Source organism: Oryza sativa, chromosome 1 (assembly GCF_034140825.1).
Source record: "Oryza sativa Japonica Group chromosome 1, ASM3414082v1".
In the NCBI taxonomy this organism is placed as follows: domain Eukaryota; kingdom Viridiplantae; phylum Streptophyta; class Magnoliopsida; order Poales; family Poaceae; genus Oryza; species Oryza sativa.
The window spans coordinates 577261-716203 of NC_089035.1; the positions used below are offsets into that span (position 1 = coordinate 577261).

Below are 138943 nucleotides of genomic sequence, written 5' to 3' on the forward strand. Positions count from 1 at the left end.
ATTGCTTTGGACTGGCGTCTGCCGCTACAAAACCATGGCATCAGCACTAATCCGCAGCTCCGTTTTATGTGTGTGTGAAAGATTAGTTCCCAACACACATGAACACAACCTTAATATGTACTACTACCAGAGAATATCATTGTAAGTTCAAAATCAACTTATACAACTTGTAACAAAATATTAAAATAAATTTTGTAACCAGTAAAAAAATTATAAATTGATTTTTTTCTTAAATATTTAGTTGACATGTAATAAACGGGTAGCCGTTCACTCAAATGATAAAAAAAAAAATTTCTCATACTAGAGGCAGTTCAAGAACCATAGCATAATTACGCGTTTAGGGGTTGTTTAGTTCATGGTCACATGCTACCATACTTTGCTATACGTCAACAACTTAGGCAGCTTTGATTGAGTTAGTAACGTGTTTGGTTTATGTCACATTTGTGATAAGTTTCTTTTTCTAACACCTTGATCTTACATGCCATTGTCTCAAAAATTGTGCAAGGTACTAGTAGTGGCTTTGCTTACTAAAGTGTGGTGTTAATTTTGTTAACTTAACCTTAAGCTTTGGTAAGCTTGGTAAGAAAACTATGATAACAATAGACAATGTCAGTATACAAGCCAAACACCCTTTTAGTTTGGTTTGGAGTTTTTTATTTGTCATATCAAAAAGGAAAACTGGTTGTGCTAAAACCACATGAAAGTTTTGGCACTAAAATTTTAGCAGCATAGAATTTGAAGTTTTGAACTAATCGTATGTAAAAAAATAATAACAAATCAAACACCTAGGAGCATATAATACTGTTAAAAGTTAACAAAATTTTGATAAAACAAAAAATGGCGGCTTCAATGGAATCAATTCGTTACTCTCACTTCGCATGAGGAAACAGGTTTCAGTCAGCCGAGCAGCAAGCATATGATATGGACAGACATTTTGGGGCTGTTTAGTTCCCAAAAACTTTTCCAAAAACTTCACATCGAATATTTTGGACATAGATGTGTATTAAATATAGATAAAAAAACTAATTACACAGTTTGTATGTAAATCACGAGACCTATCTTTTTAGCCTAATTAATCCATGACTAGCCATAAATACTATAGTAACTCACATGTCCAAAAACTACTTTCAATATATGGTGAAACGTTCGATGTGACACCAAAATCTTTTATTTCACTAACTAGATAGGTTCTGTTGGGGGGCGTCCCGGCCTGCCGGCCGGCTCTCATCAGATGGATGGATGGATGTGAATAAGATACGATTGAAATGAAACGAAAATACTCCCAGTAGTGTACAGTACGCTTGTGCTCAGTGCCAGCAGAGAGCAGGGTGTAGTACAAGCAAGCCATAAGTACACATCATCGGGCAGAGCAGTGAGTGACAGTGAGTCGACGTCTGGCATGACTTGCGCCTTGAACGTTTTCATTCACACTCTCCCGTCCGTAACATTGCACGTATGGTTGCATTGCAAACTGCAGATTTTAAATGTACACGAAAAAAAACTTTCATTTTTTCCCTCTCATCAAATATTTAGACACATATATGAAGCATTAAATGTAGACGAAAAAAAATCAATTGCACAGTTTGCATGTAAATGTTAAGACGAATCTTTTAAACCTAATTACGCCATGATTTGACAATGTGGTGTTACAGTAAACATTTGGTAATGACGAATTAATTAGGTTTAATAGATTCGTCTCAGTTTACATGTGGAATCTATAATTTGTTTTGTTATTAGTTTACGTTTAATATTTGAAATGTGTGTTTGTATATGTTTTTTTTTACCAAAACAACTAAACTCAGCCTAAACAGATTTACTGGTTGCTGTTGATAATTGATCAGTCACGCCCAAAAAGCCTGTAGCCTATGGTTAGCACTGTAGCATAGTGTACAGTGAGAACATGCCGGGAGGCACGGACGAGCCGGCGAGAGAAGAGAGGAAGAGGAGATCGAGCTGATCCATCCTCTAGCTATTCTAGGCTTTGCATTGCATCCTAGCTACTCGTAGTTGCTTCATTGCTCCTCCCTTCCCTGCAATACCAATACCAATGTACCGCTTGCAATGACGATGCCAATACCAATACCAATAGCAATGTCGATACACTATACGGACGTTGCCATTGCAATACCAAATTTTCTTTCCTGCCATTGTCATTAGTGTGTTTAGTTCACGCCACAATTAGAATTTTGGTTAAAATTGGAACAATCTGACAGAAAAGTTAGAAGTTTATGTGTGTAGGAAAGTTTTGATGTGATGAAAAAATTAAAAGTTTAAAGAAAAAGTTTGGAACTAAAACAAGGGCCTAGGACAATTATTGATCAAAAACTACTCCTGACACTCCATAGGATGACAGTCAAGGTTGTGTTTAGTTCAGCGTAAAATTTGGATTTTAGTTAAAATTAGAGATGATGTGACTGAAAAATTATATGTGTATGACAGGTTAATATGATGGAAAAGTACTGAAGTTTGAATCAAAAAATTTGGATCTAAACACACAGCCCAATATGTCATCCAAGATGTCAGCCAAGACTACTGGCAAGCAGAGTAGCATGAGTACTGTATCTACTCTACCACTAGTACCAGTAGATGGCGGCAGTGGCAGGGTGTGCAGGCTACTGGAGTAGTACCGGCTGCTCCAGTCTTGAGCCTTTCAATGGTGCCTGTCAGATTTTGAACGCAGTGAAGAAACACTGTCCATCAATCGGTGCTGTGGATCGGATCCGACCACCATACAGTACCATGGATCATCATCGTTCATCGTTCATCCCCTCCGTGCTCTGCTCATCAGCCAACAGCTTCTTCGATAGCAACAGCAACATCATCATCATCATCCCTCTATTCTCCCTGCATGTGTTGTTTCTAGGAGCACTTCTCTTTCTTTTTCTTTCCTTCTTCCTATTGCTCTCCTTCAGTTAATTGATCTCTTGAGCTACTTCAATCCAAACCACTACTACCACATTACTGTTCTAGGACGGAGGTAATACATTCAGGCATATTATGTGCAGCATCAGCATCAAGCTCAAGCTATTCCTTGATGCTACCAAGGCAACTTTACTTGCTCAAATTTTCATATACAGATTTCTTTTAAGTCTAGTTATCTAGCACTTGGGTCAAGCTAAAATGCTAGTATTGCAAAACAAAAATACAAGAGAGTAGCTATATTTATGGCGCCATATTTTTCACTAAAAAATAGTCGGTATGTTTTTATATTGTAAGTCTCTAAATTACATATGTAATTTTATTGTATAGAGTATGTAAGTCCCAAAATTATATATGTAAGTGTCTAAATTACATATGTAATTTCAGTGTATTTAGGATGTAAGTACAAAAATTACATATGTAAGTGTCTAAATTACATATATAATTTTAATATGTTTAGGATGTAATCACGATAAAAAGAAGAGGGAAGCTCACAAATCACATGTCCGTTTGGAGAAAAGAAAGAAGCTAGCAAAGTAGAAAATAATTACTCACAAAATCACATGTCCCTTTGAGTATTAATAACAAAGTAATCAAGTCATCAAGTCATCCTTGATATACACCTCGACAAAAATCGGCAATCAGCGTGGGAAGCTAATCATGAAAATCATGAAAATCAAGGGAGATCCTACCGCCAGGAAAACGACTGTTTTTTTCTTAAAAAAATATGTGCCATATATATAGCAATACCGAAATACAATGATAAATGATATACGTATGCATATGTGAGCCCAATCTCAGACCTCAGCTAATCCAACTCATATATACGGCTGTCAAGATCTATCTAGCTACCGACTCATGCATGATTACCAAGCTAGTAAATATATACTCTCACATCAGAGCAAAATATTTTCAGACAAGGAGAGCAGTTTACCTTATATCCATTATCCACTTCCCGTAATTAAACATCACATGAGAAACATGCTAATTACACCCAAAAAAAACAACCAAGCTAGTACTCGTCACTACACAGTTTCAGACTAGTGTTTACTGTGACCACCAGGATTTCTTCCTTTTCCATCATCAGAAAAACACCCAAAAAAGAGAGCCAAAAGTAAGAACAGCACTACTAGTCACTAGCCAAGCTAAACTAAGAGAGAATCAGTTTCTTCATTTCATGTTGTTCCATCTATCTGAAGATTCTGAAAGTTGGTGTCTGTCTTTGGCTACAAGAGAGACGTGGCCACCATCCACAAGAAGAAGCAGAAGCCATTGATGAGGTTGGAAGCAGACGAGGTGGCCATGAGGCTGGAGCTCGCCTCCGGCTTCCTCCCGTCCCCCACGCCGCCGGCCACCTTGCACACCGTCACCCCCGGCGGCGCGTGCGCCGCGTCCACCGCGGCATTGCTGTAGCACAAGCCCGGGTTGTCCCACGACGCGAACCTCCTCCCCATCCTCTGGTAGAACGCCGGCGAGAACTGCAGCGTCCCCGTCAGGTTGTTCCCGTTCAGGTACAGCGCGCCGATGTTGGGCAGCTCGGCGAGCCTGGCCGGCACGTCGCCGGTGAGCCGGTTGTGGTCGAGCGCCAAGAACCTCAGCCTGGTCAGTGCCGCCATGGATTCCGGTATGGCTCCGACGAGGCCGAGGTTGGACAGGTCCAGCGTCGCGAGGCCGCGCAGCCTCTCCCACCCGAGCTGCCCCAGGCTGCCTCCCAGCGGGTTGTTCGACAGGAGCAGGTCCTGCAGCGACGCCATGCCTTGCAAGAAGGACGGCAAACCGCCGGTGAAGCTGTTGTTCCTGAGGTCAAGCAATGTCAGGCTCCCGAGCCCGGCGAGCTCCGGCGGCAAGCTACCCTGCAGCAGGTTGTTGCTGAGGTCCATCTTGAGGAGTCCCTTGAGGCCACCTAGCGACGAAGGCAGAGAGCCGGTTAGAGAGTTGTTGCTGACGTCCATGATCAGCAGCTGCTCGGCGAAATGCCCATTACCAAGTGACGCCGGGATCTGCCCGGACAGCCCGTTCCCGGACAGGACGAGCCGACGCAGCCGCACCAGAGACCCGAGCTCGGCGGGCACGGCACCGGTGAGGTTGTTCTCGACGAACACCAGCGACTGGAGGCTCGACAGGCGGCCGAGCGACGCCGGTATGGGCCCCGTCAGGCCAGGGTTGGTGCGGAACTCGAGCGTCTCCAGGCTGCCGGCGAGCTTGTCCCAGCTGGTGGCCGGAATGGGAGTCGGGTTGGTCGCCGGGAAGCAGCTGTAGAAGGAGAGGGTCTTGAGGCGCTTGAGGTCGAACAGCTGGGGACTGAACTTGGCATCAGCAGAGCACCGCAGTGAGTTGTCAAGAACTGGGCCAATGCTCATCACTGTTGGGTACCACAGCCCATTGAACAGATCACATGACACTCCCTGCAACAAAATTCAGAGGCATCCTGTTAATTGCTTTTCTCCATTCAATTTGAATTCACAAACACACTTTTTAATAAAAGGAGCTAAAGCTTTTCTTTTCCTGAATTTTGGAATTTACAGTACAAATGTTAGCTGTCACCACTTTCACACACATGGAAAGGTACCAAATGACGGGCCAGTAAACAGAATTTTTGGGTAGTACACTACTGGTAGTAACAGACATGGAAGGATCACATGGTTGACAGAATTTGATTAATGTAGTAACAGAGATTTGCTCCTTTTTATAGCAGCTCCAATTTCCTCGTCAGTTTTATATATCAGCATCAAAATGTAAGTAATTATGGTATTCTGGGAGGGCAAATACTAATGTGTTAATTAGATCCATGCCATAAAAGGAGCGAGTCGTGAGCAACTGTTGCTTATGAGTGAGTAACAGCAGCTCAAAGTGCAGGGATGGGAAAAAGGAAGACAGAGCGGTGAAATGTAGTGGAAAAAAGAGGGAGCATCTCCACAGCAAAAGAACCAAGGGATGAGAATATCATGAGATGAAAAGAGAAGACATGAGAATACTCCTGTAGTACCTGTATGTTAAGAAAACATGGAGATTTCAAATCAGAGAGATTCTTTTCATGTGAGTGGAAAGTTCTTGTCCAAGAGAATCTCCTATATCGAGTAACATCGGAGACCCAATGTTTTCAGAGGTCTCACTCAGCCACAGTTGAGAAACAGGGCAGCCGCAAAATGCAGAAACACTTCACCAACACAGAGGCTACACACAAGAAGATGAAATTGAAACAAAGAAGGAACATACTACAAGGATACTGCTAAAATTTGGATCTTTCAAACAAAAATAATTGCACAAATATCTCAAGCTGCACTCTTGGTGCATAACTTAATGAAGAAATCTCTAGTGCAGATCACCCTGCCCTCCCAAGATCCTTTGAACCATGAATTTGCCTCACAGAAAGAACAGAAATTTGCTCAAAGCGACTAGTATCAAGAACTGTGTAGTAGTGGTGTGTGCAGAGAGAAAGGAAACCTGAATGGGAGACCAGCCGCAGGGGTCAGGATAGAGGGCGGAGCCATTCCAGCCCTTGCCGACGAATCCCTCGATGGCCGCGTAGAGAGCCCTCTTCTCCTTCTCCTCCATTGGAGCCGCCGCCGTGGACGCCGAGCCGTCCGCCGCCTCACCTTGGCCCGAGCAGCCATGGAGGCGGCTGTGCAGGGCGATGATGAAGAGCAGCAGAGAAAGAGCCTGCAGCTGCAGGAGCTTTCTGCTCTGTGGTTGCCTCATTGTTTGGCGCAACAAGCACTCTGCCGAGCAAGCAGACCTGGACTGGTCTGGACGCTGCAATATAGTACTCCTCGCTCAGCTCAGGCAGCAGCAGCCATGGCGGTCACTGAGCTGACTTGTGTGGAGTGTTGGGTGTGTGGCAAGCAAGATGGATGGATGTGGTGGGCTTTTAGGTGGCGAATATTATACTATGTGGCTTTCGATGAGCTGCAAGAAGAAGAGGAGGAGGAGGAGGAAGGCGAGACATTCCTATGCAAAGCGCTGCAACCCTGCACTGGGTCTGGGGATCCCAAGGAAGGAAGGAGTGTGGCTTTGGTTTTGTAGGCGAGGAGAGGAGAGATTGGATCATGTGACTACTCCTCCTAGCAGTAGTAGAAGTTGACAACTAGATTGGCCCCCGCCCAAATCGTATGGGAGCAATCAGAAATGTATGGGGCATTTTTGTATAATACATCGACGTTCTCATTGTTTGGTCTTCGGCTTATCAGCAGCAACCCAGTTTTAAAATTTTAAAACATAATTTTAAAGTTAATTTTGATATTTTTATCATTGTTGTTTATTTTTCAGCATTGTCTTTAAGTTGCTAAGAACTCCTATATATAGAAGTAAAAGTTGTATATATAAATTATTTTTGTCGCTAATAAACGGTATACTTATAATCAGGAGTTGATTTTAATCTCTAGAAAAGATATCCCCTTATTGTTTGCATATTATTTAAATAGTAATTAAAAAAAAGAAGATAGATTTAGGCTGTGTTCACATGTTCAGGTTGGGAACATAGTGCCTCCGCACGGAAAACGGAGCGGTCTATTAGCGCGTGATTAATTAAGTATTAGCTTTTTTTTTCAATAATGGATTAATTTGATTTTTTAAGCAAATTTCGTGTAGAAACTTTTTGCAAAAACCGCATCATTTAGCCGTTTGAAAAGCGTGCACATGGAAAACGAATGAGAGGGGTTGGGAAGAGGGGCATTCGAACACATCCTTACTCTACAAACATAGAGGTTTAACTTCTACAAGTTATGAAAAACCAATTAAACTATAGTTAGGTAACGTATATCTATAGTTACAGTTAAATTTCTTTTTGCAACTTGTATAAGTTAATTATGACCTGATGTAGAGTGATTTATTGGATTTTATTATTAATTCATTTTATTGTTTTTTAAATATTTTTTTAACTGTTTAAATAATATGTAAATAATGAGGATGCCTCAAGAGTTTAGAATCGATCTGTGAAGGCGAAACACCGGCAGCCTATAAACCTGCCATGACGTGGGTTCAATTGTACTCCTAACATTGTGGCACATGAACACCATGTGTGTTTAACTGTTCATGCTTGTGTTCATTTTCTCAAAAAAATTGTTTGTATGCTTATGTTAAGCTTCAGCCGCCCATGGTGAAAGAAAGCAGAGAGTAAAAGAGGAGAAGAAGAGAGGAGAGCTACTCGGCTTTACTCCGCTTTGCAGAGAAAAGTATAGTAGGGGTAGGGGGCATGTGAATCGTTGGTTTTTAGGGCGGCTGCTGTGGGCTGTGGCTGTGCCTGCGGTGTGGGCGCGCATCACACATCAATCACAGTGCCCAATGCAATATGCAACGCTGGCTGCTGCTATCCTATCGATCCTACACATACTCCTATCACTAGATGGTGATGAGTAGTGGAGGAGTAAAAAATGGAGATCTGATGCCCACAGCTACGCGTAACGACACTGCAGGCTGACTACTCGAGCTACCACTCCTTGTTGTGCTAGCGAAGCGTGCTATACCGGCGAGAGATCGGAGACGAGGGCAAAAACCCATTCGTTGAGAAATTAACAGGTCGAGATGGCGACCAAATGCAAGGGTGTGTTTAGTTGAGGAAATGGAAATTTTTGGATGTCACATCGGACGTTTGACCGAATGTCGGAAAGGGTTTTCGGACACGAATGAAAAAACTAATTTCATAACTCGGCTGGAAACCGCGAGACGAATCTTTTGAGCCTAATTAACCTGTCATTAGTACATGTGGGTTACTGTAGCACTTATAGCTAATCATGGACTAATTAGACTCAAAATATTCGTCTCGCGATTTCCTCCCTAACTGTGTAATTAGTTTTTTTATTTATCTACATCTAATGCTTCATGCATGTATCCAAAGATTTGATGTGATGTTTTTGGGAAAAAAATTTGAGGAACTAAACGGGGCCCAAATCACAAAATCACAGTTGACAGAGGATGGATGAGCAAGCAAACTGATCGAGGAGCAAGGACAGCACAGAGACATGCATGCACGAGATAGCATAGGCAGCCATCCATCCAGCCAGGCACTGATCGAGGTGAGGCAAACAGAGATCTTGCTTTGCTTTGCTTCCTCCAGTCCATTGCACGGAGCATTGCAGAAATTGCACGAACATTTTGGTGGTGGGGGCATCGGCAGCGGCAGACGGCATGGCACGGTCGACGCGATGCCTGCCGCCTTCTTTCATCTTCTTCTCCTTTCGCTCAGCATCGAGTTGCAACAGTTCGATTCCTCTCCAGTCCACCAAAAGCCATTTCGGACACTTGAGTCAAACCTCATATTTGCCTCAAGTATAGTACTACATGGATATCCCAGCAACACATGCCCATCAGTCAAGTAAGGCAACCAACCAAATAACCCAGAAATCTATGATGATCCTCCTTGCCAACGAGCGCCAGACATGTCTGGATTATGCACAGGCAGAACAGTATCATATTGTTGTGCATCCAGCAGCTGAAAGCCTTGCAAACGCAATGCTACTGGTGCTCAACAGTAGTAGTAACCGGCACGGCAGCAGCCACTGCATCTGAAGAATGAAAGGAAGGAAAAAAAGAGCCCGTGCAATTAGGGCTTTTCAATTAGCAGCAGCTATCATTAAGCAAACCAATCAGTGTCAGCTTGATCGAGCCATGATTCCTGTACGACTCCTTTTAAGTGTATGATTGACTCGTGATGATGGATCAATCAGCTCGTCATTACGACTAGTACCCCTGTAGTAGGAGTATCTGTATTGTATGGATCTGTCTGAATTTTGGTGCACTGCTCTTTCTGCAAAAGACGATGGAGGATGATGGGCCACCCATCGGCTGGTCTTTTATTATTACTCCTGCAATTGTACTAGTGCCATCGATACCTCTGCAACTGCAAACAAAACCACCCCCAAAAGGCTGAGAAAGAAAGAGAGAAACAAAACCAAAGACGATCTAGGAGGAGAGTACTCATCATGATTAGAGAGTGCTTTAACCGTCTTTCTTTTCTGAATTCTGATCAGTGTGCAAATGCAGGTTACTGTTAGTTCTGGCTCCCTGAATTAGCACCAGCACCAGTAGTTCTCACTGTTTTTCGGTAACTAACCACATGCCATGCCTGCACTGCAATGGTGTAGGAGGAGTAATTTCTTTACTGACTTGTCAGTTGACTGTTAGACAGTTAACTGGCCTAGGGAAGACATTAGTGGTGGTGGATGCTTCTGAATTTAAGTGATGCAGTCCTTTGTGTACTACTACTGTTCCATATCCAGACCATTCCTAGTTGTTCTCTCTTTTGAAACGCCAAAAGAATATCAGGATCAGATGGGTAGAAATCTGCTTTGCCTCAACAGCCAAAAAGGATGATACGTATTACTACTATTAACATCCATCCACATTGATGAAGCCAACGATAAGCAGCAGAATTTGCCGAAGACTCAAGAATCATTAAGGAGGAGTACTCCAGGTAAAGAGGACAGTAAGACGTGGTGGTGTTTAGCAGGAGTAATAACAGAGCAGTAGGACGGTAGATGGTGAGAGGAAATGCAGGCGAAGAGAGCAGATGGGATCGGATGAGGTGCTTTTGGTTGAGCAGTAGAGAGTGTTGGAGTGGAGAGCAGCAAGCTAGCTAGGGGACCATATGCATGCGAAAACATGAGCGGTGCTTGCGATTGGGCGATCGATATGAGATGCACCCATGTCATGTCATGTGTGGGGATCCCAGATTTACAATGATTTTCTTTGGGTTGGGGACCGGACCTCTCTTTCCGAGTTGCATTGGCCCATACATGCATCATTCCATTCAGTACAGGTATGTAACTTGGTAATACTAGTATATCATCAGTATACACTGCTCACTGATCATGGAGTATACAGTATACTGCTCTGAAGTGAGCAACCTGCTAGCCCAGAGTTACAGAGTGAGTCCTATATGATGATGCATTGCATTGCATTGATGGATGGAGCTTTGGAACGTTCCATTGTTGCCATTATGCTTCTTTGCTTTGCTTTGCTGATACTAGTCTGATAGCTTGATTTCTCCATGGCTGGATCATGGATGCATATCTGGCAGTATTCATGCACGTACGTACGTAGGGTACGGGTAGTGAGATTAAGACGATGATGAGGTACTGGTAATGAGAACTTGACTGCCTTTTGGGGATGTTAGACCCAAGCTAAGGTAATTATTGGTGGTACTAGGTCCCAGTGGTGCTAGTACATTCACATTCAGCGTAATTAAGTGAACTGCTACTACTACTACAGATCATCTAGTAGGATAACAAGGAAGGATTGACCGATCGATGGCACTAGGTAGGTATTGTTGGGTATATATGGATCTTCATCATCTGGGCGTACCGTGTAGGAGTATGTACTACGTGGATGATGCCGTTTTGGATTGGGAAGGAAAGGACAAATTAATTATTAATCAATAAGTGCAAATAGCTGGCGATTTATCAGATGTCAATGCAAAAAAGATACTAGTATATACAGGGAGTGTGTATGGCGTCTAGCGATTTGTAGATGCAGCTGGGCTGGCGATGGATGAGAAGAGATGAAATGGTCGTGCGGTCCAATATATCTAGTCTTAAATTTTACAAAATTAGGGTGACATGGTTCCAACCAACCCATCTAGAATAGTAAGTATAGATCATAGCCATGGCCATCGATCCCCCACATGAGTACAATTGATGATCACAATACCAAGCATAATTACCTTTTTAATCATCTGCTAGCTAGGAGTAGCTGCAGATGCCGCCGCTGTCGTTGACAACCAACGGCAGCCATCCGCGTCGCCGCCGCCCCGGAGTTCTACCATTAAAAGGGATCCAATGTGGACTCTGATCACAATCCCTAATTCCTCCGCTTTTTCTTCACCGGGCGGCCCATATAAGTCGGCCTTAGGGCCCGGATTGCCAATGCAGATTACGGAACTCATATGGGCGGAATAAGATCACTTTGACTCCCTCAACTGACCACCGAATCTAAATTGTATCCCTCAACCGCCAGAAATCTCGACCCCCCAAACTTGCAAAACCGGTGCAATTTGACTCCCTCACCGGTTTTGGGAGGTAGTTTCGCTGACGTGGCGCCACGTGGCGCCTATGTGGCGATATTGACCGAGTCTTCGGTCCACGTGGCGTTGACGTGGCACTTACGTGGTAGTAGAATTAAAAAATATGCGTGGACCCATTAGTCATTCACACAAAAAGAAATGTGGGCCCACTGACATGTGGGGCCCACATGTCAGTCCTCTTCCTCCTCTCTATCTCCCTTCTCTCTCTTTCTTTCCCCTTCTTCCCCTTCGGCCGACGGGCAAGAGGGCGGCTAACGGCATCGGAACCGGATCGGGGGAGGCAATCGGCGGCTAGGACGGCGGTGGCTCGCGGTAGTGGGAGGACGAGGGGAACGGCAGCGGCGACTTGCCGCCGCTCGTCATCCCCGTCCTCGCGGTTACCGGCGTGGTCTCTGACGGCTCGCGGGGTCGTCGTTAGTGACGAAGCGACTGGCACGGGGGGTGATGAGGAGGCCGCTGGAGAAGGCCGAGGGTCGTCCTGCTCATGTGCGCCGCGTCGCTCCACTGCTTGACCGCCGCCAACTCGGTGCTGGCGGCGCCCAAGAAGCTCCGATGGCCGCCGCCGCTCTGGTTCCACTGCGCCCCAATGGCCGCCGCCGCTCCCCTCGTCCGTGCGCCGTTGCGATCGTCGGTGGACCCCAGCGGTGCGCCGTCGCCTACCCACCGAGGTTGAGCTGGGCTGGCCGCTCGCTCTCGCTGCCCTCTCGCCCACCGGCCGAATGGGAAGAAGGGGAGAGATGGAGAGAAAGAGAGAGAAGGGAGAGAGGGAGGAGGAAGAGGACTGACATGTGGGCCCCATATGTCAGTGGGCCCACATTTCTTTTTGTGTGAATGACTAATAGGTCCTACGCATATTTTTTAATTCTACTGCCACGTAAGTGCCGCGTCAACGCCACGTGGACCGAAGACTCGGTCAATATCGCCACATAGGCGCCACGCGCCACGTCAGCGAAACCACCTCCCAAAACCGGCGAGGGAGTCAAATTGCACCGGTTTTGCAAGTTCCGGGGGTCGAGATTTCTGGTATTGCGGTTGAGGGATATGATTTAGATTCGGTGGTCAGTCGAGGGAGTCAAAGTGATCTTATTCCCATATGGGCTGCACGTAAGCCACAATCCACTTCCGGCCCAAACAAATGGAATTCCCCAATTCCCATCAACGGACGGAAAGGTTGATCGCGTTCTACAAAATCAACGGGATTAATTACCGCGCCATCACCATTCTTGACCTTACTTACTATATATGCACTGCACCATGGAAGTGACACTGATGCCGTAGCAATGGCAGTGGCGACCTACGCAACGACGACGACGACGACTATGGTGCTCGTCGTCGTGCTGTCCATTTCGACCATCGTCCCCGTGGCCATGGCCGACGCCGGCTTCATCGCCACCACCTGCAACAAAACCCACAACGCCAAGTGCGTCGCCGTGCTCACCGCCAACCCGGACAGCGCCGACGCCTCCACCGTCTCCGACCTCGCCGGCGTCGCGCTCGACCTCGCCGTCGCCGCAGCCAGCGACGCCGGGGCCCTCATCAACGACAGGTCCAGCAGGTACGGCGGCGGCGCGCCGGAGGGGGAAGCGCTGCGCGCCTGCAGCGGCGCCTACTTCGACGCCGCCAACGACCTCGACATCGACGCGCACGACAGCCTCGGCTCCGGCGACTACGCCGCCGCGTCGCGCCTGGTGTCCGGGGCGAGTGGCGCCGCTGACACGTGCGACGCGGCGTTCGCCGCCGCCAAGGTGAGCTCGGTGATGGTCGACGTCGACCAGAAGATGAAAGACAGATGCGGCGTCGCCCGTGATCTCATCAACCTTCTCATTAAATTCCCCCCAAGTGATAATTAGTCAATATATCCTCCATCTCTTTTTAATAACATAAGTTGGTGTTCTGTAAGCACAGTGTGACATGCGTTTTACAAAGACTCTCATCTCTTCACAATCCTTTTTAATCCTCTCCATCGCCTATATCAGTCCATGAGTAATCAAAATCCTCTTGCAAACAGAGTTCCAATAATAATTACCCTTTGCACAAACTAGAGACATGAAAGGCAAGGCAGAAACAAAGCACTCTACTGCTCCTGCTGCTGTTCAATGACTCCACAATTGGTGATTAGGATCTTGGTGTATGGGCGGTTGAACCCTCGCTCTGCAACCACTGCTCTCTTGTCCCCGATCAACTTGGCTACTCTGCACAATCACAGTGATATTAATACATGTTCAGTCTAATCCAGACTTAATTAGCTGAGATGCAAGTACTATTCAGTTTGATTGATGCAACAAAATGCAGTTCAAGCAGCTAGCTGGAGTGAGAGTGATCGACCTGAAGTATGGAGAGGCAGTGTTATCCTTGACGGTGGGCACGGCTGCGATCTTGCCGAGGACGTCCATGCCGTCCACGACCCTCCCGACCACCAGCGCCGACGCGTCCAGCTCCGGCGCGTCGCCGGTGGTGATGACGAACTCGGTGCCGTTGGGCACCACGCCCACCTGCTCCTGGTCGACCTCCAGCTTCCCGCCGCGCGCCACCAGCTTGGGCTTGGGCGGCGGCAGGCTCGGGTCCCTCACCACGATCGACACCGCCCCCGCCGCCGCGTGCGGGCTCCTCTCCCCGCCGCATTGCGCCCGCACGGCGCCCATCTCCGCCGCCAGCCGCTCGGTCACCGCCGGGATGGCCGGGTACGACACCACGCCGCCGTGCTGCACGTAGCCCGGCACGATCTTGACGAACTCCTTGCGCCGGTAGCCGACGCCCGTGACGAGCGACAGGAAGCGCGACGCGCCGGCGGGGGCCGCGTCGCCGAAGAGGCCGATGGTGATGCGGCCCGCCGGCTCGCCGCCGATGGACACGTCCAGGAAGGCCTTGGCGGTGACGGGCAGGTCGGCGATGCAGGGCGCCGCGGCGGCGGCTGCTGCTTCCTGCGCTCTGGATGGTGCGGGTGTGGCGCTGAGGATGGCCGGAGCGGCCGCGATGGCGAGCGCAGCGCGGCGACCGAGCTTGGGCGGTGGCGGCACCGGCGGGTGGTGGTTGTGCGGCTGAGGTGGCGTCGGCAGCGTGGGGTTGGAGGTGTGGAGAATCTGGTGCGACATTGCTGGCGAGACGAGAGGTGAGAGCTGCATCGCATCGCATCACATCGCAAGGATGGCGATTTGGCATATGCGTTGCGCTTGCGCAGTGTGGGTGGCGAGTGACGAGGCGTGGCTGGATTGGATAAGATAATCCATCTGCTTGCTACGTAGGACGACGTACCTGGGATTTTCTGCAACTTGACAAGATAATCAATCTACTGCTAAACATAATGGCTGAATGAACCAAACTGCCAAACGATTTATTTTGTACGAACAGTTTTTATATAGAAGTTGCTATGAGAAATCAAATAAATTCATTTTTCAAGTTCTAAATGATAAAATTTTAATTAATCATATGCTAATGACTTACTATCTCGTTTTGAGTGCGCACATATATTTCATCCTGGTTGGAGAATCGAAGTGGGATAAAACTGCCTAGGAAGTTTGGACACACGACGGTTGATCCTCCGAAATTTTAATGTGCAAGGATAACAACATAAAAGATAGGCAGTAGAACGAGCTTTCAATACAACTTTAGTAAACTCAACCATGTATTATTGGTTTCTGTCTCTTCTATATGTTAGAGGACACATTAGCGGAGTGCGTGAGGGCGGTGTTGTATGTGTACCTACCGTGTAATCAGGGAAAAAAAGATAGTCCATTGAATAAGACATGACATTTATAAGGGCTTGCACGTTTCAACCTAATATTTTAATTTAAAAACACGAGTAATTGCACAATTATATATCTAAACAAATATCAAATAAAGGATCAAGGAAAAGAAGGCAACAAATAGTAATTATTATTTATATCACTATCATAACGAACAACAACAACAATAATAATAATGATAAGAAATGATTGAGAAAAAAAATATTGGCTACATGGGAAGCTGTCAGATAGAGTTTTAGAGAGGTTATCAGTTGGGGGCATTATTTTTCATTGTGGCCTACCATTAAATCATGAAAAAGCAAACTATTCATTCGTTGTTTTGTAATTTGGGCTCTCTAAAGTCTAAGCCATTTAAAAGGGACTAAACTAAATCGAAGTAGAGGTAAATTTGATCAGGCATCTTCTTGCATTGGTAGCAAGAAAACGGCAACATATGGGCCTCCGATGGAAGCCACGTCCTGTCCAATTCCCAAACTAACCCAAACGACCCGTTTAATAGGCTAAAACACCATCCAAACCAAAGCGCACATCCCAAACGGATCAGCCGCTTAGGGTTTCGTTTCTCCCTCTTTCGCATCGCATCGCATCCCTAACCCTAGCTCCCGGCCCTCGCCCACACCCGCGCCCGCGGCGGCCATGGCGGCGGAAGCCCCACCGTCGTCGTCGACCTCCTCCTCCGCGGGGCCCCCCGCCGCGGCCGGCTCCAGCGGCGGCGGGGCGGCGGCCTCGCCGGACTCGTACATCGGGAGCCTCATCAGTTTGACATCCAAGAGCGAGATCAGGTACGAGGGCATCCTCTACAACATCAACACCGAGGAGTCCAGCATCGGCTTGCGCAATGGTATTAATTCCATCCCGCCCCCCGCGCCCGCTCCCCCTCTCATTTCCTCAGATTCGCTTGATTCAGCGCTAGATTTGGTTCCCCCGTGAGGTGAATCTCAGCCCCCAACCTAGCTACGTGTTATTCAATTTGAAATTTCTGGGATGCAACAATGTTGACCTTCGCGACTAGTTTTTCTTAAAAGATTTTTTAAGCCACCTGATGCTTATTCTCGTATCCGTACAACTCAAGTGTTGACTACGCTTTGCTTTACTTCCAGCACTGTTAGACGCTTTGTTCATCCCAATGTTTGTTTTACACCTGTCTGTCCATTTGTTGTTCTCTAGTTCGATCATTTGGAACCGAAGGGCGCAAGAAAGATGGAGTGCAAATTCCTGCTAGCACCAAAGTTTATGAGTACATACTTTTCCGGGGAAGTGATATCAAGGTATATTGCTTTATGAACAGGATCACTGGTGCAATTTTGATTTGTGAAACCATTCATGCTTGTACTTGTATAAACGCACGCGTGGAATATTTCTCTTGTGTTACTATTTGCCTTGTTTTCATTGGGTGGGCTCAGATTCAGACTGGCAGGGGCAAGGAAGCATGAAAAGGATGCCTACGTAATGCCAAATATTCATGAGTGATTGCTCATGTTGTGCACTGATTGTTGAATTTATGCCATCTGTTTACTGCGTCAAAATGTTAAGTTAGCTGATAGTAACATCATATTAGGCTATGGTAGCATTAACCAGTCTGTGAAGTGTTTTTGTTTGGTCAGTTTCGCGGTTGCATATATCCAATTTGTATCTAGATTCAAGGACATGTTTCCTGTAAAATGTCCTTTTCACTATCTTCTATCTATTTGATTTAACATGCTTTTGCACCATATCTCTACCTAAGGCCAATTTATTTGTTTCTCCAGGATTTGCAAGTTAAGTCATCACCACCTCCACCGCCACCACCACAACCAGCTGCCCCGCACAATGATCCTGCCATAATACAGGTACCGCAATGAAACAAAAACATTGAAAAATACTTCTTAGAGCCGCACAACTCATGCAATTCTGTTCTGCAGTCGCACTACTCTCAGCCAGCATCGGCTTCTTCAAGTTTGCCTTCTGCTGGAAGTGCAGTATTGCCAGACCTCAGCTCCCAGGCAGCTCAATATGGGCTTCAGAGGCCAAGTTTTCAGAGCAATATTCCTCTATATCAACCTGGGAGTGTTCCATGGGGATCCTCTGCTCCACCTTCTGCTGGAAATGCATCAGGCCTTTCAGTTCCCCCAATGTATTGGCAGGGATATTATCCACCTGGTGGGCTTCCACCTCATTTGCAGCAACCTCCTTTGCTCCAGCCAGGATTATCAGTTCCCCAGGGTCTCCAATATGCAGGATTGAATCCCACTCTATCGTCAGGGCCACAAAAACTGTCAGAACTGCAGCCCCCCTTGCTGCAACCACCTGGTACTACCCAAGGCCCTTCCTCAGGTATCCTGCCCACTACAACAGCACCTTCTTCTGCTAACTTACTATCTCCAGAAACTTCAAAGCCCCTTCTGCCGAACATGGGTCCTTTGTTTACTCCTCCAGTTCCATCTGTGGGCGCCACCCTTCCTTTAGCTAGCCTGCCAACATCCATTGCTGAAAGTAGTGCAATGGCCCCACATAATTTTAGTTCGCTTGTGAGCAATAAGACTGCGGATATTCCAGGTTCAACATTGGCATACCAATCAGTGTCACAGGCAGTTTCTTCGACTGTTGCTTCATCTAGCTCAGCCCATATGGATATGCCCGTACCTTTGTTGGCATCATCAGGTCAACTACTGCAGAATGCTCCATCGATGCTTTCATCATCTCAGTCCATGCAGACACCTTTACAGATGAGCAGCAAAGATTTCAAGGCAGTTGAATCAAAAACTAGGGTTGTAGAACCATTGCTACCTGATCCACCGTCACGTGCTCTTCCTGAAAATAATGAGCCTATATTGCCATTGCCGAAACAAACACCTCAAAAGGTACATCAGCATTTCTACACCCGTGTTGTGCTTTACAAGAAAATATTTTCCTTTTTTTTTTCTAATCCTGCTCATTATGTGTATAACCATCTTTACATATTTGGACATGTGATTTCCTTCACATTTGTAGCAGGAAACTAGTGCCCTTTTGAGTTAGTGAGCATGAGCTTCCCTATTTTGGCTTGATAAAATCAACATGCTGGTCTTAGTTCTTTTCTTCTACTTCTAAGACAAGGAACCAGTCATTACTCGTCTGCAAACATATGCTCAAACATAAATTAGTGATACATAGTATTTCAGTGCATATCCTCGTCGAGTTTATAATAGCACGGATCAATTTTGAAATTATGATCTATGGGTCAAGGTGAGGTGAAAATTTTCCTTCTGAAAGAAAAGTAGGCAATATCTACCCTGATCTTGAAAACTTGGATACGCCTTCCTAATCGTATAATTTCTGTATCCGTACTGAAAGTTCACTTGCTATCCTTTACATCTTTTCTTGTGTCAAGCTTGATTTTGGAACACCATTTTGTCATATTAACATCACAAATGTGCTAGTAGTAAATGTCTTGATTATCTCTTGTATCCTTCAGTGTTCCTTTGTTTGTAGTTAGTACGCATGCCCTTCAGTATGTTATTTCTCTGTTTTCTTTTTCAGTACAATGGAGCTGGTTCACACAGCAATCACCACTACAGGGGCCGTGGAAGAGGTAGAGGCAGCGCGGTATGAGTGACACTTTATACCTTTTGAGTATCTCTTTAACTTTTGTGCTCTTATTTGTAGGTCTTTAACTATTGTCTTACAATTTTTGTTATCCCTGGTGTTTGCAGCTCCCCTTGCTATTGTATGCTACGCATTTAATTATAATAGTAATTCTATCTTTAACAGATTCTATTCCTCCCCCACAGACAACACTTAAATAACTAAAACTATTTTATTGTGAAATCAAACTATTTTCCTTTTTAAAGATGACCTGGTAAAACTTGTAAAAAGAACTCCAAGCACACATCTTTTTATGCAATACCTTCAAAAAACTGTTGGCTGTAACAATGTGTGTCATGCTAGCATCTACAAACTTGTGAAGGAACTGAAAACATGATGCATCTAAATCTATGGTTCCTATTTTTCCAAAGGCTTGGACTTGAGGCCTCCGTTGGAATGGAGGAATATTGAATATTTTTTGCTGAACTCAAGGCAATGCCATAATGCCTCTCTCTTTGGTTTAGTGATTTGAGTAAAAGTCTAAGGCACATGTGTTTGAGGCTCTGCAGTTTATAGAGCAACCAAATTAATTTTAAACTTAGCCGAAGATGCCCTTAAGAAAATGACACTCCACAAACCTTGGAATGATTCATGTTGTTTCCTTGTAAGGGAATATCTTGATCATGTTTCATGTTTTTATATGATTATGATGCTGCTTATTAAAGAGCATCTGGTATTGATTGAAGTATTAATACTTTTGAGTCTGTTGTTTTGCAGTTTTCGCAGTCAGTAACAAATTTTACTGAAGAATTTGATTTCATGGCCATGAATGAGAAGTTTAACAAAGATGAAGTCTGGGGTCATCTTGGTAAGAAATCCCATTCAAGGGACAAAGATGGTGAGCTGGGCGATGATGTGTTTGATGAAGACCTGGAGGATGAGGAAACAGAAAATCCTGAGCTAGCTGCTAAGGTTTAATGATAACATTTTGTTGGACATAGATTTGGTTTTGTTTGTTTCAGCAATAACTAAAACATGTCTTTCAACCTCAATGCAGCCTGTTTATGTCAAGGATGACTTTTTTGATTCCCTCACTAGTGGAACATTTGGACGTGGAGGGCAAAACGGGAGGTCAAGATTTTCCGAACAGCGCAAACTAGATACAGAGGTACAAGGTCCACCTGCTTTCTTGATGTTGTACCATCACTGTTTTGCTGATTGTTGTTTTGTGCAGACTTTTGGTGATTTCCCAAGGCATCGCCAGCCCTATCGTGGTGGGGGGCGTGGTTACCGTGGCGGCGGTCGCGCCCGTGGGTCATACTACGGTGGCAGAGGGTATGGAAGCATGGGAGCAAGGGGTGGGCAGGGTAATTCTTACCCTCACCGTGGTTCCTACTGAAGGGGCTGATGATGATAGCAGATATGTACTGTCAGTCATACCGGCTGGTGCTGTATCCTTCACCATGATGCACCAGCTCTTACTGTTGTCCAAATAAATGGAACTTAGCGTGCCCCTTGTGTTGGCAGGGGCCGTATAGGTTTGATGTCCGGTGGTTTATACCCCTAGAGTTGTCAGTAGATGGGGGCAGCTGATGCTCTATCATCATATATAGTAGGTGCAAAGTGTGCCTCTTACTCTTTAGGGTGTTACCATGCGAGTGGGATTTAGTTTGTATAGGCGGATCTCATTCCTGGTACACCATGCTGGGCTTAACTCACTCGGTGACTCTTTTGTCTCTTTTCTAGACTTAGCTGTGTTGTTTGTTTTTGTACCTTTATATGCTAAAGAGATTGCTTTGACTTTGAATTTGAAGTGCTTAATCATCAAGTTTATCATATTAATATGGACTGTTGAATTTGAACAACGGTTTTTATGCCTATTGTTCTTGCGATCCGCTCTTGTTTGATTTTGCTGAACAGAGACAGAATGCAGAGTTGTGCAAAACTGCAAACTGGTGGGTGGTATAGGTACCAGTGTGGCGGTTTCTTTTGTGTTGAGACTTGAGAGCACAGTGAAGTACAAACAGTGAGCCTGGTCGGCCGCCGGTGTGGCTGTGGGGTTGCACTCCGTCCGTCGGTGGCTTATCCGTTTTTCAAGTGTATCCTTTTTTTTTCTTCTTTTCCTTGGTGTGTGGTTCAGTTTGCCTATGGCTTGACTTTGCATACCGGCCAATACCATGGCAACAGGCACACGTGCATCAACACATTAGGCACGAGAAAGCACGCAGTGCACAATGGCGATTCTCCCTTTTCAGTGCTGCTTTCAAAAGGTAGACCAAACTTCACATGATGTTATAGACTGTGTTTAGTTCATGCTAAAATTGAAAGTTTGGTTGAAATTGGAACGATGTGACGGAAAAGTTAAAAGTTTGTGTGTATAGGAAAGTTTTGATACGATGAAAAAGTTGAAAGTTTAAAGAAAAATTTTAGAACTAAACACGGCGATACTGCTGCACCAAACGAGCAGCATTATTTTCTTGTACACAAGGAAGCTATAGATGATGCAGACGGTGCCCCAGGAAAGAAAAATACTACTCCAGTTCAGTCGCGTGCCAAGCCAAGGAGAGAAGACAACACTTGCAACCAAAACTATGAACAAGCTTAGGCAAAAGCTGCATTATATTGCATATGGCCCTTTTGTTCCTACCTCCGACATATCTAGTGCTGTAGCCTTGTATGCGTCGTGTGTTTGCTGCTTCGTGTTTCGTGAGGAAGCACTGCTTTGCTTCTGAACACAGCTTAATACTGTAATAATTATTTCTTTCAAACAACAGCAGCTGCTTAATTAGCTTCTCAATCAGTGTTAATGGGTATACATCACAACAGTATATTTAGATGTAAAGCATAGGGTAGCTAACAAACAAAAAAAAAGATGCCACTAATAATTACTGATCCGTAAGCACTAGCATGACATATATAATCCGCTGCCATCACCGGACGTTTTTTAAGCGGTTACACCTAATTAATCGATCAACTGCTACACTAGCTAAGACGACGACGACATAAGTTCTTCCAGTTGTAAACCCATCCAATCCAGCAATAAAAAAAGAGATAAAAAATAGAACCAGACACGAAATTAGAGGGGTCTGCACCCGGTCTCGTTTGATCGTCTCACAATCACAATCTCTAAACATTGTCCTCTCTAAACTAAACTAATGCGCATACATAGGCAGCAGGTAGGACACGTCGCAGTCCATCGATTTGTATTGATAGGAAATTTGTTAAGACGGGTTAACAAGATTCCCTAAACCAATGAACTAATCCACTCCTAACCTCCAAATTGCGTGACAAAACCATACAAAAACAAGAGCCATGTTGTATGCACGCATGGAGCTAGATGTTGTTGCTAATGGCAAGCAAAAACCAGCAGCCAAGCCATATATACATGTATGGTTCGAGTCATGACATAGACGGAAGTTAAACTAGTATATTATCTAGGGATCCAATCAATTTCAATTGAATTGTAGAAGTAGTGGTTAGGATGAGAGAGGAGGAGTATCATGTTGAGAGAAACAGTAGGGGACCCTTAAATTTCCTCTTCTTCCTCCTCAGGTATATGGTCCCATGTCAAATGTGTCTGTGTCATGGCATGGCCACCTCATCATTTGTTTTAGTCCTCCATCTACAGCTGATGATTCTCTACTACTCTAATCCTCCATCAGTCACCATTGTATCTAGCTCAGCTACTCATCACCACACACGCACAGTAGCTTAGCACATCACACACTTAAGTTAACTACGTACCAGTACTAATTAGCACTGTGCCACTGCTAGTATTAGTCCGTTCTGTTGTCATCTACTACTCTTGTTTGTGTTTCCACACACTTCACCGGGTCTCTTTCAAGAAGAGAGGCTTCTTGAGGAGCTAGCTTTCATGGCGAGTTCTTCTTGATGATGCTTTCATGGATGGATGGATGGATAATCTCAGGCTAGAGGATAGAGGTAGGTAGCGTGTGTTTGTGTGACAGAGAAAGTAATGGAGAGCCAGAGGGTGGTGGTGGTGGTGGAGGACGTGGGCGCCGCCCGCGCGGCGCTGCAGTGGGCCGTGCGCAACTTCATCCGCGCCGGCGACTGCATCACGCTGCTGCACGTCTGCCCGCCGGCGAGGTCGCGGCGGAGGCGGCGCAGCCTACGCCTCGGCGGCTTCCAGCTCGCCCTCGCCTTCAGGGAGCTCTGCAACGGCATCGCGGAGGTAAACCAATCAACCAATCAATCAATCAATGGTGGTAGTTGGGTCAACTCAAAACAAAGAAAGAAAGAAGCAATTAATCATCTTGTTGAATTGTGAAATGGTATGCAGGCGAAGGTGGAGATAGTGGTTCGGGAGGGGGAGGTCGGGGAGACGGTGGTGGCGACGGTGAACCAGCTCGCCGCCACCACGCTCGTCGTCGGCCTCCACGACAAGAGCTTCCTCTACAGGTACCTCTACTCTAACTCTAACTGTAACATCAAAATGATTCCTCAACTCAACTCAACTCAACTCAACTGAATTCTCTTGAGATATACTGAACTTGAACTGAACTGAATTGAAATTTTGCTTTTGCGTCAGGTCGACGAACCCGTACGAGCGAATGAGGAGGGTTGGGTGCAGGGTTCTTGGCATCAGGCAGCACGCCACGGCACGGGACGGTTCCTTCAACGCCGAGCTCACCCAAATCGAGACCATCAATTTGCAGTAAGTACTATCCTGTACTACCACCTGTTAATTCTCTTCTCAATCAGCAATCACCTAATCAACTCCCAATTATCTGAGATACAACTAGAATAGTTAGATAGAAGAAACAAATCCTCCTCACCATTTTCAGCTCAGGGAGGAACGGTTTTCAGAAGGCGAAATCCTGCAGCTAAAGCTTCACCCTTTCAGAAAAAAATGAATTCAGACTCTAGTTTACCCAAAAGGATGGAGTAGTTAATACTAGGGGGATGCGAGCAACAAAACACGCCCAAAATGGTTCAGTTGAACTCTGCCATTACCTGCATAGTACTCTTTACACTTCTTACATATTGCTGCCGATGGAAGATCAAATCCTTTTTTTTCCCCATTTTGCAGCGTACCACCGCCTAAAATCCCCTTCCCAATGTTCACCCTTCCGCTGGGCGTGCTATGGAGAAAAAGATCAAAGGCAAAGAAGAGAAAATGAAGTCACCATGCATCACAAATTAATTTGTGATGATGCAGGCTGCAGTGCGAGTTAGGAGCTCACTGATTGGATCAATCCGATGAATTTGTTTTACCAAAGGAGCAACTGACAGATTGAGCTGGCTAGCTGTCTGGGTACATATACACACGACACAAACACAAATTTTGACAATTTAACCCTTTGCAAAAAATATTTTTACAAATGAACAGCTACCAAAACTTATTTCAAATCTGACCCTTTTGCTTAACGCCAAATCGTGTGGCGCTGAATTTAGACACCTCAGCGCCAAATAGTATGGCGCTGAATGTACGTTGGCACGCTGACTTAGTCTCCCATCCGCCGTGGCACGGCATTCAGCGCCAGCTGACGTGGCGCTGAGGTGTCTAAGTTCCGCGCCACATGATTTAGCGTTGAGCAAAAAGGTCAGATTTGAAATAAGTTTTGGCAGCGGTTCATTTGTAAAATTAGTTTTTACAAAGGGTTAAATTGTCAAAATTTGTGCGACACAAACACACTCACAAGAAGACATGAACATCAAGTGAAGCAGGGAGGGGCACGGTTTCTCACCTGGATTTGTGCCATTTGGTTGTACTTGTACAGAGATGATCTATGTTGTTGGATTGACAGACACCAAGGAACACATGTAGTAGTAAATGATTTTTGTTTTACTTTGTCAAAGTTTTACACTTGTATTCCTGACCTGTTTCTTGTCTAGCACAGTAGTGTTAAGAATTCAGTAACCTCAGTTGATGAGATTAAAATGGATATTGGCCAATTAAGCTTATAGCCTCATCTTTTGGCTTATGGTTATACTTATAAGTCAAAATTTGAATTTTCAATTTTAAATTTGGAGTTGATTTTGAGGTTTTTTCATCGTAGTTTATTTTTCAGCATTTACTTTTAGATTGCTAGAACATATATATATATATATATAAATTTTATTTACAAATTATTTTCTATTTACAAATATGTCGTTTCGCTTGTTCCGTCCATAATCGAAACGGAGGAGTCCTTAGTTTTTTTTGTTTGCAAAAGATTCATCACAAAACATGTACAGTATTACTCTTCCTATGCGCGAACAGTATTTTGGCATCTTTAATCACAAAAAAGATACTAAGGAGTATTTATTAAGAGAAATCAGAAAAAAGGAAAATGGTCTTGAATTAGCCGAGCCGTCCAAAGGTAAAAGCGACTCGACTCGGCCCAACCCAACCAAAACCAGTAGTGGAAGGAGTAGTAAGGCAGAGACGAGCCGGCTGGGTGAGCCGCTCCGATTCAGGGAGAAAACCAAACCCTAGCTCGCTGGCTGGCTGGCTGGATCCCAATCTCCCATCGGCGCCGGCGCCGCGGCTCGCTCCCCCCTGTGCTGCCTGTGGCGGTGGGCACGTGCAGTCTGCGCTGCGTCAGCTCTCGCCGCGGCTCGGCTCTCCGGCGACTCCTTCGGCTCGCTCCCCAAGGTACACCCCACACCCGCTGCTGCTTTCTCCGATCTGCACCGCAATTAGGAGTAGTAGAAAGAACCAAACAATCAATCAATACGCGAATCACATGCTCACACTGATCTCTCTGCTAAATCAACACACCACCTTGTCAAAAGATTTGCACCATCATCAGATTGGATTTGCACAAGTATGTTTGTTTCAATTCTTGCTGACACTCTCTACTGTAACTTGCAACGCCACAGAGAGGATCGATATGGGGAACGCAACTCTCACTGATATGACTCTCTTGCCCAGCGTAGACCCTGACGACGCGCTGTCCGGGATGGCGGCCACCTCCTCTGCCCCTGCCCAGGGAGCCAAGCCCAAGAAGAAGACCATGAAGTCCCTCTACCTCCAGTTCTTCGATACTGCCCCCGATGGCAAGTCCCGCGTCTGCAAGCTCTGCAAGAAGAGCTACTGCATGACCACTGCCACCGGTATACATATACATCTGTTACTCTTAACGCCCATCCAATCCAATTGAAACGATTTTACTTTATTATACTCTGCAATACAATACAATACAAGCACTTTACTGTAACAATGAAGGGCGTTTTGCAAATTCTGTCTCCAAGAAGATTCAATCTTTCTTTCTGACATATGCCCACAACTCTAGTTCAGTTTCAGTCAGTAGATAATGTCAGTATTAGTTGCCTTATTTTCACCCTTTCCAACTGTCAAGTCTGAACACCACATTCAGTAATATGCTACATTGTTGTGTGCAGGGAATCTTGGGAAGCATCTTAATAACCGCCACCCTGGTTACTGCCAACTTTCTGAGGGTGAAGCAACTCAAAGTACAACGCCTACCAGCATGGTTTCTCGAGCCAAAAGATCTCAACCCCTAGCGCGAACTCGATCACAAGCTCAATCTCAGTCCCAAGTTCAACCTCAATCCCAAGTTCAACATCAACCTCAACCTCAAACTGTATCTAAAGTTCGTCATCAACCTAAAGCGAAACCAGCAATTGATATTGACCATGTCAACTGGTTACTTCTGAGGTGGCTTATCAGCTCCTCCCTTCCAACTTCCACCCTCGAAGATAGTATGCTTATCGACAGTTGCAGGTATTTGAACCCGCCTGTCCAGCTATGGCCAAAAGAAAAGGCTCATGAAATTGTCCTTCAAGTGTTCAGAAGCATGAAGGAGGATGTTAAGGCATCTCTTCAGTGCGTTAGCTCTCGGTTCTCCATTACTCTTGACTTTTGGACTTCTTATGAACAGATTGTGTACTTGTCCGTCAAGTGTTACTGGATTGATGAAGGCTGGGCCTTGCGGAAAGTTTTGCTTGATGTCCGCCGTATCCCATACCCATGCACTGGCCCTGAGATTCTGCAAGTTCTAATGAATGTGCTGCACGAGTTTAACATTGATTCAAAGATCCTTGCTTGCACACATAACAACAGCCAACATGCAATCCATGCTTGTCATGAGCTCAGGCAGGAGCTTGAGTCCCGTAAACTTCCTTTCTGTTACATCCCCTGTGCTGCTCGGATGCTCAAGATTATCATAAAAGATGGCCTGGAAAATGTGAGGCCAGTATTGTCCAAGATCCGTGAATTTGTTCTTGAGACCAATTCAAACCAGGACATGATGGAAGATTTTATGCACTGGACTGAAGTTTATCAAGAAGGCTCATGGAAACTTCCATTTGACCATTCATCAAACTGGAGTGGTGATTACAATATGCTTGATGTGGTAAAGAAGGTACCATACAGCTCATACTTCGTATAATTCATTTTCCATCATGCTCTATGTCTTTAATGCCCATTTAAATGAAAACAAAACCTTTTTCATCCAGGCCCCTAATGCAATGGATAACACCATCAAGAAGTTTGAAGGGGTATTTGGACCAAGGGACTGGGTTCTGAGTTCCACAGAGAAGTCAGCCGTCAACTCATTGCACTCGTACCTTGAGCCCTTCTACAAAACTACCACCAACCTTTGTACTTGCAAAATACCAACAGTTGGGCTGGTGTTCTTCTTTATGGACCATGTTATTGAATTGATCAATGTCTGCCATGATAGCACCCGTCAGGATTGGCTCAAGAAAATCGCCAGTGACATGTCTGAGACAGCTCATAACTTCGCATCTCAAGCTTACAATATCTACACGTTCACGGCAGCAATTCTTGATCCAAGAATCAAAGGAGAGCTTATCCCTGAAACCCTTAACTCAACTAGCAACTTGGAGGATGCAAGGAACCAATTTGTCAGGGACTACAGTAGCACCTTTGAAGCTGTTGGGAATGGCTACAACACCCAAGACACCACTGACGGCGGTGATGCATTTTCCTTTGCTGAAGAGATTGTCCGTAAACGCCGTCGTGTGAGTATGATCACTGCTGCTGATGAGCTTTCTCAGTATCTTGCTGAGCCCCCTGCACCAATTTCCACTGATGCCCTTGAATGGTGGAAGGGTCACTCCTCCCGTTACCCACGGCTCTCTTTGATGGCTCGTGATTTTTTGGCGATCCAAGGGACCTCATTAGACCCTGAAGAATTGTTCACGAGCAAAGGTGACAGCATGCGCAAGCAGCACTACTGCCTTCCTCTCAGTAGCATTCAAGCTACAATGTGCGTAAAATCGTGGATGCAGAGTGGGTACCAGTTCAATTTTCAATCAACCATTATTGATTTCGAGAGATTGGTCGAATCTGCTGTTGCTCCTGATGCTGTAGATGCTCCTGAGTTTTCATGAATGAATGACCGTAAATTCAGAATCTAGATCAGTTTTCACTGTCTTTGATGTTTATGTTTGTAGTGGTCTCTAACAAAATCCCAGAGTGAGAACCATGGAGAGTAGCTTGTGTTAGAATCATGACATTAATGAATTTAACTCAATGTCTCCGGGCAGTTGTTTTAATATTGTAGCGTTATTATGTTGGTACTTCCGTGGGTGACCAAAACTAAAGCTAAATGTATCAGGTAATATTGATTGTAGTTTGTCCAGAAATTATTTGTCAGATCTTTTGCTTTGCTACCCTGTTGGCTTCTGCCACTGAAAAGGATGGGTGTCTGAATTCAAGAGAACAAGAGAAGGGAAGAAAAGAACAGGATGGGCATCTTCACACGTATGTGCATTAAATTCTTGTGATTTTCTTGTCCATTTTCTGTTTCAGATGGAAGAGAAAGCAACTTGAAGTTTGCGACGCAGGTAATGCCTCCCACGTCCTTGGTTTAGTTGAATCCAATTTTTAATGACATGTGATGCCATGAATCCATAGTCTTATGCAGTTTTAATTTAAGGTGTGCACTCAAAAGTCACATGGGAATGAAACTGAGAATTGAGAATACAATACATTACTAGATGGTTCTGAAGAATCTGTAGATTTTATTCTGCTGGAATGTGACCTCAAAGGACAGGATGATGTGCTCACAGAATAGCACCCCCATGTTTCCCTTTTCCATCTGGATTCACCAATAACACAATAGGAAGGTTTAAAGCCATAATAAACACAAAATTTCAAATATTTGAAACCTTTTGAAAGGTTTTCAAAATGTTAACCAATATAAATTCTTGAGGGGTATTTCAAGCTTCATGGCCATCAGTTGTAAATGCTTGAAGCATCAGATGTTTTATAATTTTCCCCTGGGAAACATCTAGGGATCTAAAGCCACAAATTAAAATGGCAATGGTATCATTTCCTGCATGTTGATGTGGAAACAAGCACACATACGTATCCTCATTGAGTGATTTGTTTGACTTCTACAATATATTGCATTGCATCCCATTGTCAAACCAGTAAACTAATGGAGTTGTCACACAATCACATGACTCAAACTTCTGCTGGGACTCCAAGCATTGCACGATTGATACCACCTAGAAACCTGTAGATCTTAGGACCACACACTATTTTTTCACTCCCTTTTTATGACAAACAGAACTGTTTATGTGCTCTAGCCACCGACTATTAGCATAACACGGCATCTCTCTCATTTCTTTGCCATTATCTCATTTATTATTTAGGGATTAGTAGCATTTCAACTTCGTTGTTTATTGCATTCTTACCAATTATCTCGTGATAATGATTCAATGAAGATGTAAATGACAGTCAGTACCACATGTCAAGCATCTGATCATGATTCATGTATCATCATGCCGTGTGTTGGACAGCTAAAATTTAAGTGCTATCATTAGAATTGATCTCATTGATGATGACCCAAGGTTTCAGAGGATAGCTTCTCTTGCCAGTTTTTCTATAGCATGTTCGTCATTGTTTTTTTTTTCTGTTCTCCAGAAAAGCAGTTCTTCATCTAGCAATTTAATCACTTTTTGGACTGGTTTCTGTATTATTTGCAAGAAAATTAGAGAAAATGGCGCCTTCTTTGCCTCTACCTCACATAATAACAATTGAATTGTCCACTAGAGTTAGATAAACTTGATGAAGTTAAACTTGTTTAGTTCTTCATTTGATTGGGCAAAGTTGATCATGCATACACACCGGAAATATATATTATGCTATGTTAAAGAACATCCTAGAATTAGCCAAGTCTGGCCAGATTCCTCCTAGAGCTCCTCTAATCACGCTCCAATTGCCAAATTAGTTCTAGTTGCATTACACAATTGTTTGACTTGGAGAAAAACACAAGTAGCTGATGATGCCATGCTATCAATGTTGTAGCAGAAAATTGTCAGTGGGCAGAATACATGCTCTGTAGGAGCCAATACAAATTTTATCACATTCTCCAATTAAGGCCTCTAACAAAATTATTGTAGAGTCACTACTAATAATTTACATGGTTCATCAGTTCGTGTAGATCAGGTAGAGGTCAATGCTGATCTTCGAGTGAGAAAATTATAACATTTCCACGATCATGCATGCATTCATTCAGGCTTCTCCGACCGCCCAAATGATAAAAAATATTAATCACTCTGATCTGTCTCAGGAAGGTTCCCTCGATCAATTCACGATTTAGGATGATATGGAGTATTATTCTCATGCTCTAATAATAAAATCCAGTTTACTTGCACACGACCGTGAGAAAGTTAAAAAAAAAATCCAGTTTACTTGCATCATGCTTTGATCTGTCTAGAGCTTTCTCTCTGTTTTTACCCTGTCTTGCTTGGTTGCTTCAATGAACAAGATGCAGATGCTGACAAGAGAAAATAAATAGCAGAGGGCGCAGATTTAACTGCATCTATTTAGGATTCATTTATTGGAATTTGCAGTGTAATTTACAGTAGCAAGCGAATTTGCAGTGCTCAGATTCTTGTTTTCTAACTGATACCTACACTACATCCTTGCTATAAAGTGAAAGAACTCTGATGACTGAAGTACATTACTCAGGCTTTGGCAACAAAACAAGAAAGAATTGATCTAGGAAAAAAGAGTGAAAAAAAACATCTAAGATGCACGACTGATTTCCAACTCTGAAAGTCCAATAGAACAATTCTCTCATCTTTTCAGAGCAGAAGCCCTGTTACATTGCCTCTGTTCTAAAGATCTTACATGCATCAAACTTAATATTAGCTTTGTGAAATTTGATGCATTTTGTGTCAGCAGCACAACATCATTTGTTTGGATGCTGAGAAGATAGGATGGCGTCCAAGGCGTCCTTGACTTGAGAGAGCTCTGGTGCTTTCCCTCCTTGTGCCGGCCAGAACTCATCAGTAGCCAAAACCTGCATCATCAGAATCAGATCATTATGGTCAGCTAATTAATCATAGACACTAAACTTGCGTGAAACATAAGAGCTGAAGTGAAGAACTATCAATTACGGTGAACTGAACTGAAAGAGCTACTACTATATATTCTATGGATGGTCTCTATCCATGCATAGTATTGCAATATACCTTCACTTGCAGCTGGAGGAATTTGACGTAGTTGATCGCCTTTTCTAGCATGGTGACCAAGTCTACCTGCGGGCACGAACATGAATATATAGTTATTCTCATGAAGAAAAAAAAAATCAAGAGATAATAGACTAGGAGCCATGCAATTAACTTAAAACAAAAGAATTATACTGAGAACTAATCGCACCTTTGTGCCATTAGGCACGAGATCCTGAAGAACTTTGAGCCTCTCACTGATCCGCTCTCTTCTTACCTACACATACATATACATATAACAAGATTGAATACTACTCACTTGAATAATAATCCAGTTTAATTTGATCAAAACACAACCGTGTTAATTACAAATTAAACATAGTCAGAAAAGTAATTATTGTACCTTTGCAGCGGCGCTTTGAGGTTGTTCCTTGTTAGGAGAAGGAGAAGGAGAAGGAGAAGGAGAAGGAGAAGAAGCAGAAGCAGCCTTGTTTGGCTTGCTCCCTTTCCTGCACTGCTTCTTCCCCGCTGCTCTCGCCTCGCCGCTCTGCGGTACACACAAATTATACTGTTGGTTCACTCGAAATTCACTACTGGTTTAATTTGTGAAATTAATCTTTGACACAGTGATCTGATTAATATTCAGTGACATACCGGGCATGCGCGCTTCTTGGCTGCCGGCGGTGGCGGCTTGCTGACGTTGCTCTCGTGGATTTCGAGGCCGTTGTCAACGACCGACGAGCCTGGGCTCGCGAGTCCGAAACCGGCGGCGCCGCCGTGGAACTGCAGGCGATGACAGTAGTTGTTGCCGCCGCCGGCGACGACAGACGTGTTCTCGACCATGGCGCCGGCGGCGGCGTCCATCCACATGGCGCAGTCGTCGTCGTCGCCGCCGGGATGGAAAGCCAGCTGCCGGGCGCAGCCGCCGCCGCTGCCGCCGACCGCCGCCTGGTCAAAGCTGAGCACCGACGAGCTGGAGCTGGAGCTGGACCCCGACCAGCTGTAGTAGTAATCGGCGTCAACGCAGCCACCGCCGCCGACGCCATTGCCGTGGTAGCCCAAGATCTCCAGCGGCATGGAGGGCTCGTCGTCGTAGAGCACCGCCTCCCGTGGCAGCAGCATGCCGCGCTTGCTGCTTGCCTGAGCTGCCATCATCTACCTTAATTAATCAGCTAATTAAGCTCTGTGTTTAGCTAGCTAGCTACTATACGATGCAGCACAGCAGTGTGATCACTACGTTGCGTATCGTAAGATCGAGCAAGAGCTCTAAATTAGTCTAATGGTGATCGATGATGTTTAACTAGCTAGCTAGGGTTTCTGTTCTTGGTAGTAGCAACCTGATGGATCGATCGATCTCAGTATGCATGAAACATATGTAGGTATACCTAGCTTCTAGCTACTTATATAGAGAGAGTTGAGAAGAGGATTCTTGTTAAGACGGTGTGGTATTTTAGAGAGGTTTTGAGCTGGCAATGAACGGAATATACTTGCAATTATGCATGGTGAGATAAACACTTGTTAGCTAGCTAGGATCATATATGGGAGGAGGTAATTAACTAGAGATCAAGCCACTCGATCACATGCATGTTCCAGCTAGCTAGCTCAAGATCGAGAGACACTCCTTGGCATCATATCCTCTCTTCACATGGCATTGAAATCAAGTTGATGCTAGTTTAAGATATTTGACATGCATGCTAGGCTAGCTAGTTAGCTAGGACTATGCTAATGACACAAGCTTCATAACATAGCCCCTCTCTTTGTTAAGCACCCTTTTTTAAGCATCATACACATCATGTCGCGAGTGCACGTAGTGACAAAATTAAAAGTAACTGCTGGAGATGTAATGGCTATTGTACTGTATACAACCATTAATTCTGGATTTTTATATTTTAGCTTTTTAAAACTTATTTTACAAACAGAAATTTAGAAAAACTTATTCTATAAATGAACCCTTTTTCTTGACGCCGAGGTTCAATGTTTCAATGCGAATCTCAGCCCTCGTAGCAGTTAAGTCTTGCAGATGTGAAGAGGATCGGTGTCAAAGAGATGTAAATTTTTTTATAAAAGGATTAGAATGTAAAATTTTTTCTTACAACTAGACCCTCGACAACAAGGTCCTATTTGTAAGAAAATTATTTACATTTTAAATTTTTTCATAAAATTTATTTTACAAATAGGATGTACATCTCGGTTGCTAGCGGCAAAGTTGTCGGCGCCATCGTCGTTGGCGTCAATAACGTTGGACCTTGACATTAGGGTTACTAGCTTAGAAAAAAGAGTCTATTTTTAGAAGTTTGTCTAAGGGTATATTTATAAAATAAATTTTTAGAAAGTGTCAAAATGTAAAAAAAATCCAGGCTGTTAATTAATTACCAGTCACACATGTGTAACATACATTTTGTGGAAAATGAAAATTGCTCCTGTCAGAATATCATGCAGATATTGAATGTCAATGCCTAATTTCCAAAATGGCAACTTATACTGCTTGTTCCAAGAAGCATGGTACAAGCCCAGTCCTGGTATGGGTTCTATGAAACAACATGACTATACACATTGGACCTTCGATGGCTTGCAAGAATGGGGAGATCAATATGGCTTAACAAATTCACGGTCTCAAATAAGCCAAACGACATATTTACAAAATGCTGAAAATTAGACTTCGATGAAAAAAACATTAAAATCACCTCCAAATTTAAAGTTGAAAATTTAAATTTTGGCTAATAACTATAAGTATAAGTGAAAAGATAAGACTGTCAGAGTAAGATATCCCTGCGCAAAAAAAATCAGAGTAAGAAACCCAAACATTAGGCAATATTAATTAGCAACGGAACATGTATGTGAGGTGAGGAAGAACAAGAGAATTGTCAGATGACTAGATGAGCAAGCACTCAACATGTTGTTAGGATTAATTATGGCATCTACAGAGTACAGACAGAGACAGAGCATACATTTAGGGTGAAACATTGTTCCAGTTTTGCTATAGTAGTCTCTCCCTTTTGTCATACGATCTTACATGGTTGTTTCAGACTTTCAGCTGCCGCTTTTGCCCTTGGATAAGAATTTTCTAAGTACTTTTTCCTCTTGAACCGCAACCTTAAAACCTGGTTAATTTCTCGTCCTTCTATAATACTGGTTAATTTAATTAATCCTAGAAAGGCCATTTCAATTCGACCCAAATTTTTTTCTACACATCTACTGGTTAATTTAATCCTAGAAAGGCCATGCGTGTGTCCCGGTACATATATATTGGAGTGTTACTGGATTGGGAAGGCTAGCTAGAGTGCACATGCAGCATATTATTTTTATTATTTTGTTTAGTAGGCGTACGGTATACAACTAAAACAGAGTAATACTCAACTAATTTGTACTACTCGTAGATGCATGATGATCGGTCGACAAACTCGATGGACATGCACGTCTTGCATTAATTAATGTAGGTATATATACATACATATGTACAAATTAATTAATTAAACCCGTGTGCTTACCGTGTGTGTGCGATCTGCAACTTCGACGTGCTTCCACGACAGTTACTACATTTTTGCGACCCATGCATTGATCTACTACTATAGCTTAGCTAGCCAGTGCTAATGAAGCTTTTCAGTTCAGAGCTTCACATGGCCAAGTAGCTCAGCTAGCTCACAGCACACATGCTATCATCTGCAACCGCCTTAAATTAATTAGTTAGTTATATGTTCATTAGTTTAATTCAGTCTTGACGACGGACGTGCGACGCAGTAGTCGTTCAGCCCGCATAGTATAGCTAAGCTAAGTCTCACTCGACCGATGGCCCCTCTCCGTGCATCTCGCTGTTATTAATACAGCTTAATTAATTATATATTATATGTACAAATTCTGTATCAAGACATACTAACTACCAGTCCACCACACTAATTATATAGTTATGTGTTGATAATACTGGGTTAGAGTAAACAACAACTAGTGCATCCCTGTACTATTCCTTGCTGATCAGTGGATAATCCTTTCTTGGCTTCATGCAGCTACGCATCTGCAGATCGGATTTCATTGATTATAGCATGCATGCACTCCGAGTCTTGCTAGCTTATATATAGTATATCTCAGTTAACTAGTATATTAGTTCTCTAATTAATTGCAGTGCAACGGCAGATTACTAGCAGTATGAGTATGATACTACTGACTAAGCACGCGTATCCACCCACCATGCTTCTCTTTAATTTGTTGTGATAAATTCAGAGTTCAGATGGTGTACATATATAGACAGATGTTCAGAATTTCAGTTGGCGAGAGCACTACTATGGCTAACAGTACGGATGGAGGTCCCCATTGTTTGGCTTATTCCCTAATAAGCCAAAATGGTTTATTAGAGAATAAAAATGAATTTGTAGGTAAAACTTTTATATATGTGTTCTTGGTGATTTAAAAGCCAATGTTGAAAAAGAAACAACGTTAAAAATATCTCAAAATCAATCTCAAAATTAAGTTTAAAAATTTAAAATTTGACCTTTTCTTTGGCTTATTAGGCCATCCGATGGAAGCCTTAGTAGCAGCTGGGCAGGGCAACACTAGCTGAAATATCAGTACTGTACTCGTCAGTAAGGCTAACACAGTACGATCGATGCGCAATCTTCAGCTTTCAATTAATCGACGATACTTACTGACGATATACAGTACATATCAAAAACAGATTAGATATACAGTAGTAGTTTTTTTTAGATAGTGGAATATAATATCTTGGCCTTTGTTTAAAAAGAACTACAGCCAATTATTACAAAGATCCACTTCAGAAGAGAGTGTAGTTCAAGACAAGTTGAACACACCAAATAAGAGAAGAGAGGACTCAAACTGAGAAAAGTAAAACAAAATGTGGAGCTATAAAGCCTCCTTTAGGCTTAGGACTGAAGTTCGAAGCCAATGCATAGACTAATGACAATATCCTTGCACGAAGAGGTTTTTCCAAAGCGGTGCCCCCGAGGAGGATGCGACGTGGACAGTAGTAGTTCCTAGTACCATTTTACCAACATCCATCCGCACTCTGTCTCTGGTTCAGGAAAATTCATTTGGGTGTGTGACCCTGATGATGCAGAGTATTCAACTAATCCGACTGGGCCTATGGGCCGTACGCAATTCCTTGGCTAAATGGCTGATGGAGTGTTTATTCCGACTGGGCCTATGGGCCAAATTTGGGGATTTCTTCTCCGAAGGGTTCGGAGTTTTGTTCTTCTAACCGGGCGATTCACCGGCAGAAATAAGGCATAATTAACGTCGGCGGCCGGCTCACAAACGTCGAGACTCTGCATGTAAACCACGATTTCCGGCCGGCCAAGTTACTCTACGTAGATCATCTCTGTCGACCGGCAGCATCTCGATCCGTTTGCAGAATTCTTTATTAAATTGCAGCTTCTTAATTTGATCGATCTCTCATGCAGCTTCTTTAATTATTTCTCTATTCAGTTGCTCCCTCGTCGCCGACGAAACAAGGCTTAATTGATTCATAAGCCAAAGGCAATTTGAGCCCAATAAAAGATATATCACCGCGGATTAGCATTTGCGCAGTTTCTTCCCTACGACCATATATCTATCTATCTTGCTGAGAGCCTGAGATCAAGTATGAAATACGAATATGAACCCCAACATGTACACGTACTCATAGTTTCATAGTTTGAACTTTGAGTTGAGAGACTATCTATGGAGCTCTCTTCTATTTCAAAATAACTTTATTTGTTGATTCTAGAAATAGATAGAGGGAAAAAGCGGTTTTTGCTAATTTAGCGTACGCGCGACTTCTCTAAGTCGCGCGCATGCACGTGGCGGGCCCTTGTCACCCGTGAGCTTTCTTTTTGTTTTTCCGGGATTTTTTTACACATACACGCTAACTAATACGGTTAGTTTTAGATAATGACGATAATTAAAGTAAGATTTGTCTTTTTGCCGAATTTTTTTTAAGTGCTAGATTGAAAAAGAAAAATCTATATGTAAAGTCAAATTTTGAAAACTTTTAACTCGAAATTTGAATTTTTTAAGTCAAATTTTGAAAACTTTCAACTTATCATCTCAAATTTGAAAAATTTTCAACCCAGATTTAAAAACTTTCAAGTCAAATTTTGAAAAATTTCAACTCAAATTTCAAAAACTTCCAACTCAATTAAAAATTTTCATCTCAAAATTGGAAAATTTCATATTGGAATTCAAAAATTTCAACTCAAAATTCAAAAAATTTCATATCTAGTTGAAAACTTCCATATCAAAATTCAAAAGTTTTAACCCAAATTTTTAAAACTGACAACTCAAATTTTAAATTATACGTGTATTTTTTAATTACGGTATTAAACACTAATGATCGTAATTAGCTTGCGCTAATCGCGCAGCAGGGGCGTGGGGGAGGGGGTGGGGCGCGGCTGCGTGAGTTAAGCACACAGCCGGCGCGCGCGCCCATTAGGAAGCCCCGGGAAAAAAAGACCAAAGCGTCTTCCATCAATAAGAAAGTAGTATTGACGGACGCGTAAATAAAATATGTAAAAGAAATAAAACTCATGGATTTGAGAGAAACGCCTAGGGTTATTCCGGCTAGCTAGCTTCATAAGGTGATAGGCTAATCGGCCTGGGTTCGAAGCCTCACCCCTTCTATTTATTTGATATTAGGTCATTCCATAATATTCATGTTTTAAAACTCATGGATTTGCCGATTATGGGTAGGAAGAAGATAAATGTGAACTTATTTTTGAACAAAGGGTATAAATATAATACATATGAAGTTATTTTACGACGGTGAGAGTAATACTAGTACTACTATGCTATTCGGCTAGGTTTGAGAGGGTGGTGGCCCATCGGAGTCTGCAAGCATGCATGTAGGCTCATCATATCATTATGCATCGACGGCGGCCTCTTGGGTCATCCAAAGAACGCTAGCTTCCTCCGTTCCATAATATAATAAATTTTGTCCTTATATTTTGTATTAAAATGTAAGGGGTTTGTGATCCGAGACAATAATGTATTTCGTACCTTACCAATTTATTCCTTATATATGAACAAATTATTTTGTTAGTTTATTTTTCAACTACCACCTTTTGTATATGATTTGTTCTTTTATTGATTATTTTTTAAGAAAATGTATAATCCCTTATATTATACGACATGGGAGTATATGAGTAATAACATTTTTAATTTCTCTTTCGATCTCGTTGTTATAGGGCCTAGCTAGTCTAGTGTAATTTCCAGTAGATAAATTTGATATAGTTTGGAGTACATGCCGACATGCAGTATGTGAAGGAAGGTGATGGATGGAATTATCCAGCAGGCCAGGCTACCTGCAGCTTCCAGCGATTATAGATAGATCGAAAGATAGAGCCTATACAGCATATTTCTCTCTGTACCCTACAATGAGAGAATTTCTTATATGGTCCTGAAATTTCAGCCCATTCCTTCTATACTTCCGAGTTTTGCTCAATTAATTCTTTGTATAACACTGAATTTTGGTTTTGATTTCTTTTGTACCTGCTGACAGTTAATTTGTGGAGTATATTGTTGGAATTGTAGAAGTATGTTTCTAGACTATTACATTCATTCATGAGTTTGATATGTGAGGTATTATTCATGATAAATTTTATTTTTTTTAATACTGATACAAAAGGTTTCATTTTTTATTTTTATTTTATTAAAAACACAATATTTTTTTGGATGCTACATACAGTAGATTTGGTAACTGTTACATATGCATTATCTAAAACAAATGCGATAAGAGACTAATTTAATTTATGTTTACCATATTGAAAAAGGTGACATAGATATTACATTTTCTATAATACCTTCTCATATATATATAAAAAAAAAATCTAATATTAACATAACAAATTCATTACTACATATACTTTCAACTGTAGTTCCACAAATTTCTCCATGCATGCCGATCTGAAGGTAAAAAAGTAATACTTATTTTAGGGTCGATCGACATATAAAGGATATAAAACAGATAAATGAAAATTCAGGGTATAAAAGGAGTAAACAAACTCAATGACATAAAAAAGATCATCTAATTAAATTTCATATGAAAAAACATAGTCCTATATATGCATGCAGGGCAGGGCAGGGGAGGCTCCCTACCGTACGCCAGATCATATCATGCATGAGGATACACACAGGGCACAGACGCCGCTTGTAGACAGCCCCATCCTGTCGCCACGTGTCGCGTCTCCCAACGCATGGTGCCAACGATCCAAGTCCCATGCATGACGAGGCTAAGCTAAAGAAACCCATAGCCGCATACCGTATTTGTAGCTATATACTCCTAGTCCTAGATAGAGCTTAGCTATAGCATGATCGAGTGAGTGGGCGCGTGCGTGCTGCCGCTAGAATTAAGTAGCCACCAGCAGCTGAGAAGGCGCCGGCGCCGCACTATAGCAGTGCCCGCAGACAGTTGCCGGCCGCGGCTAGCTGAGCTCAAGTCGAGATCTCCAGAGATCGATGGCCCGTTTCGTGGATCCGCTGGTGGTGGGACGGGTGATCGGGGAGGTGGTGGATTTGTTCGTTCCATCCATCTCCATGACCGCCGCCTACGGCGACAGGGACATCAGCAACGGCTGCCTCGTCCGCCCATCCGCCGCCGACTACCCTCCCCTCGTCCGCATCTCCGGCCGCCGCAACGACCTCTACACCCTGGTATCTGTATATATATATATATATATATATATGCATCATCACCTATCTATCTAGCAATTTACTGACCATCGATCAATTTGCTCGCTCGCCAACGCATGCTTGCAGATCATGACGGACCCGGACGCACCTAGCCCTAGCGACCCATCCATGAGGGAGTTTCTCCACTGGTATGTATGCACACTGATCGATCCATCCATCCATCCCATGGGATGTGGCACACCAACAAGTGTCAATTCTCCACAAGTACACTAGCTTGACACTTGCATGCATATATATGATATGATATGATTCATCGTATGCCTACCTAGGGATCGGATCTCTCAGGTCTCCATCACTCCTCCATATACATGATTGCATAGGATATATATGCGCATGATCTATATATTACTGATCATATGCTAGCACTAGCTTGTAGCTCTCTTCAAGTTAGTTTCCTTAATTTGATATATATATATATATATATATATATATATATATATATATATATATATATATATATATATATATATATATATATATATATGCATATAACTGCATCTTTTTTCTTGCACAGGATCGTGGTTAACATACCGGGGGGAACAGATGCATCTAAAGGTGCGTTCTCTCGTGTACCAATTACCTACCTCATCGATCATCAGTATATTAATTAATTTAGATATGTTCCTAGCTAGCTACCTTATGTTTTGTTGCCTGTCTATGCATTACCTGCAAACTATATATCATGTTAATTTAATCTTCAGTTTTAATACTCTGCTGGTTAATTAATCCATTCTAAGGAGTTATAACTAATAATATTTGTTCTGTTAGCATGCACGGCCAAATTAAGCCAATTAATTAGTTACCCTTATTATGACATAAATAATATATTTGCCGTCATTAATTATATTATTGCTTTATTTGCTAATTAAGATGTATATATACCAGAGAGTAGCTAATATAACTAGATTGGTAGTTAATTACATATATTGTTTTTGTTGATCATCTTAGGAAGAAGTAGCTAGCAGGATACATGTACACATCACACCTTTCTAGATCTATGGTGCAAAGTACAACTAGTGCACAATCAATCATATATACTCAGCACGCTTACGTATGAATATTTGGCTGTGTGTACATACATATAATTAAAATATTAGGCTAGATGGTGTAATATATATGTCATGACTGGGTGCAATGCATCTGTAGATATTACGTAACCCATTACGTACGATGGCATCGAATGGTAGCATATGCAGTATAATGGCAGTGCATATCATATGCATGGCGCGATCGATCGATCTTAACGACCGGGCCGGATAGCTAGCTGTGCCCATATAGGAAATATTTCCCCCATATATATATATATATATATATATATATATATACTCTTATACTGCTACTACCTCCGTCCTAAAATATAGCTATCTAGTATTAGATGTGACATTTTCAGATTCATAGTATTAGGTAATATCACATCTAGTATTAGGCAGCTACATTTTAAGATGAAGAAAGTAGCTAGAAGTAGATCGAAATGTACTTATTTTGGTGTGAAATTACCGCTTCATTGTTGTTGCGGCGCATGCATGCATATCGACACAGTTTGTGGATGGCACAAACTGTGAGGCATGCATATGGATGGATGGCCACCCTGGGCGCATGTACACATGTGAAGAAGGGAGGCAGCCACACGTGTCACGGCAGCAGCTAGCGCTAGCTGTGCCAGCCATGCACAACCAAGCGTTTGCTTAGGTGGCGCGACACGTGTATGCGTGCATGCATGCATTCGTAGTTCTAATAAAGTTCCATATGCATATACGCATGCATATCTCCATCGAGTCGAGACTTGAGATGAGTTGTACTACTGGAATACGAGTAGCTAGCAAGATATGTATTCTCTCCATTTCTTAGTTAATCTTTTTTTAATGTTTGATCAAGTTAATTTACAGAAAAATATACTAATTAACATTTTCAATACGAAATAATATATATTTAATGTTAAACTAACCTGATGTCATAGATGTTACGTATAAGTATTAGTCAAATCTGAAGAACTTTAACTAAGATAAAAGTTAAATGACTTATAATTGATATGAAACGGAGGGATGAGTACAAGATTGCATGCATAATATGAAAAAGTAGTATATGTGAATAAAAGGATGGATATGATATGAAATGAAATGGGATATATGGGGATGCAGGTGAGGAGATGGTGGAGTACATGGGGCCACGGCCGACGGTGGGGATACACAGGTACGTGCTGGTGCTGTACGAGCAGAAGGCGCGCTTCGTGGACGGCGCGCTGATGCCGCCGGCGGACAGGCCCAACTTCAACACAAGAGCATTCGCGGCGTACCATCAGCTCGGCCTCCCCACCGCCGTCGTCCACTTCAACTCCCAGAGGGAGCCCGCCAACCGCCGCCGCTAATAGTAATAGCCTACTATCTCTATCTATCTATCCATAATGAAGAAAGCAAGCACGCCTGCGGATGCGGCCGGCCGGCCCTACTATATTATTACAATAATATAGTTTTTGAATAATTAAGCTAGCTAGCTCTCAACTCAAGTATACTTACTGGAACTCGACTGCGTTGCGTACGCATGTCCTCATCATACGTACGAACGTGCGTGTCCACGTACTGTGTACTAGCTAGCGAGTACTCTCTCCATATATATCTTCCTCCACCGTCGTGTGGTACGTTTTAACAACGTACATGCATGCATGGATAATGCAGGCTCTATATATATATATATAATACTACTGTACTGTACTGTATGCTTTAATTAATTTTGTGGTTTGCTCTCAGATACAGCATATACTCCCTCCTTCCCTAGATGTTTGACGCCGTTGACTTTTTTAAATATGTTTGACCGTTCGTCTTATTCAAAAACTTTTGTAAAATGTGTAAAACTATATGTATACATAAAAATATATTTAACAATAAATCAAATGATAGAAAAAGAATTAACAATTACTTAAATTTTTTGAATAAGACGAACGGTCAAATATTTTTAAAAAAGTCAACGGCGTCAAACATTTTGGGATGGAGGTAGTATATACTTGCGTGGTTGCTCGATCGTCTGATCAAGTGGTATGTTCATATGTATATACAGCTAGCTATGCATATACTCTTTTCGTTTTAAAATATTTGACACTTTTTAAAAATTATGTGTTTGACCATTCGTCTTATTCAAAAAATTTAAGTAATTATTTATTCTTTTCATATCATTTTATTAATTGTTAAATATACTTTCATGTACACATATTTTTACATATTTCACAATTATTTTTAATAAGACAAACGGTTAAACACGTGCTAAAAAGTCAACAGTGTCAAACATTTTAAAACGGAGGGAGTATATATGTAACTATATAGAGAGACTCGTCGATCTCTTGTCGGAACTTGCACTCATTTTGCTCGATCTGTTCGATCGAGTTGTTTGTGGTGTGCCCCAGCCCTGCAGCCCACGTTAAAACGTACATGCTGTTTACACTAGCTAGCAAGAGCCAAGAAAAGCTCCTGTTTCCAAAAAGAAAAATAAAAAAGCAAGCAGCTAGTGGGCCGTGTTGGGATTCATCGATCCAACAAGTGGCCCAACCCTGACGGCCTGACTAGACAAGACAGCAGAACCGAATTTGGCTTCCGTCTCCATCGCTCGTCTCGAAGAAGAATCCCAAACTACACAAAGCTCTCGCCTATCCTCCCATGGCCATGGCGGCCGCCGCAATCCCGCGCCCACACCGCCCTTAATGTCCAGAGCGCTAGCGCCGCGAGGCCACCGCCTCGATCCATCCATCGTTTTTCCGCTCTTTCCACTGGCCTCCACCAAATATATATATATATATATTGAACTACTAACTGTTTCTGTGTGTGTGATAATGTATCACGGAGATCGATGAAACTCGCCACCGCACGCGGTGCTTCTCCGGTGATCGTCGGGGTTGCCTACTTGCGTCCGCGCGAGAATGAGCGATCACCCGCCCGCCCGTCCCCTCCCCTGTACGATACACTCCTCCCTCCTCTCCCTCCTTCCTCCTCCCCTTCTTCCTCCTCCCCTTCTTCTATTACAGTACACCACACAAAATTTTTTTAAAAAACAAAAAGTCAAAAAAATTTATGTATAGAAATACTATATATAAAAAGTTTGAATTCAAATTCAAATTTGAATCGGGTATGTAAACTTTTGACTTATAAACTTTGGGTCTATAAACTTTAGATGTATAGAAATACTATATATAGAAAACATTTGAATTCAAATTTGAAACGGGTATGTAAACTTTTGACTTATGAATCGGATATAATTCAAATTCAAATTTGAAACGGATATGTAAACTTTTGACTTATAAACTTTAGGTCTATAAACTTTAGATGTATAGAAATACTATATATATATAAAATATTTGAATTCAAATTCAAATTTGAATCGGATATATAAACTTTTGACTTGTAAACTTTTGGTCTCTAAACTTTAGATGTGTAAACTTGAGGTGTATAAACTTTAGGTGTATAAATTTACTAAAATAGAAAAGTAATATGGTGCCAAAAAAGGAAACCAGTTGGAGGGGTGGAGGGAGGGAGGCAGGAGGGGATCGATCGCTACCCCCGTCTCCAGGTGATCGATCGCCCATTAGGATCCCCCGTGTCCGCGCGCAACCGGGGGATCTACACTACCGAATACTGTATGCTTACATAGTGGTGGGCCTATTCAAACCGCACGATGGCCACACTTAGTGGGCCACTGGCGACCGCAAGTCAATACATATGGGCCTCATTATCCCAAAATTAACAATCGATCGAGGCAATAACGTGGCGTACAATATTTCTCCAGTGAAATGGGAGAGCTCAGCTCAGTGTGGGGATTCCGGATCGATCGAGGCAAAAATATATCAAATTCGTCCAAAAGGATGATGCGTCATCTAATTCAATTCGATGCCAAACATTTACAAGTTCCGCAAGGGAATGGATGAGTATATATATTGACGAACCAATAATACACATCCAGCGGTTTCCTGTAATATGTTGAGCGCCCCACTGCAATTTCGCACAGATCCGATCCGTCCGGACTAAATCGGACGGTTTATTTATGAGCCGCATAGTTAGTGATTTCTTTTTTTTCTTTTTCTTTCTTTACAGAAACTAGCTGGGTGGCCCGCGCAATTGCGCGGCTAGCACCCAAACAAAATCATATATTTTTTAGTATGATTTTACTTAAAATTTATTAAATAGCTATATCATGTCTTAAGAGTTTGAAAGATTAAACCTTATCATCCCCGTGTTTCTAATTATATACATTTTTTAAAAGTCACACCACTTGCTACCCCTTATGACATATCCTTCTTTATTTGCATGCTCGATCTACCACTATTTCTATTCATTCTCCTTGAAACCTTTAAAAATTGGATCTTATAGTTTTTAGAGTTTATTGTCACGTTGGGTTTCGTTTTTATAATTTCTAGACGTCCCGTCAAACGTTGCCATTATACTCCTCTATGGTCTGTCCACTGTCTCTTTTCTTTTTTGTCATTGAGATTTTAAAAATCGAACATAATTATCGTTTCGGTTCATTTTTACTTTCTCTACGGCTCGCCTGCTGCGTCCCTTCTTTATTGTCATTGAGATTTTAAAATCGAACATGATAATCATTGTTTTTTTACTTTTTCAAAGTTCAGAACCTTTAAAAATTGAACCTTGTAGTTTTTAGAGTTTATTGTCTTGTTGGGTTTCATTTTTTATAATTTTTTAGAAGTCTCGTCAAACGATGCCACTATGCTATGCTCCTCTATGGCCCGTCCGCCGCCTACTCTTTCTTTATTATCATTGTGATTCTAAAAATTGAGCATAACTATCGTTGAAATTCATTTTTTATTTTCTAGAAGTCACGTCAAACATCAGCGGCTCTGAAACTATACTACTATACACCCCGCCCACTGCTTCTACTTTTTATTGTCATTGAGATTTTTAAAATTGAATATGATTATCAATGGGGTTTTTTTTTTTACTTTCTAGTAGTCCCAGCAATCGCATTGCTCGTTTGCGTTACGGCTTGTCTGTCGTCCCTCCTTTTAATCGTCATTAGGATTCTATTTGGTGTTTTATTAACAATTTTTATATGTCGTATCAACCGCCACCACTCTACTCCTTTATAGGCCTCTTACTTAATTTATCTCGTCATGTGTTTTAGATGATCTTTTCTTTCAATAGTATTTATTTTTATCACAAATTTTAGTTATTTATAAATTGTATTCCTAATTGAAATCTTATTTTTCTTTTTCTAATTTTAGAATTTATTTTTTCAAATTTTAATTAATATCGTATTGTGTTCTTTTAGTATTTTTATTTTTATTTTTTATTTTCAATTTCAGTTTTTTGAAAATTGTATTCCTACTTGAACTCTCTTTTAATTTTTCTAATTTTGAATATTATTTTATTTTTCATTCTGAATTTTAATTAATCTCGTATTGGGTTCTTATATGGATTATTATTTCAATATTGCTTATTTTTAATTCCAAATTTCAGCTAATTTTAAATTGTATTCCTACTTGATCTCTTCTTTTTTTTCTAATTTCGGATTTTATTTTTTTATTCCCAATTTTAATTAATCTCGTAATTGGGTTCTTATATGGACTCTTTTTTTAATATTCCTTATTTTAATTCCAATTTTCAGCTATTTTAAAATTGTATTCCTACTTGGACTATCCTTTTCTTTTCTAATTTTTATTTTATTTTATTTTTATTTTGAATTTTGATTAATCTCGTATTGGGTTCTTATATGGAAACTTCTTTCAATATTGCTTATTTTTAATTCCAAATTTCAGCTATTTTAAAATTGTATTTCTACTTGGGTCTCTTTTTTTCTTTCTAATTTTGGATTTTATTTTATTTTTATTTCGAATTTCGATTAATCTTGTATTGGGTTCTTATATGGAAACTTCTTTCAATATTGCTTATTTTTAATTCCGAATTTTAGCTATTTTTAGATTGTATTTCTACTTGGACTCTCCTTTTCGTTTTTTCTTTTTCTCCTATTAATGTGGGAATTTCTAGCCCCCACAGCGAACGTGGTGCCTTCTTTCAAAGCTGTATTTTATTATAAATTAAATTTTAGTTGTTAAAAATAATATCATTGGATATTCATTTAAATTTAATTTTATATGATTATGATTTTGTTGCTACAATGAAAAATTTAAAGTTAAACTTTAGTTTTTAAGATCGTACTAAATTTGAACACGCCTTAGCTAGTTGGACGGAGAGATGTATCTCTACCAATGCATAAGTTTTCTGGTCTATTTATTCTTTTTTTCATCCATAGGTAAAAAAAAAATCACATTTTAATTCTAATTATACTGGCTCCAAAATATATATGTACGCACTGTGTTTGAATCCTAATCACCTGATCTGTTGATTGATCCTTAGTATCCATCTAGGATAAGGAAAGAATCAAAGCAGGAGTACGTCCACCTATTTGGACTTGTATTCTAGTACTTGATCAGTGTTGTCCGTTTGATCTAGCAGTTGTTTTCTATTCAGACTTCTATTATCAAAGTTAATCTACACCATCAAAGTCTAGTCCTAGTATAATCTAACGGTCTAGATTTTTCTTTTTTCTCCGATTAACGTGGGAATTTCTAGCCCCCACAGCGAACGTGGTGCCTCGTTTCAAAGCTGTTTTAATAATATAATAGATAGATACATACATACCACATGTCCCACTTACACTTCTTCCTCCCTCCGTAGCTAGCACGTTGTCATTTTTTTTAAATTACACAGTACAATAGACACTCACAATGCACACACACTCACTCCTATAAAGACACTGGCTGGACCAGTAAATACTGTAAATTGACAAAGTCATTATAGGCATCTCGCTATTGATGGGTACATCGTCTACCACTGAAGCATAAAGTCGTTAAATCCTGAAAAATTTGAGTCCAACCTAAGACTTAAGGTGCTACTATGACACTTGTAAGTTGTAACCACTAGAATATGGACCTTTTCGACGTTTTCGCAGCAGGTTGTCATTCTGTACATCACTGCATCTCATGTACACAATTACTATTATTTATTTTTCCTCTCGATGCATATGATTGTTAAACATAAATATTGTTGACCGCATCCGCATTGGCTGCTTCCTTGCTGATGGTCGTCGCCGGCAGCTGGTTGCCGTCGGAGTCATAGGCGATGTGGCCGGAGAACTGCAGCGGCCGGCACTTGTCTCCCATCATGATGGTCTTCCTCCACAATGCCTCCTCCTCCTCCACCGCCAAGCCGCCGCCGCCGGCCTCGTCGTCGTCGTCGCTGCTGCATCCCTGCCGCGACGACCGCCTGTTCCACGACACCATCTTCGCCATGGCCGCCGCCTTTCCGCCGATGCCGCTGAGGGTGGCCAGCAGCTGCTTCCGGCTGGCGCCGCCGCCGCCGCCTGCTGATTCCTCCGCCTTCAGCTGCGGCAACGACGACCCACTTCTCTGCTGCTGCTGCTTCCACAGCTTGCCGTGCTTGCTGCTCGTGCAGAGCGACACGATGACCAGCGCGACGGCGGCCACCGCGGCGACGATGACGACGAGGAGAGGCACGGTTTCGTCGGAGTGGAGATGGAGGAGGATTGCCCTCGCCATGGCTCGCGGCTGGCCGGAATTAATGCTGGTCAGACAGTATATGAGCTTGCCATTGCGACAGTAGTGAGCATGTGTGCACCGGAAATCGTCGCCGTGCTACACACTTCATGTTGACCGGCTGACAAGTCGTCGCCGGAGACCAGCGGTCAAGTCGGTCTCCGCTGCAGGCTGCACGCGCGCGTCCAGTACAGCCAACGGGGACACGCCACGTGGCCGGCTGCTTTGACCGGATGGATGGCTATATACTCTGTTCTGTTCGAACAGAGGAGATTAGGCTGGGCTGGGCTCTCTTCAAATTCATCTTGGGCTGAAAAATTTTGGGCCTGTAAACAACATGCGTGGGCTAAATATACTGGGCTGGATCAGGTTGACTAGCTGGGTATTTTGCTTGTCATTTGTCGGTTTTATTACACTGCAACTTCTGAAGAAAACGAAGAACAGCAAGTCTCCATCGCCATGCCCATGCATGCACCAAAAGTAGACTTGTATTTTACCTAATAATGAGTTAAAGACGACTATCAACATCCGTAACCAGCGGATAGCGATTCTTTGAGACCTTTTTGGATCGTCAAAGTTATTTATGGGTTAATCCATGTCATTTCTCTGAACATCCCCATGCATGAAACACTCTGAAGTCTGAACTTCTGTAAAAAAGAGCCCTACTATTATCTTTTCCTCATCTTTTATCGTTGGAATTTCAGAATCCAGAGTATTGGATCCTCCTTTTCGCTCGTGTATGATGTCACGACCGACAAGTCATCAACCACCGTCCGAACAGCAACCACTTGTAATCTTTTCCATTCTGTGGAAAGAAAGATACTACTCTTCTGAAACTAGAGACGGGATACTAATGGCAGAGTTGGTGGATGGGGAATGTGCTGTGAAGTTGATTTGCAGACAGAAGTATCTTCACTAAGATGCATCAGTGGCGCTGATTCAGTGCAAAATTAGGAACTGTTTCACAGAAAGAGAGAGTGATAGATACCAGATGCTCCGATCTTTTCAACTGATCATGACAAGAACAAAGCTATGGGCATCGCCTGGAGCTGGAAGTTTAACTGTTTCTTTCATATGTCAGTCAGTCAGTTAAAAAAAACACAGGGATACAACAAAATTGGCAGATATAGCTTATCTTTCATGGTTTATATATCAATCGCTCTTGTCACAGTCAACAAGACCTGCCTCTCCTCATTTCTGCAGTTCTACCATTTCACTCATCACAAATTTCATGAGTCTATATTAGTATTTACCATACATTTCTGATTCCATGTATGATTGAAAAGTAGTTGGGATACATGGCCAAAAAGAAGTAGAAAGAATATGCATTTCTGTGAGTGAAGATAATGGACACTAGGAAGGATAGGGTAGGAGAGGATGAGTATTCAGTAGCAAAGATATGCTGCTGCTGCACTGCAGGCCTTGCCTTTCCAGTGGAACAAGAGGTGGTTGTTTGCTACCCACTTGGCTATGGCTTTCCATTTTCCAAGCCTGCATTATCATCAGTGCCCTCCTGTTACTTGGACTCTTGGAGTCCTCCCCTTCCAGACCTCTCTTTCTCAGCCATATGTCTCAATGTGTGTGTGTGTGCTCCCAAACAGATCATCGTTGCTGGTGGCCGGTCACCATCCTAGGCCTGCCCTCCTTTGTACCATCTCTTGCAAATGCTCCAAACTTTCTAACAATTCTTCTTTTTTGTGTATTAGGTTCAAATCAGCATGCTTGACATCACAACCAACACAATGTCCTCAGCTGAAGGTGCACTGATGCTGCACGCTCTGCACAATGCATTGACGGGCTCTTACAGTGACCTGATTCATCGACCTGTCACTTGTCTGTAAAAACTTGGGTTTAAGGCTCATGAAAGCCATGATTAGAAAAGGGACTTTAGTTAATCTTTTCAGATAAATGGAGCCGAGTAGTGAAGCAAAAGGCAATAGCAACATCTTCTTAAAAGTGCCATTTCAGTGACCATACACACTAGTACTCCACTACACATGATTGAGAGTTTTCTGAACAATATTCAGTTGTCAGTTACTTGGTTTTCAAGCGAGCTACGCAATGTGGGTTCTACACAGATGTACATGTAACATGCTCATGTAAACATTTAACTCACTAATAAATGAAGACTAGGTAAGATAGCTGCTTTTGTTAGCAGATCATAACTAAAGCTAAACTGATGTTTGGTAGACCGTACCTGCAATCAACGTCTCTGAGCTTGTTTTAACACTTGATCCATTGACTTGCAGATTGACCTGAAAAAACTCTCCATTATGAATGACATTGTCGTTGTCGCGTAACATTGGCAAAATGTCCATTCTTTTCACCTGCTGCATGCAGTGAGACGCTCCACCGACACCCAGTTTGATCACAACCTAATCAAGAGCTTAATTTAGAAACTTATCACAAACCTCACACTTACGCAGTAATAAGATTGCAATAAGAACATAGTGGATCATGTTCAGAAGAGAAGGAAGAAGACGAAATGAAGCCTATCATTCTGCCGCCGCTCAACTGCAAGAACGGGCAGCCGTCCGATCGGCATCGGACGGTCACCGACGTCTCTCAAGGCGGCGAACATCTCCATCTTTCTTACTACTTTTAGCCATTAGCTTGGTGGATTAGTGAGCTCGCTCCTCCTTTTGGCACAAATTCTCTCGAGAAGGAGAGCGAATATGCCGTCTCTGCGGCCGATCTTGCTCGCCGCCGCCGCCGCCGTCGCCGTCGTGTCTCTGTGGCCGGCTGCCCGCGTGGTGGCCGACATCGATCCGTCGTCTGGGATGCCGTCGCCACCTGCGACCACCTCGCCGTTCCCGTTCTGCCCGACGACGCCGGCGGGGATCTCCACGCAGCCGTTTCCCTGGGCGGAGCCGTCTCCGACGACGACGACCACCATGTTCCCGCAGGATCCAGGGTTTCTTGCATCGGCGGCATGCCATGCGAGGACGGCGGCGCTGGCATGGATTCCGGTGGTGTTTGTGTTTTCTGCTTTCTTGGTGTTTTTGCAGTGAATCGTACTCACTGCCATTGATGTTGTATGTATGAGTTGAATTCAGATTCCATGATGTTTCTGAATATTGCAGCTGGTGTGATGCCATGTAACATGGTAATTTGATAGCCTTTGTATTGTATCAGATATATAGTTGCAAACACTATGTCAAAAGGAGTTCCTCTTTTTCTCTCTCGCTGTGCTAGTCACTCTGTTTCTTGTTCATGAGGAAAGGAAAGGAAAGATACATATGTACTTGATATTTGCACTATTTCAGCTTAAATCCAACCAGGAACTTAGTTTCAAAGTGTAGAAAAATTCTTTGTACATGAAATTGTTACTCAAATTTGATTTTTGTGTGTATGGTAAGCAGTAGCTTCATGGCTTAATGTTTCAAGCGGCATTAACTAGAAGCCTGAAATCATGAGGAAGATAAGTTCAGGAGGCAATAAGCCAATCATTCAGTAGTTTAATGTTGCCTAACAGAATTGCATGTCCTTACATACTCATTATTTTCTGATGTCAATATTACTGACTTGTTTGTGTTTATCTTTTATAACAAAATTCTCATCATATTTCAGTTGTCTGCACCCTTGTATAATATGGGATTAAAGCACTAAAATTTTCGTGAGCAAGATAGGGTGCCTCATGAGTCATGCCTATTAGCATGTTTTAGTTGAGTGCTATAACAAGACTGGTGTGATGTGCACATCTGCATACATTTCTGATCTGATCTGCTAGTACAGTAGCAATTACCACTAAACTTGACACAATAAGTTGGTTTATTTGCAAAGGCCTGGTCTTTGAAAGTGCATTTGTTGATGGTGAAAAGGTACTAGAGGTAATCTGCCACTTGTCAATCTACAGAGAGTCCACGAGTTAGTAGTATGTGCATTTCACAAATGACATCACTGGAGCGCCAAGGTCTAATCCAATTCCATCACTGTCACCAAGGAAAAAGATGATCAAAAGGTTAGGCCCCAACGTTCTGATGAAAAACAAATTATTAGCATATCTGTAACTTATTCTACACAACATGGTTAGTAGCATCTCCCCATTTCTTAACCCTGATTCCTAAAAACAAAACAAAAGTTAAAATGCCACTACTTGCAAATTTGTGACAACCCCTTGATCTGTGGGGACCCATATCATGATATTGAGAATAGATACAGAAAGAAAGAAGAAAAATATTCCAATCACTCTCACAAAAATGGACAACAGAGTGAGGAAATAACACAGCCATAATAATGGAGACGTTTAAATTACGTCAGGCTGCCACAGTATATAGTACACTTAGCCACAGGATCAAATTAAAATTCAGGTTTATTTTTTAAGAATAAAATTAAAAGTGAGGTTTTAAATCTCGGTTATAGCTATTTGAAAAAGGGTCTAGCTATTTGCTCTTATATAGTACAATTTAGCCGATACAGCTGTTTGAGAAGACCAACCATTAAATGTTTATCTGATTAGTAGGCACTACCAAAAAAGAGAGACATAAACGGAGAGATAAAAAGGAGCAGAGAAGAAGACCTCCACTGGCATTGGCCAATTCCAAAAGCGAAAGCAGAAGCCAACCATTATAACCACCCAAAATCGAATCCCCCAACCAAAAAAGAAGCAACAAGAAGAAGAAGAGAGGAGAAAGTGAGAGTGCACACACACTATAGCATAGCACTACTCTCTTCTTCTTTAGGAGAGAGCACACAGTTCCAAGAAAAGCTCTGAGCTTCTTCCATCGATCTCTCGGCCATGGCACGGTGGCTACAGCTGCCGTGCAGCCTCCTGCTCGTCATCATGCTCGTCGCCGCCACGGCCGCCGCCGCCGACGTCGTCGTCCGCGACGACGAGAAGTGCGCCGCGTGCGGCCTGCCCAGCCCCTGCGGCACGACGTGCACGTACGCCAGCCCGCCGCCGCCCGACGTGCTGCCGACTCCGGTCTACTACCCGCCGCCGCCGCCCGTCTACTACCCCCCGCCGTCCCCGCCGCCGGTGGCCTACCCTCCGCCGACCACGCCGTCGACCAACTGCCCGCCGCCGCCGTACGGAGGCGGAGGCTACAACCCGACGCCGAGCTACAACCCGACGCCCGGCTACAACCCGACGCCGTCGGGGTGGTTCACGCCGCCGAACATGCCGTCCTACCTCACGCCGCCGGGGACGCTCTACCCGCAGGACCCCGGCTTCCGGCCCAACGCGGCGGCGGGCGGCGCCGCGTCGTGGCGCGCGGTGGTGCTCGCGGCGGCGGCGGTGGCCGGAGCCTTGGCCTTGTGATCGGCGACGTATGGTAATTAATTACACGGCGTTTTTAATTCCCTTTATTATGTGTTCATAATAAGATTAGAGGAGATATATTCCGGTAAGATAATCTCTTTTTTTTTTCGTTTTTACGGTTCATGTTCACGTTGTTGTTGTTGTCGTCATCGTCGTCGGCAAATTAATTGTTCTTGTCATGTAATGTTTGTTGATCGATCCCTTTTGGTGATAGGAAAGATGTACATCAGACTCTGTAATAATCCATATATATGTCTAATCAAATTTCAATTACATGTGGCAATTAGCTCATATATCTTGATCAACTCTCAGAATGGTACAATGCTCGTGTTGTTTTTACCCCTACATGGATAAGTGAGGTACTTAAACTTAGAGAAAATTATGAAAGATTTCTCTTATATAAGAGAGAAAATGCAAAAATCTCTGTGTTTTTTAAGAAGTGGGAATATTACACCTCCTCTGCATCTTAACACAGCCTTAGGTTTTTATTACAAGATGGGAAAAAAATAAATGTGGGACCCAGTCCCACTTCAAAGCAACAACACTAATAGAGACCAAACAACTCATCAAAAAATTATGTTTCCATAAACCATCAACAATCAACTCCAAGCAGATAGGTCCAATGACTATACCATTCTGATTCTTCCATCGCTATTATATTACATTAGTACAAATACAACCGGCTAATACACGTAAATATAACCTATATAGAATTAATATTCTTTTAATCTTAAAAAGAACAATGTCATTGTGATTTGTGAGTTTGTGACAGATCGAACCAATTTGACCGGCATAATTAGGGGTCCACGGTTAACATGGCTGCAAAACCAGTCTACAAAGCAAAGCTTATTGCCACACCTATAATCAGATAACCCTTAACTAGAAATAAATGAATGCACATCCATTTGTGGAGCTATAAACTAAAAAGAAGAGAGGAACCATAATCTTCCATTCAAAGTTCAAAAATGGTCATTTATGCGAATATTTGTCGGAAGAATTTTATCTTATTTTATTCTCTGTTCCAAAAACTTGAGTTTTTATATCGGTGCACTGCACTGGCATGGTATATAAACATAAATTCAGTGTGTACTACACAGTTCCAGTGTTAGCTGGAGTGAAGTAGTGTATTGAAGATATCATCAATTAGCATAGCCATGAACACATATGCGTCCATGTCCAAGAGGACATCCAAAATGACGATGGAGTCGCACTCGATCGACCGGTCGGTGGTTGCCGCGTTGCTGTCAACGATTGAACCGTGTTTTAATTCCATGCCTGCTTGTATTATTAATTTATTTTATTAGCTTTTAAAGAAAATTATCAGGAGAGCTGCTAAGATGGGTAGAGTTCAGAAAGAACAGTTGCTGATGCTTCCATGATACCTAAACCAGTCCAGTCTAGTCGTTCTACTTTACTGGCAGCTAGTACCAATTTGACTTGTTCTTGTACTAGTACTACTGCTCCTTTGGACTTGGAAGAGACATCCTACTGAACTGCATCCAATTTGCTCACAAAGTCCAAATAATCTACTAGTAGTGTTTACTCACAGTGCTAGGACATCCAGATACGCAGGTATGCACGTACTTACAACATTTTTTAACATAATGAGAAAATCCCGGCGCCTTTGCTTTCACTGAAGCTAGAACCAAATTATTACAAAAATCTGTCAAAAATCACAAAGCAAATAGAAAACTCAGCCTACTTACACATGGCAATCCAGAGATATGGTTAACAAGCTGGATTAGATTTCGACCTGATAAACTCAGAGCAGAGCAAGTCAAGATTTCATGATCCCTGTTGAATAATGAATGCTCTTCCCTCTCTTTAACAGTAGCATAGATGGAATCACTTGCAAATCTTGGACTACACTATGTTCACTTTTTGCACACATTTAATTTTGATGTGTAGCAGTAGCACTGGTGCCCTTAATTTGCTGCCTTCGTAACAGAAAGCAAAGGCACACATGTATGCCATTCTTTGTGCCACCAAACGAGTGAGAGAGGAGAGAAGAATGTTAGGTGGTTTGGCAAGATGATTAGGTTGAATTGGCCTGGTTACACATATCTGTTCTGTCATCATTGCAGTACGTGCTGAATAGTTGCTTGGCAGTTGGCACGCTCAAGGGAATTGACAATTTATTTGCTCTTCTCCTTTAGATGGCAGTACTGGTAATTAAGCTAAGCCAGATATGTAAATATGTAATTAAGAGTTGCATTATCAGAAGAGCTAGCTAGTGTACTTACAGTGAGAGTTTCAACATGCCATCCTGTTCTATTCTGTTGAATGGTTGAACGGGTGATTGATTTTTGATGATTATTATTCCAGTGCACAAAAGAATAAAGTAACTATTACAATGTTGAAAATAGAATTAAAACAATATTCTAATAAATTATGGAGTACCATTTAGAAGCTCGAAAAACACACACATTTTAACACATTCACCCCTTCCTAAAAAAAGTACTACCTCCGTTTTTTAATAGATGACACCGTTGACTTTTTCTCACATGTTTGACCATTCGTCTTATTCAAAATATTTACGGAATTATAATTTATTTTGTTATGAATTGTTTTATCACTCATAGTACTTTAAGTGTGATTTATATCTTATATATTTGCATAAAATTTTTGAATAAGACGAATGGTCAAATATGTGAGAAAAAGTCAATGGCGTCATCTATTAAAAAACGGAGGGAGTATTGGTCAGTTGCAAGTGCAGATGCTGAACAGAAGCAAACAAAAACAACCCATTCGAATTCGATCGTTCGTTTGTCAAGAAACCAAGAGCTACTATATGATGTGAATGGGCCAATCTAACTGCAAAGCCTTCCTAGCTTTATTTCTAGGCCTTTCTCAATTAGGTTGGCTTGGCCCAACCTAACATTCTAGGCCACACTACAGATCTGAGGATACGCAATCTCTCAGAGAAGTCTGAAGTCCGAAGATAAGCATCTGCAGTCGCTATGGACAAATGGGTAGAGACAAATGACGTGATGAAATGAAAGATCCTTGTATATATCCTCTCTTTGATGCCCGTTCTTTCTGCCCATTCAGATGAACAGCTATCAATGCTAGATTTGTTGGATACTAGTATATTGCTTGAATAATGCCACCAATTACCATAGTGGCGTTTACAGTGAAGAGATAAACTAGTTCCATTGTAATGATAATCAACTGATGCAGGGTCTGGTATGCAAATGAATGATAGTGGCTACAGTAGAAATGGAACAATCGGTGTTAGTACTTTATTGGGCAGCGAAGTATGTGGTCAAATTGTCAAAATCCTTAACAGTAGCAGCCACTGATCAGTTTGGAATATTGGGCTGGAACTGGAGTGGTTCAGAGAAGCTTCTCATCCTGCAGATTTTCTGACAGGCAAGATCCATCCACATACTCAAATCAGATTAGTTCCTTCCTTCCATTGATTATTGATTTATTGTCAGTTTCCTTTGCCACTCTTGTGATCAGATGAGTCAATCAATCATCAACAAGCTAGCATGCCAATACTCAAGAGGTGGTGCATTCAGATAGCAGACATGAACGGCGTGGGGAATCTTGATCCTGTTTTGCTCATGACTCTGCTTGTGATCACACGCAAAAAATGCACCCACATTTTTTCAGACAACAGGAGAATATTAGTACAACCCAGAATGATAATGAACATTATTATACTCTTACTCGTTGTCCTTTGCATCTAATTAGATGATTTTAGCCCGTGCATTTGAGTAGCCAAGTCAGTGTACTTTCATGAACTACTAATTTTAATCACTTGTATGCATGTGAGAGAGAAGAAAAGGGGAAGTTATACACGTTAGAAGAACAGATACTGCATGCATCCATCTTCTGATGATCCATGCGGCCGGCCAGCGAGTATAGAGCTGTAGGGCACAGCTCAATTCCCTTTTCTCTTAGTAGCTAGCTAGAAAAGTCTATCAGAAAGAAAGCACATTTTCTTGTCCAAAAAGATAAAAAAGAATCAACCATTGAGGGCGGTGCCCCATCAGTTTGAGCCTTTGCCTTCAACAAGTTAAACTAAGAGCACCCGCAATGTTAAAGTAAGGTGCTATCTATAAAACATGTACATCTCAGCAATAGACTAGATTAATAGTAAACCACTTCAATGGTATGTCTACATGGGTATCTATAGCTGTCTAATCCATTGCCTCGTTTTTCTCTATAGACTATCTCCAGGTTAGTAGATAGCTTTGCTCTCTCTCTTCATTTAATCTCTTCCAAGTAGAAAAATATGCTGATATAGATCTCTTGTAGAGAGCCTATAAATAACTATTGCGGATGTCCTAAGCATCCAAACTGAGATGAAGCAGGAAATAAAAAGGGGGCAGATTTAGTTAATTTGCGTTAACCAATCCCCTGATCTGGTTCGATGTGATGTGAAGGGAAGCTCAGCTGAAATGCTTAATCAGTTTCAGTACATATGCTGAGTGCTGAATCACATCCGAATAAACATATATATACAGGGAGATATCGGGAATGAAAGGCAATTGTTTGGTGCCTGAAAGCACGGCATGTCATGTGGTGGTGTAGGACGTGCAGTTCGAAACCGATTGGATCTACTGAAATCTCTGATGCCGATGGAACTGAAAGAGACCCATGTAGAGTACGTATGAGATCATCAAGCTGCATACTAATGCTACTACAGCTGTACCCTGTATATATAGTTCGTCAGAATTAAGTCTGGATGTTGTGAAGGTAATTAAAGGAATTTATCAATTGTGTTGACGATCGATCAGGCAATGAACCCATTATTGTTTGCCTCCAAAACACATTTCTGTACATCCATCAAGTCTGAAATTCTTTCTCCTTTTTACGACTCAAGAATTAAGAGAAAAGAGAGAGAGAGAGAGAGAATGTGACAGCAGAGGGCATATGCATGGTGACATAGATCCGATGAACGCGCGAGTGATACGACGGATCATATATGCAACCGCATAAATTGTTTCGCACTTACAGCTGGACCCTATGATGCATGCATTGCATACCAACAAAAGAAACAATCTGGAACAGGGCATCCATCCATGCAACACGCCATTTCTGCTAATCATGTCAATCAACGAAAGCTCAAGGCGGTTTCTTCTCCGGTGTTTCACTAAATCGATTAGATTTTGCATGAATGAATCATATCAATGATTCAGAAAACCAAAGTAGATCACGGCTTACTTTTCTTTTCTCCCAGTTTGATCAATTTCCACCCTTCAAATTCTATAATTCTCTTTTGTTTAGTAAGATTTGCATAAGATTTATGATATTCGAATAAACCTTGGTCAAATGATCGATGATAAACTTGTTTATTCAGTAAAGTAAAAAAAGTGTAGTTAACGAGACGCTCCCGGCCATGTCGACAGCTGAGCTGACAAAAGGCGCGCCAGCTATAACCCCTTCGTCCCCTCTCCTCTTCTTCTACCTCGCGACCACTTCACTGGACTACACTACCACCTCTCTCTCGCTCTCTCTCGCGGCCATGGCGTCGTACAGGTTGCTCGTCATCCTCGTCTTCTCCGCGCTCGTCGCCTTGGCCGCCGGCGACACCTACCCGGCGGACTGCCCCTACCCATGCCTGCTGCCGCCGCCCACGCCGGTCACCACCGACTGTCCGCCACCGCCCTCCACGCCGTCTTCCGGCTACTCGTACCCGCCGCCGTCGTCCTCGTCTTCCAACACGCCGCCGTCGTCGTCGTCGTACTGGAACTACCCACCGCCGCAGGGCGGAGGAGGCGGCTACATTCCCTACTACCAGCCTCCCGCCGGCGGTGGCGGCGGCGGCGGCGGTTTCAACTACCCGGCGCCGCCTCCGCCCAACCCCATCGTGCCGTGGTACCCTTGGTACTACAGGTCGCCGCCGTCGTCGCCGGCGACGGCGGTGACGGCGCGGGGGCGTTCGCTGCTTGCCTCGGTGGCCGTGGTAACAGCTGCTGCTGCTGCTTTAATTACCGTGTTTTAATGTAGCTCTCTTTTTCTTCTTTTCTCTAGTTTTAATTTCTTTATTTTGGAGAAATATATGATGAGGCAGCATTGTTATTCTATACTATATACAAATATGATCTATTATATTGCTCTAGTTTCTCCTCTAAATTTTTGACTTAAATAATTTAGTTTGATGTGTAGTGGAGCAACTATTGCAAGTTCTTCAAATCGTAATGCTACTGATCACAAGAATCTGGCCTTTTCCCGGTGCCTCTCTCCTTTTACTCCATTTTATTTTGCACTGAATTCCCAGCTTTTGTGAGTATATATATTCTCTACACTATAGTGTTATATACGAGAACAAGTATTGATAAACCTGGAGTGAACAGATTAACACCTTGGACTAATTAAAAGAATCGTGTCATTTCCGGTAAAAAAAAATCGTGTCATAGTTTTAAAATTGGCATTCATATTTAATTTAAGCTTATTAAATTCAGCAGTAAATTGATTAGATGGACGCATACACCAGACGTACATTCATAATCCGCATTTAGTTGCATCAACTTGAATGCAATTTTGATTAATTCGCGGCTAGTACGAATAACCAGTCCCTACAACTACAAGACTACTCCAAGCATATATACATCCTTGGAATAGTCTTTCAAGCTTCAAAGATAGATCCTCCGTGTCCATTGTATATAAGAATTTAATTCATGTGCTCATTATTTCCCCTCGAGTTTTTTTTTTTAAAGTATGTATATCCTTTATGCATGTGTCTAGTGTCTAGTGGAGCTAGTTCAGCCACAAATCAACTACACGTGGAAGGGGAATATATGTACAAAATTCTCGCGATCTTAATTAACTACCCCCCAAAAGGTTTGCTTAGAGTATTGTCTATAATTAAATTGTTGGCGAAAAGGTAAGTATGAATGATTGACGAAAATATAAAGGATGGATGGGAGGTGGAGGGGAAAAGGTTGGAGTTCAATAATGGGTCCAGGAGGTTGGGAGTACACTTGATTTCTCCTCTATGAAAATCAGCTAGCTCACTCATTTAGCCTTCTTCGGCCCATCTATTTTTTCACGAGCACGCAAAAAAAATTACACATTATTCTTTGGCCCATCTAAGATAGCTGAAATTGATAAATTATCTGATATTTTAAGCTATTTAAGTGTATAAACGAATGAATTGACAACTAAAAGTTGAAAAGTTACTTTTGAAAACTATTAAAAAATTTATATAGAAATTTTTCATATAAAACAAACCGTTTACGAGCCTAGGAAGCATGCAAGCGAAAATCCAAAATCAGAGAAAAAAAATGGTGTTCTATGTTCAGGAGTCAGGACAAGGTTACGTTGGCAGCCAGGCAGCTAGATAGGCTAGAAGCCAATTGAGTAGGAAATATGAGCAAAAGCACATTGATAGTTTGTTACATATAGTTACATGCATGCCAACGGCTAGGACCGAAATTGCGGTGGCCTTGGTTCACACTTCACCACCTACAAATCTTGGAAATTAAACGAACAACTTTCTACCGGCACAAACAAGAATCATCATGCGATCTCCCTTTTATTTAACCTGAGGATAGGATGCATGACAGTAACTCAGAAAGCACTTCTGCTCAGATTCGTTGAGATGATAAAAGGTGAACAAGCAAGATCACCAAGCTACTATGCAGCTCACTGGCACTGTTCAGTGATCAGATTCGGTGGCCGTGCAGTGCCGTTGCCGCGAAGTTTCACGCCATTGCTGCTGCTGCAGCAGCAGGAGGAGGTCTAAAAGAACAGAAGGGAAGCATTCATCAAGAGGGGAAGAAGGAATAAAGGCTACTTACAAAAAAAAGAAGCTCATTTTGGGTGGTGGTAATTGGTAAAGGTGTCCTTCTGGCTCACCAGCAATGTCCAATACTCCAATTGCTTTCAAATATTCTTTTAATCAAAAGGGGAAGAAAAGAATGCAATGCCTTTTCCATGCCACTACAAAAACATTTCTACAATGTACTTATCTGCCGCAACCTCTTGCAAACAGCATGATTAATGGGCCATTAGTGACTTTGAAGAGGCTTTTATCTCATACTATGAGACCATGTCATGAGTACTCATGAGCAACTAGTCAGCCACATTCAGCGAATGAAGCTGCACAGAGAATAATGGAAGCACCAGGCACACGTGTCGATGCATTCTCATCAGATCCAAGGCATACTTGAATCACAGCTTCACTTTGCGCACTTCAAGATACCCTTGGATGATGCGACAAACTTGCCATCCAAGAATGCAAGAAATGGTCAAAACTACTCCACACACAAGAGTTGGCACACGGCAGAGCTACCTACCAAGTATTCCATCAGGCATTTTTTTTTTTTAGAGGATGGAATATAGCTCTCTTTTTTTGTTAATGTTGATACACTGAGTTCTTGCTAAGATAAGTGGCTTTAAATTTCAGCACCATAGCACTACTATGACACAATAACAATACTAGAATGTGCAATACTAGCATTCAGTATGTCAGTCATGGCATAAGTGTGGACGCAGGACAGTGCATTAGACTATAGTGGCTTGGGCACGACTCATGTTGTCAAACATTACTTTGCCTAAGATGCAAGCATCACTTCAAAATTCGTCAACGAGGAGATCTTCAGGATTCAGAGCACATCATCCAACAAAATATGAGGTTTTCTTTCATTCTGGGAGAGGTATATACCTCACAATTTGAGAGGTAAAAAATTATACCGGTTTAACTGATTAGAAAACAAGTTTATGATTAGCACTGGCAAGACTTTTCTAGTCGTTCTGAGGTATAGAGAGGTACATATACCTCATAGTGTTATAGTGTTAGTCCTGAGGTATATACCTCTTAATCAAATATCTATACCGCTAGAAAATGTAAAAAAAAAAAGTCTGAAATATTTATAAAGATAAGTTTTCAATCCTTTTCCAACCTGTTAGATTAATTTTGGTACCTCTTTTTATGGAGAGGTATATCTCAAGGATGAGGTACATACATCTCAAAGGATGAGAGAAAATCTCACAAAGTATACCCCATATATCTAAACTGGGGAAGGGGACGATTGCAAACCCAGCTAGCCAACAACCAAAAACAATTTAATAATCCATGAGACCTAGATAATATCAGCGAGCTTAGTTGCTAACTGAAGCAAAAGAAGTGACGCATCAAACTAAAATGTACTCGAGGCACTAACTAATTGTATAGAATTTTCTCAGATGAACATAAATGGAAAGTTTACTTCTTTAATAAAAAGAAACTTTTAGGAAGCTTGAGCTCGTTTTGGGAAGATTGAAGATTGAACTGCCTTACCTACCACTTTCAATATGCAAAAGATGACATTTTTCCTTTTTCTAAGATGGGGTAAACAGGAGAGCTGGAGTATCATACCTTGGGACCAGAAAACACAAAGATAGCCGCTTGTTTTGACAACGTCTTCAACTTTGGCAGCTATTCTGCTATCCCAAGATAGCCCGCTTGGTTGAGAACGTCTTCAACTTTGGCTGGTATGCTCCATTTCTCTTCCTTTTTCTACTGCCTATGGCACCAGTCATCTGTTGCACTCTCGTCTTCACTGTCGTTTAAATTGGTCAATAGGCATGAGGCAGGCTCCCAGTGCATGCACCTTTTTCTTTTGTACTTCAAAAAATGTGAATCCAGCATTTCACATCTTACACATGGGTGTGTCCAATTCAAAGTAAATTTACAAGAAGGTCAGAATATTTGAGCATTACTTAAGACATGTAACCTCATAATTAAAAATGGGCACCATTTTACACTAAAAAGATACCAGAGGTAATACTGTCAAGCTTAAACCTGTCAAAAGATCAAGTAGTAATGAATAATCTTAAATCACAAAACTGGATCGAACACAGGATACCAGAATCTAAAATTCAGCAATTTGGAAACAAATTAGTGACTTAGTGAGGATCATACAAGTAACTACCTGGTAGGTAGCTCTATCATTTTGTCTGATGGAATACTTGGTCAGCATTTGAAATGATGAGGTATGATCAGCATTCTCAAATATATTTAGGAAAAAATATTTAGTTCCTTCAAGCAGTAAGGTGAAGCACATCAAGGGCTTCCTTATTTGAACACTGATCTAAGAAACAAGAATTCAGATTATAAGATCAGATCAGTGAGAATCGATTTCCTTGGACACTATTAAGACTACAAGTAGATCCCTCTTACAGAAAAAAGAAGCATATTGGAAAGCATCAAGACCAATTATTGCATAAAGTCATGTAGAATTGATTATGTTCTGAATTCCCAGAAACAGCATAGACTAGGAAAAACTTTATATATTTAGGCTGTCATCTTTACGTTTTCAACTGAACTATTTGTACTGACTACTGAGTACTGATAAACAGAGTCATTTTCACAAAACATATGCAGAAGAGCCAATTAATTTCACCCTCATTCAACCCTTTGAAGTCCCAGAAACAATTGATTGTGAGGATTGTTCAGCTTTACACACAAGAAGAAAGATTGTCAACAAGTTCAGCCTTATTTGATTTTCACAAAGAATATGCAGAACAGCCAATCAATTTCTCTCTCCTTCAACCATTGAAGTCACAGATACAATTGGTTCTAAGGACTATTCAGTTTTATGTACAAGAAGTAAATTTGTCAACGAATTAAGCTTTATCACCTCAGTCAGACCCAACAATGGAAATGAATTAAACGAAAGAAGCAAATATATGAGTTTTCAGTAATGTTAAAGTAGTTATGTATGAAAATGTTTGTTGTCGGAAGTTCTAAACTATTTGAACAATTTTGTATTTCAATTGGCTTGGGTTATGAATGACGAATTTAGTTACTCATATGAGAAATGGCAGCATTTTGAAGCTTCTCTTCCCACATAATATCAGAAAGTTAACTACCACGACACATTTGAATTTGCATTTGTAAATGGTGCTTTTACACATCAATTTAACTAGCAGTGGCCAGCGGGCATTAGCACATCGCAGGGCATACCAACTAAGGGAGTGACAATCTAGCTAGCAGTGTAGTAATACCACTCAAAGACATGTCGGGTTCCAAACAGAACATGTACCATTATCATACTATGATATTAGATAATAGAGCACATAACTCATCACTGCAATGCAGTAAAACAATCAAAATTCTCGGACATGAGCATAACAGCTAAGATCAGTAAAAAAAATTGAGGGGCACATTTTAGTGTCTCACACATCTTGCTGCATACGTCGAAGCAAGTCCAGGATAGGCCCTGCAGATTCAGCTTCTGTGGCCAGCTGTTTCACCATCATCTCCGCGGCCTTCAAATCCTCCTTCAACTCTGCATTCAGCGCTAGGTGCGAGAAGTGCTGGTCAAACACCAATCCTAGCGCCCCAGCCACCACCCGAAATGAGGGCACAATGTCACACAGCTCCAGCCCTGGCATTCCCACAGCCTCTGGGCATGCCTGCGCCTCTGGGAACCTCTGGTATTTCCCTATCCACTTGGTGAGGTACTTCATCAGCCTGACCACCTCCCCACCATCCAGCTCCGATACGGCTGCGCCGAAGACCACAGAGTCCACATTCTCAGACGCAAACAGGTAATGCAGGCACACCTCCGGTGAGGTGAACCCATCGTATCCCATCATGAGCAGCAGCGCCGCCTGCCTCGCCATGGCATCGACCTTCTTCCCCGCGCCCTTCTCCTTGCACCTGTTGACCGCTAGCACCGCGGCTTCCTTCCACCGGTTCTTGACACTCATCATGGCGTCGTAGGCGGCATCGGAGGCCGGCGAGAGGAAGCAGCGGAGCGTCGCGAGCAGCTCGGAGGAGCGGAGGTCGGCGGCCTGTCGGACCACGGCGCAGACGAGCTCGGGGCGGTCGGCCTCGGAGAGCGAGGAAAGGAGGCTCGGCGGGGGGTGGCGGAGGAGGCCGCACTCGGCGAGGGCGAGGAGGACGTCGTACTCAGCGAGGCTCGCCGCTCGGGAGGCGACGGGGGAGGCGAGGGCGGCGGGGAAGTAGGGGGAGACGGAGCGGATGGCTTGTGGGAGGTTGGGGGAGGGGGCGGGGAGGGAGAGGGAGTTGGAGAGGGTGGTGAGGAAGGAGGCGAGGAGGGAGCGGAAGCGCGGGAGGGAGACGGAGGTGGAGGAGAGGGAGGTGGAGAGGAAGGAGGCGGCGGTGGCGAGGGCGGGGTCGGCGGGGGAGAGGGACCAGTCGGAGGGCGGGATCTGGGTGGGGAGCGCGGAGGAGGTCGGCGGTGGCGGAGCGGCGCCGGGAGTGAGGACGATGGGGTTCGCCGCGACGGCGGCGGCGGCGGCGGCGGCGGAGGGATTGGTGATGGCGGCGAGGAGCGTCATGGCGCCGGCGCGAGAAGAGAAAGTGGAGGGGTTAGGGTTTTGGAGGAGATGACTATTCAAATGGCATCGACTTATTACTACTAGTATGTTCGATCAATCTGGACCGTTGAAATATCATGGGCCGCGGTTCGTTTAGTGTGTTTACTGGCCCGAGACGAACAATTGGGCCAATACGAAGCCCGTATTAATTGCGGATGGTAAATTCTGGGGAAAAGTACACCGAAGGTCCCTCAGCTTGTCATCGAGTTACAAAATTGTCCCCGACCGAAAAACCAAACATCCGGCATCTCTTAACTAATCAAAACCAGTTCTTCGATGGTTTTGACTCGGGTTTTATCCGACGTGACGGCTGAGTCAGCATTGGACCCACACGGGCTTACATGTCAGCTGACATGTCAACGTCAGTCTCCTCTTTCTTTCCCCTCATCTCTCTTTCTCCTCTCTCACATTCTTCTTGTTTCGGCAGGCCGGCCGACGAGTGGAGAGGAGGCCGGCAGCAGGATCCGAGTGGTCCGGCCCTACCATATATCAGAAAAAAAAAACAAATGGCGATCGCGGCATGGAAAGCGGAAACCGAAGCGTCGCGCGGACGTGTGCGTGAGCGTGACATACTACGCACGAACTGGGGCAGAGATGCAGATCGAATCGAGGCCGTCATCGAACCGTTGTGCTGGCTGGTCATACGCCTCGAACCGTCGCATCGAGCCCGCCGCGGCCGCCGTCGCATCGAGCCCGCCGCAATGCGGCCGCCATCGCATCGATCCCACTAATGACCACCACCTATCGCCGGTCTCCTGCCGTTGACCACCACGAATTGCCTATCTGGCGGAAGAGAAAACGCGAAAGAAAGAGATGCCGCGCGCGAAATTACAGGATGAGGAGGTGCGGTACATGAGGTACCGACGATTTCTCACTGTTCGATGAAGTCAGATTAACGGTCAGGATTTGGTACTATATAACCTGAAGGACAGTAAAAAACCTCTTAATAGGAATGCGCAGCTAATCACTTATTACCCTCTTGTACATCCTTTTTTTTTTTGTTCCTTCTTCTCCTTTGAAATATCATTGTTCTTCTTCATCTTACAATGTGAAATGCTTTCTTTAATAGAGATGGGTACATCTCGAGTATTATTTCTGAACAAGTATAATGGTTTGACGATGATATGTGTGAGAAGGTGGTCAATTAGCTAATAGATGGAGACCAGTAGATAATGTGACTTGACTAAGCTCATTTCGGAGAGCTCCTTCAAACAAACCAAATTACCAGAGCATAAAGTATCACAACGCCAAAGAATTAAATCCGACCACCAAACTATGAACCATATGCAGAACACTTCCTTCACAACTTCGACTGAATAAATCATCTAAATTTATTTATGGCCTTTTGGAAGAAAAAGAAAGCATTTTACAAGGGATGCACACATGTAAAATTAAAATTCTCTCGTCCATTGTAACGCACGGGTATTTTTTTTGCTAGTCTTAACAGAAATCCCAAACAAATCATATATATCATACGAGATACGGTAGCGGGATCTTAACAGAAATCCCAAACAAAATCAAGAAATCCGAAACAAATCATGGTCCTAAGATGGATGAAATATCAACATGTCATACAAGATACTAGTAACAAAGGCAACCAACCAGTTGACTCCTCGTCATAAATTTAATTAACCAAGTACTAGTAATCTTGGCACTTCAAGTTAAAAATCACGACATCAAAGACCAAGGTGTTGCCCTGGATGATGCATTCATAGCTATAGATAGATAGATAGATAGATAGATAGGAGCACATGTTTTCCTCTCTTTTTTTTCTACAAAAATTTGGCCTCCTCAAGAACAAAGGAGCCCAGCCCCGCACGCATATGTGTTGTTCCATCACATCACTGCTAGTGTTATCTCTTCTCTCCTACTAGTACAACCTAAAACTACAAGTAAAGCAATGGAGAGCTCCTGGCAGCACCATCTTTTAACTTAAATAAAAACACCTCATCAACTATCTCGTCGAACTTGCAAGAAACCCAAGTCCAGGCAGCCTCAGCCCACCAAATCTGCTCGTGCTTGTGTTCGTTCCTGTGCTTGCTCCAGTTGAGGATGAGGCTCCATTTGAAGATTCAGGAGATCCTTCCCTAATAGACGACGTTCTGGTCACAACACTCCGCTGCTCCTGAAAACGACCTGATCCTTCCCTACAAGATGATGTTCTGCTCACAAAACCCCACTGTTCCTCCTGCAAAAGTCCAGCAACAGCTCGTTTCAATCATGGAAAGCGCAAGAGGAAACTGAAATTGCAAACAACAAAGTGCAACATCAAACTGAAACCACACCTGTGGTGCCTCTGCCCTAGGTGATGGTTCAGCTGCAGGTGTGGTTGTCGGCAGAACTGGAAGAGCAGTAGATTGAGGCAACGAAGAAACCTGCAACCGGAAACACAGGTACCAAAGTCAACAAACTGGGGCATGTCCCGACCATGACAAAGCTGGGAAAGGTGCAAGCCTTTACCCTCCTAACAACTAGCTCTGAAGATCCAATAGCTGGAGGAACGGATGCTGCTGGGACCTGAAAATCAAAACATCTCTTCAGAATAAGCATATAGGAAGAGAATATGCAAATAGTTGAGGTGCAACTGGTTTTGTTAAATAAAGTATTGAAGAAGCATGGCATTAATGAATCACTAGATCATTCAAACTTGCCTGACGAATAGTGGCTTTCTGGGTGAACTCAACCAAGTCAGATATTCCATTAGCCGTACGATCCTAACAGGATTTCAAGAAGATAGCATTAGGAGCATGTCGACGAGTTAGTTGGTGTAGTGGTAATATGAGCTTCTACTTTTCCTTTAAAAAAAGAGCTTTCTACTCACCTGGGTGTATTCCAGACTCACGAGCTTTGATTCCTGCATGATACAAGATACAATAAAAGTACATGAGTAATATTCATCAGTTAATAAGGTAGAAATCTGGATATTCAGTAAATAAGGTAGAATCTGTTCCAGTATGAGGTACATACCAGACTCCGAACTACAAGGTTAACTGATTGTAAATCCTCTTGGAAAGCACTAAGATCCCCATGGATGACTGTGACCTACAAGTCAGTCATGAAATGCCATTAGGTCGCTGAAAATGCATCAAAAACTATAAAAGTAAACCCAAAAAATAAAAGGAAAAACAGTTCCAACCTCATCCCTTGTCCCTTCAATAATTTCTTGTGTTTCATCTAAACTGATATCCACACGATCAATCCTTCCAGCGAGATGTTTCCTTGCAGACTGAATAGTGAAAATCAAAGGCCAGTAAGATGTTTTGGTTGGAACAATGAAAACATGGAATTACAAGTAACACGTTTGAGTGCAGCGTTGCTGAAAGAAGTTAAAAACTTACAGTGACATCATCTGAAACCTTGTCCAATTGGCTGCCAACTACATTGCAAGCATCGGATAAGCCACGCTTCGTGACAAACATCAAATCAGAAAGTTTCCAGCCCTGCAAATCAATGTAACTTTAGAAACTAGCTAGAACGGCGAAACAAGAAATGGCAAGCAGATAGGATTGTAATAATATGCACTTGCATCCATGATCTAGAATGACAGAACAATAAACATCAAAATAGCAACTAGAATAATCAAAGATTATGTCCTCCTCATTCTGTACTCCCATTGAGGTGAAAGAATCAAACATTACCTTCCACTTAATGTAGGCGTAGCCAACAGCCCCAGCAACAGCCACCACTGTTATAGTAAATGTACCAGGTCCTACAGAAAAAGGATTTACATGAATGTCGTTTAAGGAAATTTGAGAAAGAATGTGTGTAACCATATGTAATTGTGTATGTTTAAAGGCAAAAGAGCATGATGAAAGTTTATTAGCAATAACTATAAAAACTTTCACATGTCCAAGAACCTTTATAATGCAGTGAACAACATAATGATAATCAGCAGTGCATAGTATCCCAGCCAAGACCATGACAAATAATAATAAGGAAAGAAAAAGAAAAGAACATGTGAACATCTGAATCGCAAAATGGTATACTCTATATATGAACAGACAATGCAATTGTAGCTCTGTCGAACATGTAGATATAAAAACAACAGACCAAGTCTGAAAAAAATCAAAAGGTAATAGAAATATCTAACACTCTAAAATCGCATTAATTCTTAGCAAAGATGTCGACATTGGGGCGTATACAAAGTATAGTGTCATGTGAAAATTTATGTTTGTATGATCTGTGTCTCACGCATAAGTCAATAACTAAAACATAGTAACTAGTCAGCAGGAACTTACCTGATCTAGCAGCATTGGTGACAACTGTAACAGGCCTTGAGCCTAGAGATTGTATCTCCTGTCTGAGATGGTTGACCTGAGATAATAGCTGAGCGGTGTGTGCATCGGTGTTAGACGATGTATCTTTCCCTTCGTTTCCATGCTTCTTGACAAACTAAGAGGGGGAAAAGAATCATGTGACGGTGAGTTATAACATATATAGCAGTAGTATTTTGGGTTGATAGTTAGGGCATGGGGGCAATAAGGTACCATACCTTGGCAGCACCAGAAAGTACCTCGCCAGCACTAGGGAGTTTGGCATCACCACCTACAAGAACTGATCCAAGAATTCCTGCAGGCAAGCAAACAGCATAAACATTGGTACCGAGTAAAACTAGTACTTAGTTCTTTAGTGGAAGGGCCTATGTACTGGGGAAGCCGGTAAGTATATACACCCTATGATATTAGATGGGCAATAAGTTGGGGGGATTTGACAGATGTAGCAGTGGGATACCTAATAAGTTCCTATGAAACCACCTGGTTTGAAGAGAAAGCTTAGTTGAACTAAACAAACCCCGGCCCTAAAAGGCTAAATCAATCTATGTATTGGAATCTGCTAAAGCAAATAATACAAGAAGATGGGATTTCTCAAAAAAAAAAAAGAAGATGGGATTTGGCAGTGGGATTGGTTTGGCGCCTGCGCCATGGTTGCAAGTAGCATCTATCTATCTATCTAGTATCAATCTCGAACTCGAAAGTCAACCGGCTGGGCGACGAGAAGCTAGGGCTGCGCGTGCGCGGGTGGACCTCAGGAGGAGGGAGCAGACGGCGGAAGGGGGGGGGAGGGGGACTCACCGGAGCCGACGAGGATGGCGACGTTGCCAAGCCCCATGGCGGCGCGCGCCCCTCCTGGCTGTAGCTCTGCTTTAATCTAGAGGCGGCGGCGGCGGCGGTGGCGGCGGGGGAAGAGGAGACGGGGCCGGCGAGAGGAAGGACAGATTAAACCTCTCGATCGATCGAGTTTATTTTCGTACTACTACTTTCCTAGAATAATTGTTGCGCTAGCTACTTATTAACGGTGGATTTGTAAGGATGAAAATGGTACGGAAACCACATTTGTTATTTTTTTTCATATTGCTTTTTCGGAATCGGAGTAGGAATCAAAATTGAAAACCTCAGATATGAAAACACAATCAAATATTATCGAATACAAAAACGAAACGAATATGAATCGAAGCAAATACGGTAACGGATATTTGTCTAATATAAAAAGCCCTTAATGAAAAGATGCAGCTAAATATTTTTTCTAAAACAATAAATCAATATTTCTATATTTTATCAATTAATAATAATATAACTAGTTGTGCACTTTACTTTCTTGAGAAAAAGAGCTATATTCATCTATAAATAAAAAAAAGTAATTAGGAAAATAAAATCTAAAGTATTGGACTAAAAATATCTTTATTTAATTAAACACCTCAATAGATAAATCTAAACATTTAGAATATTAAAGGCTTAAGCTAATCAGTTGTATATGAGAAATTTTTTGTTTCCGATTCCGAGAAAAAAACCTGAATTTGTTTCCGGAAAATTTCCGAATTCGTTTCTAGAAAGATTCCGAAGGATTCCGAGTTCCGACGGAAACTGCCCTTATCATATTCGATTCCATTTCCGAGGAAATATTTCCGAATTTGTTTCCGTTTCCAAAAAATTCCGACCAACGGGTTCTGTTTCCAAAAACAAGTCCGAAATCCGGAAAATTTCCGTACCATTTTCATCTTTACGGGGGAGGCAAAGGGGAGATATCAATCTCTCGTTATTCTCATCTGAGATGGTCGCCTCTTGGACTTGTACTAAGGGGCTCTTTAGATTTAGTAGTGTAAAGTTTTGAAGTGTCGCATCGAATATGTCGGCACACATTTGAAGTATAAAACGTAGATTAATAACAAAACAAATTACAAATTCCGTCGGTAAATTGCGAGATAAATTTATTGAGTCTAATTAATCCGTCATTAGTAAATGTTTAATGTAGCACAACATTATCAAATCATGGAGCGTCATGGCGCCGGTGCGAGAAGAGAAAGAGGGATTAGGGTTTTGGGCGAAGACGAAATCACTGTTCAAATGTGGAAATGGACAAGAGAGTCCTATTTGTATGTTCGATGCAATCTGGGCCGTTGAAATATGGTGCGTCCACTGGGCCAAGACGAGAACTTGGGCCTCTGCGAAGGCCCATATTATTTGCGGACGGTAGTTTTGGCCATGTTAACACAATTCCGATCGTCTCCGGGCCCACTCGTAATGAGACGTAAATATAAGGGATATAAATTAGACTTATTCTGTGAATAAACGTGCGATGCAAAATTGGGCCGTATTGGGATGGAAAATCTCTATTGGTTGGTCCAAAACAATTTCAGTGCAGCGATGCTCGTCGTGTTCATGCAGCTATCATAATGGAGGCGAATTATTCTGTGGATATATATATGGAGGGCTAAGCTCTAGTGTGGTAGCTAGGGCGAGCCGGCGATCCCAACAGAGGTGCCGCAGAGGAAGGCGACGATGCGGTGGGAGAGCCTGACGGCGCGGTTGCAGAGCGCGCCGACCAGCATCCCGGCGACGGGCGCCACCACGTAGATCCACACGCCGTCGTACCTGCCCAGCACGATCGCCGGCCCCAGCGTCCTCGCCGGGTTCATCGACCCTCCCGACACCGGCCCGATCACCAGCCCCAGCCCTCCCACCGCCGCTCCGATGGCGATCCCTCCCACCGTCTTCCCCGCTGTGCCGTCGGTGGCGACGGTGGCGATGACGATCATGAGGACGGCGGAGGCGAGGAACTCCATGAGGAAGGGGAGGCGGGTGCCGTGGACGACGACGGGCGCCGTGCCGTAGAAGTGGTCGTGGCGCGGCCTCATGACGGCGTTGACGGAGAGGCAGGCGAGGAGCGAGCCGGCGAGCTGGGCGGCGACGTAGAGCGGCAGCTTGGGCCAGACCGGGAAGCGGCGGTAGGCGGCGAAGGTGATGGTGACGGCCGGGTTGAAGTGCGCCGGGCCGAGCCAGCTGAGAACGAACGCCACCGTCATCGCCACCACCAGGCACACCATCGGGAACGTCAGCGTCCCGTACATCTCCTGCATCAGCGCCGCCACGCACGACCAGAACACCACCAAGAACGACGCCAACCCCTCCACCATCACCTGCTCCATCGCCATTGCCATCCATTCATCGGTTCAATTCAATTCATGCAAAGGGTTTTATGTGTATCAATTAATCATAAATTTGCAGACATTATATGTACCTACCTCTCGTATGAGAAAGCCAATGGCTAGGCCTCTGGTGGCATGATGGTCAGCCGCCGCCGCCGCCGCCGCCTCCTCGTGCAGATCATGGCGAGCTTGCTCTACTCCGACGTGCTCGCCGTCAACGTTGCCAACCACGACGACGTCGACTTTCTTCCCGGCATGATCCGTTGTCATTTCAGTATTAATTAGTATCTCATTCTGACCGGGCGGTTAATCTTCTTGGACCATATGTAATGCGCTCGACTGGTTGTGTTAACTGCAATCACCTGCACACTCTTGGCGTGTCAAAACTGAATGGGAAACTGCTCTTGTTACTGAATCAACTGAACTATTCGAGTTGACTCGCTTTGTGTGCTCCCCCACTTCTTGTTTCATCAAACCATAAGCGGTTGATCATTCAGTTAGTCCAATCTCCGTTTTCTGTGAAGTACAAAATTCAGACTTCTACCAGTTTTAATTATATCTTGCTCAAAGTTTGTCATCTCTACCGCAGAACATAATTAAAGATCATCTAATTTATCCTGCTTTGATAATGTCTGAAAGAAACTCTGTTTCTCCTGTTGAGAACATCAGGTAGCAGCCTAGCATTCGTCTTCTTCAAGCTGCGTGAGTGTCTGATTACTGTCGGACACTGGCATATTCTCTCTCCGATAAAAACGTCGTCGGTGCAAAATCTACAGGGCAATCAGATGCGATGCCAAATGAGGCGTGCAGAAGAATCGAACGCAAAAAAGAAATATTTCCGGTGTACGATTTTGCAATGGATAACGTAACAAACAAAGGTTGTGCATGATCAAGCTATGATGGGAGACATCTCCCTTTGAGACGCAAAGGAAGCAGCCATAATTGGGCAGTCTTTATTATGGTCAGATTAGTCATCATCAACTCCTAATCAGGCCGGCCAATGAGAGTCAAAAGGCTTTTTACACACAACGAAAAGGATCTATCATCATTAGCACGGATGCTTCCAAAGCTGTACTGTCTGAAACAATCTTCCAGATAGATGGTCAAAGTGATTTATAGTAGTAGATGATGAATTTTCTGAATGTCCAGTGAGGTTAAGCCTTTTTAGGTTTCGTTGTCACATCGGATATATGGACATATATTTGAAGTATTAAACGTAGTCCAATAACAAAATAAATTACAGATTCCGCCAAAGAAACTGCAAGACGAATTTATTAAGCCTAATTAATCCATTATTAACAAATGTTTACTGTAGCACCACATTGTCAAATCATGGCGCAATAGGCTAAAAAGATTCATCTCGCAATTTACACGCAATATGTGTAATTTTTTTTTCCTACATTTAATACTTCATGCATGTGCCCAAACATTCGATGTGACAGCGTGAAATTTTTTGTTTTGGCTAAGTCAAGGCCTTGATTGCAGCCTGACAAAATCAAGAAATGGCACACCAATATCAAGTACAAACGACGTGCAAGTAATTGTTCAATGTTCAGTCTAATATCTAGTCCAAAAACACTAAACAGTTAGGCCAACAGCATGCCTACTCTGAAGTCAGAAATTTGGTAGTCATAGTCAGAAGCTTATTACCCTGACAAGAAAAAGGTCACTGATTACCTTGTTAGGCCAAAGAGAAGACATTTGGTCAGTAAACACCATAATATGAACAGAAATGAAGTATTCAGCACAGAGACTAAAAGAGCACAGCTTATCCAGACATGAAGAATGGGATCTTTACTTTATATCATGTACAGTCCATTCCTCAAAGGATATGTCTTTCTTTTTTGTTTTCTTTCTTTTGCTTTTTTTGGGGTCTTTCATGCACAAAGTGCAGGAAGGGCACATGAGAAACAGAAGAAAAAAATGTTCTTGTTCAGAACACACAAGATTGAAATGGAAAAGGAACTACTACTTCAACAGCTTAAGTATATGAGCGCTCAAACCAGTCACTCGGTCCTGTCAAGGCCTGGACCGGCATCACCAGCAAACTCATTATTTCCACTATGTCTACTTCCATTGCAAAATGTGCCAATCACCTGATCATGCAAAAGAAGCTCGACGCTGCAAATGCCTCAAGCTTTGCTCCATGCTAACCTTCACCATCTCAGCAAGCATCTTCTTAGCTTTCCCACCGCGGTCCTCGCCATCTATCTGTGAAGCAATGTTGCTTACAATGTTCTCGAGTGTGTCTGCCGGCAGCTTTGATCTTGAATATGGCGAGTTGCGCAGCAAGTCAAGAAGAACATGAGCCTTCACTCTGGACTTGGGTGTACCATGGACTGTGAGTTCAAGAAGACCAGGAATTGCCCCCTCGTTTAGAATGATATCTCTATATTTATTGCGATCACTCTCGCACATAGTTAGTAGAGCTCCCACCGCATGCTCCCTACCTTGAAGGGACCCTTCCTCAAGTACCTCCACAATGGTGAGCACTCCACCTTCCTCAGAAATCAAAGCTGCTCGTCCTTGATCGAAGGAAAGCAATGACTCCAAGAGGGCACAACACTTGTCAGCTGTTTTGGATGATCTCTTTCCACCCTTCAGTAACTCTATCAAAGAGGGGATAGGTTGAACAGAAAGGATCGTCTGGAGGTTATCTGTAACCGTGGAGAGGTTGTAAAGGGCCATCACTGAGTCATTCTTGGCTTGTGAATTTCCTTCTTTTAGGACCTTTACCAGCAGTGGGATTGCTCCAGAAGCACTTATAATTGGTTTAGTTGTAGATGAGGCTGAGAGTGTAAGAAGGGCAGCAGTTGCGTACTCCTGTAAGTTCAGATCACTTGATTGCAAATAACCCAGCAGTGGCTCCAGTGCTCCAGCATCCACTATCTTGGTCTTGTTCCTGCATAAGATAAAATAATCGCAATTTAGAAACAGGAGATTACAGACAGTTCCCACTTCTCAGCAAACTAAGTGTTACAGGTACACATTTTTTTTAGAACACGCAGGAGATCTGCGTATCATTTCATTAAGATAGAGAAGAAAAGGTGTACACAGGTACACATAACTAAACCACTGACCAAAATGGATAGTAAATCATCTCCACTGTAAACATTCAGCACATAAAGACATCTGAGGTTTCCTATCCAGAAAGACCACATTACCCATGTAGTGTCAATGTCGTAGATAGATAAAAAACTGAGAGCAGAGTACAAGGTCCACATTGAGTGTTGCCAGTTCACCACTAGACTAACAAAACAATGTCAAGCCAATCCACATTCAGAGCAGTTATGCTAGATAAATTAAAAGGTTCCGCATATACTAGGATAGCTCCCCAAAGGGCATTAAAAGTTTTAAATGTGAATCTTGAACCCATATGGACGCCATGACGAGATATTATAAATGTTGCCGGTTTGAACATTACTACTTAACGTCTAATTTATGTTCTGGAAATATGCCATAACTGTGAGACATGGGCAGATACACCAACAAAGTGATACACAGCCCATACATGTCCAGACTCCAGAGGCAAGGTACATGAGGTATTGATAAAATTCAGAGTCTTAAAAATCCTTATCCCTTCTCTGCTGGTGCTCAGAAAGTGCGACATCTTGGGATGTACTAGTACTAGATACGATCTGAAGACAGGAACTTGATTCTCTAACTGTTGGAACAGTTGGTCCCACTAGAACCAGTGGCAGGCTGGCAGTTGATACAAGCAATCAGATTCTTGACAAAGAGTTATCAGAACACCATACTGTGTGCAGCTGAATTTACCACTTATCCGTCCTTGTTTTACCATTAGAAATTGAGAAAAAAAGGAAAGGGACATAAGAAGGAGACAGTTCTGGTATACGGCACCAAATTTGTCTGGCCTCACTTTCAGCCACAGGTTGGTATGAGGCCTACCAAGTACCAAGTTGATGAACCATGAGGTCAACATGCTCGGATATGTCTCAAAACAATTAGGTCATTGAATTGGTATTGGCACAAAATTCCGAAAGCAAGTATGAGATGATTGGATTATCTTGACCAACAGCAGTTGAAAAGAGGGGAGAAATATTAGGCAGATTTACAAAGAAAAACTGGTTTTCCAGCTTTCTGATGTTAGATTTTTTTTCCTAGAAGCAGCCAACCAGGGCAAAGGTGGTTGGCAGCCTTAGGTCAGCTTCCAAATCAGACCAACTGTTTCCCCCAACATCTTAACCGGCCGTTTTCTTTGCTTTCCTCGTGTTGCCATTTCCAAAGAAATCTACACCACATTCTAGGGATCGAAAAGATTAGTTGAAGGGTCATCGGAACAAAAATCTCTTTGGCAACAGCAAATAATTTGCGATTCCACGGGCGTCTAGAAAAGCAATAGGATACCTTACTTTTGGATGACCTAATTGATGATGCTGATGAGTAGCCAGAAATCGGGTGCGAAGTTATCCTGCTCAAGTTTCTTAGAATATGCTTGGGAATATATTCTATACCACCAAGTAGCAAAAACTTAAAGGACTGGGTTATGGTAAAACTAATCCCAAATTACAGAATTACTACAGATTTAGCAACGATGGTAGGGTGCAGAATTTAAGGTTAGCCCAACGATACAACTCTGCAATCTTGCAGTACAGTGGAGGACCACAGAAGAGCGAATTTAATTTATCCTCATCTATTGATCGATCCGAAGTCCAAACAGAAAGAATCAGCCTGGTTAGCCGCCATGATTAGCCAATCGAAACGAAGCATCCTAATAAGAAACCCAGTTCAATAGCTGGGGACTAAGCTAAGCAGTGGTCTGATAGATTAGATTTAACTTTAAGCGATAAAAATCTGAAACTTTTCGTATGATTCTATAGGCGTGCATCGAAATAGCCAAGCAATCTGAGAGGAGACTATCGAATTGAGCGAGAAAAGGATCAAACTTTCGAAATTTTACCAAAGCGATTGCACCCAAAGCGGCAAATATTACCGAATTTAGAGCAAAAGGGAAATCTGTCAAAAACTGTTGTTTTTCTTTCTTTTCAATCAGAGAAAGATTAGGCGGGGAAGAGTTGGTTGGTTCACCTCTCGTCCCTGACGGCGAGGTTGAGGAGGGCGAGGAGCGCGGCCTCGCCGGCGTCGGGGGCGGGGGAGCGGAGCATGGCGACGAGGGGCTCGACGGCGGCGGCGAGCTTGCGGCGGTGCCTGGAGGAGGAGCGGGTGAGGCGGCGCACCTCGCGCGCGGCCTCCACCTCCCCGGCGCGCACGCGGTCCACGAGCGCACGCAGCGCGGCTGCCTCGGACGGTCGCTCGGCTGCGGCGGCGGCGGCGGCGGCGGTCGGCGGCGACTCCATCTCCTCCTCTCCTGTGCAGTAGAGCGTAGAGGAGGGAGGGGCTTAGCTAGGGTTGGTCTCCTCCTTCTTCCTTGCCCTGTCTCTCTCTCTTGCTCGCTGGGTAGAGAGAGAGAGAGAGAAGCAGGGAGGAGAGGAGAGGGTGGGGGCTCAATCCATCGCCTTCTTATTGAGGAAGAAGACGACCACCACACCATGGTTAACGGCGACGGCGACGGCGGGGTCACCCCCCTTCCGTTCCGTTATTTTCTTCGCATTTATTTTCTTCTTTTGATGAACATTATCTTTTTTGCAGTATCGAATTATTGTCAATTCTTTTCACTTTCTTATCATCTATGTTGATTATAAATATTTAACGTTTTAATATGAGGTTCAACTAAATTTTAAAATTTGGGATATCTATCTTTTTCCTCAAAAGGTGAGTTTGAAAATGAAGCACATGGTATAGGAGTACATAGATATGTCTCGACAAATGTTATTGTAATATCGTAAACTTATTATAAATATACGAAGGCAATCACGTACAATATACCGAACTATTGGTATGTGCTGTATATCAAATCTTTCTATACTTTAAAATTTATTCTCCCGCGCAATTTTATGCGTGAAAATCCGTTACTTATTTATATTTGAACCCTATTACAAGGTTTAAAACGTGAGTAACGCCACAGCCTCATCTTAGAGGTCTTAAAAGGTAAGAAATAAAGCCAAATGGAGGTGAAGATGACATAACAGAGGATACCCAGAACCAGAACTAGTCAAAGGTTAGCTGTACATGTATCTAGATCAGGTGCATAATCAATTACCTCAATCATCAGTTACATGTTATAAAGAGCATCCACAAATTAACACTCTATCTCCTCTCTCTCTTCCAAAGAAGAAATTAAATTGAAGCTTCCTATGATATGATTTGGTAAACCCTGGACTAGCTAAGACGGCAAGTTGACAAGGAGATCAAGGAAAGAAATTAACGGGTAGTACAATAAAACTAGTAGACTAAGTACTTGGTGAATGATTCATGGATGGATGGATGCATGATGGAATGATCTGCGAGAGCACTGTCAAGCAACCTCCTCCTCATACTGTCGCCGACCGACGATTATATTCCACCATTTAATGACGTTAACCCAAGCTATAAGCTTGCTAACCCATCACAAAACTCACGACACGTTTGCTAGCTCGACAGTGACCTCGTCGCACACAAGAGAGAGACACGTATATGTGTGTCATCGTTATACTACTAGTAGTAATATGCATGCGTGTTACTACTTAATTGTTAAGTGTCATGAACAAGTCGTGAAACTATTTGCAGATGGATCGAGTGGCTGTGTATATGTGTGTGATCGTCGGTGATGCTAGCTGATTATGATGTTGTTGTCATCGTCAAACTCAACTAATAACCCTACTGAAAGCGACTGTAATAAGCTTCAGGATTGATCTGCACTGTACTACATTAATTGTGTGTGTGCTGATGCAGTTGTGAGTTGTGACAGAATGAGGTAGGAAATTAAAGCCTGCAAGTTATTGTAAAGTGAAAAAAAAAGGATCTTGTAATCGTTTATTAGTGGATCATATCCTGGCAGTTATGAAGGATTTCATTTTTCTCTATTTATAGGCTTCAGTATGTATGTTATCTGTGATTCTGTGAATTGATTATATGTGATCAAACCAGCTAATTAAGTTGACGGATTCCAGTTTCCACCACTGATAACTCCTGCATTCTTCAGGTGCGGCCACTTAAAACTTCAGGCTAATTCATATATCATGGTCTCTGATCGACTTGAGTAAACGAGAATCAATTAGTTTATGGTTATATGATATCGAGGAATGAAACTGATCAAGGAATCAGGATCGAAACGAATTAATTAATGGATTGCACGTGCAGTAGTAGTCTGATCAGCTGCAGATCCAATCTCTCATTCTCGTCTAGCACTCTAGCTGTCTTTTTTCTTCAAACAAAAAAAAAATTCAGTTGCTAACTCATGAATCACGATCGATCGAGAACACTACACCGTTTAAATCGTACTGTACATCATTTCCAGCTGTTGATCTCATGGACACCTATGCACTCTCAACCCTGAATAATACTTTATATATTCTAATTTTCAGACAGCATATTGTCAAGTTGCCAACGATAGAGGGATCTCCAAAATGTTGTCAAGTTGTATCAAATTAATACTAGTACCATTTTTCAGTACAATTAGTTTGGTTTAGCTCTGACCTCACTAGCTATTTGCTAGGACCCAACAGATCGGAAGAAGGCCGCCAACTGAAAGCAAGTAAAAGATAATCTGGACATGGCAATAATGCAGGTAGTAGCATAGCTAGTGCATGTTGTTCGTTGCTTTAATTAATTACTCGCTTAATCAATCTGTTTATCTTTTGTCCTCATCGATCGACCAAAGTACTTGTACTGCTACGGCGCATATCAGCAGATTTTCAGGAGATTGTAGACGCACGCACGCACCTACGCAAGCACACTGATTTGTTAGGTTGTGAGAAGAAATTAAAACAGAGGACAAATCAAGGGTGATGTTGATTAATCAATCGCATGCAAATGATTACTTGTGCTATACTTCTGATTAGTTTTACTAATGTAATAGCCACTCCTTGTTGCTTCAGTTTTTACAGGCCTGAGTTTTCTTTTTCTGAAACAGCGTGAACATTGAATACGTTATCTAATGTAATAGTCCCTCTGTCCCAAAATAATCCATTAGTACTATTCTAAGAGAAAGTTAGTATCAAGGAAAAACAAGTTCCCATAATTAATAGAAAATAGTTGATGGTTAATATAAGTACGGATATTTAAGGGATAAAGTTCTTGACAATAGTAAGTAAGGGGTTATAAATTAACTTATTCCGTGACAAATTTTAAACGGTGGAAATCAACATATTTTGAAATGGAAAAGGTAGAAATATTCATTATGATACAAAGATGATACCAGGAGTAACTGATGTATTGCTGCCATTATTATTGCCAGCTAAGTCGAGATAATAAACACATAAAAGCAAGTTTAATAATAAAGCCAACTGTTTTTTAATAATGGAATGAGTAACATCCGGCCTTTGCTCCAAAGAGTTACAACCATTATTACAATCTAGCACTCTAGAAAAGTGTAGTCCAAAATAAAGCGAATCACACCAAACCAAATTATAGGAAAACCAAACAGGACAAGGAGAACATTATTCCAGTCTATAGTCTATTGGTGAATCTCCATCCGTAGTTGACAAAGAGTTGCATAACCGTCGTCTCAAGTTTACGACATGCGACAAACAAGAACTCTCCATCTGTTAGTTACAAGCTTATATTAGCATTAACATATACAGTAGATGAGCTATAATATTGTTCTTTTTTTCTTCTCTCTTTCCCTCACATGTGTATTCAATGAACGAGCTCTTGCACGAGAGCCGGCATTCATTATTATTATTTTATTTCTCTCGATAAGCATATAACCAGTTTGTAGCTTGTTATTGTAAAAGCTGTGAAATGGCTATGAGTGACATACATACATAAATTAAAAGTTAATAGCATTTGCTGATCATCCCCGAGATAACGATGCGATAGAATCATGGAAAAAGCAGTGCATGCGTGCGTGTGTCCGTACCAGCACCGGGCAACTTGCACACAGAATTTGTTCCCAGCTCATAATCCCAATTTCAAATGCTGCGTGATACGCTTTATATATACATATTATATAAGATAATGTGAAATGCTCCAACTTTATGTATGATCTTCTGGTTGCGTAAGCATGATCGATGCATCAACATTGTGGATCGACTGATATATATATTATGCTTTGGTACTTCTAATTAATTAATCCTCTTAGAAATAATACAATACAGGTTGCGTTGCTGATCATACATAATAATAATACTATATACTACAAGTCCATGCAAGTAGATCATCTTACTAATTACTATTCTACTACATAGGTTTAATATTTAAGAATCTGCTGCTCTATTATATTGTATATATGATCTCGATCGATGGGATTAATTAGTGATGCCAGAATCTTAGTATCTAGCATGCCTGATGCCTCAGGGTATGCATACACAAGGCTAATTAACAAATTGGACCTCAGGTAGACCCATGTATATAAAGCTGAGTTGTGACTAGTACAAAGTGGAGTTGTATATATTAGATGGCCTCGGCCAGCTCTAACTGACAAATTAAGAATTCAATTTCAAGCAAATTGTTTCAGTCCAGGCCGGGCTTTGATATTAGCACACCTTGTTGCTCTGCATTGGTCATTGTTCATAAATCATAATAGCTGTATATGTGTGACAGTCTTAACAACCAAATTCATTTGGAACCACATGTATATAAACACAACTTTAATCATGAGCTGCATGCTGCAAACTGAGCAAGCGACTAGCTAGCTAGAGAAGAAGTTAAAGATAGTCGTCGTCATTCTTTTAATTCTGTTTTGCTTGACTAAAAAACAACTTGGTTTTAATTAAGTAGGGCAAAGTTGACTAACAAGGAGGAAACTGCCTGCTGCTACTCCAGCAGTACCAGCCACTGAGCTACTAGCTTAGTTGCTGATCTGCATTTTGCGACACAGATTAAATTACATTAATATTAATAATTAAATTTAATTAATTTATAATAATATGTAACTGTTCCATATTCCGCTAGATGTTACCCCTCTGCAAATAAGAACGTTGTGGTCGGCCTAGTTGGAGCTGACATGTAAAATATTCTACCGTCGTCGCATCAGGACGCAAAAAACGTCTCATTGTTCAGCTCCAATAAACAAAAAGAAAAAAAAAAGAAAAGTCTCATTCTCCATTGAATTTAGCTTACAAATTAACCGAGACTCCTAATTTGACTCGGATCGATTAACAAATTATGTACGAAACGCAAGATGAAATGGAGAGGAAATTGGTAACGCCGTGGCGGCGGAACGGAAACCGTCGGCGGGCGTCCGTTGACGGCGGCGGCGAGGGGAAACGGAACGGCGTTAGGAGAGGGAATAGCTCGCGTGGTCGTTAAGCCAAAGCAATAGAAGGAAAGAAAGGTTAGTAGCAGCAGCAAATTAGCAATGGATGGATGAGATTAGATGAGATGCTTTGGTCCCTTGGCTTGAGAGTTATCCATCACATGATGCCCCATCAGACTCCAAACACACTCACACACAAAATTTAATTCATTATTTAATTCATAAACTAATCTGATCCGTGGGCTCTGATTGGTTAATCAAAGCAGCCTTGCTTTCTTCCTACTTTCTCTTCCCTCCTTTACTTTCTTTCTTGGCATGCATATATGCCTAACACAGCAAGTTTCATCCTAATCACCAACTTTACTTTACATATATAATCGGCCGACATTTACACAGGCGTTTGCATATTGGAATATTGCAAATGAAAGAACTAATTCTTTCGAATATAAAGTTCAATTCCCATGGAAACGGGGAATAATAATCCCGCACAATTAAATGAAGCAAAAGCTGATTGCACTATATATTTGCCGGCCGGTTTCCCGTACATGGGCAAGTAAATTAAAATCAGGCCACTTATCTAGTCCTGTTATTTTCTGATTCCAGATTTTATATTTTTGTTTCCACGCTTCTCAAGTTCATAAGCGGTACATTTTGCGCAAAAATAATTTTCTTAGAATACTTTACTAAAGCAACTTTTAACTCTAGTAGTTAATTCATTATTTATTTATACCTACAAATAGCTATAAAAAAGTTAAATTGATCTATCAATTCTAGCTACCTCGGACAGGGCAGGGTTTTAGAAAATGAAATTGGTAAGGAAGAATGAATTAACACAGTTACATAATCCCTCTATTTCAAAATACTTGTTTATTTATGATTTAAATTTTGTTCCAAAATACTTGTCACTATGGAGTACTAGTTGTTCAATTAATCACTTTCTATTTAAACTTTTTCTCATGTTACCCTCAATAACCATTACACTTTCCATCATGTATTATTCAATAAGAGGTATTATAGTCTTTTGTATTAAATCTTGATCTATCCTAAATAATCTAAAATGACAACTATTGTGGGACGGAGCCACGGAGGGAGTAATAATGATGTGCTAGTGTGGCATGTCATCAGCTCACACTGTATATGCACTCCTGAAGATATAGATAGGTGTGACAAGAGGATTGCATTGCATTGCATTGCAGACATGTTCAGCTGTCCAAACGAAAAGGGCAAAAGTGAAAACAGAGAGAGTGCCTCCAGTGTCATGCATTACGAGTACATTCACAATGTACTTTGCAAACAAAAATCATCATGCCATGTACTGTGCAAACGATGAATAATAACGTTATTCGGGGTACACATGCAGATGCAGTGCAGCACGTACTTGTCCACTATATTAGTACTCATCATGTCTCTGCATATAGCTATAGCACCCATGAGTTCTGTGCACAATAATACACTGTACAGATATGAAATCAATTGAATCCTGAATTTCTGATCATCTCTGGATGGCATATGCAAAACTTATAGCTAGCTGCCATTAATTAATTAGACATATTGTTATGTGCATCGATCTGTCGGTTTATCGATGAAATGGACAAGTCAGTGCTAGCTGTATATAAGCTAGTAATTATATATAATCAGAGTGCATCCTTAATTAAGTCATCGGTGGGGGTAAAGACAGAAGAGATCAATCAGGCCTGAACATTGTTAATTGCAGAGTACGTGGACAGGTTTATGTGCAGAGACAAATTCAGAAGATACGTTGTACAACAATTAATTAGGAAGTGTTTAACACGTGGAGTGGTCATGAAACATGAAGGGGATAAATTAATTAATTAATACTATGATGAATAAAACAGATAATGGCAGTAAAAAAAAAGGTAAGGAGAGAAAGACAGACAGAAAGAAATAAAGAAGATATAGAGAAAAGAAAAAGGAGAGGGAATAAAGCAGGAAGAGGAGTGAGAGGCGGTGGTTACGTTTGCAGACCGGAACCAAGCAACCGTTGATCGATCGATGATGATGAGTCGGCCTGACCAGAGACACTTTGCTTACGTCAGACACTTGGTCGGGCCCACTTCCCATCGACGAACGGACACGTGTCCAACGGCCTGAACGAACCAACCAAACGAACCGAGCATAGGATGCACAAGAGTTTGGATTGTTGCCATCTGCTGGCGTGGACACGGATGACGACACTGCCATGCCATGCCAATTGCCAAACACATAGCAACATGCCTCTTCTGTTCACACACACCACCCTCCAGTGGTGGATAAAAAAAAATAATAGCAGTAGGTCTGAGCAAACTAGATAGAGTTACAGCCCTCTCTTCCATATACATACGGTTAAAAATTTTAGGGGGATTTTCGTGGGGCTCTCATAGTCTTCACGAATTTAACACAATCTAAAACAATGAATCTATATAACCTTCTATCTAAATTTGTTATACTATGTTGTGTTAAATACCTCTAGGTTTATTTTAGAACAAAAGAGTCGGCCCTATTCGAAGTTGATGCAAATGAAGATTAAGTTGGCATACGTAAAGCGAGAAAGTCGTTAACGTATGATTAGTTAAGTAAATTTTAAAAAATAGATTCATTTGATATTTTAAAGCCATTTCTATGCGAAATACACCATTTTATAGTTTAAAAAACATACTAACGAAAACCGAGAAAAAACCTGCATCCTATTCAGAAAAGAACGGGACCTATAATCACAAAGGTGTGGCCTATAATCACTCTCAACTTGCACAAAACACATTCTCCTTCTATCATCATTAAGCTATTTTTTTTCTACGAATCTATATAGACCAGAAATAGCTACATTGAAAATGACACTGTCTAAATTCGTAAAAGATAGCTATATTTTTAAATGGGGAGAGTACAGTATTTCAAACTAAATACTACTACCCGTTGCTTATATACAGCCGCGTGTAGATGAGCGTGGCTCATGTAGTCATGTCTGCATAATCTGAACGTTATCCACTTACTCCTTTTATTAGCTAAACCGCTTTACTTATCTTACTTAAGCAGTAGTATTCGATTCAGCTTTTGCCTTATCGGTCCGTTTGATTAATTAATCAAGTGTAGTGGGGACTCCGCTCAAGTTAATTTGCAGTTTCTCTGGCCAACACAAAGAGGTTAATTTATTTGATCAACCTCACATTCTCCTGCTCCTGCTGCTGGCTTATAGATGAGCTACACAAGCCACACCAAATGCATATATATTGTAAACAACATCCATCCTTTTGTTGTTTAATTTTAATACTGCTAGTGTGTTCTTCAGCTAGCTTTTGTTGATCTTCACCTTGCTTATCATGCAAGTTTTTATACTGCAGTTAGCTTAGCTGGCACTAGTAGTGCACTTGCAGAGAGCATCCATTACACGCATGTCCTTTTCTGTGAAAAGCTAGCTAGCAAGCGAAACAAACATACAGATATATCAAGGGGCTTGCTCAGATTAGCCAGCAAACTCTCATAGAAAACAATATATATTTGTTTTAAATCTCTAAGAAAACAAGCAAATATATGACATTCTTAACACTAATTTTAGTGTAAAAATCATAACATATTAATAGCCGGAGGGAGTAGTAGTATTAATAAGTACTCCATCCATCCTAAAATATAACAACTTTTAGCCATCACGATTTGTTCTAAAATATAACAACTTCTCCACCAACATTTTCTTCCCAATCAATCACCACCCTCCACCATTTACTTTTTCCACCTACCTTCACTACTCATCCAATCACAACCCTCCATCATCTAATTCTCTTTCCAACCAATCACAACCCTGCACCATTCATTTTTCTCACCTACCTCCACTACTCATCCAATCACAACCCTCCACCATTCATCTATACCTACTTTCTTAATAACCGTGTCTAACTCTAAAATTCCTTACATTCTGACACGGAGGAAGTAGTAGCTTAGTACGAGTACTCTGAAACTGAATAGCATTAACTACTTGATCTTGATAATAAGTTGATAGGTAATCTATTCGAATTAATAATACTTATCTTTTTTCAAGGACATAATTTTCAAACTTTAACCTCTATTTTTTCTTTATAGTATATTCAGAAATATCAATGAATATATGATTTATTTAGATACATTTTAAGATTAATCTATAGATATTGTCGAAACTAGATTTCGGCAATAATAAAAGGGGGTGGCTATCAAGCTAGGAAAGTGTATGGGTTTGGAGACAAAGGATTTATACAGGTTCAGGCCTTCTTATAAAAGAAGTAATACCCTACTCCTGTCCGGGGATGAATCCGCCGAGTGTGTTATTGATTGTATGATTTGGAGAAAATCCAACAACTGCCCCTAGAGGCGCCCGGACCCCCCTTATATATAGGAAGGAGTCCGGGTTACAAAAGATAATCTATATCCCTAACGGAATACACAGATACAGATTAAATACAGTCGTGACCGACTAAGTCTTAAGTTGTTTCCTTGATATACAAGTCAGGAAACAAACCCAGGATACACATAAGATATTCTATCTATATTCGGTATCCTATATTCAGTCCAAATATCATCGCCGTGTAGATATGGGATATCCATAATCTCCACAGTAGCCCCCGAGACCTTTGCAGTCAATCATCGTAGCCTTCTCAAAAATAATAATCCGAGTGCTTCAAACTTTTCATGCCAAGGCCTGCCGAGTAGCGAAGACAAAGACTGTAAAGGGCGAAAAGATAAAAATATGGTGCATCGAATAGATGCACCTAATTAGGTGTAGCCCCCAACTATGTGATTAGTTAACAAACTAAACATATAGTTGAGAAACCAAATAATAGCACAATTGTGCATCATATGACAAAAGCACACACGGCGCCTAAATAGGCATGCTAGCCGACTGCTTTTTAGCCATAATGAAAAGAGTCCGAGTGGCTTACACTCTAAAAGGTTCACGAATGAACACACTGGACAGGCATCCGAATATAAAACTCTAAAGATTACCCACCAAGTATTATAAAAATTATGGTAATGAATAAGTCTAATAGCCTAGGCTATGACTATTTAACATAATGAAAATAGGTATATAACATACCAAGGAAGTGACTATGATAAAAACAAGTCATTCCAAATTAACCCAGACAGCTTTTGTAGCCTAATAAAGCTAACAAAAAGCAGTATAACACCTTTCTGTCGGGCACCTTTTAATTTGCATTGCAATAATTCCAAAGAATTATATGACCGCATAAAAAGGATTTTATCAGCATTGGGCAACACTATTGTGCGCATAATATTGCCAAAGCAAAATATGCCTAAGTCCCTAAGGAACACAATGGGCCACGCTGTTAAAAGTATTGGGCTGAAGTACTGTTCAGGCCTAGGCCCATTTGCACCTCCGATACCCTTAACGAGAAATCCCGAGATCCAAGCGACGCTTCGTCTTCCCCGCCGGAACTCTCGCCATTTTCCCCACTCCTTGCTACAGTGCAGAACTGCGCCGGCGAACTAGGGTTCACCACTCCACTCAAATCCACCTTCGAAAAGTGCATCAAAATCCTTCCCGTGATCCACCGCCTTAATCCCTCATTTCTCCCTAGCCATCCCTCGAATCAAATCAGCGCATTCGGATAAAATCGATGGCGGAAGAGAAGGAAAGCTTCGAAGGCCAATGGGTGCCGTCTGACGTAACGGAAGAGAACCTGAAGGAGATGGTGGCGCACGGCGTTCTCCCAGCCAAGGAGATCATCGGGTGGCGGCCAGCGTGCGGTGAGGCTTTTCCGACCCCTGATACACATGAGATCGTAGTCTTCTCGCATTTCTTCTATGGCGGCTTCGCTCTTCCGACCTCGAAATTCTTCCGCGGGATATTAAGCTTCTATGGAATCAGCTTGCATCACCTAAACCCGAATTCCATAGTCCACATTGCCAATTTCATCCATGTCTGTGAAGCCTTCTTAGGAATTAAACCCCACTTCGCCCTGTTCCGCCGAATCTTCTTTCTCAAACCCCAACCAAACAAGAGTAAGCCATGTGTAGTCGGAGGGGCCGGATTTCAGCTGAGGGGAACTCTGAGCCAGAAATACTTCTCAATGCCCTTCAAGATTTCAAACAAAGGATGGCATGCGAACTGGTTTTATGTTCAGAATCCTGAGCCTGCTCTTCCCGAATACTCTTGTCTTCCCCCGGTGTACCAAGATACTTGGAACTCTCTTCCAATCGGAGATGAAGCTGCCCAAGCCTTGGAATTGTTGGATCGCATGTTAAAACTCAAAGAACAAGGCTTGCAAGGAGAGCAGATCACTCGGCATTTCATCAAATGCCGACTAGCGCCAATTAAAGAAAGATCCCGTACAGCTTTTGAGTTTGACGGCAAGCATGATCCTAATCGCGAAGAACCAGAATCTCTGGATTTCAAAATCATGAAGGAGAGAATGTATAAAATCTTCTCAAATGCCATTGTCGTTAGCTACTCACACCAGCTGCCAGTTGTGCCATATAATGCATTCAATCCGCCTCCGCAGGTATGTATCTGAAATCTTCAACTTATGACCAAAATAGTATCTTGTCTTCATGTTGAGTTAACTAACCATGGAGGCATCTCATTCATGAATACGTATTGATGAAATCTGATCCCCCAATTGCTCAGCGCCGATCTCCTCGCCAGCACACCATTCAGGGAAGTGGAGGGCCGACAATCAGGTCAGACTCACAACCTCAAACCTCCAAACCGGCTGGTCAGACAGGTCCTCGCAAGAGAAAGCTGGTGCTTAATGACGACGAGGGCGATGACAGCAACAAATCTGGGGACAAGGGCACGCCCAACAAACTCCCAAAGCATACCATGCCCAGAAAAAAACTGGCCGGCCGTCAAATGCCAAAGATTAGAACATCTTCCAGGTATAAACTTCTCGGTACCATCTCCCTTTGATATGCTTCTCTCATAGAAATTACACTGAATATCGAAAGGACACTTTGCAGGAAACCGTCCGACATAGATCCAACTGGAAAAGATCCTGATCCGGCTGTGACAGAGCCAAATTTATCCAAAGACGCTGAGCCGTCTGCCGAAAACCAGCCGACTGCCGAAAGCCAGCCGACTGCCGAAAGCCAGCCGACTGGCGCCCATGCTTCGGATGACAAAGCCGATCCAAGTGACCAGCCGCCAACTGGAGACCAGTCGGCAACAGCTGAAATTGCAACAACACAAGAGCCCCCGACTGGAAACCAGTCGGATGTAGGTCCCGATGAAGAAATCCCTGAAGTTGAAGCGCAAACGACAACTTCCCAAGGACCAGAGGCTGGTAAAGACTCAATGATTGGGTCTCTAAATAAAGAACAAGGACCACCTCATGTTCAGCTAGGAACATCCTCAGGTAACACATCTTCTCAAGTGATGCCGATTTAAATAACTTCAGCTTACTCGTCTAATGTCTTGGAAATACATCAGGAACACTAGGCGATGACGAAGAAACAATTCCTCGCATAAAGGCGGCTGATGACTCCCGTCCTCCTATCTTGCTCAAATGGTGGGACGAGAACTCGCAAGTTGCCGGCATCGTTATAAATCGTCAAAAAGAAGATGAGGAAGTGTGCCAGCTGAAGAAAGCACTTGGAGAAGCCACTCGCATTGTGAATGTAAATCTTCCGGGTGACTGTCTTTAATAACTTTGTTCTCTCTTTAGCAGAACTGAACCATGATCCATCATGCAGAGAATCCATCTTCGCAATGAGGCCAAGACTACAACTTTGGAAAAGCTGGTTCCTCATTTGGGAACTCTTGAAGCAGTTAGGGACCAGCTGCATGAGGCCAAGGAGTATGCTAAAAAGACAGAGAAGGAGTTAAGAGACCGAATTGCCCAGCTCCAGGATTCAAACTTCGAGCTAAGTGGTTCATCAAAAGGTAACCTTCCAGATCTATTCCATTGATTTATGCTGTCATAACTGTATCCTCAAATATTTGGATTTCAAACAGCACAAGCTACCAGGATGGCACAAATGGAGAAACAGATTGAAGCCTTGAAAAGAGACAAAGTAGAACTAGCTGTGCAAAGGGACTCAGCCTTGAAGGAGGTTGAAGGTACTGCCAGCTGACAATTTGAACTTTCCTCTCTTTAATGCAGCAAATTCTTATTATAAATGTGTTTTGTAGACCGTAAAATCAAATCTCAAGCTCAGTTTGATGTCCTGGTTGGTAAGATCAAGAAGCTTGAAGGAGCAAGAGACGAAGTCGCCAATGTCGCCACACCACTTGTCCAAGCTATGTTCCTTAATGACAGTGGTCCGAGTGCACTTGACGCAACCGAAATCTTTGACAAGCTGAGAGTAGCACCGGATGTATACTTCAAGAATATCAAGAAAGCTGGAAGTATGGGAGCTAGTATGGCATTGGCGATGACCAAATCCTTGTACCCGAGGATTGAAATTGACGCCATTGATGGCTTTGCAGACGGGACAAGCGAAGAAGCTGCTCTTGATCTTATCAGTAATGCTCAAAGTGCGGCTGACAAGATTGCAAGTGATGTTGTAGAGCAATTCCGCAACAACGACCTTCAGCCGAGCAATAATAACTCTGATGATGAAAGGACTGATTCTGACTGAGTGTAAATGTAGCAACATTGCCTCTGCCCCATAGACAAGGAAAAAAGGTGACTGGCCTGTGGCCCGACTGGGTGTAGTTCGTAAAGACCAAAGTACCGATGGCAGTTGTTGCACCCATTTGCCGGCATAGGGTTTTAGCCGGTCAAAGACACGCGCTTTAATCCCTTGAAGTATCATGCCATTAGCTCGCTCCACCTGTCCATTGCTCATGGGGTGTGCCACTGAGGCGTAGCAAATCTTAATTCCAAAGTCCTCACAAAAGTCTTTAAAAACTCCGCCAGTGAATTGTGTGCCATTATCAGTGATTATCCGATTGGGCACTCCAAATCTATGCACAATGTTGATGAAGAAGTCTCGAGCATTATCTGCTGTGATTGTGACAACCGGTTTAGCTTCAATCCACTTGGAAAATTTATCAATGGCCACAAAGAGATGCGTGTAACCGCCGACTGCCTTTTTAAACGGGCCAACCATGTCGAGCCCCCAAACCGCAAACGGCCAAGACAGCGGGATAGTTTGCAACTCTTGAGCTGGTAAGTGAATTTGTCTGGCGAAAAATTGGCAACCTTCACATGTGCGCACAATTTTGTCGGCGTCGGACACTGCAGTAGGCCAGAAAAAACCCTGCCGGTAAGCTTTGCCGACAATGGTGCGTGCAGCAGCATGGTTTCCGCATATCCCAGAATGTATGTCTTTCAGCAATTGTCTCCCTTCCTCTAAAGATACGCAGCGTTGCAGAATTCCTGAAGGGCTTTTCTTGTATAACTCAGATTCATGCATAACATAAAGTTTGCTCCGCCTTGAAATCCGCTCGGCTTCATCTTTATCTTGAGGGAGCTCTTGAGAAGTTAAAAATCGTATGAAGGGCTCTCGCCAGTCGGCTTCAACCATAGCTATGTCATGAGTGTCCGCATCTTGAGTAGTATCTTTATGAGGTACGGTCGGTGTATAAAGGTGTTCGACGAAAACATCTGAGGGCGCCGTCTCGCGCTTGGATCCAAAATTGGCAAGTCTGTCGGCGGCTTCATTGTTGTGTCGAAGAACGTGACTGAGCTCGAGTCCCTCGAACTTGTCTTCCAATTTGCGCACCTCTTGTCGATATGCCATCATATTGTCGTCAATGCAGGACCACTCTTTCATAACTTGGTTGACAACCAACTGTGAATCGCCTCGAACAATCAGACGCTTTATCCCTAGGGAAATTGCAATCCGTAGTCCATGAAGGAGGGCCTCATACTCGGCAACGTTGTGGGACGCCGAAAAATGTATCCAAAGCACATAGCTCAATCTTTCTCCAGTTGGGGAAATCAAAACCACTCCTGCTCCAGTGCCCGAAAGTCGTTTGGATCCGTCAAAATGCATGGTCCAGTGCTCCATGTTCTCCGCAGGGGTATCCTCCTGGCACTCAGTCCATTCGGCGACAAAATCAGCTAACGCTTGGGACTTGATTGAAATTCGGGGCTTGAATGATATGTCCAAAGACATCAACTCCAAAGCCCACTTAGCAATACGTCCGTTTGCTTCGCGGTTGTGCAGTATATCACCGAGTGGAAATGATGTGACCACCGTTACCGAGTGACCTTGAAAGTAGTGAGATAGCTTCCTGGTAGTAATTAGAATACCATATAACAGCTTCTGAACCTGAGGGTACCTCGTTTTGGAGTCGGCTAGGACCTCGCTGACAAAATAAATCGGCCGCTGGACTTTTTGGACATGGCCTTCTTCCTCGCGCTCAACGACCAAGACTGTGCTCACAACCTGGGAGGTGGCTGATACGTACAGCAACAACGGCTCCTGCGGGTGTGGTGAGGCTAAGACTGGTGGCTCGGTGAGAAGTTTCTTGAAATCTTCGAAGGCCTTTTGTGCTTCGGGTCCCCACTGGAAGTTATCTGTTTTCTTCAGCAGCTTAAAGAAGGGCATCCCCCGCTCGCCAAGTCTTGAAACAAATCGGCTGAGCGCCGCCATGCATCCAGTCAGCTTCTGAACATCTTTCTGGGTACTTGGCGGTTTCATGTTGAGGATAGCAGTAACTTTCTCCGGGTTGGCTTGGATGCCCCTATGAGACACCATAAAACCAAGCAGCTTCCCTGACGGTACTCCGAAGGTGCATTTTTCAGGGTTCAATTTCATCCTGAAAGCACGGATGCTCACGAAGGTTTCTTCTAGATCCGAGATCAAATCATCCTTTTGCTTGGTCTTGACGACTACATCATCCACATAGGCTTCAACGTTGCGGCCGATCTGCGTTGAGAAGCATCTTTGGATCATACGTTGATAAGTTGCTCCTGCGTTTTTTAGTCCGAACGGCATGGTGACATAGCAATAAGCTCCAAAGGGCGTGATGAATGAAGTCTTCAAGCAGTCGGATTCCTTCAGTCGAATCTGATGATACCCCGAGTAGCAATCCAGAAAACTGAGAAGCTCACAGCCGGCGGTTGAGTCAACTACCTGGTCAATGCGAGGCAACCCAAAAGGATCTTTGGGACAAGACTTGTTGAGGTCGGTATAATCAACACACATGCGTCATTGCCCTGTTTTCTTCCGAACTAGAACCGGGTTTGCCAGCCAGTCGGGATGAAGGACTTCTTTGATGAAGCCTGCTGCTAACAGCTTGGTTAATTCCTCCTTGATCGCGTCCTTCCTGTCTTGTGCGAATCGGCGGAGTCGTTGTTTGATAGGCTTGGCATCTTCTTTGACATGTAAGGAGTGCTCAATCACCTCTCTAGGAATACCGGGCATATCAGATGGTTTCCACGCAAAGATATCTTTATTGTTCTGAAGAAAGGTGATGAGCGCGCTTTCCTATTTACAATCTAACTCGGCGCCTATTACAGCAGTTTTAGTAGGATCAGAGGGATCTAGGGGAATCTTCTTAGTCTTGGCTTCGCTTTCTCCACTTTTTGAAGTCTTGGTAGCAGGTATTTCTCCTTCGCTCGTCGTGGCTGCAGCCAGTCGGATATCCTCTCGGGCAGACGCCATCTCGCGGGTTTGAGCCATGTCGCAACTCTCCTTGTCGCATGTGACGGCTTGCTTGATGTCACTCCGTAGGGATAGCACTCCTCGGGGACCAGGCATCTTCATCATCATGTAAGTGTAGTGCGGGACGGCCATGAACTTGGCTAACGCCGGGCGTCCGAGTATGGCATGGTATGCTGTCTCGAAATCGGCGACTTCAAAGCTGATATTCTCTGTGCGAAAGTTTTCCCGAGTGCCGAAAGTGACCGGGAGGGTGATCCGGCCGAGTGGAGTTGCGGATAATCCTGGAATTACTCCGTGAGAAGGCGCATTGCTTGGTTTTAACTCGGAGCGAGGAATCTGCATATCATCCAAGGTTTTGGCGAAGAGGATATTGAGTGCACTGCCACCGTCGATGAGGGTTCTGCGAAGCTTGACATTACGGACCACTGGGTCTAGTACCAGGGGGTACCGCCCCGGGTGGACCACTCGGTCAGGATGATCCGAGCGGTCAAACTTAATTGCGATTTCTGACCATCGAAGATACTGGGGCGTGTCGGGTTGAACAGCATTGATCTCTCGTTCAGTCAACTTCTGCTTCCGTTTAGACTCATAAGCTAAGGGGCCGCCGAAGATATGGTTGAGCTCCTTGCGGTGGTCTTGAAATCCTGCCGGGGCGTCGCCGTCGTCTTTCTTCCTCGACGTGCTTTGTTCTTCGTCAGAGTTCTTCCGTGCAGTCTTGGTGTATTGATCCGCGAATTGCTTGTAGACGAAACAATCTTTGGCCACGTGGTTGGAGTTAGGATGGTGCGGGCATTGGGAGTTCATGATCTTGTCGAACGTGTTGACGCGCGAACGCTGTCGAGAAGAGTGACTGGCGGTTGCAACAAGTTCCGCAGGCTTACGCTTGCGGTCCTTATGATTGTTACTTCCACCACCTCCCGTAGCCGGCATACCCTTGTTTTGCTTCCAACTGGGGCCCGACTGCTTTGATGCGGTGACGGCGTCTTCAGCTTTGGCGTACTCGTTGGCTTTTTCAAACATAAGCTTGACTGTCCTGGGAGGCTTACGCCCAAACTTGCCGACTAGTTCTTCGTGGCGAATTCCTTTGGTGAACGCGGCGATGATGACGTCGTCGGTGATGTCGGAGATCTTGTTACGTTGTTCAGAAAATCGCCGGATGTAATCTCGAAGGGATTCTCCGGACTTCTGAATGACGTTGTAGAGATCATATTGTGTGCCGGGACGCTCGAAGGTGCCTTGGAAGTTGGCGATGAAGTGGTTGCGTAGTTCGGCCCAAGATCCAATTGTACCACGGGGCAATCCATGGAGCCAAGATCGGGCGGAATCCGCTAAAGCCACTGGTAAATAGTTCGCCATGGCCTTGCTGTCTCCTCCTGCTGCGCGGATCGCGAGACCGTAGACGGTAAGCCACGATTCGGGGTTGGTGGTGCCGTCGTACTTCTCTATTCCAGTCGGCTTGAAGCCGGCTGGCCAATCCACTCGACGCAGGTCGTCGGTGAAGGCTGCTACTCCGTCAAGGTCGTCGTCGTGGCGGTCCGGCGAGTGATGGTAGCCTCGAGCTGCTCGGCGCTGTATGATTGTGTCGCGAAGATCGATGGGGCGGTGACGAGGTGGTGAGCGAGGCCGTTCCACTCGGCGCTCCCTATGAAGGTCGGGAGGTGAGTGAACAGACCGCTCGTCGTGACCCCTGCTCCTGCGGTTGGATCCTGCGCCGGTGATGCTGAGGCTTGGATGACGGTAGTCATGAGATCGGAAGTGGGGAACTCGGCTGCCAGTCGGCGTGTGGACGCTTTCGGAGTTAACTGGGACCGAAGCCGCAATCATGGTCTTCGTCTGGTTCAAGATGTTGACGACGTGGTCGGATTGATTGAGCTCGTTTTGGTTGAGGAGGGTGTCGAGAAGGGTGATCGCGGCAACCGCATTCTGTTGAGGGGTGCGGAAAACCGGTGTCCCTTCGACATCTTGCTGGCCGATGAGATCACGCGCTCGGCGCCCTGCTTCCAAAGCTCGCTGACGTCGATCCTCAGCCTCCTTCGCGGTCCGCTCACGGTCCTGCTGCTCACGCCGTAGCCGTTCTTGTTCTTGTGCTTGATGCTCCTCCTCCAGTCGGCGACGTTCTTCGGTCTCCCGAGCTTGGCGTTGCTCCTCCGTCTCATTATTGGCCATGAAAACGCCAAAGTAGAGAGGGGTGTAGTTGTCATCTAGGCTTCCGTCGAAGTCGTCGAAGTCGTCGAAGTCGTTGTAGCGAGAACTAAATTCGTCGTACTCCACGATGTCAGTAGGACGTGAGTCGACGGTGGGAGAGCTGTTGTAGTCATCCAGCTGATCCGTCGAAACCGTGCCGAGTGGTTGGAGGATGACGCCGACTTCCCTGGCGAAATCGGTGTTGAAGCCGACTTCCGCCTAGGCCTACGGGATGAAGACGCTGTCGTGGTGAAGACGGCCGCTAAATCGTCGGGGAGCTTCATCAGGACTGGTGGGTAAGCCCCATCATCTTGATCTGGTGTCGTTGGAGAAGATGCGATCTCGGCCGAGTGGTTTGAAGCCGACTCGGTTAAGATGGTCTTGAAGTAGCTTTCAGCCGCGTTCGGGAATCCAAACGGGACCGAAATCCGGTTCTCTCCCGACTGGTCTGACTCCGAGTCGAGGAGAGAAATCTTGCCGAAGTTGTTGGTGACGAAGTCGAGGCTGCCGAACCGAAACGTCTGCCCGGGTGGGAAGACGAGGTCGTCGATGCCGGAGATGGAACCCATTGCACTGATCGGCGAAAAGCTTGACGCTACCCCTACCTGGCGCGCCAACTGTCGAAACTAGATTTCGGCAATAATAAAAGGGGGTGGCTATCAAGCTAGGAAAGTGTATGGGTTTGGAGACAAAGGATTTATACAGGTTCAGGCCTTCTTATAAAAGAAGTAATACCCTACTCCTGTCCGGGGATGAATCCGCCGAGTGTGTTATTGATTGTATGATTTGGAGAAAATCCAACAACTGCCCCTAGAGGCGCCCGGACCCCCCCTTATATATAGGAAGGAGTCCGGGTTACAAAAGATAATCTATATCCCTAACGGAATACACAGATACAGATTAAATACAGTCGTGACCGACTAAGTCTTAAGTTGTTTCCTTGATATACAAGTCAGGAAACAAACCCAGGATACACGTAAGATATTCTATCTATATTCGGTATCCTATATTCAGTCCAAATATCATCGCCGTGTAGATATGGGATATCCATAATCTCCACAGATATGATCTCCGTATCTCTGAGACAAATCTAAGACAGATATTTTAGAAATGTTCCGTATTTCAAAGTTTTTGAAGATGGACACGAGACTTGTCCAAAACGTAACTTTGAGGGAGTACTCTGTTTCGCTAAACTTATGGCATCGGCGAGTTGTTTCAGGTGCATCTAGGTGAAGGCGAGTACTTCCCTTCAGCTGTTCGTTTGTGCAAGTTTAATTTAGAGAGGAAAATTCTAGATATCAGGAAAGAAACGGCCTCATCTTTGGCTTTTTTTTTAATAAGCCAAAACGGCTTATTAAAGAATAAAAATGAATCTGTAGGTAAAACTTTTATATATGTGTTTTCGGTGGCTTAAAAGCCAATGCTGAAAAAGAAACTACATTGAAAATATCTTAAAATCAATGTCAAAATTAAGTTTGAAAATTTAAATTTTAGCTTTTTCTTTAGCTGAATAGACCATCCGATGGGGGCCCAGGAAGTCTCCATGTTGGGATTTACCGAGCATGCATAAGTTGATCGATATAAAAAATTCAAAATACTACCACTGTGTAAAGGATATAGACAAATGTGCATCTGCTTTTTCAAGACAAGATGGTCAAAATTTTGAAACTTCTCGAAATGCTTGGTTTGAAAATAAAAAAAATAATCATATGCACAAAAGTGTTTTTAAAACTGTTATCACAACAATGTAATTAACATTATTCAGTAACCTTGGTTAAGCCAAGTGTTTATATATTTCTTTTTAAAAATGGCTGCAGCAGCAATATGCCAATCAAGCCCATTGTACGGAGGACATTGGCATCATGATTCATGAAGGAAGTGTACGAATCCTTTACCAAGGCCCAGTGGGCCAATACGTTCAGATCTGATGGTATATAGGCCCAATTCGGCCTGGACGTTGCGTGAAGAAACGGCCACATCTAAAAAGTTTCCATAACTCCATATTTCAGATAGACTAGTAGTACTCCCTTTGTTTTACAAGACTTTGATTTTTTTTTCTTGGTCACATATAACATCAAATTAAACCTAACACTTAGATATATTTTGATAGTATGATTATATTGTGTTAAAAATATTATTATACTTTCTTTATAAAATTAGTCAAACTGAAAAAAAATCAAATCGTGCTATAATATGAAACAGAGTGTGTGCTAGACTACAAAAAAAGCTGACCAAACTCATTAGCATTTTATTTCCTCATAATCATAGTGTGCAAAAAATCAGTTACTAGCTCAGACAGAAAACATCAAAATCAGCTGGTTGCAAACGCAGCAGCAGCAGCAGCAATACAAAACGAGATACAGCAATACAATTCTTGATGCCAATTTTTTTTGTCCTACCAAAATAATGGCAAATGATTGTTTGGTTTGCTACCAAATTTTAGATAGAATAGTTCAAATTTAATACTACCAAATTTTACCAAGATTTTAGTATGTAAAAATTGGGTAGAAGCCAAACAAGCGTGAATGAAACACAAAAAGGAAAGCGTGGAAAGCATTCGTATCCGGTGAATCGATATGTCAAAGAAGAAGGAAGAGAAAGAAAAAAGGGTGAATCAATCACAGTAGGGACGGCGAGGAGAGGAGAAAGATGACGACCCTCGAGCGTTGGCCCTCCTGTCTCCTGCTATCTGTCGGATGTGGCGGCGGCGGCCGATCGAGGAGCTCCACCGTAGCCGGCCGAGGATGCAGACGTACGACGACGACGACGAAGAATCCGGTGGCCGACCTGGAGGAGCAAATTAGGAGTAATTTGGCTGCATCCTTGGGGAATGGGGAGAGAAGAAGCAGTTTGGGTCAAGGAAGGAGCGACTGGAAATCATTGGAATGGACGTCATAGGAAAGAATCAAATCACAAATCTGGTTCAGATTTCATTTCTTTCTCTACGCATCCATTCCTACAACTCCCACAAGCTCATGCTTCCTTTGCCCCTGCCTCTATATTCTTATCTATGCCAACCATGCATCATGCATCTGCTGTGGTGTGTACATCTACAAGCATGAATCAACAAATTTACTAGCCCCTATATATAAACGAGTCCATCCTACTACTATATGTTCTTTCCTTACCCTTGCAAATCCTACTTTAATTTAGAGAACTAGAGAACCGACTGGCACGGTCTTCTGTATATATAGAGAGATGAGTGGCTGGCTGGTCTCTTGTTGGTTTCTCCGGTGAATCTCCATTGACGCCATTCAACAGCACTGGGATGGGTCCCCGAAAAAAAAAAGGACTGGGATGGGATGCGGCGACAGCATCAGCATGCACACGTCGTTTCAGTGCCACTACTACACTAGTGACTTCTGTACGCGGCAGCAGGCTTCATGGAATCCAAAGACCACTTGCCAGCTTGTCCTGTACTCCCTCCATTACACGAAAAACGAATTTACAACTGAATACGACTAATTTTAGTGGAATAAATTTAGATAGATTAGACTTACTGACACAAATTATGATGTGTCAAACCTACACAAATTTTGTGTGGGTTAGACACGTACTCCTTCGTCCAAAAAAACAAACCCTGGTTTCCATGCCTAACGTTTGACCGTTCGTCTTATTTGAAAAAATTATGAAAAAAATTGAAAAGACAAGTCACGTATAAAATATTAATCATGTTTTATCATCTAAGGGCAACACTAATGTATATGGTCCAAGTAGTCCATATATATGGGACCCACATATGTGGGTTTTAGCTATTGTAATATTCACAATGTATATACGTAGTAAGTAGTATTAGAAGGAGAGAGGAAATAGAGACAAATAACATATTTTATTCTATATGGGCAGCCATATGCTTATGGTTGACTTTTGTTATGTCTTTGCTATGGACTAGTTTCACAATGTTGTTAAGTAGCTGAATAGAATATTGTATTGCTTATGGACTAGTTCTACACTACATTGTGGATGCCCTAACATCAACGAAAATACGAATTATAAAAAAATTTCATATAAGACGGACAGTCAAAGTTGGACACAGAAACCAAGGGTTTGCCTTTTTTTTTTTTTTTGACGGAGGGAGTACTCTACTTTGCTCCTTTGCTAGTTCCGACTGGACTTACTGACACAAATTAGTACTGCTAAAACTCAATCAAATCTAAATTAATATCTATATATAAAGTAAAATTATGACGAATATTTCCTATAGTAAAATAGTAAGTAATAAATTTCACTAATATAAAAGTGTTTAATTTTAATTTATATTTTATTATCCTTGTGGTCATTCAACTAATACTTAATACTCCATCCGTATCATAAAAAACCAACCTAATACAAATGTATTCGTTTTTTATTGAGAAGTACTGACTCCGTTGTAAAATAAGTGCAGCTGTAGATATTCATGCCCAACGTTTGACCATCCGTCTTATTTAAAAAAATTGTGAAAAAATTAAAAATATTTAGTCACACATAAAATACTATTCATGTTTTATCATCTAATAGCAATAAAAATACTAATTATAAAAAATTTTCAAATAAGACGAACGATCATGAACGTGAATAATGTAAAACTACACTTATTTTAGAATGAAGGGAGTACTGCTCAGTGACTTGACTACTCAAGTCAGGACTACCCAGCTTCTGCTGCTACGATGACTGACACATATTGTTGGTTCTTCGAGAAAAATCTGACAACTTTTATTGCTTACGACTTCTACCGTACTTTCTGACTATACATAACTTAATAAAATAATAATACTCACTCCATCTTAAAATAAATACTCCCTCTCTCTCATATAAAGAATTTTGTGTGAGCTTAACACGTTCCAGTACAATGAATCTAGACAGACCGTCATTACATGGGTGTGACACATTATAGTACAGTGAATCTGGACAGACGTAGAATGTGTCACATCCACGTAACGGCTCCATTGGTTGGGCATATTTGCAAACGAAAAAATAATTTATGAATAAAACTATTATATATGTGCTCTTAGTGATCTAAAAGCAAATATTGAAAAATAAACTTCGATGAAAAACCTCCAAATCAAGTTGAAAATTCAAATTTTGGCGGATAAGTATAAGCATAAGCGAAAAGACGAAGATATAAAATCCCTTATATTATGAGATGGAGAGAGAGCATAGTTTTGCATTTTTTATGCCCAACGTTTGATCATTCATCTTATTTAAAACTTTTATGATTGGTATTTTCATTGTTATTAGATGATAAAAGATGAATAATACTTTATGTGTGACTATTTTTTTTAAATTTTTTCATAAATTTTCAAATAAAACATACGGTATTACACTTATTTTGAAAATGAGATAGTACTAAAGTTTTTATAAACCTTACTAAAATAATACTCATTTCTTCTTATAAAAACCAACATATTAATAGATTTGATATATTCTACTATTATAAATCTGGATATATTTCTCTTTAAATTTGTTATAATAAAATGAGTTACGTCTAGTTCGTATATTTTTTTGGGGGACTGAGAGATTACCATAGATATCCAGATTCCAGTGACGAGAATACGAAAGCACTGCACAGCACAGTACAGTACAGTAGCTTGTTGGAACTTGCTTTCCTGGGGATATTTGTACCGAGATATTTAACCTTTGCCATATTTAAATATGTCAATTAACTTTTTATCACTGGATCTATATGTTATACATATAGACACGTGTGGATCCACATGTCATTAAGATAGGGGTGACAAATAGTTATTTGCCAAATCTAAAAGTGGCAAATAGTTAAAAAACCCCTATTTGTACCCCACTCTCTCTCACACACACAACTACACAAGCAGACAAGCTACCGAGATGTACTCCCTCCATCAAAAAAAAAAAAAAAGACAAACCCTGATTTCCGTGCTCAACGTTTGACCGTCCGTCTTGTTTGAAAAAAATATGAAAAAAATTAAAAAAACAAGTCATGCGTAAAATATTAATCATATTTTATCTTCTAACAACAATGAAAATACGAATTATAAAAAATTTTCATATAAGACGAACAGTCAAAGTTGGACACGGAAACTCAGGGTTTGCCTTTTTCTGGGACAGAGGGAGTAGTTAATTACACCATGTTTAGGGTTTAGTAAAGCACGGTGTAAAATAAAATGGATGAATCAGTGGTATGAATATGAACTAGTTTCATTCCTTGGTTGCTGCCTCTGCCCGAGAGAGGAGAGCGCACTAGCGCAGTGACTCCTACCGTGGGCTCGTGGGCCCACAAATACAAGTGGGCCTCATGTGACCGGGCCAAATTAATACGGGCCTCAGATGACATGAGTCATACACTGGTTGTTGCCGCGGATACAAAAAGAGAGATCGAGTCAACGCCGTACGTTCATCTTGGAATCGCTGATGGGAAAGAAGTTTCCAACGTCGTTCAAATCCAAAAACAGGTTGCGACGGATGCACCGCTGGTTGGTTCATGCACCACAATATAATCATATCTCAGTCAAACTCAAACGCGCTGAGATCCGACAACGCGCACGTTTTTTTAGCTGCCATTTCGATCCAATCAAACTTCAGCCAGCTGCAAACTAATCAATCAATAAACAATTTAGAGGAGCGCGAGCAAATATAAATAACAAGGCATTGCACATTGCTTCATACTCAGTCTCTACTCTCTAGGGAGCTAAGCTCGATTGGATTTAGAGATACAGGTAGCAAAATGATGATGAAGAAGAAGCCGACGGCGGCGGCGGCGGCGGCGGCGTTGATCCTGATATTGTGCGCGGTGATGCAGGCGCAGGTGGAGGCGAGGTCGATGAAGCGGGCGCCTCCTCCTCCGGCAGCGCACAGGGCCGTCAACGAGGACGGCACCCTGCCTCCAGCTGCCTCACCGTCTCCTCCTCCGCCGCTGGCAGCGGCAGACGCGCCGCCGGCCGGGGTGTATATACTGTCCTAGCTAGCTCAAACAGCTAGCCGCCGCCGCCGCCGTCTCCATCGCCTGCCATGCTTGCACTACCTTACTAATCCTAACTCCACTGCTGATCACTGACTCGTTAGTATGTTTAATTCATTGTAATCATGTAATGTAATGGAGGTTGCTCTTTCTTTCCTCTATGTTTAGTTGGGGAAAAGAAAATTTTTAGGTGTCATGTCGAACGTTTGACCGGATGTCGGAAGGGGTTTTCGAACACGAATGAAAAAACTAATTTCAGAACTCGCCTGAAAACTGCGAGACGAATCTTTTGAGACTAATTAAGCCATCATTAGCACATGTGGGTTACGGTAGTACTTATGGCTAATCACGGACTAATTAGGCTTCAAAGATTCGTCTCGCGATTTCCTCCATAACTGTGCAATTAGTTTTTTCTTTTTATTTATATTTAATACTTCATACATGTGTCAAAAGATTCAATGTGATGTTTTTGAGAAAAAATTTTGGGAACTAAACGGGCCCTAAGTAACACTGTAATTTTCATTCTAATGAATTTCTTTTACTGTTGTATTGCATTATGCCTCTCTTCTTGTTGCCTTGAAACAAGTGACGAAATTGATAAAACAGGGGATTCGGAGAATTAAGCTCCGAACCACCGTTTCCATGTTTGCCCATCCATAGAGCAGAAGAACCAACCCAGATGCCAAAATGAGAGGGGATCTTGTTCATTCGCCACGGCTAGCTCTCTGTCATCAACTGTTTGACTGCTGCTGCTTAATTATCAGCGAGTCTGCAGCTAATCAAGTTGTCTGAACATCATTGCCAAGCTAGAAGAAAGCAATATAAATATATCACGACGGCAGATCATAGATACAGCAACATCACTGAGGATTGAACCGCAATGCGTTCATTTGAATGGCCGATGGCAGCTGCAGTTCAGACCTGCAGTACCACGCTTACATATTTCAGATGTTTTCAGCAAAGAAACTTCTATATCAGCTTGAATTCGCTCTCGAGAAAGTTTGATGGTACCAAAAACTTTTCGTAGATTAGCGTAAAAAAAAAACTTTTGTAGAAGAAACCTTACGTGCTAAGTTGCTATTTGCAACCATTTGTATCGTGGCGCTCTTCTCACGAGTTTTTTTTGTTTTTAGATTTTTTTTTTAATATTTACAGAAATATTATAGCGCCGAAAAAATTTGCAAAACTAGACCCTGCCGCCCTTTGAAAGGGCGGCAAGCCGACGTGGCACACGGCGCCGTGTGCGTCTTGACGGCGCGCACGGGCCGCGGTGTGCCGAGGGCTTGCCGCCCTCTGCAAGGGCGGCAGCTTCCTTCACTGCCAACGGCTGGAAGGGACTCCTGTTTTTGGAAAACGTAACAGCGAAGTGTAGGAATACGAGTCCCGAATATAAACAACAACATATTCAGTTTACAACCATATAGTACAAGAATGTAAAGAAAAATAAAGAGATGTCTGCTCTACTGGCCGTGACTCGCGCCGCGACCCCGCTTGGTCCTCCGGGCCTGTGCTCGCACGTGGTCCTGGGAGTACGTGAAGCGATCCGGTGGGACAGCACGGGTAGCGCGAGGGTCTGGGAGTGGGGTGGAGGGCGACTGCTCCTGCGTGTGCACCGGCGGTGCGCCTCCAAGCTGTGAGGGACCGATAATGTCCGGGAAGTCGAAGTCACTAAGGTCGAAGTGCGTGGCGGAAGCCCACCCGTGCTCGGACGAAGTCCCGGTAGGACCCTGCCAAGACGTGCCGGGCGGCTGTGACGAAGTCCCGGCGTCCTGCCAGAACTGCGCAGCCAGCGAGGCCGACGCAACAGACGTGCCGCCCGGCTGTGACGAACTCCCGGCGTCCTGCCAAAACTGTGTAGACAGCGAGGCCGACACACCTGCCTGTGACGATGACCCCGCAGCCTGCCAGGAGTGGGCGCCCGGCGTCGTCCTAGGCTGAGCGAAGCCTACACATCGACGACGCGACACTTGTAAGCTTACACATAAATTGAGTATCAATTGATTGATGATGTACAAATAGACCTTGAATATACGTACCTCCGAAGGGAGGGGGTGTCGGCCTAGGAACGTGCGCAGCTGGACGAGGAGCAGTCGGTCGGGGACGCACCTGTGGTGCTGCGTCTGCCTGAGCAACGTCGGCAGCACGACAGGTCAGCGCACGGAGAACCGAGCGCATCGAGTCCCGTATCCGCGTGTACGTCGACAGGTGCTCGTCTGCCCCCACCTCAATCCCCGCGCCTAACCGTTGGATCGCCGTTGTAGCATCAACGACGACCCTGTTGCACTCAACGGCCTGCACGGTTAATTACAACGTAAATATTCGTAGCCTTTGTCCAACAGAAAGGATGATGAGACGATGTGCGATGCAAGGTACTCACCGCACGAGCGAAGTCCTGGTCGCGGTGCCTGGCGTAGAGGTCTCTGGCGCTCGCGGCGTGGGCCTGTTGCTCCGTCGGAGCGTAGGTGACTCTAGTACGGGTGCGTGGCTGATACCAACGTAGGTACGCCTCATACCCCTCCTCCGTGTGTGGCTCTCCCGCGTGGTCCACGACCTCCTCGGTAGCAAGCAACCAGTCGTCGAGAAAAGGCCCCAACTTGGCAGGCCAGTGACCAGCTGAGTGCTGACCCTTGCGCGAGTACCTGCAAATTAATGTATTGTATTAGGGCAAACGACAAACAAAGCAAATTATTATGGACAGCCCGATGTTAATGCAACATATTAAATCGTAGTAAAACGGCTTACCGGTGAACGGCAGCCGTGACGCCCGCCGGAAACGGGATTGGAAAGGACTGACGGAAGCCGAACTGCCGCATCACGCGGTAAGGTGCGTGCGGCTCGACACAGATGTCGAACACCATCGGAACCGTAGTCATCCAGTACGCCTGGTCCCTCGTGCAGAGTGTGGACAGGCCTAGCGGCGCCCGACTGTGGGTAAGCAAGGCACTGTAGGGCTCCCACACTACGTCCGTCGGCAGAAGGCGGTCGAACTCCATCACAAACTCCGCGTACGACCGCCTAACCTGCACGTGAGCCCATCGGCGCTGCAATACAATAAGGTCAGTGTGACGTAGGATGAAGTTAACAATAGTAGGACAACATTACCAAATACTAGCGACGTACCTGACGCCGGCACCACAGAGTACCCATCGTTGGGTAGTCGACCGCCGGTCTGTTCTCGTACAGCGACGCGTCGTAAGGGTGGTGCTCCACAAGGGGGCGGCCGATCGCAATCCTCTCAGCCGCCCAAAGAGAAATGAAGAGAGGGCACCCACCGAAGATCGCGCCAGGGTCCGTCCTGGTACAAGCCTCGCAGAGGCCACGGTACTGAGCCGCCAGCAACGCGGAGCCCCAACTCCACTGAAGCACCTCACCGACCGCGGCGTCGGCGATGCTCCTGGCGTAGTGCACGAGACCCCGGTCGACCGAGTGTCCGTGACTACCACAGAACATCACCCACCCAAAAAGCCACAACAAGTACGCCTCCAAACAACGGCTGAAGGAGTACTCGTCGGCCTCCTCCGGTAGCTGGTCAACCTGCAAGCGTTGGATGAAATGTTAGGCACTTTACAAGTTACGTACATAATACACGTCAGTTTAGGTAGAAAGAACTTACAGTGAACTGAAGCAGCCACCTCTTCGTAGGCCCGGTGTTGCGGTGCTGCTGCAAAGGCTCGAGCGGTAGACCTGGTAGGCGCTGCACGGGTGCGAAACGTGCCGTCAGCTCGTCCTTCCAGTCGACACCCATGTCAACTGGCCCGACAGCGTCTCCCGCGAGCGGTAGCCCCAACAAGTAAGAGACATCCTGCAGGGTAGGGGCTACCTCACCGCACGGCAGGTGAAAAGTGTGCGTCTCCGGCCTCCACCGGTCGACCAACGCTGCTAGGAGGGACCTGTCCGGGTCCCAACGTCTCGTCACGTCATCGTCGCCGGTCGCGGCCTCAACTAGCCGAGCCAACGGTAAGAGACCGGCCTCACGCAACCTGCGAAAGCGAAATAATACCAGACGTTAAAATGAACACATTGCTAAGCCCCCTCCACCGTAGTAAGGTAAGCCCGGTGTCGTGAACACAGTAAAACCATACCTCTCGACGAAGGAGTCGTGAACCAAAAGTCGCTCACGTGACGACCGTGGACGGAACGTCCCAAGCTGAGCCCCCTCCACCGCAGTAAGGTACGACCGGTGGCGCTGATCTATCGCCGGATCCAACAACTCAGGATGTGCCATCTCTGCAAGTAACGTGTTACATGTTAGGGTAAATAAGAAGGTAATAATATAATTGTAAAAACAAGTTATCTGAAACGGAAGAATACTTATAGAGACATGCAAGAGTGCAGATTATTGAGAACATAACTTTCGTTACACAAAGGCACGTAACGAGAATGAAATAACATAAAACAAAATTACAAGCCGTAAAACATGAAGACATTACATGCGGAAGTCTAACAAGTGGTTCGCAACACAACACAATGCGAACATATCGATAAGTTCGAACGAAATTACAAGCAAAGCCTTTTGCCAACATACAACACACGAACTACACCACGTAACCGGTCGTTCCACGAGAACGTCTAGGACGGGGTCGCCTTGAAGTAGTGCCTTCACCCGTAGGGCGAGCTCCATCTGCTGCTGATCCTGATAGACCTGCCTCCGCCGCACTTGGTTTTTCCTTGTCTTTAGGACAATACTTGTAGGTGTGGCCACGTTCATCGCATTTGCTGCACCGCTTCACCCTGCCTGCCTCCGACTCATCCATATCGTTGCGGATGCGCCGAGTCTTCCTCCGTCCCGCCTTGTCTCGGAGTTTCGTTGGGTCAGGAATATAGATTATCGGATCGTTAATCTTTGTGAACTCCCCAGCTACACCGAAGCCAAAAATCTCGCCACTCCATGTGTGATATATTGCTTGCTTGGAGAAGTATTGTGACACATATACTGCATCTTGGATGCCACACTCAGATGCCGCGGAAATGACATGGGTGCATGGCCTGTGGAGCAGCGTCGGCTTTCTACAGGAGCAGTGACATGTGCCGTCGTCTTTGAGAACGCACTCCTGCTTTACTCTCTTGCGGTAGATACCCCTGCCTGCCTTGTCTTGGCAGAGTACCTCAAACCTGTGTTGTTGGGTACCTTGCACTAGAGCTCGATGTTTCATGGCCTTTGCACGCCACTCCGCTAGTTTTTTCTCCATGAAAGTTCCAAATAAAATGTTGTTGTTCGGCATAGAGGGAAAAACTGCTTGGAACCGCTCCCTGAAATACTTGCATGTCCCATGTAAAATGAACTCCACTATACCAACTAGTGGGAGTCCACGGACACCGCGCATCACCCAGTTGTAAACTTCCGCCAAATTTGTTGTCATTATACCATATCTAGCACCACCTGTGTCATAAGTCTTAGCCCATTTCTCTTTTGGCTCATTCTCAATCCACTGAGAAAATTTTCGAATTTGCTCCCCAGTTCTTCTAACCAATGTTACACTGTCTGTTGGGAGAGCTCCGAGTGCTTGAGGAGGGTCAGGTACAGCGGCCGCTGGTCTTGTTGCACGCTGGTCACTACATTTGCCTGTCAACTCATCTAATCTCTTCCAAAGCTCATTGAATTTTTTCTCCTGGTTCTGATTGCATAGCCTCTTGAACATGTTCATCAACTCCTTGTTCTTAAATTGCTTGAAGAAATTAGCTCCCATATGACGCATGCACCACCTGCTTTGTACATCTTCCCACTGGCCAGGGTATCCTCTTTCCATACTCCCAAACTTTAACTCTTCTATCGCTCGAAGCATACCGGCGTGCCTGTCATGTATTAGACACACATTGGGCCTCATACCAACAACTTCTGTCTTAACCAGATGGAGGAACCAGTACCAGCTGTCGGTGTTCTCGCTCTCGACAAAAGCAAATGCCAACGGCAATACCTGATTGTTCCCATCTACCCCAATTGCCGTTAGTATCTGGCCCCGATACTTCCCGGTCAAAAATGTGCCATCAATACAAAGAACTGGACGACAGTGCACGAATGCCATCTTGCATGCATGTAGAGCTAAGAACGCTCTTTGCAGCACAGTCTTGCCAGGATGTTCAATTGAGGGGAATGTCTTGAGTGCACAAGAGGTCCCAGGGTTTCTTTGTTGGATAACAGATAGCAGACGTGGCAAATTGTCATATGAGGCTTCATAAGTTCCAAATCTCATCTCTATTATTTTCTGTTTGGCCCTCCACGCCTTGGCATAGCTAATTGTATACTTGAAAGTCTGTTCGATATGTCGGATTATTGACTTCGGTTCATATGCCAGATTGTCCACGACATGCGCATACATCTCAGATGCAACAAATGCACATGTAATGTTCCTGTGGTATTTTTGAACACCAGGTAGATAACAAGTATGTTTCGTAACGACCGACACTGTCCAGTAGTCCTTCCATTTCCCCTTATAGGCGTGCACTCTCCACGGACACCCATCTTTTTCATTAACACACCTAACTTCATATTGTGTCCGGTTAGACTTGGCAACCCAAAACTCCCTATGAAGTGACACTGCATAATGCTTCACCGCCTCCTTCATGTCTTCTCCATTACCATACCTCGCTCCCTCGATAATCTCGTTTTCCTTGTACTCCCATCTCACATTTTCCCCTTCAGAGATGACCAAACCAGAAAAATCATCACTAGCCCATTCAGCTGGATTAATATTGTTCTCGTCATCATCTGACGAATCATCTTCCTCGACACGCTCGTTGTCACGATCCTCTTTTTCCATTTCGTCCACAATGGCACCCACAGTCTCCCCCTCGTCAGCCACTCCACCAGGTTGCATGCCTACTGGAGCTACTACTGGAGCTACTCCATCTTCCTCTGGTGCGTTGACCTGATCCACTTCAATCTCATTCACTTCTGCACTTGGCCCCTCGCCATCATCCATGTTCATCTGTACACTTGGATCCTTCGGATGAACATACGGAACCATAGCTAGAGGCCACCCACGTTGCAATGCATTCTCCACATACCATCTCCACATCCCAGAGTTTTGAACCGGCATTAGTTCCCAATAAAAACCCTCTGTTGCCCGACTTACTACAACATAGATTGTAATGTCACTAGTCTGTGGATCAACTCCCAAGCCCCGCATCAACCATTTTTTAATAGAAGGTACACTCCTCTCGGCTGGCCTATCAATTCCCCTTGCTGTTACAATAAATTCTGACAGATCTACCCCAGTTGGCCCATAACGGACGTTTCCTTGACCATGGTATAGTTGAAATATAAGTTTACTGGACATATCTGCAAAGTTAATTACTAGGCCGTTATTTTACATAATAAACGACTACAGTGTTTAACCGAGCCCCCGGCGGTTTTTGAAACCCTTCCTACATCTAACAATATATATTTATATAGTACCACAGGTAAAACTCTATTTCATACAATGCATTTATCCAACCAAAGTTCTACAAAAATACAAGTGATATCCTAGTTAACATCATATATTTAGTCACGTATATAATCTACGAATATTACCTGAAATCGAAGTTTGAAACCGGCAGGGCTTCGCCTCTTCTTTTCTTCTCCTCCCCTTCTCCTTTTTTTTTTTTGATGTGGAGAGGCTAGGAGGGAATGGGCTCCTCAAAGGAGCCGGCTGGGCTTTATAGGCGGCCAGGCCTGCCGCCCTCTGTAAGGGCGGCAAGTGGGTCCTGCCGCCCTTTGCCAGGGCGGCAAGAGGGCAGGAGGACGGCCGTCCCGCGCCGTCCAGCGCGGCGTGTGCCACGTCGGCTTGCCGCCCTTGCGAAGGGCGGCAGGGTCTAGTTTTGCAAATTTTTTCGGCGCTATAATATTTCTGTAAATATTAAAAAAAAAAATCTAAAAATACAAAAAATTCCTCTTCTCACTGCCTCCAAACATGGGGCACGTTCGGACTCGCGGATCGCGGTTGGGTTTCTTGTGCTCGGGCCCGCAACAAGTCTTGGTGGGCCTCATGAGAAGATACGGCCCAACAACTCAACACCTCCGTAAATTTTTTTCTTTTTTGTTTTGACAATAACACTCTACGAGATTTGGGTTACTATTAGCATAAATAGCATTTGACATTAATGCTACACTTCTAACTGCCGAACTGCCGACAGGGATGGATCCATAAAGAAATAATATAAGGTCTAAATAAACTAGATTAGTTACAAACTTACAACCCCTTCACATCTATGTATAGCAAGAAAATAAATAGTGGGATTTCGTGAAGGCTTCCATGATCCTCGCACAGTAGTAGAGGCTCCAGCCCTCAGTCGCGGATCGTTGTGATTGCGTTTTCTGTGCTCGGCCTGCGACGAGTATGTGAGCCACATTAGCAGATCCGGCCCAATAAGAGCTCCCTAAAGTTACCATGCTTTTCTACCGAATTTCCTTCTTCAAGTTGACTTTATGAATAATGTAAACGATCTGAGCTGGGTTACTATTAACCTGGACTGCTAACATTGATCACAAGGATTCGCTGCGATACGATCCGTGTCATCAACGTATCACACAATCACACGTGTTTGTTTTGTATAAACCAACAATTCTGTTTGTTCCTTTTTTTTTTGTTTTTTTGACAGAACAATGCAACGTCTCTTTTGCCAGTGCCAGTGCCATGTGCAGGTCATGCATTTGGTCTGTAAATTAACCCATCGAACAATTTCATAATGTCAAAAACTAATTAAAAGGCAGAGATAGATCATAGATGCATGGAGCAAATGAGAAAGGAGGAAGGGATGAAGCGGCGGCGGCGGCGACATTGCTGCTCGATCTCGTTGCTACTGCTTCTGTCCTTGTTCGTCCTCCTCACATTGCTGCACATCGCCCTGCTCACCGGAGGTACGTACGTATGTAAGTCGCATCCTTGTTCATCATATGTACCAATAGTGCATAGACATTAATTTCATCTGAATTATATATGCAAAAAAAAAAACATTTCTGAACTTGGTAAGCTTTGCCTTGGAGCAATGAAGGGCAGTCCATGGCCGGGCGAGGCGGCGGCGAGCCACCGCCGGCGCCGACCTCCAGCGGCGGCTCCCATGAAGCTTTCACTTGGCCCGGCTACGGCGACGTGCTGCCGGTGCCACCTCTGTCTCCTGACAAGCAGCACTAGTGCCCCATCAATTGACTTGTTCACCAGATCGGATCGATGGCCGGCCGGGAACTCCATGGATCGATGTGGCTGCAAGTTTTACTGCTCTGCACTAGCAATTTGTAATTGGCTGTGTAGGCAATGCTCGCGTTATAGATAAACTCTTTCCTAGCACAACGAATCTGGATAAACAACGAATCTGGATAAACTTGTAGCCAGATTTGTTGAATTAGCAGGAGTCACATTTAAGCCTAGGTTAAGTTTTTTTAGACGGAGAAAGTAGCGAGTAGCAATCAACCTGTACTATTGTACTACATGTATCCACCAATTGCTCTAGTATGCTTGAACATTGCAGATATGGTTGACGATTTCACCTTCTGTTTCAACACCGTCGGTTTAATAATGTTTGCAATTCCTCTTCACATTTTTCACAGAATCGTTATTACTTCTGAATTAATGTTTCTTGCCTTGCTAGTAAATATATATATATATATATATATATATATATATATATATATATATATATATATATATATATATATATATATATATATATATATATATATATATATATATATATATATATATATATATATATATATATATATATATATATATATATATATATATATATATATATATATATATATCAGAATATATAATTTATCTTTACAATCAAGTAGATAATTCATTAAAATAATTCTTTCAATAATCTAAATCAAACATGGGCTAGTCAATCGTCATTCATTTTTCTTTGCTGCCAGCGAATGACACAGCCACCTTCACATGGCTCTGGGCATTGCTCGACTGTGGTTCTATATAAACACGTATTTCTAGTTGGTCACCATTTATTTTTTTTTCTTTGTGGCCAGCAAATGACAGCCACCTTTCACATGGCTTTGGCTTAATTAGCTTGCTCGTCAGTGGTTCTATTCTACTCCTAAATAAACACGCATACATCTAGTCGATCGTCATTATTTCTTTCTTGCCAGCATGCAAATGACACGCGAAAGAGCTAAGAGCAAGTTCAATAGTATAGCCAACTACTAGCTCCAATTTATTTATAGCTAATCTAATAGCTCATTCATATAATAGTTATATACTACACTATTAATATCTAGTCCCACCTGTCATAGACACATTGCGTCTTGGAGTCCATGCTATAGCTGGCTACAAATCTGTAGCCCGCTGCTTTTCTCTTTTCTGATTTATCTTCTTAAAATATGTTTGCAGCTGGTTTATAGCCTGCTATTGTACTTCTCTAAAAGACGAACCCCCCACCCCCCGGGCGCGCGGAGGGGGCCAGGCGGCAGCGCATGGCCGCGTGCTTACGGTGGGGCCCGCCGGTTTTTTCTTTTCCTTTTTTTTGGGTTTTCCTTTTGGTTTTTTCTTTCTGTTTTTTTCTTTTCGGTTTTTTAAGCATATGCGTATATGTATAAAAAGTTTATATATGTGTATACAAACTTTGCATACAACATATATAAAGTTTGTATACTTGTATATGGATATACGTGATTTTTTTTGGTTTTTTCATATTTTAATATGTACGTATACAAAGTTTATATATGTGTATATTTTTTTATACATAAAAAAATATATATAGTACATATATATATATATATTATATTTTTTATATAGTAATACTAGTAGTAATATAATAGTAGTAAGTTATAGTAGTGTAGTAGTAGACTAGTAGTATTGTAGTAGAGTAGTCAGTAGTACTAGTAGACTAGAGCGCTGGTTGCGCGCCTATGCCTCCGCGCAACTTAGTTGCCCATTAGGGTGACGTCCCACCTTCACATGGCACTGGTCGCGTGTGCTTGTAAGTCTACAGTCAAAGTTCGATCATAATTAAAGCTCCGTTGGATTATACTACCTCTGTTTATGGTTATAATACGTTTTGATTTTGGTCAAAGCCAAATTGCTTTAAATTTAACTAAGTTTATTGAAAAAATAATAACATTTTCAACCCAAGATAAATTTATTATGAAAATATATTCAATTATTGATTTAATGAAACTAATTTGGTATGATATTTATCTATAAACTTAATTAAAATTGAAGTAGTTTGATTTTGACCAACATCTTATAACATAAAACGGAGGAAGTAGTCAAAGTCCCTATACTGCACCCTCTTTACATATCCACACGATGTTTGTTTCTCTTTTTATATACTCCATCCGTCCTAAATATTTAACGCTATTGATTTTTTTAAATATGTTTAACCATTCGTCTTATTAAAAATTTTTATGAATATTATTCAAAACCTTAAATAGTAGTAGTAGTATATTTAATAATGAATCAAATGATAGGAAAAAAATAATAATTACTTAAATTTTTAAATAAGACATCGGTTAAACATATTTTAAAAGTCAACGGCGTCAAATATTTAGGGACAAAAAGAGAGTACATCCTAAACAACCAGCGTAACCAGCTTACCTCGTTTAGGAAAACTAAAACTCTTCAAGTGCACTAGAAATTGATGTAGGTACCATATGAAAAAACATAAAAAGATTGAAAGTTTTGTTTATTACGTGCATAATAGGCTAATTATGCAAGAAATTCAGGTTTTTTTATATCTAACAAAATCTCATCATCCCCTCTCGCTCTAGCATATGTCGTCTTCCTTGCCGTAGAATAACCACTATATCTCTCCTTCTACATTGACATCTTATTTGGTTGTTTGCCGATCATATGCTCTCTTTCTCTCTTCATACTCAACTTTTTCATATATTTTTTTCCGTTACAACACACATAAACTTTGGCTAGTTTCTGAATGCTTGTGCCTTGCAACGAGAATTAATAGAAAACTTTAAAGCCTCAAATTTTAAAATAAAATTATCCTCATTGTAAAACTTTCAGATCATTTTTTCATCATTTTGCATCCCACTTTAAAAATAAATTTTCCTTGTTTTGATGTTTTCTGGTTGGGGAAGGGTTAAAAGTCCACATATCTCACTATTTGAGGAACCCACATGGCAGTCGTGGTGGGCTGAGATGATGATGTGGTGGCATGTTCCCAGACCCTCAAAAAATCTATATTTGAGCTAGTTTTTTTTTTCAAAATGCATACATAAATACAAAATCATGATAGAAATTATATATTTTCAAGTTGTTTTGCCTACCATAGCCTTCAACCATTTCTTATATTTACATGCTGAGTTTGAGAGTGTAGAGGGTTGTAATTTTATCGAAAATATATAGATAAGTAAATATAAAAGTATTGTAACTCCACGTAGTGTTACAACCACAGTGACAGCTGAGCATATTATTTGCATCTTTTTGTGAATATTGTAGTATTATGTATGGTGCAGCAGATCGTGATCTTATCTTTACAAAAAAAAGGGGGGAAGAAATATACTAGCGCATGCACCAGCTGGCGCGGCGATCGATCAATCAGAAACCGGCCGGGTATATATAGCTAAGCTAGGTTCCATCTCACAAACCAATATAATTGAAGGGGCCTGGAGAATTGGAGATGGAGGCAGCAGTGGGTGCGGCGAACTGGGTGGTCGGCATGGTGCTGAACAAGCTGTCCGACGAGCTGATGGCCGGGTACATGGCCAGCCGTGAGCTGGGGCTCAACATGGACCAAATCAAGAGGGATCTGAACTACATGCTCGCCTTGCTGCAAGCCGCCGAGGGGAGGGACATCGCCGACAACCTCGCTGACCTCTGCAACAAGGCAGACGAAGCCGAGGACGTGCTGGACGAGCTCCACTACTTCGTCATCCGGGATGAGCTCGACGGCACTCGAGAGGCCACTCCAGACCTCGGCGATGGCCTCGGTGCTCAGCTTCAACATGCCCGTCATGCTGCTCGCAACACTGCGGCAGGTAACTACTGGCTCTCATGCTTCTCCTCCTGTTGCCGTTCCCAATCCCAACAAGATGATACAGTTACTGGTAATAACCGTAACAGTAGTATGGCAATTAGCAAGACTGAGGAGCATGATCAGAGTGGTGCCAATGGGCATATCCAAGAGTCATTATTTGACAGGGTGGCCATGTCCAAAAAAATTAAGTCACTGATACAGGACGTACATTCCCTATGCCCTCCTATCTCTGACTTGCTCCAGAAATGCTCTCCTTGCGTTCCTCCCTCCATGGAACGGCCTAACACTAGCTCGGTAATTACACAAAACAAGTTATATGGGAGGGATGCCATTTTCGACCAAACAATGGAACAGTTGCTTAAAGGCGGCGCCATGCATCACACACAAAACTACATCATGTCTGTCCTTCCCATAGTTGGCCCAGGTGGTGTTGGAAAGACAACTTTCGCCCAGCACCTATACAACGACCATAGGACCAAACAACACTTCACCGTCATGATCTGGGTTTGTGTGTCTACTACCTTTGATGTCACTGAGCTCACCACAAAAATCCTTAACTCCCTAAATGCAACTGAAAGCCAAGGGACCAATATTAGAGAATCCAGTTTAGATCAGCTTCATAAATCCATTCAAGACAAGTTGAAATCCAAAAGGTTTCTAATCGTCTTTGATGATATATGGGAACACGACTTTAGTAAGGCTGCATCCACAAAAAGATTTAGCAAGACTGAGTGGGAAAAGTTGTTAGCTCCATTTGGAACGGGAGAGACCAATGGCAACATGGTTCTGGTCACAACTCGGTTCCCAAAGGTAGCAGAAACAGTCAAGAAAGGAGCCAATCAAGTTGATCTACATGGGTTGGAGCCTGATGAGTTTTGGGACTTCTTTCAACTGTGTGCATTTAGTGAAACCCAAGATGACAATGATAAAGAAAAATTATTTGACATTGGAAAACAAATAGCAAAGAAGTTGAAGTGCTCCCCACTGGCTGCCAAAACAGTTGGACCACTATTGCGTAAGAAACCCACCAGGAAACATTGGATGGAAATTCTTGAAAAGGAAGAATGGCTAAAACAAAAGGATGGCGATGATAGTATTATCACTGCCTTGAAAATTAGCTATGACTACCTCCCCTTTTATTTGAAAAAATGTTTTTCATATCTTGCCCTTTTCCCTGAGGATTATGAGTTTGATAGTTTAGAGATTAGTTGTTATTGGGACTCAATAGGTATCATCAATTCCAGTGGTAAGAATGATACAATTGAGGGCATTGGATCACAGTATTTGAATGAACTATACGATAATGGTTTTCTAATGAAAGGGGATGATAATCACTACGTAATGCATGACTTACTGCATGAACTTTCGCAGATTGTTTCATCAAGAGAATGCGCAAATATAAATTACTCTAGTTTTAGAGCTGATGACATCCTTCCATCTATTCGCCATCTGTCCATTACCATACAAGATAAATATACTGAGAGTTTTAAAGAGGAAATGGAAAAAATAAAGAAAAGGGTTGACATTAGAAATTTGCGTAGTGTGATGATCTTTGGAAGTTACAGAAGTAGAAGAATTGCTAATGTGGTAAGAGACACGTTAAATGAAATAAGGGCACTTCGCGTTCTCTTCATATTTATGAATTCCCCACATTCCTTGCCCGATAACTTTTCGAAACTTGTCCACCTCCGCTACCTAAAAATTGGATCACCGTGGGGGTTCAAAGTGTGTATTCCTAGCACAGTGTCCAAGCTTTATCACTTGAAATTCTTGGATCTCAAATCCTGGGGTGGTAGTAACAATAATTTGCCTAACGACTTTAACCGCCTTATAAACCTACGCCATTTTCTTGCTAAAAAAGAATTCCATTCCAATGTTCCTGAGGTTGGGAAAATGAAGTGTTTACAAGAGCTCAAAGAATTCCATGTCAAGAAAGACAAGATTGGATTTGAACTGGCACAACTGGGACAGTTGGAACAGCTTAGAGGGGAGCTCTGTATATTTGGCCTTAAAAATGCAACTAGGGAAGAAGCTATTGAAGCTAAATTGAAGCATAAAAGTAACCTAAGCAAGTTGCGATTAGATCGTGGTGGTAATAGAGAGAAGAATACATCCTCCTCCTCCTCCAGGACACAAGTTGTTAGCAATGAAAATCAGGACGATGATATTATTCTTGATAGCCTTCAACCGCACTCTAATCTTACAGAACTAAGCATCGTAAATCTTGGTGGTGGCATGGCTCCAAGTTGGTTGGGCAGCAACATCATCCACTTGGATACCCTCCACCTAGATGGTGTACCTTGGGCCACTCTTGCACCGTTTGGGAAAATACAATATCTTAGGGAGCTCAAGCTAAGAAATATCGTTGGGATGTACCACACACACTAGTTTTAGACACCTGAAGAAGATTGTGTTTGAGGCTATGCCAGACTTTGTAAAGTGGGTTGGGGGAGACGATAATTCCCATTCTTTCTTCTCAGGACTTGAAAGGCTCGACTGCATTTCTTGTCCCAAGCTTAATGAGTTGCCATTATCGAGTTGCTCTAGCTCATCTTGTACCATGTGGTTTCCTAAGCTGCGCCGTTTGAACATTACCCGGTGCTTGGAGCTGTCTGTCCCTCTTGTGCCTCACACCTCCACACTGACATATGTTCGTGTAAATGATTCCGTTCGTGGTTTTAATACTAGCAAAAAGTTGACACTCGACGGCTACAATGGTGCTTTGGCCTTCCAAAATCTGGGTAATCTTGAGGAGATCTACATTGGAGATGTACATAACATGTCATTAATAGATTTCCAGCAGCTACGCTCCCTACGGAGGCTGACGGTTACGCTTTGCAGGGATACGTTCTTGAGAGGACTGGATGAGCATGTTGTAGTCGTATTCAATTCAGTTAGAGTCCTCAATCTCTCTGGATTTTTACTTACAAGAAAGATGCTGTCAAATTTGTTCAGATGCTTCCCAGCTCTCTATGTGCTGTCTATGTCACCTTCCAAAGAGAGCCATGAGGAGGTAAAACTGCAGATCCCATCCTCCTGCTCACTCAAGACGATCCGGCTTTTTAAGTGCAAGAACCTGATTCTGCCGCCTCTTGATGATGGACAAGGACTTGTCAATCTCACGTCGCTCCGAAATTTACATATAGATGATTGTGGCAAAATATTCTCTCAGTGGTACATGGGAAAACCAGCTCAAACAACAAGTAACCCTTTCCCTTCTTCCCTCCTCGAACTTAGCATTTGCCGAGAGTCAAGAATACATTCAATGGCTTTGCTCTCAAACCTCACAGCTCTCACCAGTCTACAACTAATAGATTGCTGCAATGTAACAATGGATGGATTTAATCCTCTTATCACATCAAATCTGAACAAGCTGTGCATCTCTTCTTGTGGCTCTGCTCCCGCGGACCTACTCGCCGAGATGGCAAGGACCAAAACAACAATGCCTCAAGTTGCCTTCCAATTGAAAGATCTTGTGGTGGACAGCATATCGGCAGTGCTTACTGCTCCCATATGCAGCTTCCTCGCCCCTACTCTTCACGAATTAGGCATCAAAGACGATGTTGACAGGGTCTCAAGCTTCAGCGACGAACAAGAGGGGGCACTTGAGCTACTTGTCTCCCTCAAAAAACTATCATTTGATGGTTTATGGGTTCTGCAGTCCCTCCCTGAAGGGTTACATAAGTTTCCTTCTCTCACTGAGCTAAGTATCAGCCATTGTCCTCAAATCCAATCGCTTCCAAAGAATGGCCTCCCAACTTCCCTAGAAACGTTTTCAGTATTTATCTGCAGCAGCGCACTCGAAGAGGAAAGCAAAAGATTCACAGAAGAGAAAGAAAGATACTACTCAGAATCAGACGACTAGATACATACATTCTCCACCATGGTAAATCCTGTTTGTTAATCTGCATTACCAGATGAGTACTATTCTGTAACTGTAATTTGACGGCTTATTAACTCTTTCCACCCTGTCCCCTTGGTTATTAGGGCTCTATACGGCATCAGCATTGCTTTTGTCCACCACAATGTGTGTGTCGGGTGAGAATCAGATGTCATCCATTGATCCATGCGCACAACTCTGAACGTTAGTAAACAAAATCTAGTTCTTTTTTTTTTCTGAATCCACATTCTTATTTTTCTTAATACAATTTGGAAATATTTTCTTCTGTCCTCATAATATGTTGAGCTTCGTTTCCGTTGAAAACAGGGCAAAACAGTTTGTACGTATGTTGCATGGTATATATATCGAAAACCAACGCATAACCAAACTCTCCATTCTGGAAATTGTGCTTCATGATGCACATTAGTATGATATAAGCACATCATCATTTATCAGGAGCATCTGGAGGTCTGATACCTACAGGCGTATGCCTACTGCAAATTATGGTTAGTTGTGAGAAGAGTCTTTGCTTGCTGTTTATATACTTTCTCCGTTTCATATCATAAGATAGAGATAGAAATTTATTCATCCATCTTTTTTTTTGCGGGGAGTTTATTCATCCATCAGTTTGTTCATGTGAAGGTTGTAATGACCCCGTTCCACAATTTGAGTTATTGCCGATGCTGGCTAGTTGAAATCTTCATGTCCCTCGGGCTCACTGGGTTCACTGATGCCGTCTACTCCGTCGTGTAAACTCTGCTCCCAGTCCTTGCCATAAGTAAGGACGCATGCTCTTAACATATCCTCCATAATCTGGTTTACTCTTTCGGTTTGGCCATCGGTTTGTGGGTGATAGGCGGAGCTGAAATCCAATTTGGTGCCCATAGCTTTATGCAAGCTCTTCCAAAACCTAGAGGTGAACTGAGTTCCTCGATCTGAAACAATTCTGCTGGGCACACCATGCAACTTTACTATGTTTTCCACATAGAGCTTGGCTAGCTTCTCTCCACCATAATTAGTTCGCACGGGTATAAAATGAGCCGATTTAGTGAGCCGATCCACAATTACCCATATGGAATCATGTCCTTTCTGCGTCCTGGGTAAGCCAACTACAAAGTCCATACCAATCTCATCCCATTTCCACACTGGGATGGGTAGAGGTTGTAATAATCCAGCTAGCTTCCGATGTTCCGCTTTAATCCTTTGACAAGTATCGCAATGAGCGACAAACTGCGCAATGTCGGCTTTCATCCCATTCCACCAATATTTCTGCTTTATATCCATATACATCTTGGTAGATCCTGGGTGGATGGAATATGCTGAGTTATGTGCTTCGTTCATGATGATCTGTCGGAAGTCTCCTTCCTTTGGTACGCATATTCTATCTTTATGCCATAGGGTATCCTTATCGTCCACTCTAAAGTCCGGTGCTTTATCTTCTCCAGTATATGTTCGGATTTTCATTAGATCCTTATCCGAACTTTGGGCTTTTCTGATATGATCCTCCAGAGTGGGTCGAACACTCAGCTTATGGCTGGAACTTTGAGGGATGATGTGCACATTCAATCGTGCCATTTCTTCCTGTAGATGGGCATCCTTAGGCCCAAAGGGCTTTCGACTTAAGGCATCTGCTACCACATTAGCTTTACCAGGGTGGTAATGTATTTCCACATTATAATCCTTGACCAGTTCTAACCACCTCCTTTGCCTTAAGTTCAAATCTGGTTGGGTGAAGATGTATTTCAGGCTCTTATGGTCCGTATAAATCTCACATTTATTGCCGATCAAGTAGTGTCTCCAAATTTTAAGTGCATGCACTACAGCTGCAAATTCCAAATCATGGGTTGGATAATTCTACTCGTGAGGCTTAAGCTGTCGGGAAGCATAAGCCACTACTTTTCCATCCTGCATAAGGACGCATCCTAGTCCTTGGCGGGATGCATCACAATAAATGATGAAGTCCCGTTGAATATCGGGTAATGTCAGTACTGGGGCAGTGGTCAGTCTTCTTTTTAGTTCCTGGAAGCTTCTCTCACAAGCCTCAGTCCAAGTAAACTTCTTCTCCTTCTTGAGTAGTTCCGTCATGGGTCGGGCTATCTTAGAGAATCCTTCAATGATAAGTCTCTGTCCTACAAAAGGATAAATCTAGTAACTTAGAAGGATAAGTGGAGGTCCTGGTGAAGGATAACTCTTGTAAACTTAGAAGGATAATCTGGGTAACTAGACAAGGATAAATCTCCCAACCTACGGAAGGATAAGTCTGTGTCCTACAAAAGGATAAATCTAGTAACTTAGAAGGATAAGTGGAGGTCCTGGTGAAGGATAACTCTTGTAAACTTAGAAGGATAATCTGGGTAACTAGACAAGGATAAATCTCCCAACCTACGGAAGGATAAGTCTGTGTCCTACACAAGGATAAATCTAGTAACTTAGAAGGATAAGTGGAGGTCCTGGTGAAGGACAACTCTTGTAAACTTAGAAGGATAATCTGGGTAACTAGACAAGGATAAATCTCCCAACCTACGGAAGGATAAGTCTGTGTCCTACACAAGGATAAATCTAGTAACTTAGAAGGATAAGTGGAGGTCCTGGTGAATGATAACTCTTGTAAACTTAGAAGGATAATCTGGGTAACTAGACAAGGATAAATCTCCCAACCTACGGAAGGATAAGTCTGTGTCCTACACAAGGATAAATCTAGTAACTTAGAAGGATAAGTGGAGGTCCTGGTGAATGATAACTCTTGTAAACTTAGAAGGATAATCTGGGTAACTAGACAAGGATAAATCTCCCAACCTATGGAAGGATAAGTCTGTGTCCTACACAAGGATAAATCTAGTAACTTAGAAGGATAAGTGGAGGTCCTGGTGAAGGATAACTCTTGTAAACTTAGAAGGATAATCTGGGTAACTAGACAAGGATAAATCTCCCAACCTACGGAAGGATAAGTCTGTGTCCTACACAAGGATAAATCTAGTAACTTAGAAGGATAAGTGGAGGTCCTGGTGAAGGACAACTCTTGTAAACTTAGAAGGATAATCTGGGTAACTAGACAAGGATAAATCTCCCAACCTACGGAAGGATAAGTCTGTGTCCTACACAAGGATAAATCTAGTAACTTAGAAGGATAAGTGGAGGTCCTGGTGAAGGATAACTCTTGTAAACTTAGAAGGATAATCTGGGTAACTAGACAAGGATAAATCTCCCAACCTACGGAAGGATAAGTCTGTGTCCTACACAAGGATAAATGTAGTAACTTAGAAGGATAAGTGGAGGTCCTGGTGAAGGATAACTCTTGTAAACTTAGAAGGATAATCTGGGTAACTAGACAAGGATAAATCTCCCAACCTACGGAAGGATAAGTCTGTGTCCTACAAAAGGATAAATCTAGTAACTTAGAAGGATAAGTGGAGGTCCTGGTGAAGGATAACTCTTGTAAACTTAGAAGGATAATCTGGGTAACTAGACAAGGATAAATCTCCCAACCTACGGAAGGATAAGTCTGTGTCCTACACAAGGATAAATCTAGTAACTTAGAAGGATAAGTGGAGGTCCTGGTGAAGGACAACTCTTGTAAACTTAGAAGGATAATCTGGGTAACTAGACAAGGATAAATCTCCCAACCTACGGAAGGATAAGTCTGTGTCCTACACAAGGATAAATCTAGTAACTTAGAAGGATAAGTGGAGGTCCTGGTGAAGGATAACTCTTGTAAACTTAGAAGGATAATCTGGGTAACTAGAGAAGGATAAATCTCCCAACCTACGGAAGGATAAGTCTGTGTCCTACACAAGGATAAATCTAGTAACTTAGAAGGATAAGTGGAGGTCCTGGTGAAGGATAACTCTTGTAAACTTAGAAGGATAATCTGGGTAACTAGACAAGGATAAATCTCCCAACCTACGGAAGGATAAGTCTGTGTCCTACACAAGGATAAATGTAGTAACTTAGAAGGATAAGTGGAGGTCCTGGTGAAGGATAACTCTTGTAAACTTAGAAGGATAATCTGGGTAACTAGACAAGGATAAATCTCCCAACCTACGGAAGGATAAGTCTGTGTCCTACACAAGGATAAATCTAGTAACTTAGAAGGATAAGTGGAGGTCCTGGTGAAGGACAACTCTTGTAAACTTAGAAGGATAATCTGGGTAACTAGACAAGGATAAATCTCCCAACCTACGGAAGGATAAGTCTGTGTCCTACACAAGGATAAATCTAGTAACTTAGAAGGATAAGTGGAGGTCCTGGTGAAGGATAACTCTTGTAAACTTAGAAGGATAATCTGGGTAACTAGACAAGGATAAATCTCCCAACCTACGGAAGGATAAGTCTGTGTCCTACACAAGGATAAATCTAGTAACTTAGAAGGATAAGTGGAGGTCCTGGTGAAGGATAACTCTTGTAAACTTAGAAGGATAATCTGGGTAACTAGACAAGGATAAATCTCCCAACCTACGGAAGGATAAGTCTGTGTCCTACACAAGGATAAATCTAGTAACTTAGAAGGATAAGTGGAGGTCCTGGTGAAGGATAACTCTTGTAAACTTAGAAGGATAATCTGGGTAACTAGACAAGGATAAATCTCCCAACCTACGGAAGGATAAGTCTGTGTCCTACACAAGGATAAATCTAGTAACTTAGAAGGATAAGTGGAGGTCCTGGTGAAGGATAACTCTTGTAAACTTAGAAGGATAATCTGGGTAACTAGACAAGGATAAATCTCCCAACCTACGGAAGGATAAGTCTGTGTCCTACACAAGGATAAATCTAGTAACTTAGAAGGATAAGTGGAGGTCCTGGTGAAGGACAACTCTTGTAAACTTAGAAGGATAATCTGGGTAACTAGACAAGGATAAATCTCCCAACCTACGGAAGGATAAGTCTGTGTCCTACACAAGGATAAATCTAGTAACTTAGAAGGATAAGTGGAGGTCCTGGTGAAGGATAACTCTTGTAAACTTAGAAGGATAATCTGGGTAACTAGACAAGGATAAATCTCCCAACCTACGGAAGGATAAGTCTGTGTCCTACACAAGGATAAATGTAGTAACTTAGAAGGATAAGTGGAGGTCCTGGTGAAGGATAACTCTTGTAAACTTAGAAGGATAATCTGGGTAACTAGACAAGGATAAATCTCCCAACCTACGGAAGGATAAGTCTGTGTCCTACACAAGGATAAATCTAGTAACTTAGAAGGATAAGTGGGAGTCCTCCTGAAAGATAATCGTAGTAAATTTCCAACTATGACGAAGAAGGATAATTCGGGCCACTGCAGAAGGCTAAATCTAATAATCTACGCAAGGATAAGTCTGTGTGCTAGGAAAGGAATAAGTGGGAGTCCTACAGAAGGATAAGTTGGAGTCGTACAGAAGGATAATTTCAATGACTGCAGAAGGATAAATATAGTAATCTTCCAACTCTGTCGACGAAGGATAATTCGGGTCACTAAGGAAGGATAAATCTGCCAACCAACCCAAGGATAAGTCTGTGTCCTACAAAAGGATAAATCTAGTAACTTAGAAGGATAAGTAGAGGTCCTCGTGAAGGATAAATCTTGTAAACTTAGAAGGATAATTTGGGTAACTAGACAAGGATAAATCTCCCAACCTACGAAAGGATAAGGCTGTGTCTTACACAAGGATAAATCTGGTAAACTTAGAAGGATAAGTGGGAGTCCTCCTGAAACATAATCGTAGTGGGAGTCCCATCACCGTTCCTATTGACCAAGCGAAAGTCGGTTTTGCCTCCTGAAACATAATCGTAGTGGATTTGCCTATCTCTGAATCAGAGATGCAGATGCTGGTAGCCCGGTTGTTTAGGGTTCTGGCCATAAACTTTCTGTTATCTTTCTAAACAATTTCACGCATTTTGTAATTTTCGTATACCAAGTTTTTTCTATCTATCGTTTAATAAAACTAGCGTCTAAGCTTTTGGCGGGCTTAGAGCAAAACAGGCCAAAAAACAATGCAAAATGCTCTCAGCTCAGGTATAGTTATCCTTGTTTGTTATCCTACATCCAACTTATCCGTCTCAAGTTATCCTTGATCCAGTTATCCTTGTCTTCAGTTATCCGCATCCAGTTATCCTTGTCTGCCGTTATCCTTCACAAGCCCCAACAGCGATGATAAGTATATAAGCCATCACAGGTCGCATAATAGAGCTCACAAGGTCAGGTAATATAAGAACCAACAGCGATGATAATAATAAGTATATAAGCCATCACAAGTCGAATAATAGAGCCCACAGGTTCACGGTAGTATTTACCACAAATACCAACAGTTAAATAGCTGTACACATTGTTGGCAAAAAAGACCACAGTTCACATAGCAAAATACTAAGTGCTAAGATAGAAATTCATCTAGATAGCTATTCGAACAATGCTAAAATTCCATCAGGCACATCTGCAGTGTTTTCCTTGTGCTGGATAAGGCATGTCAAAATCCCTCGACTGTAAGATTTAATGTATTGATCCCGCATCTGCAAATTGGAAAAAAAAACAGAGACAAATGAAGTTATAGACAGTATTTTCAGAACTCCATAACAGGTTAAAAGGGAAGTTCCGTCACCAGACCTTTTCATCCCAAGTCAGCTTGTTGAGCACTCCTGCCACACCTATGAAATGTTCAAGAAAATACATGGCTGCGAACACACTGTCATTGGGCTGTACACAAGACGGAAAAAATGACAGAGATTTTTCATCAAATGACACTGTTTTGTAGTTGCAGTCTCCTAAGACTTTGTTTAATTTCTTTCCCAAATCCAAAGCGAAATTTTTAATTTCGTCGCCACCGTTGTTGCAAAGAATACCGATCTGTTTCATATTCTTCAGTTGGAAACAGACCACAATCCATTCACCAGAGAATAAGACAGGGCAGTATATCTGCAAAAACAATGTGTATGTAACACATCTTGGTTTTTGGAAATTAACAGTTCCAAAAAAAAAACATGTATTGATGCACAAACTTACAAATCGATGAGGAAACTCCACTGCTGATTTCTTTTCGTTGGATCCACCGAGTGCATCTTTAATCTTTTTCTTCATACCTCCTTTGCCCTGCACTTAGGGGAAAATTAAGTACAAGATATTCTGTTATAGTTCTTAAATTTGCTGGGAAAGCAATGTTTTTTTACCTTGTATAGTGGTGGGACAAAGATCCTGCTGTCATCAGGATACGTATTGTTCTCCAGGTATTTAATAAATAATGAGATAATATCCCCGGCACACTCAACTTTCTGGAACGACTGTTCTATTTCAGAACCAGTCATTGCGATAGCTCCGAAATTCAATATTACTTGTTCCTTACTTTTCCAATTGGAAACATGACACATCAGTATAGCAAGTTTTACAGTTATATAATCATAAAGTTTCGAGATACATACCAATCAGTGGCAAGCTCATAAACCTCTTTAACTATCGCATCATCAGGCCACTCGCGTCTAGTAGTCTTTATAGCAGTCCTAACCTCTTTAACTATCGCATCATCAGGCCACTCGCGTCTAGTAGTCTTTATAGCAGTCCTGGTAGTTGCAATTCGGCACCTCTTGCCCAGTTGAATTAAGTCATTATCCAAGCTTGACCTGCTCTTCTCTTTCCTTTTCTTCTCTTTCTTCTTTCTAGAATAATAAACTATGTCTTTATCGAGGGCATGGGATGGATTTTGTTCTCTGCGTGGTGGGGATGATGGCACCCCTTTTTCACCTTCATCCACCTCGTTGCCTCCAGCCTCATCATCGCTTGTCCTTGAGCGTTCATTGTCTGTTCTTGTATCCAGGGAACTTCCCTCACTGGATCTGTTGGCCTTCCCTTGAGCTTGGGCATCGTCCAGCTTCTGGTTACCATCGCTTGTCCTCGCATGATTCGCCTGGTTGCCTGCCTCAGCATTTTCTGCTATTCCCACACTGGATCTGTCAGCCTCCTCTTGGGGTTGGGCATCTTCCAGATTCTTGTTACCATCGCTTGTCCCTGGTGAGGATGGTGGCAGAGGGCCATCATTACGCCCATCTTCATGACTCATGGGGGATACTGTCAGATTTGGGCGTGGAGGGGAATTTCGCAAATCTGAAGGGGGTGGTGACAAACATATGGTGTCGTCCAAAATGTGATATTCATCTTGAGCTATGACCTCGTCACTTACATCCTTAGGATTGTTGTTAGGATTCTCATATATGTCCTTCACAAGTTTTTTGCGATACATTAATACATCATTCTGCATTTTTTTGGGCATAAAAAAGGAACAAACATGAGTTATGAATTGTCTAGGACTTTTAAAAGTAGCCAAAACTGTTAGTTGAATAGTTGAATAAAAGGCGTTACACTAACCTCATTGATGTCATCTATTTTCATTCTACCAAATCGTTCCATATACAGCAGCATATAGAATCCACAATCGGATCTGCAATAATCATTTGCATAGTTAAGAATTTCGATCATTGACCATTTAATGCAAGGGAACTGATAGCATCGGTTATAAGTGAAGGATAACCCAGCATAGGAAAACTTGACAACAGAATCATATGATAATTTCTAAGGTAATTTCATATGAAAATTATTAAGTGAGGAAAGATAAGCTCTAAGTGAAGATGAAGAATTACCCATTCGTTTGGCTCTTAAGGTTTGGTGTTTTAGTGCTGAATGAAGAAAAATCAATATGTCCCCCCTTCGCAAAATATTTTTCCAACGCCGATAGCTGAAAGAATGCAATAAGGTGAGCTTCCATATGCACCCTTTGTAGAACATTTTATAAGTTGAAAAGTCATCTTCTTAATCTTACCACAGTTTCCGTCGCACTTCTAGTGCCCCGTGATGGAAGGGAATCCAGTATATACCTTATTCCATTCTCAATGTCCACCACGAGCAAGTACCAATGTAAACCAGAACCATCCAAAGCTCGAATGAGGATAGGGACAAATATCTGGAAAAAAATAAACTTTGTTTAATTCATGGCTTAATGCAAGAAACGGAACAGGATGGCAGAAAAGCACAAACCTGCTTCTTTTTGGCTAGGTTAGACAACTCCTTTTCCACATAGCCTCTGATTAGGGTTAAACCCAACAGTTCATTCTGGACACAATAGAAGATATGGTGAACGTTGACAATATAAAACATGTATAGACATTACATGTGCTTAAATTGATACTTACCACAGCAGATTGACTAAGGATTATTTTGTCTTTCCATTCTTCCTCCTCCCTCCATATGGAGCATTGCACGTCCACAATGAAGTTACTTATCCATCCATTCAGTTTCATGCTTTTTACAAAATCATGTTCTGCAATGGTAATGCCATTAATATCCACCGCAGCCTTATTGCCGAAATGTTTCTGTTCCCAATCGGCTTTTGACATAATGTGTTTTGAATAGAACTCATCCAAATCTTTATATCTGAAAAAAAAACCAAGCCTTTATTAAGAAAACTGTGTTATAGTAAAGGGGAAAAAAACGAAAAGGATAATCCCTCACGGCATGCTTAGTCAGATCTGACCCATTCTCACTACTGCCCCACACTTCATTCTTGCCAACCCAGACCCAGCCAACATACTCTCTCTCCAATCAGTCCCCCGATATGGCAAAGCTCTGGGAGGACCTATTCCTTATCCACTGAAGAAACTAATCAAGACATGGCACTGGAGAGATGGAAGTGTGCTCGTGGGTTGAACAACAGAAATCAGAGAGGAGCCTAAAATGGTTTTGGAACTTTAAGGACCAAATATAACTGGTATTGCTCATGAGAGACTAACCTGTCTACCAAGCTTTCCATTTTCGAGGGCATCTGTGACTGAGTCTTCATGATCTTCTCATACATCTCTACAATCGACGAATGATTTTGCTTTACAATCTTGATAGCGTCGCTGTGCAGATAACGAGGCATGTGCTCCAAAGAAGATTTAACAAAATCCTCTAATGCAGGAATGTGCGCAACCATGTCGTTCTTGGCACCACTGTCTTTCTCAGCTCTCTCACCATATCTTTTCACAACTTCCTTTCTTCTTACCGCGGGGTTGACATGCGTGCCCTTTTCTTCTTTATCCCCTTTTTCGCCTTTGTTTTTGCCAAGACGAGTGCGCTTATTTTTCTGAAAAGGAGCAGGGATAGTGTATTCAAGTGTATGTATTATATAGGAACAATGATATGTTGAATTTAGAACCAATATTCTTACATACTTTCTGCTTTCCAGACACTTTCTGCACCTTCACCTTCTCACATTCATTATAGCTTCTTGAATAACAGGTCTCTTCGGTTGTGCGAAACTGAAAATGGGGCATGGATTAAGTGTGTTTGACTGTAACATTACAGGAACAATGGCATAATGCTTAAAAATCAGATTCTTACCTTGAGGTTGTCAAACCTCTTGCCATCCTTTTGCATAGTTTCCTGCACCAAATCGGTCACCATAGATTCGCCGTAGTAACAAATTCTTGGCGTCTGAGAGACATCGCTTTCGGATTTTGACTTTAGGAAGTCCAAGTAATATAACTGTAGGCATAAGTTTACCGTTAGATAAATTTACTATTAATGATGAAAAAATAATGGTTTTAAAGATACTTACAAGAAGCACAGTCACAGGACCACTTATGTATACAGACGCGACACCACCAGGCTTGGTTGATTTGGCACCAGGCTTGGTTGATTTGGCTTGCGATTTCCACCATGATTTAACACCATCTTTTAAATGGTTGAGAAGAACCTTGCGCCAATTAATTCTTTGTATCCTTGCAAGGTTCATACCCGCTTGCATCTGGTGTAGAGTGAGATAACCATCCTTTTCTGGGAGCAGCAGTGTATGGAATGCGATGAAGAAGAAGCACTTAACTTCCAGCTCAACATCTTTGGTCTCCTTGGCTTCTTCCATCACATCACGTAAATAATCAACGCCAATCTTGCCATTCATAATAGTTTTATGTTTTCTATCCCTTTTCTTTTCATCTGCAATGGGCTCACAATCATCAACACTGTCAGGGAGCTTCAACAAATTGTGAACAGCTTTCTTGATTTCTCCTTGCTTCTTAGTGTCCTGCTCAAATTCAAGGCTCTCACCAGAACCTTCAGGAACACCAACAACATGTGCCACCACATTCTCCGTGATGGGGGGTAACTTAGATCCTTCAATCTTAATCTCAACACCTTCAGATGTTTGTTCTGTATGTGTATTGTTCATAAGAAACCTCAATATCTCTCTGTTACCAAAACCCTCTAAGGACATATACAGTAACTGCTCAAAGCCTGCTGTTATAACCACGTTCCGTGCATCTGATGACAGTTCCTGAGCTGCTAAAATGACGCTGTTCGGACTGGACCGCGTATGAATCTTGGGATCCTTCATTTCAACCTCTGCAGTAGAAGCCTCCCCCTCTTTGGTAGCATCAGCATCCCCCTCTTCAGTAGAAGCAGCCTCGTCTTCTTTGATAGCATCAGCATCCCCCTCTTCAGTAGAAGCAGCCTCGCCCATATTTGCAACCTCTAAATTCACCTCCTCTCCAGATCCCTCCCTCCCAGAAGGGCCCATTGATTCTCTGCACAATCCAAGATAAATGTCAAGACAGAAAGCAATAAGGATGAACTCGTGGATAAATGCATGAATACATGGATTTGAGTGACATTTGTGTATCTATTCTATACATACGTGAATACATGGATTTGAGAAGCTCAACATAAGTCCTTGTGTTTGTGCCAGTTCCTATTCAGATGCAAGCAAGTACTGACCAGCCGCCACAGACGAAGGAACACCAGGGGAAGAATAAATAGATAAAGGATAAACAGACGCCTAGACCCTGAACCCTAAGCCCGGATAACCACAGTCGAAGGATAACCAGGGGAAGGATAAATAGATAAGGATAAACAGACGCCATCCCCGATTATCCTCACATCAGACGCCTAGACCCTAAACACATCAGAAAAAGGATAAACACAGTCGAAGGATAAACCAAATCTTGACTTACCAAAGTGATCACAGTTTCCCGTGCGCTCGGGGAAGGAGAGCCGGAGGTAATCGTGGAGGAACGTCGGGGCACGGAGCGTCGGGTGAGGATCGTCGGGTGAGGCTTCTGGCAAGAAGGTGAGGAAGCAAAGAGGTGAGGAAGCTTCGAAATTTTGGGTGGGGAACTGGCGGTTTTGTTTAAATGGAATCGGAATGGTTTTCTGTTTCGCAAAAAAAAAACGACAATGTAAAAAAAAACGCGTGTAAAAAAAAAAGAACACTGCCGCAGCCGAGGCCCGTGCCCTCGCCGGTGGCCATCGGCCTGCTGCGCCGCCGCAGCCGCGCGTTTGGCCAGCCCGCGCCACAGGTGCCTAGCTGGCAGCCGCGCGCCAACGCCGTAGCAGCCGCTCGCCTCGTTGCTCCCGTGCTGTGCTCTGCTCATGGCCTGACTTAGAAAGGGGGCCGGGGGAGGCAGGGAAGCCCGGCGGCGGCGGCGGGTTGCGAGGGCGGCGACGGGTTGCGGGGACGCCGGCAGCCGCAAGACATCCGGTGCTCTCGCCGGGGACGACCCGAAGCAACCCGCCTGAGCTGACCTGAGTTGAGGGAGGCCTGAGTTGAGCATTTTGCGTCCTGGGCCGCGCTTGGACTGTGCCAAAGTTGCTGGTCGTGCCAGTGTAATCTCAAAAAAAAAAAAACTAATACGAGTGATTGTAAATAGGTTGTAACAGTTGTGACAGGTAAAACGGAGGAGGGTAAACAGGGTGACAATCTGGTGGTTTGAGCAAATGTGAGAGAGGTGGGTGGGTTTATAGCTCACGCACACTTTGGGTTTATCGTGGGAGGTCCACGATAAAAGCGCAAGCAGATGCACGCGGTGTGAGAGGTGGGTGGGGACGCCAGACTTACGGCGTAGGAAGTCATATTCCGACCTCACCCCGCTAGGCGCAATCGGTGGGACGGCTTGGTGGCAGAAGGCGGAGCTGGCCGCGAAGGACAGAGGATGGGGCGAGCCGGCAGATTCGTGACCTTGGTCCCGTGATGGCGAACTGCGGACAGACGAAGGCACGGAGCAACTTGCGTAGTGCGTGTGGACGCCTGGCTTAAGTGACGCAAAGGGCAGTGGCTGGCACTAGTGCGAGTGCGTAGGAAGTCATATTCCGACCACACCCCGCCCCCCGCGATCTTCTCGTTCTACCTTTAGGTGCTAGCGAGTCACAACTCGAGCAAGGTGATTAATCATACGACACTACGCCTGGTCGACCTTATTATTACCAACGACAAGTGACAAATAAAAGAAGTTTCCTAAAGTCAACCGCGAATATTAGAAATACTGAATATCATGAATAGAGTACTGAACTTGTGCGACACGCACAGTGCCATGCTGCTAAATTGACTCAGATAAATTTTACAAAAAATATACCACGATATAGAGTACTGAACTTGTGCGACACGCACAGTGCCATGCTGCTAAATTGACTCAGATAAATTTTACAAAAAATATACCATCGTGGTATATTTTTTGTAAAATTTATCTGAGTCAATTTAGCAGCATGGCACTGTGCGTGTCGCACAAGTTCAGTACTCTATTCATGATATTCAGTATTTCTAATATTCGCGGTTGACTTTAGGAAACTTCTTTTATTTGTCACTTGTCGTTGGTAATAATAAGGTCGACCAGGCGTAGTGTCGTATGATTAATCACCTTGCTCGAGTTGTGACTCGCTAGCACCTAAAGGTAGAACGAGAAGATCGCGGGGGGCGTGGTGTGGTCGGAATATGACTTCCTACGCACTCGCACTAGTGCCAGCCACTGCCCTTTGCGTCACTTAAGCCAGGCGTCCACACGCACTACGCAAGTTGCTCCGTGCCTTCGTCTGTCCGCAGTTCGCCATCACGGGACCAAGGTCACGAATCTGCCGGCTCGCCCCATCCTCTGTCCTTCGCGGCCAGCTCCGCCTTCTGCCACCAAGCCGTCCCACCGATTGCGCCTAGCGGGGTGAGGTCGGAATATGACTTCCTACGCCGTAAGTCTGGCGTCCCCACCCACCTCTCACACCGCGTGCATCTGCTTGCGCTTTTATCGTGGACCTCCCACGATAAACCCAAAGTGTGCGTGAGCTATAAACCCACCCACCTCTCTCACATTTGCTCAAACCACCAGATTGTCACCCTGTTTACCCTCCTCCGTTTTACCTGTCACAACTGTTACAACCTATTTACAATCACTCGTATTAGTTTTTTTTTTTTTTTTTGAGATTACACTGGCACGACCAGCCCAAACAACTTTGGCACAGTCCAAGCGCGGCCCAGGACGCAAAATGCTCAACTCAGGCCTCCCTCAACTCAGGTCAGCTCAGGCGGGTTGCTTCGGGTCGTCCCCGGCGAGAGCACCGGATGTCTTGCGGCTGCCGGCGTCCCCGCAACCCGTCGCCGCCCTCGCAACCCGCCGCCGCCGCCGGGCTTCCCTGCCTCCCCCGGCCCCCTTTCTAAGTCAGGCCATGAGCAGAGCACAGCACGGGAGCAACGAGGCGAGCGGCTGCTACGGCGTTGGCACGCGGCTGCCAGCTAGGCACCTGCGGCGCGGGCTGGCCAGACGCGCGGCTGCGGCGGCGCAGCAGGCCGATGGCCACCGGCGAGGGCACGGGCCTCGGCTGCGGCAGTGTTCTTTTTTTTTTTACACGCGTTTTTTTTACATTGTCGTTTTTTTTTTGCGAAACAGAAAACCATTCCGATTCCATTTAAACAAAACCGCCAGTTCCCCACCCAAAATTTCGAAGCTTTCTGACCTCTTTGCTTCCTCACCTTCTTGCCAGAAGCCTCACCCGACGATCCTCACCCGACGCTCCGTGCCCCGACGTTCCTCCACGATTACCTCCGGCTCTCCTTCCCCGAGCGCACGGGAAACTGTGATCACTTTGGTAAGTCAAGATTTGGTTTATCCTTCGACTGTGTTCATCCTTCGACTGTGTTTATCCTTTTTCTGATGTGTTTAGGGTCTAGGCGTCTGATGTGAGGATAATCGGGGATGGCGTCTGTTTATCCTTATCTATTTATCCTTCCCCTGGTTATCCTTCGACTGTGGTTATCCGGGCTTAGGGTTCAGGGTCTAGGCGTCTGTTTATCCTTTATCTATTTATTCTTCCCCTGGTGTTCCTTCGTCTGTGGCGGCTGGTCAGTACTTGCTTGCATCTGAATAGGAACTGGCACAAACACAAGGACTTATGTTGAGCTTCTCAAATCCATGTATTCACGTATGTATAGAATAGATACACAAATGTCACTCAAATCCATGTATTCATGCATTTATCCACGAGTTCATCCTTATTGCTTTCTGTCTTGACATTTATCTTGGATTGTGCAGAGAATCAATGGGCCCTTCTGGGAGGGAGGGATCTGGAGAGGAGGTGAATTTAGAGGTTGCAAATATGGGCGAGGCTGCTTCTACTGAAGAGGGGGATGCTGATGCTATCAAAGAAGACGAGGCTGCTTCTACTGAAGAGGGGGATGCTGATGCTACCAAAGAGGGGGAGGCTTCTACTGCAGAGGTTGAAATGAAGGATCCCAAGATTCATACGCGGTCCAGTCCGAACAGCGTCATTTTAGCAGCTCAGGAACTGTCATCAGATGCACGGAACGTGGTTATAACAGCAGGCTTTGAGCAGTTACTGTATATGTCCTTAGAGGGTTTTGGTAACAGAGAGATATTGAGGTTTCTTATGAACAATACACATACAGAACAAACATCTGAAGGTGTTGAGATTAAGATTGAAGGATCTAAGTTACCCCCCATCACGGAGAATGTGGTGGCACATGTTGTTGGTGTTCCTGAAGGTTCTGGTGAGAGCCTTGAATTTGAGCAGGACACTAAGAAGCAAGGAGAAATCAAGAAAGCTGTTCACAATTTGTTGAAGCTCCCTGACAGTGTTGATGATTGTGAGCCCATTGCAGATGAAAAGAAAAGGGATAGAAAACATAAAACTATTATGAATGGCAAGATTGGCGTTGATTATTTACGTGATGTGATGGAAGAAGCCAAGGAGACCAAAGATGTTGAGCTGGAAGTTAAGTGCTTCTTCTTCATCGCATTCCATACACTGCTGCTCCCAGAAAAGGATGGTTATCTCACTCTACACCAGATGCAAGCGGGTATGAACCTTGCAAGGATACAAAGAATTAATTGGCGCAAGGTTCTTCTCAACCATTTAAAAGATGGTGTTAAATCATGGTGGAAATCGCAAGCCAAATCAACCAAGCCTGGTGCCAAATCAACCAAGCCTGGTGGTGTCGCGTCTGTATACATAAGTGGTCCTGTGACTGTGCTTCTTGTAAGTATCTTTAAAACCATTATTTTTTCATCATTAATAGTAAATTTATCTAACGGTAAACTTATGCCTACAGTTATATTACTTGGACTTCCTAAAGTCAAAATCCGAAAGCGATGTCTCTCAGACGCCAAGAATTTGTTACTACGGCGAATCTATGGTGACCGATTTGGTGCAGGAAACTATGCAAAAGGATGGCAAGAGGTTTGACAACCTCAAGGTAAGAATCTGATTTTTAAGCATTATGCCATTGTTCCTGTAATGTTACAGTCAAACACACTTAATCCATGCCCCATTTTCAGTTTCGCACAACCGAAGAGACCTGTTATTCAAGAAGCTATAATGAATGTGAGAAGGTGAAGGTGCAGAAAGTGTCTGGAAAGCAGAAAGTATGTAAGAATATTGGTTCTAAATTCAACATATCATTGTTCCTATATAATACATACACTTGAATACACTATCCCTGCTCCTTTTCAGAAAAATAAGCGCACTCGTCTTGGCAAAAACAAAGGCGAAAAAGGGGATAAAGAAGAAAAGGGCACGCATGTCAACCCCGCGGTAAGAAGAAAGGAAGTTGTGAAAAGATATGGTGAGAGAGCTGAGAAAGACAGTGGTGCCAAGAACGACATGGTTGCGCACATTCCTGCATTAGAGGATTTTGTTAAATCTTCTTTGGAGCACATGCCTCGTTATCTGCACAGCGACGCTATCAAGATTGTAAAGCAAAATCATTCGTCGATTGTAGAGATGTATGAGAAGATCATGAAGACTCAGTCACAGATGCCCTCGAAAATGGAAAGCTTGGTAGACAGGTTAGTCTCTCATGAGCAATACCAGTTATATTTGGTCCTTAAAGTTCCAAAACCATTTTAGGCTCCTCTCTGATTTCTGTTGTTCAACCCACGAGCACACTTCCATCTCTCCAGTGCCATGTCTTGATTAGTTTCTTCAGTGGATAAGGAATAGGTCCTCCCAGAGCTTTGCCATATCGGGGGACTGATTGGAGAGAGAGTATGTTGGCTGGGTCTGGGTTGGCAAGAATGAAGTGTGGGGCAGTAGTGAGAATGGGTCAGATCTGACTAAGCATGCCGTGAGGGATTATCCTTTTCGTTTTTTTCCCCTTTACTATAACACAGTTTTCTTAATAAAGGCTTGGTTTTTTTTTCAGATATAAAGATTTGGATGAGTTCTATTCAAAAC

At 43.0% G+C, this 138943-nt stretch overlaps 18 protein-coding genes, 4 long non-coding RNA genes and 1 other non-coding gene across 25 annotated transcripts; 10 read left to right on the forward strand and 13 right to left on the reverse strand.

The window, feature by feature from the left end:
• Positions 1-3828: 3828 nt before the first annotated feature.
• Positions 3829-6909, reverse strand: LOC4326139 (piriformospora indica-insensitive protein 2). Of its 3 annotated transcripts, XM_015779252.3 has the most exons (3): positions 6364-6909; positions 4904-5324; positions 3829-4822 (listed from the first exon to the last, which is right to left on the reverse strand). In XM_015779252.3, the coding sequence occupies exons 1-3, from the start codon at positions 6616-6618 to the stop codon at positions 4146-4148; spliced, it is 1353 nt and encodes a 450-aa protein (XP_015634738.1). In that variant the 5' UTR covers positions 6619-6909; the 3' UTR covers positions 3829-4145. The 3 variants fall into 3 exon arrangements, with proteins under 3 accessions (XP_015634738.1, XP_015634733.1, XP_015634743.1); XM_015779247.3 differs by having other exon boundaries at positions 3829-5324; XM_015779257.3 differs by lacking the exon at positions 6364-6909 and adding an exon at positions 5906-6051 and having other exon boundaries at positions 3829-5324.
• A 2356-nt stretch (positions 6910-9265) lies between these two features.
• On the reverse strand, positions 9266-11701 carry LOC136355592 (uncharacterized). The gene is made up of 2 exons (XR_010739872.1): positions 11576-11701; positions 9266-9754 (listed from the first exon to the last, which is right to left on the reverse strand). It is a non-coding gene; the product is annotated as an uncharacterized lncRNA (long non-coding RNA).
• A 1514-nt stretch (positions 11702-13215) lies between these two features.
• On the forward strand, positions 13216-13785 carry LOC107275897 (pectinesterase inhibitor 28-like). The gene has a single exon (XM_015780672.1). The coding sequence runs from the start codon at positions 13216-13218 to the stop codon at positions 13783-13785; it is 570 nt and encodes a 189-aa protein (XP_015636158.1).
• On the reverse strand, positions 13776-15150 carry LOC4326140 (peptidyl-prolyl cis-trans isomerase CYP26-2, chloroplastic). The gene is made up of 2 exons (XM_015778646.3): positions 14261-15150; positions 13776-14127 (listed from the first exon to the last, which is right to left on the reverse strand). Exons 1-2 carry the CDS (start codon positions 15055-15057, stop codon positions 14010-14012), a joined length of 915 nt encoding a protein of 304 aa, XP_015634132.1. The 5' UTR covers positions 15058-15150; the 3' UTR covers positions 13776-14009.
• A 1052-nt stretch (positions 15151-16202) lies between these two features.
• On the forward strand, positions 16203-21063 carry LOC4326141 (protein decapping 5). Its single transcript, XM_015765715.3, has 8 exons — positions 16203-16519; positions 16846-16946; positions 17427-17507; positions 17580-18518; positions 19177-19242; positions 19999-20193; positions 20279-20389; positions 20456-21063. Exons 1-8 carry the CDS (start codon positions 16315-16317, stop codon positions 20618-20620), a joined length of 1863 nt encoding a protein of 620 aa, XP_015621201.1. The 5' UTR covers positions 16203-16314; the 3' UTR covers positions 20621-21063.
• Positions 21064-22736: 1673 nt separating this feature from the next.
• LOC9269164 (uncharacterized) lies at positions 22737-25141 on the forward strand. The gene is made up of 4 exons (XM_015766258.3): positions 22737-23413; positions 23522-23640; positions 23771-23896; positions 24272-25141. Exons 1-4 carry the CDS (start codon positions 23198-23200, stop codon positions 24360-24362), a joined length of 552 nt encoding a protein of 183 aa, XP_015621744.1. The 5' UTR covers positions 22737-23197; the 3' UTR covers positions 24363-25141.
• Positions 23164-24391, reverse strand: LOC107279864 (uncharacterized). The gene is made up of 3 exons (XR_001542523.3): positions 24196-24391; positions 24018-24078; positions 23164-23920 (listed from the first exon to the last, which is right to left on the reverse strand). It is a non-coding gene; the product is annotated as an uncharacterized lncRNA (long non-coding RNA).
• Positions 25142-30983: 5842 nt separating the features above from the next.
• Positions 30984-32983, reverse strand: LOC4326144 (transcription factor RHD6). Its single transcript, XM_015788212.3, has 5 exons — positions 32272-32983; positions 32021-32164; positions 31829-31894; positions 31642-31707; positions 30984-31469 (listed from the first exon to the last, which is right to left on the reverse strand). The coding sequence occupies exons 1-5, from the start codon at positions 32770-32772 to the stop codon at positions 31359-31361; spliced, it is 888 nt and encodes a 295-aa protein (XP_015643698.1). The 5' UTR covers positions 32773-32983; the 3' UTR covers positions 30984-31358.
• A 6920-nt stretch (positions 32984-39903) lies between these two features.
• Positions 39904-43015, forward strand: MFT2 (protein MOTHER of FT and TFL1 homolog 2-like). The gene is made up of 4 exons (NM_001372198.1): positions 39904-40251; positions 40357-40418; positions 40805-40845; positions 42429-43015. Exons 1-4 carry the CDS (start codon positions 40057-40059, stop codon positions 42653-42655), a joined length of 525 nt encoding a protein of 174 aa, NP_001359127.1. The 5' UTR covers positions 39904-40056; the 3' UTR covers positions 42656-43015.
• Positions 43016-47971: 4956 nt separating this feature from the next.
• Positions 47972-48855, reverse strand: LOC4326146 (uncharacterized). The gene has a single exon (XM_015779924.3). The coding sequence runs from the start codon at positions 48842-48844 to the stop codon at positions 48317-48319; it is 528 nt and encodes a 175-aa protein (XP_015635410.1). The 5' UTR covers positions 48845-48855; the 3' UTR covers positions 47972-48316.
• Positions 48856-51467: 2612 nt separating this feature from the next.
• On the forward strand, positions 51468-52025 carry LOC4326114 (uncharacterized). The gene has a single exon (XM_015774310.3). The coding sequence runs from the start codon at positions 51517-51519 to the stop codon at positions 51850-51852; it is 336 nt and encodes a 111-aa protein (XP_015629796.1). The 5' UTR covers positions 51468-51516; the 3' UTR covers positions 51853-52025.
• Positions 52026-53367: 1342 nt separating this feature from the next.
• Positions 53368-54392, forward strand: LOC9271945 (extensin). Its single transcript, XM_015766899.3, has one exon. The coding sequence runs from the start codon at positions 53580-53582 to the stop codon at positions 54099-54101; it is 522 nt and encodes a 173-aa protein (XP_015622385.1). The 5' UTR covers positions 53368-53579; the 3' UTR covers positions 54102-54392.
• Positions 54393-59498: 5106 nt separating this feature from the next.
• On the forward strand, positions 59499-60174 carry LOC4326116 (uncharacterized). Its single transcript, XM_015787084.3, has one exon. It carries the CDS (start codon positions 59578-59580, stop codon positions 60055-60057), a length of 480 nt encoding a protein of 159 aa, XP_015642570.1. The 5' UTR covers positions 59499-59577; the 3' UTR covers positions 60058-60174.
• Positions 60175-61392: 1218 nt separating this feature from the next.
• On the reverse strand, positions 61393-64129 carry LOC4326117 (uncharacterized). Its single transcript, XR_003239536.2, has 3 exons — positions 63971-64129; positions 63415-63840; positions 61393-61796 (listed from the first exon to the last, which is right to left on the reverse strand). It is a non-coding gene; the product is annotated as an uncharacterized protein (transcript).
• Positions 64130-65080: 951 nt separating this feature from the next.
• On the reverse strand, positions 65081-66380 carry LOC136351193 (uncharacterized). Its single transcript, XM_066308317.1, has one exon. It carries the CDS (start codon positions 66345-66347, stop codon positions 65217-65219), a length of 1131 nt encoding a protein of 376 aa, XP_066164414.1. The 5' UTR covers positions 66348-66380; the 3' UTR covers positions 65081-65216.
• A 1588-nt stretch (positions 66381-67968) lies between these two features.
• LOC4326118 (uncharacterized) lies at positions 67969-71599 on the reverse strand. The gene is made up of 12 exons (XM_015768590.3): positions 71459-71599; positions 70879-70955; positions 70625-70778; positions 70025-70095; positions 69725-69826; positions 69523-69612; positions 69354-69428; positions 69208-69240; positions 69038-69100; positions 68847-68903; positions 68672-68761; positions 67969-68574 (listed from the first exon to the last, which is right to left on the reverse strand). The coding sequence occupies exons 1-12, from the start codon at positions 71493-71495 to the stop codon at positions 68341-68343; spliced, it is 1083 nt and encodes a 360-aa protein (XP_015624076.1). The 5' UTR covers positions 71496-71599; the 3' UTR covers positions 67969-68340.
• A 1356-nt stretch (positions 71600-72955) lies between these two features.
• On the reverse strand, positions 72956-74105 carry LOC4326119 (aquaporin NIP4-1-like). The gene is made up of 2 exons (NM_001372197.1): positions 73906-74105; positions 72956-73800 (listed from the first exon to the last, which is right to left on the reverse strand). Exons 1-2 carry the CDS (start codon positions 74077-74079, stop codon positions 73114-73116), a joined length of 861 nt encoding a protein of 286 aa, NP_001359126.1. The 5' UTR covers positions 74080-74105; the 3' UTR covers positions 72956-73113.
• Positions 74106-75584: 1479 nt separating this feature from the next.
• LOC9266830 (U-box domain-containing protein 3) lies at positions 75585-79249 on the reverse strand. Its single transcript, XM_015766031.3, has 2 exons — positions 78859-79249; positions 75585-76711 (listed from the first exon to the last, which is right to left on the reverse strand). Exons 1-2 carry the CDS (start codon positions 79125-79127, stop codon positions 75910-75912), a joined length of 1071 nt encoding a protein of 356 aa, XP_015621517.1. The 5' UTR covers positions 79128-79249; the 3' UTR covers positions 75585-75909.
• Positions 77810-78307, reverse strand: LOC136357007 (uncharacterized). The gene is made up of 2 exons (XR_010742083.1): positions 78178-78307; positions 77810-78073 (listed from the first exon to the last, which is right to left on the reverse strand). It is a non-coding gene; the product is annotated as an uncharacterized lncRNA (long non-coding RNA).
• A 12752-nt stretch (positions 79250-92001) lies between the features above and the next one.
• On the forward strand, positions 92002-92632 carry LOC107281806 (uncharacterized). The gene is made up of 2 exons (XM_066306860.1): positions 92002-92105; positions 92178-92632. The coding sequence occupies exons 1-2, from the start codon at positions 92015-92017 to the stop codon at positions 92624-92626; spliced, it is 540 nt and encodes a 179-aa protein (XP_066162957.1). The 5' UTR covers positions 92002-92014; the 3' UTR covers positions 92627-92632.
• A 20705-nt stretch (positions 92633-113337) lies between these two features.
• On the forward strand, positions 113338-114213 carry LOC107278096 (uncharacterized). Its single transcript, XR_001547580.3, has 2 exons — positions 113338-113538; positions 113673-114213. It is a non-coding gene; the product is annotated as an uncharacterized lncRNA (long non-coding RNA).
• A 3056-nt stretch (positions 114214-117269) lies between these two features.
• Positions 117270-121491, forward strand: LOC112938010 (putative disease resistance protein RGA3). The gene is made up of 2 exons (XM_066304117.1): positions 117270-119871; positions 120107-121491. The coding sequence occupies exons 1-2, from the start codon at positions 117270-117272 to the stop codon at positions 121489-121491; spliced, it is 3987 nt and encodes a 1328-aa protein (XP_066160214.1).
• A 6210-nt stretch (positions 121492-127701) lies between these two features.
• Positions 127702-133353, reverse strand: LOC4326122 (uncharacterized). Its single transcript, XM_066304130.1, has 16 exons — positions 133349-133353; positions 132054-133017; positions 131837-131980; positions 131668-131754; positions 131245-131579; positions 130648-130888; positions 130493-130567; positions 130278-130418; positions 130099-130193; positions 129827-129899; positions 128970-129713; positions 128887-128909; positions 128638-128809; positions 128474-128560; positions 128078-128386; positions 127702-127983 (listed from the first exon to the last, which is right to left on the reverse strand). The coding sequence occupies exons 1-16, from the start codon at positions 133351-133353 to the stop codon at positions 127873-127875; spliced, it is 3606 nt and encodes a 1201-aa protein (XP_066160227.1). The 3' UTR covers positions 127702-127872.
• Positions 133354-138943: the final 5590 nt, after the last annotated feature.

Excerpts from the sequence above, each read along its gene's own strand:
- LOC4326139 (XM_015779247.3), bottom strand. The coding sequence starts at position 6,618 with ATGAGGCAACCACAGAGCAGAAAGCTCCTGCAGCTGCAGGCTCTTTCT. Across the intron at positions 5,325-6,363 it reads GCGGCTGGTCTCCCATTCAG|GGAGTGTCATGTGATCTGTT; the intron begins GTTTCCTTTCTC and ends ATTTTGTTGCAG.
- LOC107275897 (XM_015780672.1), top strand. The coding sequence starts at position 13,216 with ATGGCAGTGGCGACCTACGCAACGACGACGACGACGACTATGGTGCTC.
- LOC4326140 (XM_015778646.3), bottom strand. The coding sequence starts at position 15,057 with ATGCAGCTCTCACCTCTCGTCTCGCCAGCAATGTCGCACCAGATTCTC. Across the intron at positions 14,128-14,260 it reads ACTGCCTCTCCATACTTCAG|AGTAGCCAAGTTGATCGGGG; the intron begins GTCGATCACTCT and ends GTGATTGTGCAG.
- LOC4326141 (XM_015765715.3), top strand. The coding sequence starts at position 16,315 with ATGGCGGCGGAAGCCCCACCGTCGTCGTCGACCTCCTCCTCCGCGGGG. Across the intron at positions 16,947-17,426 it reads TCCGGGGAAGTGATATCAAG|GATTTGCAAGTTAAGTCATC; the intron begins GTATATTGCTTT and ends TTGTTTCTCCAG. Across the intron at positions 20,390-20,455 it reads AGCGCAAACTAGATACAGAG|ACTTTTGGTGATTTCCCAAG; the intron begins GTACAAGGTCCA and ends TGTTTTGTGCAG.
- LOC9269164 (XM_015766258.3), top strand. The coding sequence starts at position 23,198 with ATGGAGAGCCAGAGGGTGGTGGTGGTGGTGGAGGACGTGGGCGCCGCC. Across the intron at positions 23,641-23,770 it reads GACAAGAGCTTCCTCTACAG|GTCGACGAACCCGTACGAGC; the intron begins GTACCTCTACTC and ends CTTTTGCGTCAG. Across the intron at positions 23,897-24,271 it reads ATCGAGACCATCAATTTGCA|CGTACCACCGCCTAAAATCC; the intron begins GTAAGTACTATC and ends CCCATTTTGCAG.
- LOC4326144 (XM_015788212.3), bottom strand. The coding sequence starts at position 32,772 with ATGATGGCAGCTCAGGCAAGCAGCAAGCGCGGCATGCTGCTGCCACGG. Across the intron at positions 32,165-32,271 it reads CCAAGAAGCGCGCATGCCCG|AGCGGCGAGGCGAGAGCAGC; the intron begins GTATGTCACTGA and ends TGTGTACCGCAG. Across the intron at positions 31,708-31,828 it reads TCGTGCCTAATGGCACAAAG|GTAGACTTGGTCACCATGCT; the intron begins GTGCGATTAGTT and ends TCGTGCCCGCAG.
- MFT2 (NM_001372198.1), top strand. The coding sequence starts at position 40,057 with ATGGCCCGTTTCGTGGATCCGCTGGTGGTGGGACGGGTGATCGGGGAG. Across the intron at positions 40,419-40,804 it reads ATGAGGGAGTTTCTCCACTG|GATCGTGGTTAACATACCGG; the intron begins GTATGTATGCAC and ends TTTCTTGCACAG. Across the intron at positions 40,846-42,428 it reads GGGAACAGATGCATCTAAAG|GTGAGGAGATGGTGGAGTAC; the intron begins GTGCGTTCTCTC and ends ATGGGGATGCAG.
- LOC4326146 (XM_015779924.3), bottom strand. The coding sequence starts at position 48,844 with ATGGCGAGGGCAATCCTCCTCCATCTCCACTCCGACGAAACCGTGCCT.
- LOC4326114 (XM_015774310.3), top strand. The coding sequence starts at position 51,517 with ATGCCGTCTCTGCGGCCGATCTTGCTCGCCGCCGCCGCCGCCGTCGCC.
- LOC9271945 (XM_015766899.3), top strand. The coding sequence starts at position 53,580 with ATGGCACGGTGGCTACAGCTGCCGTGCAGCCTCCTGCTCGTCATCATG.
- LOC4326116 (XM_015787084.3), top strand. The coding sequence starts at position 59,578 with ATGGCGTCGTACAGGTTGCTCGTCATCCTCGTCTTCTCCGCGCTCGTC.
- LOC136351193 (XM_066308317.1), bottom strand. The coding sequence starts at position 66,347 with ATGACGCTCCTCGCCGCCATCACCAATCCCTCCGCCGCCGCCGCCGCC.
- LOC4326118 (XM_015768590.3), bottom strand. The coding sequence starts at position 71,495 with ATGGGGCTTGGCAACGTCGCCATCCTCGTCGGCTCCG. Across the intron at positions 69,827-70,024 it reads ACGCCTACATTAAGTGGAAG|GGCTGGAAACTTTCTGATTT; the intron begins GTAATGTTTGAT and ends ATTGATTTGCAG. Across the intron at positions 69,101-69,207 it reads TGAGTCTGGAATACACCCAG|GATCGTACGGCTAATGGAAT; the intron begins GTGAGTAGAAAG and ends AAATCCTGTTAG.
- LOC4326119 (NM_001372197.1), bottom strand. The coding sequence starts at position 74,079 with ATGACAACGGATCATGCCGGGAAGAAAGTCGACGTCGTCGTGGTTGGC. Across the intron at positions 73,801-73,905 it reads TTGGCTTTCTCATACGAGAG|GTGATGGTGGAGGGGTTGGC; the intron begins GTAGGTACATAT and ends GCGATGGAGCAG.
- LOC9266830 (XM_015766031.3), bottom strand. The coding sequence starts at position 79,127 with ATGGAGTCGCCGCCGACCGCCGCCGCCGCCGCCGCCGCAGCCGAGCGA. Across the intron at positions 76,712-78,858 it reads CTCGCCGTCAGGGACGAGAG|GAACAAGACCAAGATAGTGG; the intron begins GTGAACCAACCA and ends TATCTTATGCAG.
- LOC107281806 (XM_066306860.1), top strand. The coding sequence starts at position 92,015 with ATGGCACAAATGGAGAAACAGATTGAAGCCTTGAAAAGAGACAAAGTA. Across the intron at positions 92,106-92,177 it reads AGCCTTGAAGGAGGTTGAAG|ACCGTAAAATCAAATCTCAA; the intron begins GTACTGCCAGCT and ends TGTGTTTTGTAG.
- LOC112938010 (XM_066304117.1), top strand. The coding sequence starts at position 117,270 with ATGGAGGCAGCAGTGGGTGCGGCGAACTGGGTGGTCGGCATGGTGCTG. Across the intron at positions 119,872-120,106 it reads TGGTGGTGGCATGGCTCCAA|GACTTGAAAGGCTCGACTGC; the intron begins GTTGGTTGGGCA and ends CTTTCTTCTCAG.
- LOC4326122 (XM_066304130.1), bottom strand. Across the intron at positions 131,755-131,836 it reads AGAGGTTTGACAACCTCAAG|TTTCGCACAACCGAAGAGAC; the intron begins GTAAGAATCTGA and ends CCCCATTTTCAG. Across the intron at positions 130,889-131,244 it reads ATGGAAAGCTTGGTAGACAG|ATATAAAGATTTGGATGAGT; the intron begins GTTAGTCTCTCA and ends TTTTTTTTTCAG.